Below are 144179 nucleotides of genomic sequence, written 5' to 3'. Positions count from 1 at the left end.
TCTAGTACTCAGACCATAAGACCATAAGACATAGGAGTGGAAGTAAGAACTTTCAGCCCATCAAGACCACTCCGCCATTTAAATCATGGCTGATGGGCATTTCAACTCCACTTCCCTGCACTCTCCCCGCTTACCTCTTGATTCCTTGTGAGGTCAAGAATTTGTCGATCTCTGCCTTGAAGACATTTAACGTCCGGGCCTCCACTGCGCTCCATGGCAATAAATTCCACAGGCCCACCACGCTCTGACTGAAGAAACTTCTCCTCATTTCAGTTTTAAATTTATCCCCTCTAATTCTAAGGCTGTGCCCACGGGTCCTAGTCTCCCTGCCTGACGGAAACAACTTCCCAGCGTCCACCCCTTCTTAACCATACATTATCTTGTAAGTTTCTATTAGATCTCCCCTCAACCTTCTAAACTCTAATGAGTCCAATCCCAGGATCCTTAGCCGTTCATCATACGTTAAACCTACCATTCCAGGGATCATCTGTGTGAATCTCCGCTGGACACGCTCCAGCGCTAGTATGTCCTTCCTGAGGTGTGGGGCCCAAAATTGGACACAGTATTCTAAATGGGGCCTAACTAGAGCTTTATAAAGTCTCAGAAGCACACCACTGCTTTTACATTCCAACCGTCTTGAGATAAACGACAACATTACATTCGCTTTCTTAATCACGGACTCTACCTGCAAGTTAACCTTTAGAGAATCCTGGAGCAACACTCCCAGATCCCTTTGTACTTCTGCTTTACGAATTTTCTGACCGTTTAGAAAATATTCCATGCCTGTATTCTTTTTTCCAAAGTGCAAAACCTCACATTTGTACACATTGAATTTCATCAGCCATTTCCTGGACCACTCTCCTAAACTGTCTAAATCTTTCTGCAGCTTCCCCACCTCCTCCGTACCACCTGCCTGTCCACCTATCTTCGCATCATCGGCAAACCACCAGAAATTAGTAGCCCTTTCTCACTGTCTAGACATCCAACATTCACTTTACTTATTTTATTTGCCTATTTCCAGAAACTCTTGCTATCTGTTTTTATATTCCTAGTTACATCACTTCATACTTTCTTTCTCCCGATTAATCTTTTACACATTCTCAACATTATATTCCGGCCCATTATCTGATCTAAGCGATAACAAAGTGTGGAGCTGGATGAACACAGCAGGCCAAGCAGCATCTTAGGAGCACAAAAGCTGACGTTTCGGGTCTAGACCCTTCATCAGAAATGGAGGAGGGGGAGAGGGTTCTGGAATAAATACGGAGAGAGGGGGAGGCCGATCGAAGATAGATAGAGGAGAAGATAGGTGGAGAGGAGACAGACAAGCTCAAGAGGCAGGGATGGAGCCAGTAGAGGTGAGTGTAGGTGGGGAGGTAGGGAGGGGATAGGTCAGTCCAGGGAGGACGGACAGGTCAAGGGGGCGGGATGAGGTTAGTAGGTAGGAAATGGAGGTGCAGCGTGAGGTGGGAGGAGGGGATATGTGAGAGGAAGAACAGGTTAGGGAGGCAGGGACGAGCTGGGATCAGTGGGGGAAGGGGAGATTTTGAAGCTTGTGAAGTCCACATTGATACCATATGGCTGCAGGGTTCCCAAGCGGAATATGAGTTGCTGTTCCTGAAACCTTTGGGTAGCATCATTGTGGCACTGCAGGAGGCCCAGGATGGACATGTCATCTAAAGAATGGGAGGGGAGTTGAAATGGTTTGCGACTGGGAGGTGCAGTTGTTTATTGCTGACCAAGTGTAGGTGTTCCGCAAAGTGGTCCCCAAGCCTCCACTTGGTTTCCCCAATGTAGAGGAAGCCACACCGGGTACAGTGGATGCAGTATACCTCATTGGCAGATGTGCAGGTGAACATCTGCTTGATGTGGAAAGTCTTCTTGGGGCCTGGGATGGGTGTGAGGGACGAGGTGTGGGGGCAAGTGTAGCACTTCCTGCGGTTGCAGGGGAAGGTGCCGGGTGTGGTGGGGCTGGAGGGGAGTGTGGAGCGAACAAGGGAGTCACGGAGAGAGTGGTCTCTCCGGAAAGCAGACAAGGTGGGGATGGAAAAATGTCTTTGGTGGTGGGGTTGGATTGCAGATGGCGGAAGTGTCGAAGGATGATGCATTGTGTCTGGAGGTTGGTGGGGTGGTACGTGAGGACGAGGGGGATTCTCTTTTGGCGGTTATTGCAGGGGCGGGGTGTGAGGGATGTGTTGCGGGAAATGCGGGAGACACGGTTGAGGGCGTTCTCGACCACTGCGGTGGGGATGTTGCAGTCCTTGAAAAACAAGGACATCTGAGGTGTAGGGGAGTGGAATGCGTCATCCTGGGAGCAGATGCGGCGGAGGCGAAGGAATTGGGAATGGGGATGGCATTTTTGCAGGAAGCTGGGTGGGAGGTGGTGTATTATCTCTCCTTATTTGATCTGCCGCTCATCTGTTTGAATTTAGCACATCTTTCTGATTTTGACTAAAACTTGATGAATCCCCAACTTCTTTAATTAACCACCATTAGAACACCGCACAGCACACATGGATCAGCATCTACGGAAACTCTCAGTGGCTGTGCAATGCACAGCTTAAAGAGAATGGTGCTCCTCACACCCTCAAACCTGCCCACCATCTACAAGGCACAAGTCAGGAGTGTGTTGGAATACTCCCCACTTGCCAACAACACTCAAGAAACTCCACACCATCCAGGACAAAGCACCACATTCATAAGCATCCATTCCCCCCACCACCGACACTCAGTAGCAGCAGTGTGTACCATCTACAGGATGCACTGCAGAAATTCACCAAAGATCCTCAGGTAGCACCTTCCAAACCCACGACCCACTTTCATCTAGAAGGACAAAGGCAGCTGACGGGGATATCACCTCTAGCAAGTTCCCCTCTGAGCCACTCACCATCCTGACATGGAAATATATCGCCATTCCTTCACTGTCGCAGGGTCAAAATCCTGGAATTCCCTCCCTAAGGATGTTGTGGGTCTAACTACAGCACATGTAATGCAGTGGTACAAGAAGGCAGCTCACCCCCACCTTCTCAAGGGGGCAACTGGGGATGGGTAGTAAATGCTGGCCCACTAGCAAGCAAGCCTGAATGAACAAAAAGAAAGTGGAGATGTTCTGAGTTCATGGAAGGCGCTATGTAAATGTAATTATTTTTATTTCCTCTACAAGATGTTGCCATGCGATGCAGACCCTGTAGCCGTATGGACGGCCCAGAGGATGTTATTGCTGGGAGCATGAAAAATTCCTAACTCTGGGAAAACACAAAGTGCTCCCCCCTTCCTCAACAATGTACATGAACCCTTTGACTTTTGGTCAACCTTTATCAATGTATCTGCAGAAACACCAGCCTGAATCTAGCTGAGAGACCCTGGATTTCGGCTTGTGAATTCGAAGCTAGCAAGCATCATATTTACTCAATCACGTGGGTTCTTATAACTGCAGGTAGGCACAGTCCTTTGCAATGCCTGGACTGCATTCGAGGCCCAACAATGACAGAGTCAATCCATTGAAACCCAAAACCGACTTTAATGAAGATGAAAGGGCTGTAAAAATAAGTCAAAAAGTGCATATTTCAGGGGGAACCAGATATATTTTTCGGATATATTTTGCACAAAGTCATGAAAAACCAATAATTGAGACACATTTTCCTTTACCACCTTGGAAGGAAGGTGACAATATTAGCAATAATCAAAAGCAATAATAAATGCATGAACACATAAAATGGGGATTCATATATAGAACTTGAAACGTTAAAGCAAACAGCATCTTTCCTTGTGAGAAAATGCAGGCAGCATCAAAAAAAATTCTGATAAAACACAGCAGTGAAAGGAACTCATGGTTCACCAGAAACACATTTATATATTAAGTTAATTGTGTGTGATGTTTGAGCATGTCAAATAGTTAATGATGCTGTAAATGTACTCTTATGAACTGGTTGTATCTACTGTTGGTCTGTTTCATTTATGCCTTGCAATACGCCACAAGTTGGCAATGAAAATGGATGTGTTGATGCCACTGCGTCCAGGATTGACCTTAAAATCAGGCAAGTTTAATTAGGAGCGAGCAAGAGCAGAGAGAGTCCACCAAAACACCAACAAAACCTTCAGTAGGTGGAGTCGAACCAGGGAAAGTTTAAAAAGAAAAGAAAAGGAAACAAAAATGTTATCTACTGACGTGAACTTTCCAAGACCCATGATCGGAACTGGCGTAGAGCTTGCACATGCTTTCAGTAACACAAGACTGAAAATCTCTCATTTGGTTAGGAAGTTATTTTCAATGACCAATGCACTGGTTTGCGATATTTGCAGTAAAGTCTTCGCTGTGCCACTCCTGAATACGGCTGCACCCATGGTATACCGTGGAGGCTCAAAACATGAGAAAGAGCTCGAGAATCATCCAATACATCTTTTGAAAGAATGGCCATTTTTCAGCGATAAAGGCATTTTGAAGTTTGAAAGTAGGAGTAAAGATGTCAAGACTAGGATGAGACATATTGCAGTGTACAAATGAGCACAAGCAGCAATCTTCCAAAAGGAAATTGGCCAAAAAACGTATGGCTTTCTTACAAACTATCTTGTCCAGAGCAAGGTAAATGATGTGCTCTTCAAAGTAATCGTACCAAGTTACCCATACTATGCAAAATAGCCGAAAATATGGAAGCAGGAATCAGAAATGTAATGAACAGACAGTGAGTACTTTGTTACATTGGAGAATTATCACCAAAAGCATTTTGAAGATTGTACCATCTCAGATGGGGCATTATGAGACAGATTTGTATGTGGATTTGGAGGCTAAAGATCCAACTGCAGGCATTGAACTAATAGGGTCTTAAAGCTCTTTCCATGGAGATGGTATTAAAGGATGTTTGAGAATCTTACTGCAAGTGACTAGTACAGCTGTTAAAGGCTCTTCTCAATCTTAAAGCGGGAGACCTAACCAGATGAGAGTTATTAATGGTGCATGACTGACTTGTAATCACTATAATGGCAATCACATGGCACAGGCATGAGTTGTTGTAAAAAAGGCCGTTCTGCATCTGTTTTGCAAAAGAAAGTCAAAGTAATGATAGAACTCATTCCAGTGGTAGTGATGTGTAGCAATGTCAAAAGGGTAGAGTTCACAATCCTAAAATGAGTCTAGAATGCCTAAACAAGAAGAAGCTGGGAGTGTTTGAGGAGGACGTAATGGAGATTTACGCTGCATCTAGCCCATGCTGTACCTGTCCTGGGAGTATTTAATGTGGACATTGTCATGACAATGGATCACAATCTCAAATTACTTAACAGTGTATTGAAATTTTGGACACAGATTTTATTTAAAGCAAAGACTACAAGTCAAGCCTTGCTGATAATGTAATTTCTAAGAATGGAATCATTGACTGCCAAAAATTCTTAGTGTGAACCTAGGGATTGTCACACCTTGTAGGTTGCCAATGAAGCTTCAAAGACAGAGAAACTTCAAAAATGCAGAGATACGAAGCAATCTAATTATCGCTTCTCAGCAGGAAGACATCTCCTGTTGCTTATTTTCCAGATTGTAGACATGTGTTGAAAGGCGTATTTGAATTTTACTCTTCTGGGAAGACACAAAACAAAAACTAACTGTACCCCACCCCACCCCCCAACCGATGTGAATTGGTGGGCTGATAATGTGTGGACTAATATGTTGTGAAGGTCACAATTTGAGGATAACAACTAAACACCCCCGTGCTGTACGTAAAAAAAGGTAGTTTCCCATTCTGAATGTTCAAAGTCGGTCAGTAAGGAAAGGAAACAGCGCAACAGAATTTCGGCAGACCCTCAAAGCTCAAAACTGATTGCTCAAATATCAACGTCTCTGTTTCCGATATTATGCAACATAACAGTCACAATAATCCATCATCATCTCTTCACAAACATTCTATAAACTGCTCCGAATGTAATATCCATGTGACATCCATATTTCCAAGGGAGTGGAGTTTGAAAATAGGGAAGTTTTGTTAAAACTATACAACACTCTAGTCAAACCGCAGCTGGAATTGTGCCAACAGTTTTGGGTCAGTTATTTAAGGAATGATATGCTCGTATTGGAGGTAGCCCAGAGAAGGTTCAATAGGCTGATAACAGGTATGCAGAAACTGTCTTATGAAGACAGTTGCAGTGGATTGGGCTTGTACTCTTTGGAGCATAGGAGTATGAGAGGTGCCCTTTATGAAACAAATAAGATTCTTTGGGGACCTGACACAGTAGATGTGGAGAGGTTGTTTCCCCTTATGCAAGAGCCTAGGACCAGAGATTATAATCAGAGAATAAGGGGTCACCCTTCTGAGATAGAGTTGAGGAGGAATTTCTTCTCTCAGCGGTTAGTGAATCTGTGGAATTCTTTATCACATAGAGCTGTGGAGGTTGGGTCATTCAGCTGAGGCAGTCAGATTTTTAATCAGGAAGAGAATCAAGGGTTAAGGGGGAAAGGCAGGAAAGTGAAGTTGAGGATTATCATCAGCCATTATCTCACTGAATCCAAAGCAAACCCCATGGGAAGAATGGCTGATCTCTGCTCCACACCTTTTGCACTGTTATTATTTTGTGGCCTTCTCATTTCCAATCTGAGTCTGTGTGAGAATGTACATGCCTGTGTCTGTATATGTGCCTAAAATGTACATGTGAGAGTGTGTGTATGTATGTGTGATCATGTGTAAAGATGTGTGTGAGCATATGTAGCTGTGTGTGTGAGAGGGTGTAAGTGTGTGAGAGTGCGTGAGAGTGTGTGTGCATTTGTGTGCACGTTGTGTATGTGTGCAGCATGCGAGTGTGTGCATATATGCACATGTGAGAGTGTGTGTGTGTATGTTTGAGAGTGCATGTGTGTAAGTGTGAGTGCATGTGCATGCGTATGTGTGTGTGTGTGTGTGGAAATGTGGGCGTGGGGGTGGGTGCATGCATGTGTGTGTGTGTGCATATGTGTGTGTGATTGAGTATGTCAGTGTGCACGTGTGACAGAGTGTGTGTGAGTGTGAGTTTGTAAGTGAGAAAGTGGGTGTTGCATAATTATTTCTGCTCAGTTTAGTAGTAACTCAAGAAAACCTGATTAAATTGGCTCCTTTTAAAACATAAATTCATTTCATCTGGGATAAAGATATTTACAAGTGAAGGAATCTGTTTTAATTACCTCAATCTGACCAATCAAGGGGTTGGGTGCACAAAAGAGGGAAGCCAGTTGATCCCTCCTCACACAGGGGCGAAGCAATATGAGGTATCCCATCTGGAGTGGCACAAAATTGTGGAATCTGGAATCTGGAATCTGGTCTGGGCTATCATCTGGAGACAAGACAGAATGTGACTTTATCTAATCTTTACATGATCTGAGAGTGATTAGCGTAAATGTTAGATGGAAAAATGAAGTCTGCTCCATTCTTTAACACAATGAGGAAATATAATGGTTGTAAAACAAATTTTAATGGCTTCAGAACTGGCATAAGTGTTAATAATGTTTCCAAAGTGCAAACTGTTTAATCAGCCCAATTAATGATATTTTCCCCATGCCATGTTTTTGCCAGTAATGTGTGACTAAACACCCCACAGCGGGATATTCATTTTGCTGAGAACCTCAGATTCAGCAAAGTGTGAAGGTGTAAAACAGTCGAAAAGAGAATGATTAATCTGACCCATTGTACCCCTGCTGGCTTATTGCAGGAGAAACCCAGCTCATCCAACAGAGCCAGTGATATAGAAACTGCAGATGCTGGAGAATCTGAGATAACAAGGTGTGGAGCTGGATGAACACAGCAGGCCAAGCAGCATCAGAGGAGCAGGAATGCTGACGCTTTGGGTCTGGACCCTTCTTCAGAAATGGGGGACGGGAAAAGGGCTCTGAAATATATAGAGGGAGGGGAGGTGATGATGGAAGGTGGATAGAGGAGCAGATAGGTGGAGGGAAGACAGACAGGTCAAGGAGGCGGGGATGGAGCCAATAAAGGTGAGTGTAGGTAGGGTGTTGAGATGGGGTTGGTCAGTTGGGAGGGAGAGGTGGGTAGGTGGGAGGGAAAATGGACAGGTCAAGGAGGCGGGGATGAGGCTAGTAGGTAGGAAGTGGGCGGTTGGTCAGTGAAGTGGGAGGAGCAGATAGGTGGGAGAAAAGGCGGGCATGTCAAGGAGGCGGGAACGAGCTGGGCTGGTCTTGGGATGAAGTCGGGGAGTGGAGAGATTTTGAAGCTTGTGAAGGCCACATGATCATGAAGTTCACTAATCTCTCCATGTAACTGAAGTCCCTTATCCCTGCAGGAATGCTTCAAAATATTTTATTCATCCTTTTCAATGTTTTGCTAACCCTCGGGGCAGGCATTTCAATTATTTACAACCCATTGGACTAAGAAATGTCTCAATTCAGCCCAAAACGATTAGCCCTTAAGCCTATGGTTGTGCCCCTGTATTCGACGTTGCCAGTCTGGGAAGGTAGCATCTTTCAGAGTTTATCTCATCATGCCACTTATTCTTCTCCACTTCAATGAGACCTTTTCTCACTTTTCTGAAGTCCAGAAAAGGTTGGCTTGATTTACTCAGCACCTTGCCAATAGACAAGCGTCTCATCCCAGCATCCAAACTAATGAGCCAGGTATCTAAACATCGGGCTTCATTGTACCTGCCAGGAAACCCCAGAAGTCAAGTAAGCAGCAGTTAGGGGAAGGTTGTCTACCTTAGTTATCTGTTGGTGTCAATTGCTGTCTAAGTTATTAATAAACCTGTCTGAGCTTTTCAAGCAAACTAATTTCCCTGTGCTCAGTCTACGCCATAAGGAAACTCAGCTCTTGGGAAGATTACAATCAGGCACCAACCTTTTTACACAGCAGCTATCCCACTCAGCCTCAGCCATTCCCTGGGTCTCCTCCCCACCATTCCACAAGTCCACTGATCTGTTTTCCAGGTCTCCAGTACCCACAATACATTGCCAACAAATACAGAATCTGGAGGATCTCAGCAGGTCTGGCAGCATGTGTGGAGAGAGAGAAAGAGAGAGGGTTAACGTTTTGAATCCAGTGACTCTTCTTCAGAACACCACCCCCCCCATCTCCAATCTCCTCTTCATGTGCTACTTCTTACAGAGGCTTCCAAATATCTCCTCTTAACCCTGCTTTTGACAACCCCTGATGACACCATGCAGATGCTGTGGAAGTAAAACTCCTGAGGTTACTGGAGAATCAGAATAGTCAAAGGAGTCGAGATCATGGATCAGACATGACCTGACGGAATCAGGAAAGCTCAAGAGGCAGATTAGCTCCTCCAGTTCCTCTGTTCCAAAGGTATTTATTTGGTCACACAGCAGGGCAAGAGGAGGTTGGGCATGATAGGTAAATATGGCAAAAGGAGACAAAATGCTAATTTAAATAACCGCACATAGAACATAGAACATAAAACGGTACAGCACAGTACAGGCCCTTAAGCCCACGATCTTGAGCTGAACTTATACCCTAAACCTAAGGTCTATCTAATCTCCACCCCTACCTTATACTATCATCCATTGGCTATTTAATAGCCGAGTAAATGCCCCTAATGTACCTAAGAACACAATTTTGTACATTGGGGCCAAGGTATCGTATAGAATGATAAATGTTTTTTGTCACAAGGTATGAGCTGTGGCTCAGTTGGTAGCACTTTAATTTGTAAAGCAGAGGTCTATAGATTCCAGTCTGCCTCCACAGCATGGAACTTTGGGCTGACATTCCAGAGCACAATCTGGGAGATGTCCCTGTTGTCCTGCCCACTATTTATCCATCAATCAACATCACAAAACTCAAGCTGTGCACAGATTTGCTTCAATGTTCCTCATTTTATCACAGCAATTATAGTCCAGAGCCACTCATTAACTGTAGAGAACTTTGAAATGTCCCGAAGTTGTTAAAGGTATAAAAATCCAACCAGTTTCTTCCAAATTCTCTGGATAGACTTGACAATAATCTGAATCCATTCCACAGCTGCCAGCATCCCGTCAGTACTCTATTCAGCTCAAAATACCCAACCATGACAGGTTCGGAAAAAGAAACGTCAATATTTCTAATGAGCGATAGCTTTCCACCCTTTAAAAGGATACAGCGCGATACCTTATTGAATCTACCATTAATCTTCACTGTAATCCTAATGGCATTATAAATACTGTTTAAAATAACAAAAAAAACCTCTAATATATCCAGGGATATATCCAATATAGCAAGGACTGCAGATGCTGGAATTAGAGTTGCTAAAATGGGATAGTGTAGGGGGAGGGGCTTAGATTAGTTCGCAGGTCGGCGCAACATCAAGGACCAAAGGGCCGTTCTGTGCTGTATTGTTCCATGTTGTAAAATGTGCAGCTGTAGGAGTACAGCAGTTCACGTTGCATTTGAGGAGCAGATAAGTCCACATTTTGGTTTAGGATACTTCATCAGGACTGGGGAGGGGGTAGGGAGCTCAGAAATAAAATAAAGGGAGGGGATGGGGCTTGGGAAGGAGGTGTGATGGTGATAGGTGGATGCAGGTAGTGGGTTGTGGAGACTGGTCATGGGAAGGGTGGGGCAGATAGGTGAGAAGGGAGATGGACAGGTTGTGTCAGGTCAAGGAGGCAGAGATGAGAAGGAGGGCTGGACATGGGCTGAGGCTGGGGGTGGGGAGATTTTGAAGCTGGCGAACTCTATGTTGAGGCCATTGGGCTGCAAGCTCCTGAGGCGGAATATAAGGTGTTGTTCCTCCAATTTCCATGTGGTCCCATTGTGACATTGGAGGAGGCACAGGATGGACACATTGCCAAGGAAGTTGAAATGGCTGGCAACCAGAAGTTGGTGTTGATTGGAGAGTACAGAATGCACATGTTCCGCGAATGGGTCACCAAGCCTGTGCAAGGTCTCTCTGATGTAGAGTAGACCACATCGAGAGCAAGGGATGTAGTAGACCAGGTTAGAAGATGTACAGGTGAATTCCTGATAACAAAGTGTGGAGCTGGATGGACACAGCAGGCCAAGCAGCATCTCAGATGCACAAAAGCTGACATTTCTGGCCTAGACGCTTCATCCCGCAGAAGGATTGTTTGGGGCCTCAGATGGAGGTGAGAGGGGAGGTGTAGGGGCAGGTGTAGCACCTCCTGCAGTTGCAGGGAACGGTACTGGGTGTAGTGAAAGCATTGATGGGGTATGTGGAGTGGACAAGGGAGTCGCAGAGTGAGTGGTCCCTATGGAAAGCATATAGGGGTGGGGAAGGAAATATCTCTTTGCTAGTGGGGTCTGCAGATAGCAAAAATGGCTGAGGATGATGCATTGGATTTGGAGATTAGTCGGGTAGAATGTGAGGACTGGGGAGATTCTATCGTTATTGTTGTTGGGGTGAGGGAATTTGAGGGCGGAAGTGTGGGAAATGCAGGAGATGTGGTTGAGGGCATTATGGATTACTCGAGAGAGAGGAAATTACGGTCCTTTAAGTAGGAGGACATCTGGGATGTTTGGCAGTGGAACCCTTTATCCTGGGAGCAGACGCGGTGGAGGCTGAGGAATTGGGAGCATGGGATTGCATTTTTTCAAGGTGGGTGAGAGCAGGTGTAGTCAAGGGAGCTGTGGGAGTCAGTGAGTTTGAAATAATTGCTATTAAATCGGTTACTGGAGATGGAAATGGAGTGGCCCAGGAAGGGGAGGGAGGTTTCGGAGGTGAATTTGAGGTTTGGGTGAAAGGTTTTGGTGAACTGGATGAATTGTTCAAGCTCCTCATGGGAGCACGAGGCAGCACAAATACAGTGATCAATGTAGCCGAGGCAGAGGTGAGGGATGGTGCCAGTGTAGCTGTGGAAGAGGGGCTGTTCTACGCATCCTATGAAAAGGCAGGCTAGCTTGAGTCCATGCGGGTTCCCATGGCCACCCCCATAGACTGTAAGGAGTCGGAGCAGTCAAAGGTAAAGTTGTTTGAGGGTGAGGACAAGGCCTGCCAAGTGGATGCGAGTGTTGGTGGAGGGGGACTGCTTAGGCCTATGGGAGAGGAAGAAATGGAGGGCTTTGGATCGGAGATCTTCTGAGGTGATGAGGTTTTTGATGGTCTGGGAATCGAGGTAGAAAGAGATGAGCTCTGTGGGGGAGCAGCAAGCAGAGCCAATGGGTGGCCAGGGCAGACAGGTTTGTGAAATTTGGGAAGGAGATAGAAACAGGTATTGCAAGGTTGGAAAACTATCAAGTTGGAATTGTGGATGGGAGATCTCCTGAGGTGATTTATAGTCTGGGAGGTGATAGCTTGGTGATCAGGAATGGGGGTCATAATCAAGGGGGCGGTGGGAGATGGTGTCGGAGAGTTGGTGTTTGGCCTCGGCGATGTCGTGGTCAGTGCGCCATTCCCACATCTCGTCCCCCCCACCAACATCAGCTGGTTTAATGGTGAGTTTGGGGTTGGAGTGGAGGGAGCGGAGCGCTGCGTGTTCTGCTGGGTTGAGGTAGGAGTAGGTGAGGGGGTGGAAAGATTGAGGTGATCAATGTCGCAACGGCAGTTGGAGATGAAGTGGTCGAGGGAGAGTAGGAGCCTCTGGGGTGGTGTCCAGGAGGAGGGGATTTGTTGGAGGCGGGAGAAGGAGTCAGCAGAGGGTGTGTTGAATTCCTGTTCGAAGAAATAGGTGTGGAGGTGCAGGCGATGTAAAAAGAGTTAAAAATCTGGACAATCCAGCTTCTTAGCCTCAACATGGCTAAAATCTTTATCCCAGCTTAATGTCTTATCAGGAAGGCTGTAGAGCTGTGTAGTGTACTGGTAATGCCCTTACCTCTGGGCCAGGAGGCCTGAGTTCAAGTCCCACCTGCTTTAGAGGCATGTAATAACATCTTGAACAGACTGATTACAGGGGGAGGAAAAAGTCAAGAAGACGGGTCTCTGAACTCAGTTGAGTGTAATCAAAGGGAGCAACACACAACAAAAGCTGTACAGAAATGCATACTTATTTAACGGTGTGTAGGCAGAAGGTAGAGAAGCAAAAAAGCATTTGGAATGCCTTTCCTAACTTTGTAAGATCCCCCAGTTGTGAAACAGTCAATTCCATCACAGGGTTGGTAGCCTCATTTTGGGTTAAATGCACAGGATGACATCACTTTAGTTGGTCAGTCAGAATTTAGTTGAGAGATGGGAGGATCGAGCGGGATGTAGATGACTGACAACAACCCCACCTCCCCCCCCCCCCCCACCCCCCCACCCCAGCATCTGATCTGATCACATGAAACGATCAGACAGAATTGCTGAAGACAGCAAATGACATTGCACATTCACGATCTTCAAAATTTCATGAAGCAATTCAAGCATCTTCTAAAAAATATATTAATCAGTGTCTGTGTTCCTGGGTAAAGCAGTGTTCTGTAGATTATCAGTGGAGGGGGAGGGTGTCAATGGGAGGAACTCATGAGGGGTAGTGCAAACACAATTTTCCGTTATCTCAATTATTGCTCTGATGAACCCTAGGGTTTGATGGGTTTCCAGTTGATTTTAATGACCCAGGAAAGAAACTGTATCTCTGAAAAATACACATAATGTCCCTTGTTAAAGAATGAAATGTTCTGCTTCTAGGAAAGGGCTCCCACCATGGAGTCTACTTTAATCTCATTGATTTCCAAATCAGACAGTGACCACCTCAAATGCCCCAATTACTGATCCATTTACTTCTCCAATTCAGGCTTAACATGAAGATCACAAAATGACAAATGGGGGAATAAGCACATTTTGCACTGTGATAAATATAGGCAGAGGAGTTGATTCCAGCTGGCTTTCTAAATTCCTGCCTTGACAAAATAAAGATTCCATCTGAAAGTGACCCAAAATGACCTTCAGTTAGTCAAATGTGAATCATTAGAATTAGGTTTTACTGTCACATGTATTCAATTATACGGTACATGAGTACAATGAAAAGTCACTACTTCTGGTGCTATCTTAGGTACAAAGATGCTGAGGCACAAAATCTTAGGCATAAATTAGAAAAATATATAAGTTAACTAGTGGGATTGAACTGGGAAGCTAAGTTTCCATTGACCTTAGCTGCTTATGTCCTGGGTCTGATTTGCTGCAAGCTGAACCAATAAACTGAAGTGTGGTGTGCAGGAGCAGCAGGAACTCCCCTGCTGAACTAAGAACCACCCTTACTGTGCCCATATTGCAAGACCGGGCACACACTGATGCCATGTTAGACATGAGTCCTTATGCTGCAACTACAGTGACTCATAAAATGGAGAACATAGTGGTGCAGTGGCATTGACACAGGTTAGTAAATTGGAAACCCAGGCTAACACGTAGAGGAACCATATTCAAACGCTCGTAGGCAGTGGGTAGACATTGTAAATGATTAATAAATCTGGAATGGAAGGCTGGGCTCCAGAAATGGTGACCCTGGAAATACCATCAATTATTGTAAAAACGCATCTGGCTCGGGGAAGGAAATATATACCCTCTTTACCTGGTCTGGCCTACATGTGACTCCAGGCCTACAACAATGTGGTTGACACCTAACTGCCCTTTGAAATGGGCCTACTAAGCCACTTAGTATATAAACAGATAAGGATGGGCATCAATTGCTGGTCCAGTGAGTCATGCCCAAATCTCACAAAAGAAGAAACAGAAAGAAAAGGATTACAGCACTGACAGAGCACATTCGTGCTTGTTCTCTATTAGGCAATTCACCTAATTCCACTTTCCCTCTAACTTCAAAATATAATCAGCTAATTTTCTTTAGAAAGCTTTGATTCAATCTGTCTTCACAACAGATCCAGGCACTTGTGCATTCTAGCAATTGACCAGCAGGGTTTCCACTAGAATGTGAACTTTCTTCTCCAGAAAGTAGTGGGGGATGGGTGTTCAAATACATTCAAGGTACAGTTTGATAGATTTTGATCCATAGGGAAGGCAAAGGCTACTGGGGAAGGGGAGAAAGGTGGTGGGTAGACTCAGGCATTGAACTGAAACACCTCATCTAAAGAAGGATAAACTCCAGAGAAAGTTATTTCAGCTGATACCAGGTATGAAAAATGTGTCTCATTCGAAGAGTTTGAGTTGGTTGGGCTTGTACTCATTGGAATTTAGAAGAATGAGGAGTGACCTTATTGAAATGTACAAGATTCATTGGGAACTGGCATGGTAGATATGGAGGTGTTGTTTCCCCCTGTGGCCGAGTCTAGGACCGCAGGGTATCATCATAAGGGGCTGAACACTTATGGCGGAGATGAGGAGGAATATGTTCTCTTGGAGGTTAGCGAATCTGTGATATTTTTTCTCCCAGAGGGCTGCTGAGGCTAGGTCATTGACTATATTCAAGGCAAATTTAAGACAGATATTTGGTCAGTAAGGGAACCAAGGGCTATGGGGAAAGTGGAGTTGAGGATTGTCAGATCAGCTATGATTTCATTGAATAGTGCAACTAGAGAGTTAATGGACTCGTCTACACTAATAGTCTACATTTGCTCCCATGATCTAATGGCAATCAGATCAGCCATGGCTTTATTTAAGGGCATAGCAGGCTTGAAAATCCAAATGGTTTACTCGTGTTCCTACTCCTATGTTCTTTTTACAACTTTAATTGTACTTGCAAGGAGAACTTCAGAGTTTGTGAAGTTTTTTTTGTCTCCCAGTGACTCTGAATAGACTTAGAGAAGCTCAAATTTTTCTTAAATTTTCAAAATATTCAATCACAGGTTGTTTTGTTCAAGTTGGTGTCCTGATTCAATGGGAGTTTTTTTTCCCTAAATCAGATAATGTTCCCAGCCAAGGAATAGCAACAAGTTTCCGTCAGCTCTAAAGTTGAGAGCAGAAGCCTGAGGTGGAATAAAATGATAGCATAGGATATGAAATTACCATTTTCATTGAAAATGATATTTCTCAGTCCAAATCTCATTGACTATTGATGCAGAGCCACGTAGGATCCACATAAAGTCCTGGTGAGAATTAGCATATAGAGAGTGAGTGGGTCCACGTGTTTAACAGGCATGAGGTTCATGTGTATAAGTTTGGTTTACTCCCCTCAGATGCAGGCAATATTCTCCATATACAATGAACGTGCAAATATTTCACTAATGGCTCTTAAATTATATCTCTGTATGGAAAAAATCTGAACAGGTTCCTGACCAAGGTGGGGCATGCATAGTGTCTTCATAGATTATACTCAATCCTTGACTAGGTTTGATCACCTGAAGAGGCAGGAGAGAAATTTTGTGGAATTTACTTCTCCTTTGTCGAGTTGATGGTCTGATCTTTGTTTCCTGTGGATTGGGTGATGGGTGTAACAATGCAATGGGAAGCAGGAAGGAAATATTCACTCCCAATGCTCCGGCCATCATTGTGCAGGGCAGGTTTGATGGTCTGGATCATCTGTGCTATCATTTTTGGCTATTGATAAAATTGTAAATGTGTACAGCAACACTGTTTAACAAATGTACATCAATATTAGTGAGAGGCAAGCTGCAATATCTCATACCATATCAAGGCGAGGAAACTGGGGAGGGTGGGGACGATAGTGGTTACCAAACAGCAGTAAGTCATCACCTGTAAAACATCTCGTATTGCTGTGAGGACGTGAAAAACACCTGACCAAGTAAATGAGCTTCTAGATGTTCATTTATCAGCAAATCACGCCTCAGGTAGTCACTACTTATTACTGCAAAAATGAATTACTGCAGATGCCGAAATCGGAACTAAAAAAAATAAAATCCTGGACATTTTGAGCAGCATCTGTAGAGTGAGAAAAACAGTGTGAACTTTTCAGATCAATAACTTTGCATCAGGACTTAATTTAAAGGCCAGGGCTAGTTAGTTAATGCTGACTATTTGTACCCATACACTGGCTTTTAGTGATTTGTGCATCTAACTCACTTTCTTCCTCTACAGACCATGGATTCGCACCATTGAGAAAATATGACTGGCATTTCTTAGTTCTGAAGTGGATTCCTCACATTCCTCCATGTTGAATTCCTACTGCCCTCCAAACTAGAGATGCAGCAAACACTGAGGCATCTATATTCAGAAAAAAACACTTGTATAAAGGAAATTATTCAATAAATGGAAAATGTGTTTGTATACTGCATCACAGGTGAACAGAAAAACTCCATTGGAAAGCAACAGGGTTGGGGTTAAGGTTGTTAAATGAGATCAAATTATCTTGGTTTATAATGAGCACAAAGAATATGTGTGACGCACTAATAATTTGAAATTTTTTTTGAAAAAATATTTTTTCTACATTAAGTATATTATGGTATTAAAAGGTTCCAGCCATTAATTTAAAGAACATAATTTGCAGCTCACAACAGTTAAAGGGAGTCATGCGAAACTGTCATGACACAGGAGTGTTGCAAAATTGTAGGAGCCAAGGACACTTCATAATATATACAACACCCACTCCACATGTACTGGGTTACAGAAACAACAGATTCCTGTAGAAATAACCTTGGGCAATTGAATAGAATCGAAGCATTGATCAAATGAAGACTGAAAATGGCAGATAATTAAATGTTCTCCCATAACTCTGCAAGCACAATGAACCATTAAGGTGCATATTGCCTTATGGCAGGAAGAAGTGTGAAGATACATTAAAATCACCATTATGAATGCCTTTTGGAGGGTTAGGATTACTTAATGCTGGTGAAAACACAATGGTGCTGCTGAATAAATGCAGCCCCAAGTTCATCTATGTGGGCACTTCAAGCAGGAGATGATCAAATATTCAAACTAAATTCCCAGAAGTAACATTCTGTGTGGGAAACTGTCACTTTAATCTGAACATTGCCATTTCTGCAAAGAATGGTTGTATAGGCCCAACTAAACCCATTATGTGTGGAGGGAAGGAAGGAAAAGCTTGCATCTAAATAGTGTATTTTATCACCCCTGGATATCCTGAAGTGCTGATCATTAAACCAGGCTTCCACATACTACTGAGCATGAGTAATACCTGACAATGTTGTATTGACAATCGTTGAAAACTCTGAAGAGACGATTTCAGAAACCGTGCTGGAGGTGTCCATCAATATGGAGATAACGAAAGATTCTGGGATAAAATTAGATAGTTTTTTGTGGTGAATTATGAGATAAATTCAGGGATTGACAGGAACTCTGCAAGATCAGGTAAGTAGGTCCAACTGAAGATGATTCAATATTATGTAAAGGGCCTGCATATCAGCAGGTCACTGCTTCAGTTCTGCAGCTCATGTTATGGCAGAAGGCATACATCTAAAAGAGAAGTGAGGAAAAAAAGGGCATCATCTAAGCAGTCAGACAACAGCTTAACTGATCTGAAAGCTTGCTAGGAACATGGAACTGCTCCCAATGTCCACATTGTGAGTGACAGTAACAAAGATACAAGTTTAGAGACACAGCATTCTGGCACTGACAGCCCTGAAGACAAGGTCTCATATGGAATTGTAGCCTGGGATCCAAGAAGACTAAAAGGAGCTGACTTTTCCAAAAGCAGGTGAGCAAGGGATACGGTCTTTCTCATTGTCTTGATGAAATGGAAATTAGGGTTCTATTTAAAGATTGATGGCTTTTCTCCATGGAAGTGCCAGATAATTAGCTAGAGATAATAAGGCATTTGTACAAAGAGGGACAGATCTTGATGCTGGCAGTCATTGACAATGATGCTTCCTCACAACATGTTGCAGGACAGAAGTACATTAACAGCTGCCACATTTCTTCCAGCCAAAGTTCATGTGCTGAAGGGTTTTTATAAAACGCACGCCAGGCACTGATGTGTTCTTAACACCAGCGAGGCAAGACTGTGTAAACACTGGGGAGTGACTGTCACAGCTCAGTGATTATCAATGTATGGTAAAGGACAAAATGAAAGTCACTGAACATAAATACAAAGGTTGCAGCCAGGAAGAGAAGAACTGGAGTTTATTTACTGAACAGAAAAGATAGAATGAAGCTCATCAATTCTGGCATATCAGTTAAGAACAGTAGCGCTCAAAAGCTTGCTCCCCAGAGGAGCTCGAACAGTTCATCCACTTCACCAACACCTTCCACCCCAACCTTCATTTCACCTGGGCCATCTCCAGCACATCCCTCACCTTCCTGGATCTCTCAGTCTCCATCTCAGGCAACCAGCTTGTAACTGATGTCCATTTCAAGCCCACCAACTCCCACAGCTACCTAGAATACACCTCCTCCCACCCACCCTCCTGCAAAAATTCCATCCCCTATTCCCAATTCGTCCGCCTCCGCCGCATCCGCTCCCACGATGAGGCATTCCATTCCCGCACATCCCAGATGTCCAAGTTCTTCAAGGACCGCAACTTTCCCCACAGTGGTCGAGAACGCCCTTGACCGCGTCTCCCGCATTTCCCACAACACATCCCTCACACCCCGCCCCCGCCACAACCGCCCAAAGAGGATCCCCCTCGTTCTCACACACCACCCCACCAACCTCCGGATACAACGCATCATCCTCCGACACCTCCGCCATCTACAATCCGACCCCACCACCCAAGACATTTTTCCATCCCCACCCCTGTCTGCCTTCCGGAGAGACCACTCTCTCCGGGACTCCCTTGTTCGCTCCACACTGCCCTCCAACCCCACCACACCCGGCATCTTCCCCTGTAACCACAGGAAATGCTACACTTGCCCCCACACCTCCTCCCTCACCCCTATCCCAGGCCCCAAGATGACTTTCCACATTAAGCAGAGGTTCACCTGCACATCTGCCAATGTGGTATACTGCATCCACTGTACCCGGTGTGGCTTCCTCTACATTGGGGAAACCAAGCGGAGGCTTGAGGACCGCTTTGCAGAACACCTCCGCTCAGTTCGCAATAAACAACTGCACCTCCCAGTTGCAAACCATTTCCACTCCCCCTCCCATTCTTTAGATGACATGTCCATCATGGGCCTCCTGCAGTGCCACAATGATGCCACCCGAAGGTTGCAGGAACAGCAACTCATATTCCGCTTGGGAACCCTGTAGCCCAATGGTATCAATGTGGACTTCACCAGCTTCAAAATCTCCCCTTCCCCCACTGCATCACAAAACCAGCCCAGTTCGTCCCCTCCCCCCACTGCACCACACAACCAGCCCAGCTCTTCCCCTCCACCCACTGCATCCCAAAACCAGTTCAACCTGTCTCTGCCTCCCTAACCTGTTCTTCCTCTCACCCATCCCTTCCACCAACCCCAAGCTGCACCTCCATCTCCTACCTACTAACCTCATCCCACCTCCTTGACCTGTCCGTCTTCCCTGGACTGACTTATCCCCTCCCCACCTCCCCACCTATACTCTCCTCTCCACCTATCTTCTTTTCTCTCCATCTTCAGTCCGCCTTCCCCCCTCTCCCTATTTATTCCAGAACCCTCACCCCATCCCCCTCTCTGATGAAGGGTCTAGGCCCAAAACGTCAGCTTTTGTGCTCCTGAGATGCTGCTTGGCCTGCTGTGTTCATCCAGCCTCACATTTTATTATCTTGGATTCTCCAGCATCTGCAGTTCCCATTATCACGCGCTCAAAAGATATAGATTTCATGAGTTTTCGTTGCACAGATGTCACAGGCTTTGTGCTACAGAATCAGAATTCCTGGATTGTAATTCTAGGGAAATAAGATACATAGAGGTCTCCAAATGCCTGCAAAATTATTTTAAAAGTAAGTTTCCACCACTAACATACATCAGCAACACATGAACTGCATGTGAACCCAATACAAAGAATGTACACATGGGGGAAAGCCAATGACAATGGTACAGGGCATTTAGAGTTAATTCTAAATGAGAAACAGAAAGAAGGAACACTGATCAAAAATATTTAATCAGTAACAATTCTTTTCCAGTACTCTACAATGAGTAACAATAAGCATCATGCAGATACTCACAGACTGTCACTTGGTGTGAGTGTCAATCTTCTGATCAAAAATTTGATCTAATTGGATGCATCAAAACTGAAACACGCGTTTCAAATTGCTGGTAATCTCTGTCTTTCTTGAAAATGGTAAAGGTCACTTTTAACAGTTTCACAACATTGATGGTTCTGGGCCCTTGGGAGAACTTGCTGAGATCAAAGCCACAGACAGCAAACCCTCTCAAATCCATTTGGCTCTGGTTTGTTGGGTTAGATACCAACAGTGCATTGATTCTAACCCAGCCCAGGCTGGCTGAAGAGTCTATTTTGTTGGCTTTCTATAAAGTTAACAGATGAAATTAGTTGGCCAGTCTCAGTCATTCACACACCTACAGCAGTAAACCTCCGCAGCTTCTAAATTAATTTGGCAGAATCATTAAGGGAAGACACTCAGGGCTAGGTAGAGGAAACACAACATGACACTTTTACAATAGGGTGTGTTTAGAGGTGCCAGAGACTGAGGCGTATTTACTGGGGTGAAACAGATGTAGATTTTATTATGTGTTGTGCATCTGCTGTATCTGATATTTAAGAGTAGTTGGCAGATTTCTGAACTAGCAAGAGCATTTGTCCCTTGTCAATTACACCCCCCAAATTAAGCAGTTTGGAAAGACGAACATAACTTACATTTATGTAGAACATTTTACAATTTAAAGACTCCTCAAAGCACTTTAATGCCACTGAAGTACTTTTTAAGTGTAGTCACTGTTGCAATATAGGAAACCTGGTTGTCAATTTTTGCACAGCAAATTCCCACATCCAGCAATGTGACAATGGCTGGGTTGTTGTTTTAGCCATGTTGGCTGAAGCTTCTTATGACATAACTTGGGCACCAAGTTATTGTGGTTCCTGATCGATACCTCAAATTATTAAATTCCTGGTTGAGGGGATATTAATTTACTCCCGTTCTTTACCATCCCTTGTGGCTACCTTTCTTCCAGACCAAACAAACTTATGTTTTCAGAAATACTAACACAAACATGTTTTCAAAAATACTAATTTAGCAGGCTTTCTTGAGTTAACAAAAGGGTCACTAAATGTCAAAAGCAAGGATAAGGTAATGTACACCGACACACGCTCCACAGAAAGTCACCTCCTGTAGATATTTTTGAGTTTTGACCTTGAGGAATATACAAAAAAGGGGTTATAAACCAGCTGCAGACCTTGCCTGTGCGTGCTAGTGGGAGAAGGTATGCTACTTCCTGCGGCTCCCATGCTTGCTAGTCTGGGTTCAAGCACCTTATCCCCTGTAAAAGTTATTGGACCATTTTCTCAAGGATGTCCTGTTCCTGTTGCCACTCTCTCTCACTGTTTAAAGTTTTCTTGACACTTTATGGACAACCAGGACTTTGCCAGACAGCACTGTATTTATGTCTGTACTCATTTTCCCAGCTGATACCAGTGATTTGTAAAAATAGTATCCTGGAATTAAAAATGACTGTAGTAAGTCAGGGTTCTGCTGTATCATTATGGCACTTCCCCTGCAAGTCAAATGAAAAGAGATTTACTCTCATTTATGATAAAATTTGAAAAAGAAGTAAGCCGACACAACAGCAAATAAATTCATTCAGCCACACGCATCCTTCTTGCCCTGTTTCCTTCAGTCTGGCTTGCTGATGAGATGGCTTCAAATATACACAGCGAAAGATAGATTTTACCTACAGTGCAGGGGTGAGCAGTGTCGAAATATTGATTGTTACCTTCACAACACACTAGCACTTGAACCCGGAATAGTACACATGCCTGCCTTAGTTTATTAGCATAACTTCTTCCAGAAGTGCATATTCATCCACTGGCGCACATAGACCGCAGTGCAATTAGTGTTTAACACTCCCTTTTCTGTACATCCCTAGAAAGGCGACCATTAGAAAAAAAGGTCTGGTCTCAGGAGAGATATAGTCGGCACTCTTGTAATCTCTTTCTGTTACATCTCTCACTCCATTGAGGTTACCCTGACTCTTGTTTACTAATGCAGCACGGGTACCACAGAGGAATCTGACGGTTTAGCAGTCCTCTTTTAAATAGTCGCACATTGGTATCAAAAATTAAAACTATAGCACTCCATGGATTTGAGGAAGCATAAATGTTGGGTCAGGATATCAGTCAGAACACCACAGCTCTTCTTTGAATAGTGGCGCAGGACATTTTACATTCATTTCTTCGGACCTGCAGGTCTGGCTTAAGGTTAATAGCTGAGCTGAAGTCTGGCACTTCCAACAGAACGACACTGCCTCAGTATCACACTAATCCGGTGGATTATGCAGTCAAGTGGATTAGGCCTAAAACCTAAAACCTTCTGACTCTGAGGTGAAAGTGACACCCACTGAGGCATGGAAATAGTTAATAAAGATTGAAGTTAACCTTGATGATTGATGGCACAGAATTATTTTTTAGCAGATCAGAACAAATTGGGATTTTCTACCCCAGGCAGCTGGATAGAAACATTACAGTATATTTAGATGATTTAAAAGCTACTGTGACTTTTATTATGCAGACTACCATCAAGTATTGATTTGTTGTACATTGTAAATGCCACAGGAATTATGTAAACATGACTCGGTAAAAAGTTTTATCATAACCTACTGCTGTACGGCTGATCTACTGCAGGAATCTATTGGCTTGACACATGCAGATCGTATGTGCTTAGTTATGCTGTAAATTGAATTAGTTCGGGTAATTTTACCAGGGATTAATGGTCACTTTCTAATGAATCCTCAGCAAGAATATATTTTAATTTATTAGTTTGAAATGTAAAGCAAGTTTTCTGCAATAAAAATGATCAGCTAAGCAAAGTTGTAAAGTAGACATTGTTGTTAAAGGGCAGGTGTATTCATTATCAGATCAATCAGAATGGTTAACAAGAGACACCACAGTATAGAAGGGTATACCTCTTAGTCTTCGTTCATTCCTGTTTCAAACTATTCTTCGCAGACTCAGATTTCATCTAAAAGTACTGCAAATGCCTTACATCAGGCCTGTGAATCTTTTGACACTAAACAAGGGTCAAGCTGGTAATCCTTGAGCGCAGCCAAAGAAATGATGGTGGGAATTATATTTTAAGCTAAAAAGAAATACCCACTTAAGGGTGCATTGCTGTTAGATCAATGACTTAGAAAATGGGCAAGCAATCAATCAATATTGATAATTTACATGTTTATGCAAACATCATTAGTACTCGTTTTCTCACTCAGAGAGCAGTAGATCAATAAAGAGATCCAATGTTTACCATGTATGAGTGTTTGTGTATATTATATATTATATGCATGCATTATATATGTATACTATATTTACATTTCAGACATACAACGTGAACTTTGTTTCTCTGTGGATGCTGCGAGAATGCTGAGATTCTCCTGTATTTTGTATATTTTAAGAATATCGATAGTGTAAGGATGTGGACAATTTTCAGTTTTGCACTCTTTCTTCCAAATGAGTTCCCAGTTCCAGCAACGGTTGGAAATTGGAGTCTCTTTAAAATTGGAATTTCCTGGAATTTACTGAGCAACATGAGGTTTAACTACTATTATAACAGTAACTAACTTTACAAATGTATAGCACATGAAAACCAATCAGAAGAGTCACAAGACTCACTGAGGTCACGAGCCCCCAGTGAACTAGAATCAAAAGTTTATCTGTGGCCATATGTGCTCTATGATCAGGGATAATGGGCACTGCAAATGCTGGAGAATTCGAGATAACAAGGTGTGGAGCTGAATGAACACAGCAGGCCAAGCAGCATCTCAGGAGCAGGAAGGCTGACGTTTCGGGCCTAGACCTTTTTCTGATGAAGAGTCTAGGCCCGAAACATCAGCGTTTGTGCTCCTCAGATGCTGCTTGGCCTGCTGTGTTCATCCAGCTCCACACTTTGTTGTGAACTATGATCAGAGTATTGTTTGGGAAAATAAGAAGCTTTTGATCTTAGACAGAATGGGAAACCAACCTTCAGACAAAAATGGGCAACAGGACAGGAAGGATCGCTGTGGGCTTGATGGACCAAATACTCTGCTTCTGCACTATAGGCATTCTATGATACCTTTCCTTTGTCTAATTAACCAATGTATGATATCTAAAGTGCTGCGTCTTAACAAACTCAATAAACTGTCTGAAAATGTTTGACTGCTTAAATAGATAATTGTGATCATAAATCTCTAAAATCCACACATTTTAATACTAACTGGGCAGGACACATCAGGGAGTCAGGGAAAAGTCAGACAGCCACATGCTTGGGATGCTACCATGCAGCATAAACTCAAAGTTTCAGGGCAGCAACGATGCAGACCTGAAGAGGTCATCGTGATGTTGCAGTCAGTTGTACCTGGGTCAGCAAAATAGACTGGGAGCAAACAGACAGAAGTGCGGAGTTCAATAGCAACTGTTAGGCTACTACAGAAGCAGCAGTTAGGATGCTGTTCAAAGCTGGTCTCTCCCGAATCCAGTCCTTCAAACAGACTCTAAAACTGAAAGGTTTAATGGTCGATTATTGCAGAACTAAATGTATGCTTTGTTCAACAAAATGTTCATATTTCTGTGAGCCCAGCTTACACTCTGGTTTCAGGGAATGTTGGGGAACGCAGCAATGTATGAAAATGACAACGTGAGTATTAACAAAATTCAATAAGCCAGAGTTTGAGGTGAGGTTAGATTTAAGGCAGAGGGTCGGAGACAGACGGTGGTGGTGGAGAGTTGCTTTTCGGACTGGAAGCCTGTGACCAGCGGTGTACTGGAAGGATCGGTGCTATGGCCCTGCTTTTTGTCATTTATATAAATGATATGGGTGTGAAATACAGGAGGCACAGTTAGTAAGTTTGCAGAATGACACCAAAACTAGTGGTATACTGGACAATGAAGAGGGTTACCTCAAAGTACAATAGGACCTCAATCTTATGAGCTGAGGAATGATAGATAGAGTTTAATCTAGATAAATATGAGGCAGTGTGGTAGGCCAATTCAGGGCAGGACTTATACAGTTAATGGTAAAGACCTGGGGAATGTTTCCAATCAAAGAGATCTTGGAGAGCAGGTAAATAATCCCTTGAAAGTGGAGTCACAGGTAGACAGGGCAGTGAAGAAGGCGTTTAGTATGCTTCCCTTTGTTAAGCAGTGCATTGAGAATAAGAGTTGGGAGGTCATGTTGTGGCTGTACAGGGCATTGGTTAGGGCCACCTTTGGAAAACTGCATTCAATTCTGGTCTCCCTGCTACAGGAAAGATGTTGTGAAACTTGAAAAGGTATCAGAAAAGATTTACAAGGATGTTGCTGGGATTGGAGGGCTTGGGCTATAGGGAGAGGCTAAATAGCTAGGGCTATTTTCCCTGGAGCATCAGAGGCTGAGGGCTGACCTTGTAAAATGAAGAGGTGCATAGATAGGGTGACTAGTCAAGTCATTTCCCCAGAGTAGGGGAATCCAAAATTTGAAGGCATGGGCTTAAGGTGAGAGAGAAACGTTTAAAAGGGACCTAAGGGGCAACTTTTTCACCTAGAGGGTGGTGCATGTACGGAATGAGCTTCCAGAGGAAGTGGTAGAGGCTGGTACAATTACAACATTTAAAAGGCATCTGGATGGATTTATGAATAGGAAAGGTTTATGGGGATATGGGCCAAATGCTGGCAAATGGGGCCAGATTTATTTGGGATATCTGATCGGTATGGGCAAATTGGATGGAAGGGTCTGCTTCTGTGCTGTACATCTGTATGACTCTATGACTATCAGCAAACAGTTGTTTATTTAACAAATGGTGACAGTGTTTGTTTAAACAGAGTCTCCATCTATGACAAATGTCCAAATAAAAGCAGAACAGTTTCTCCACCAAAATGCAGTGAGTGGAGGCTAGATAACAGCACTCAAATGATGCAAGCCTTCAGTAGTACAGGCTTGAGTTATGATTGGAAGGAAATTAACCAATTTCTGTTTTGACAAAGACTTGTTGTTTTGCCACAAGCAACCTAGAAATGAAATCTTTCTCGTTTTTCTATCCATCCTTCCTGTCATATGTGGCTAATTGAGGTGGGAACTGGGAAGATCACACGCTGGCTATCATAATATACCTGAGAATGGCCTGACAATTCTCACCTGATCATTCCTTTCTTTCCTTATTGCAATATATTTGGCTACTGTTATGATGGGCTAGAGGACTAATTAATTTCTACTTTAAACCACAAGGTGCACTTTCCAGTTGAGGTGATGACATTCTGCCTTTAAGAGAGATTTGATCTCGTCTGTTTCTCTTGCACAGCAGTGTTGCCACGATGGTAGAGGAATGACTGCTTCAGAAGCAATGGGTAAACAGCTTTGAGCTCCCTGAATGATTTTTTAAAAATTTTAATTCGACAAAAGAAGCATGTGTGGGTGAAGAAAGGCTCACACAGACTCAAGGTTTCAGAGATAACAAGGTGTGGAGCTGGATGAACACAACAGGCCAAGCAGCGTCACAGGAGCAGGAAAGCTGATGTTTCGGGCCTAGACCCTTCATCAGAAATGGGGGCGAGGAAGGGAATTCTGAAATAAAGAGGGAGAGAGGGGGAGGTGGATCGAAGATGGGTTGAGGAGGAGATAGGTGGAGAGGAGACAGACAAGTTAAAGAGGCAGGGGTGGAGCCAGTAAAGGTAAGTGTAGGTAGGGAGGAGATAGGTCAGCCCAGGGAGGACAGACATGTCAAGGGGGCAGGATGAGGTTAGTAGGTAGGAAATGGGGGTGCAGTTTGAGGTGGGAGCAGGAGATAGGTGAGAGGAAGAACAGGCTAGGGAGGTGGGGATGAGCTGGGCTGGTTTTGGATGTGGTAGGGAGTGGAGAGAGTCTGCCCTGGTCCACCCATTGTCTCCGCCTGCTCCTGCCCCACCGAACTCATCTCCAGCTATCTGGACTCCATTTTCTCCCCCTTGGTCCAGGAACACCCTACCTACATCCGTGACACCACCCACGCCCTCAACCTCCTCCAGAATTTCCAATTCCCTGGTCCCCAACACCTCATTTTTGCCATGGATGTCCAGCCCCTATACACCTGCATTCCCCATGCAGATGGCCTAAAGGCCCTCCGCTTCTTCCTGTCCCGCAGGCCTGACCAGATCCCCTCCACCGACACCCTCATCCCCCTAGCCGAACTCGTCCTCACCCTCAACAACTTCTCTTTCGATTCCTCCCACTTCCTACAGACAAAGGGGGTGGCCAGGGTACCTGCATGGGCCCAAGCTATGCCTGTCTCTTTGTAGGTTACGTGTTCCCTCTTCCGTAACTACACAGGCCCTAAACCCAACCTCTTCCTCCCTTACATTGATGACTGTATCGGCACCGCCTCATGCTCCCATGAGGAGCTTGAACAGTTCATCCACTTCACCAACACCTTCCACCCCAACCTCAAGTTCACCTGTGCCATCTCCAACACATCCCTCACCTTCCTGGACCTCCTGGCAACCACCTAGAAACCAAAATCCATTTCAAGCCCACTGACTCCCACAGCTACCTAGAATACACCTCCTCCCACCCACCCTCCTGCAAAAATTCCATCCACTATTCCCAATTCCTTCAACTCCGCCGCATCTGCTCCCAGGACGAGGCATTCCACTTCCGTACATCTCAGATGTCCTGGTTTTTCAAAGACCGCAATCCCCCCTGCAGTGGTCAAGAACGCCTTCGACCATGTCTCCCGTATTTCCCGCAACCTCCGGATCCAACGCATCATCCTCCGACACTTCTGCTATCTACAATCCGACTCCACCACCAAAGACAATTTTCCCTCCCCACCCTTGTCTGCTTTGCGGAGGGACCACTCTCTCCGTGACTCCCTAGTTCGTTGCACACTCCCTCCAACCCCACCACCCCCGGGGCACCTTCTCCTGCAACCACAGGAAGTGCTACACTTGCCCCCACACCTCCTCCCTCACCCCCATCCCAGGCCCCAAGAAGACTTTTCACATCAAGCAGATGTTCACCTGCACATCTGCTGTACCCGTTGTGGCCTCCTCTACATTGGGGAAACCAAGCGGAGGCTTGGGGACCGCTTTGCAGAACACCTCCGCTCAGTTCGCAACAAACAACTACACCTCCCAGTCGCAAACCATTTCAACTCCCCCTCCCAGCCCTTGGATGATGTGTCCATCTTGGGCCTCCTGCAGTGCCACAGCGATGCCACCCGAAGGTTGCAGGAACAGCAACTCATATTCTGCTTGGGAACTCTGCAGCCCAATGGTATCAATGTGGACTTCACAAGCTTCAAAATCTCCCCTCCCCGACTGCATCCCAAAAGCCACCCAGCTCATCCCCACCATCTGCATCTGCAGTTCCTACTCTCTCTGACCCAAGGGTTCAGCTTTGCTTTCAGTTGAGGTTTGGAGTTAGCTGTTGAGAGCTACAACTCTCCCTCTGATGCAGCAAAAAGTTCACGTTCTCACTCTACTGTTACATTGTTTCTTTCTGTGCTCCCTTTTTCCTGGATTGGAAAGGAGATAGCATGTGAGGAAAATCTATTTTGCTCAATTTACCTTTGCCAAGGACGTGTTTATGGGATGCTGCTACATTGGAACAATTCATGATTAGTAGTGAAATAATATCTCGGATTCTCCAGCATCTGCAGTTCCCACTATCTCTGAAATAATATACTATTTTGTTAAATATTTCAATAGAGGTAAAGTTTTGCCAAATCTTTTCTTATTTGTATTTTAATAATGGTGTAACAATACAATGCGTTTTGCTTAAAGCCTAATAGTGAGCCATTCAAATGACATCGGCAATGCAGCACCATACACTTGCCTTTAAATAATATTAGAAGTTAGGGCCTAGGCTATCTCCTTGATATCTTTTGAGAGGGTGTGGTCTGGTCCATAACACTGACCATTCATTTGGAGCCATGTCAATATTTCACTGGACTTGAAATCTTATCACAGAAATACAGTATGGCTTATGCTTTGTTTTAAATAACTATAATCTATTTGCATTATAAAACTAACTGACTTCACCGGCAATGAAACAAGTGGGGCATTCTGAAGTCATGCGAAGTAGTTTATAAATACAAGTTCTTTTTTTGATACCACATGCTAGACCTGAAACGTCAGCCTTCCTGCTCCTCTGATGCTGCTTGGCCTGCTGGGTTCATCTGGCTCTACACCATGTTATATTGGGCCAAATTTGTTTGTGAACAATGTACTCCAGTAATTGCCAAATCTATTTCTGATCCTTAAGGAATATAAATGTTAAAGTCTTTGCTGCAGTTAACAGTCCCATTTATTGTCAAGGTTCAGTCTCTCAAATTAGTGTCTGTCATCTGACATAACTGTTTTCTTCAATACTATGTGCTGTGTCCTTCATAGACATGCAAGGTAATGATTCTACCAGACCCTGTAACAGAGGGCTCGCGTGAAAGTGGGGTGAAATCAATAGACAGGAAAAAAGACAGCTTGCTGCAGGGAAAACCGCTTTCACATCTGCATTTATTTTTAAGTGGGGAAAATTTATGCTGAAAAATGTTATACTCAATGACACAGAGCAAAAGTCTGGAGAGTGTTGAAGACACTCATTATCCAAGGCATGAGCCAACTACATAAGCAGCTCACTTTTTTAAATTAAACCACTGTATCCTCTTGTGCATCTTATTCGAAAAATGTGCTCACTGCTTTCGTTGTTGGCCTTTGTTTTCAATATTTAACAAGGGGTTGTTGGACTCTGTGATAGGATTGTTTTGCTGTAATATAAAAGCCAGGTTGCCTGAAGCAGAGTGAATATACAGCAATGCCCAGATAAATACCTTGGCCCGCCTGTCTCCTCTCCACCGATCTTCCCCTTTATCCATCTTCTACCCGCTTCCCCCTCTCCCTATTTATTTCAGAACCCCCTTCCCCTCCCCATTTCTGAAGAAGGGCCTAGACCTGAAACGTCAGCTTTCCTGCTCCTCTGAAGCTGCTTGGTTTGCTGCGTTCATCCAGCTCTGCACCTTGTTAAATGAAACTTGGGATCAATTCCGACCTTTTCCCAGTTTGAATTTTAATCTACCCCTGAGACAAATTCTGTGAAAAAGGAAAAGGTAAAATGAGATCTCTATCACAATAGCTAAACCTGATAAAAGCCAAAAGGACTGCAGGTCTGGCAGCATCTGTGATGGAGAAAAGAGAGTTAATCTTTTGAGGCCGGTGACGCTTCCCCAGAGGCAAGAAGGGAGATTTGAATGGAAATCCCATTGGAGAGAAAAGCAGAACATCTGGAAGAGTTCTGGCAGTGAGTTAAATGGGGCGGCACGGTGGCTCAGTGGTTAGCACTGAAGCCTCACAGCGCCAGGGACCCGGGTTCGATTCCACTCTCGGGTAACTGTCTGTGTGGAGTTTGCACATTCTCCCCGTGTCTGCGGGGGTTTCCTCCGGGTGCTCTGGTTTCCTCCCACAGTCTAAAGATGTGCAGGCTAGGTGGATCAGCCATGCTAAATTGCCTGTAGTGTTCAGGGGTGTGTGGGTTATAGGGGGATGGGTCTGGGTGGGATGCTACAAGGGGCAGTGTGGACTTGATGGGCCGAAGGGCCTGTTTCCACACTGTAGGGAATCTAATCTAAGTAAAAACTGAAAGAACTGTGGATGCTGTAAATCAGGAACAAAAACAGAAGTTGCTGGAAAAGCTCAGCAGGTCTGGTAGCATCTGTGAATCAAAAAACAAGAGTTCACATTTTGGGTCCACTGACCCTTCCTCAGCTCAACCTGATGCTGGTCATACACCCCTGGTGGGTCTGCTTTTCAACAAACATATTGTTTAATGATGGCAGGATTACTTTGCTGAGTTAGGGACAGCCATAGGAATCAGAGCAGGCCATTCAGCTCCTCGAGCCTGTCCTGCAAATAGAACTCTGAAATGAAACATGAGAATTTCTTTAACCTTCCATGGGCCGGAGTGGCGTTAGGCCACAAGGGAATGGATGATGGTGGCTCGTTTCCCATGCATTCCTGCCTCACCAGTTTTTGATCTGGCTTCACTCACTGATTTGCCACCTGGCTGTAAGGAGTGGGGACCCACATTTAAATAATAATGTAAGTGTCGATGCTGTCTCAGAGGTCCTGGTGCGTTCCTATCTAAAGGAAACAGTTAATAGCATCTATTTCAGGAAGTTCAAAAGTTGTTACAATGTTTAACCTGACGAGAGGAGGGACCAGGAGATACTGGGAGAAATTGAACCCACAGCAAAAGCTAGCGAGTGCTGTGAATGATTGTACAGAGAAGCACAGCAGAGTTTTAAAGGCTCAGGTCACTGACTGCTATCAATATTGCCCAGTGTTACTCTGTATGTAATTAAAATTGTTTAACTTCCAGCAAGTACATTTGGAAGCTGAGCCTAGCTGGGGTGTGGTGTCTTCCTTGTTCTGCCTTTGCGAGAAACAAAATGCATCAGCTTTTACAGTTGTGAGCATCCAATATGGAAGGAAAAGGAAGACTTGCATTCCATGATCTCAGGATGCCCAACAAAGTATTCTCAAAGTTGGAGCGGCATTGTCAAGCTGCCAGGACAGATTCTAGCTTCTGGGATTCACAGGCTCTTCACTGCCCCACCCAGGCTGTTTATTTTCATGTAAACTCAGCAGAAGTGATCGTAGCTGCAGGATTTCTGAGGCTGTCTGTTACATTCTACTCCAATTGCTACCTGGAAACTTTAATTCAGCAGAGACTGCAAACTTTCTGACTTTATGTCTTTCAGCACACAGGCAGTGTATGTAATTATGGTGTCAGTGCAAGAAACCCTCTAATATGAGATAGACTGAAATGCGTAAAATATTGCTGTTATGTATTTCAATGTACTCATCCACTTTCTAGGCAGTGAATAGAATTTCAAATCAACCCAGTCTTCTTACTCTTCTCTCCCACCATATAGAATCCCCGATCTAATTAAAACAGTTTGAATGCAGCTCCTAATCTAATCTTGAAACATTTCCCTAGCGTGATTTCCAAAATACTTGTTCTGCTTAAAACTAGTCAGCCCAGCGCCAATTGTACTGGGGTCTGAGCCAACACATTTCACAATTCTAATCATGCTTGTGTAAAATATTAATTTTAAATGTTTCCTGTTTAGATTTAATCAGCAAATGAATGATTAAGTTGAACTGCAGAACAAAGGTTTGTGAATTGCTTGTTTTAATCAAAACTTTATGCGAATGCCATTTCTATTTTGTTGCCATGATCCTTGCCATTTCTTTCCTCTCCTGAGGGTGCCAAGTTCTCACTGGGTACAGTTTTGCAGTTCTGAATTGTTTCTAAAGGCCCATCTGAGATTATGTTAGTTACGGTGGAGACTCCCTGCACAGTGTGCACTGGTAAGCTATTTTGCAGCAGGCTTGGCAGATGAGGATAACTCCTGCGCTCACTGATGCCCAAAGGATGTTGGATAGCAATCAAAGGTGGAATTCTGCTTTCTTGATCTCTGTCCTAATACAGTGGCAGCAGAGGGTTCAGTTAATTGGTTGGCTGGGCAGCTGGATTGTGGCGCAGAATGATGCCAAAAGTGTGGGTTCAATTCTTGCACCAGCTGAGGTGGCCACAAAGGACTCTCCTTCTCAACCTCTCCTCTTGCTTGAGGCATGGTGACCCTTACACTAAACCACCGCCAGTTGACTCTCTCTAATGACAGAGAGGCCGGTATGGTCTGGTAAGACTATGTTGACTTTTTTCCCCTAATACAGGAGTGCTGAGGCCAACCTATGTCCGACTCTATCCTGGCTGTGATCAGCTTGGAAAGCTTGACGACTTCCATCACTCTGTGACTTTACTAATTCATGGATAAATTTATTGAGGAATCAAAGAAATGGATTTACCTTTTAAAAAAAAATCAAAGAACCGCAGATGCTGGAGAGCATGAACGAATACAAAAGTTGCTGGAGAAACTCAGCACGTCTGGCAGCATTTGTGGATGGAAATTAGAGTTAACATTTCAGGTCCAGAGACCCTTCTTCAATACGATACACATGTATTTCTCTTCCTTAACAAAATAAGTTAGTGGTTGTCTTAACAATTTTGCCCAACAGAAGTGTAGCTAACTCAAAATTTAATGAAGGATTCTTGGAAAGCCACTCTTGCATCTTTTTATGTGCAACGCTTCAGAGTACTGAAACTCTTCTCCAGTGTTTGAAAGTTGGGGACAATTTGCAGTTTCTACCTTGGACCATCCTTGTGATGGGACAAAAAATCCATTTGTTTAAATTCATCCTGCAGAACATACGGAGCATGAATCTAGAAACACAGCACGTGCTTTCCCTTTAAGTAAACACACCCCTCAACTGAGCGCCTTTAGCTGGTAAATTCCATAATTATATTTTTACCAATTCCCTTTCCTCCCACTGACCAGACGCACATTGCTAACCATCCTGAACTACTATTCTGAAAGCTGCTGAGTGTAGAAGAGACCTAATTGATGTGCTGATCTTCATTGAGAACATGCCTACATGAGGGCTTGGACCAGCTCATTATTACATCTTGCAGAGTGAGATTTCAGTGCTGTATATTAGGTTAGCAAGACTCAGCTGGAATGTTGTTTTATAACAAATAGGTAATGTCTGTTAATTAGCTGACATTTCAGGTGCAGTGATATCATGACTTGTACAACACAGCAATAGCTCATTCTAGGTGTGTGCAGGAGGGAAATAGTCACATTAGAGCCACAGTTTAAAAAAATTGGGTGTAAGATTCCACCTGTGCAGCACAACACCAGGATAGTCCTAATTGTCATCATGCTGTGCAGATTATTTGTTTTCTTCGATGTATCTTTCAGGCAGTTTGTAAATGAACAATTACCCACTTTCCCTCAACACATGCTGGTAGAGAAAAGCAATGCAAATACAGGGTTGAATTGTATCAGAAATTGGCCAAGAGTCAGTTTTGGTGAGTTTACTGGAGGGATTCCCTTGTGAAGCCAAACAAGATTACTCACATTTCTGTTCTGAGGAAGGGTCACTGGACCCAAGATGTTAACACTGTTTTCTCCTCCACAGATGCTGCCAGACCAGCTGAGCTTTTCCAGCAGCTTTGTTTTTGTTCCTGATTCACAGCATCCGCAGTTTTTTTGGTTTTTATATAAGATTACTCACATTGTTCTCTGAAACTCACCTCATTACCTGTGCACCACACCTCCCCACTCATCTCACCTTTCCTCTTGCCAGAGGTGGAAGAACTCACAACTGCCAGATCTCCCATGATCTTTGGGTGTATATTTAAAACACTGTCAGTCTGGAGATGTCTGGCTCTGTTCCTTGGTCCGAAGAACTGCCCAGGGCTTGCAGAGAGAGGCCGATCTGTTGACTGGCTCCTGGAGCACCAGGTGGGATGGGGTGGTAAAGAGGTGGGCTGACCTCCTCCCTCACGACTGGCAGAGGAGATCACATCCTGATGCTGCCAGGCATGTCCAAGGTTGCCACCTGGTTCACTACTGTTACCACAGTTTGCAGGAATGCGCAGCAATGCTGCACGAAGATCAATGAATTTACATGATACCATCTCTCTGCTACTTCACTCACTCTATTGCTGCTACTGCACATATCTCCCACTAAGACTCACGCTCTATCACTCTTTTGCTTGCAACATCTTCCTTACTTACTTTCTGTCCTCCCCCAAAACTCCAGATGACTCACCCTAAATGCCCACTCGTTCACTTCAGTCACCTCACCATCTTTGCCCCAAATGCAACAGCACTAAGGGTTGTACCAGCCTCTTTCATCTCACTCAGTACTTCTCTTTGTTTCATTCCAGGTGAAAACAGTCCAGCATAGAGCAGAGACAGGGTGCTGATCCTGGCAGTCATGGGTGAGGTCCATGGCTCCTCATGTGCAGATATCAAGACCTCCATTTCCCAACAACGGAGCAAGACACTGTCCATTACTGTTTTGCTTTCCCATTGGCACTGCTCTGACAGAACTCTTAACATGCCTCACTCTCCACCCTTGAACTGTGACTCATTCTCTCCTTTGTCTCCTGAAGGCACTAGTGGCATCTGCATGGTGCCCACTGTCAAGTGGGCTAACCCCATGAGACCACCCTACCACTATCTCTGAGCAAAAGAGCACAGAGGTCTCTGAGGAAGCACTGGCAACAGCTGCCTCCTGCACCCACTGCCAGCTCAGGTACTGATCCTTTGGTGGGTATCTTAGCCAGTTGGGGGCATCTGCTGGTGAACACTTCACTGCCATGCTTCCATAGCTGGAGGACTGTGGAGACCAAAGCACCTGTTAAGCCCCAGGAAGGAGAGGATATAGAACATAGAACATTACAGCACAGTACAGGCCCTTCGGCCCTCGATGTTGTTCCGACCTGTCATACCGATCCCAGGATCTCATGACGTTGGCAATGAACAGTACATGGAATTATAGAAGCAGGGAGAGGAGAAGCAAGTAGGTAACTCTGAGGAACCAATGCTGGTTGCACCACATTGCCTCTGGCACGCAAGAGATTGGTTGTCTCCATGGACAAGTTGGTCGTTACTATGGAGATCCAGGTCCAACACCCTCAGGGTTATATATCCATACCTGCACTTTGTCTCTGTAGCTATTGATTCTCAGGATTAACAGGAAGGCAGCAGGGTTTGGAGGATCTTGAAATCACTCACTCCCTCCAGGTGCCCACGCCTCACAAGGACACAGGACAATGCTGGAAGGCACCCAGCTGGAGGTTGCACAAAAGACAGGTCCCCAGAAACCTTGTCTCAGGACACTCTAGAGGTGACCAGGCCTTCCACCTTCATCCTGCCTCACTCCCTCAGCCCTATGGGAGTTCAAGCTGAGGATGGTGAATCTGCCTCTGGGCAGGACACAGTATGAATGGGCACTCTAGCCCCAAGCACCCCCAGAAATTCCCAACCAAAGCTCCAAGTCCAGCAGGGTGCTCTCTAGGGCAGGCACTCTTCACCTCAGAGCAGAGTCCTGGGCTGCACCTCGATGTAGTGATCGGGTGGGAAGTACAGCACTTTCTGAAGACTCCTGCCAATTGACTTATGGCTAATCCTGATGGTTATCCTGGACATGCCAGGCTGACTGTGGCCTTCTTCCCATACTGTTGTGATACGCATCTGATGTCCCTGACTGCCCCAAGCCGCCAACTTACAATGTCCAAGTCCCTGAGCTGGTAGAAAATGTTGCCGCTGCCTGCGCTGGGTACCCCGGACTGAAGGCTGCCTCCCCTCCCTTGGCTAAGGACATCTCCTGTATGACTTTGTGGCATGGTCATTTGCCTGAAGCACATGCAGTGTGTGTTTGTGTATGTAGCAGTGACATGGTGCAGTTGTGAGATTGACATCTCACAGTGCTCTGCAACAACATGTTCTGGCCCTTGTGATATAGCAAGCTGCCTGGCTTTGTTTCTCGTTAAACAGCAAGACAAGACTGAAGTACGTTCAACTTTTAAGTTTTGGTCGACAGGACAAAGCGCAATGGGAAGGTAAGGAAGATGAGGCCAAAATGCGGTGAGCATTCAAGTTAGCACAAGTGATTAAGTAAAGAGCCCTGAGATTCGCCATGGTCCAATCCGTGAGATGGCCACCCGACCCTGCACCTTGTTGCTGCTTCATTCTGATGAAAGGTGCCAGTGTCGTCTGAAATGCAGCTCTGATGTGCAGAATCATTCTGAGTGGATCAGATAGGAGTGCTGGTGGGTGTGGAAGGTGCTGTTTAAGGATCTTTGATGAATTTCTGCAGTGTAGATAGTACACAATGATGTAAATGAGCATGAGTGGTGGAGGGAGTGGATGTGGACGCAATCAAGCGGCTGCTTTGTCCTGGATGATGTCGAGCTTCTTGAGTGTTGTTGGAGCTGCCCTCATCCAGGCAAGTGGGGAGTATTCCATCACACTCCTGACTTGTGCCTTGTAGACAGGTTTTGGTGGGGGGTGGGGGTTACGAGGTGAATTAGATACCACAGTGTTCCTAGCCTCTGAAACGCTCATGTATCCATTGTGTTCACGTGGCAAGTCCATTGAGTTACTGGGCACTGGTGATTCCCAGGTTGTTGATACTGGAGGATTCAGTGATGGTAACACTAGTGAATGTCAAGGGGCAGTGTCATAGCCTGGCATTTGTGTGGCACGAATGTGACTTGCCACTTGCCAGCCCAAGCCTGGATATTGTCCAGATCTTGCTGCATTTGGACATGGACTGCTTCAGTATCTGAGGAGTCGCGAATGGTGCTGAACATGGTGCAATCATCAGTGAACATCCCCACTTCTGCTCTTATGATGGAGGGAAGGTCATTGATGAAGATGTTTGGGCACTATGAATGTGGAACTCTAAAGCTGGCTTTCATATCAGAAATGGTTGCTGTCTAGTTTCTGTCTGGTGGGTGGGAGAAAGAGAAACTGCACATCAAAGAGACAAGATTAGATAATAATTGTATGCTAATACATGCAGATGGATGCAATTGGGCTCTCTCTGCTCACTAGTGAGATTCTTGTTTTGCTGTTCAAAACTTGGCTGGAGAATCAGACTTCGTGAAGGTGAGAATCTAATTACTGCCAATCTCACCCTATTTTCTCGACTGATTCCAATGCCAGGAACTGTGAGGGTTCCATTCACACTAGCCTGGCAAGGAGTCTAGGAGCTACTGGATGACAGGTCTTACAAATATGCTGGTCAGTGGACAGGCTCCACCAGGACAGACTTTTCAATGGCCAAATCATCCTTATGGAATTCTTATTTTGCACCTTGAGTTATTAAACTGGAATCATAGCTGCTGCATTTAAAATTCTGAGCCATTGCCATAGATCAACAGCCCCTCCATCAAGGCAGCTTTACTGGGACATACTCCAGCAAGACACTTCCGGCTCCAATGTTTGGAGACATTCCACTGCACTTGTCTCAAACTGTTGTAGATTGAAGTCACTTGTTCATTGGAATAAATTGAAAAATTCAGTAAGAGTCTTCGCGCATTGCAGAATCTTACAGCTTTAAGAATATACAAATCAATTTTATTTATTTTGTACATCCACAAGCATTATTGTTTCATCCTCCATTACGTCAGCAGCATCTACCATTTACATGATTTGTCACATTAATGTGCCAAATATCCTTCAACAGCACATTCTAAATCCACAATCTCTACCACCTAGAAGGATTCAGACTGCAGGTCCATGGGAAAATTGTCATTTGCAAATCCCCTTAGAAGGTCCACATCTTCCGGATTTAGAACTACATTGCCATTTCTTCACTGCCACTGGATAAACATCCTGAAACTCTCATTAGCACTGTGGGTGCATTGTACCAGATTGACTACAATGATTCAAGAAGCTTACTCAACACAATCACTCTCTCAAGGGCAATTCAGGATGGGACAAATGCTAACCTTGTCAGCTTTAACTACATCCCATGGAATGAAGAATTGATGTACCCCAACATAATTTAGTAAGTTTGTAAGATATGTGAAGACATATACAACTCTTAGATCAAGTCCAAATTACGTTGTGCAAATATTGAAAGATGCAAATTATTTGGTAGAACATTCCAAGTGTCTACAATGTTTACAATGTGATATATAAACTGTTATACTGGGCTAATGGTAAGATTCTTGGTAGTGTAGATGAGCAGAGAGATCTCGGTGTCCATGTACACAGATCCTTGAAAGTTGCCACCCAGGTAGACAGGGCTGTTAAGAAGGCATACAGTGTTTTAGCTTTAATTAATAGAGGGATCGAGTTCTGGAACCAAGAGGTTATGCTGCAGCTCTACAAAACTCTGGTGCGGCCACAATTGGAGTATTGCGTACAGTTCTGGTCACCGCATTATACGAAGGATGTGGAAGCTTTGGAAAGGGTGCAGAGGAGATTTACTAGGATGTTGCCTGGTATGGAGGGAAGGTCTTACGAGGAAAGGCTGAGGGACTTGAGGCTGTTTTCACTAGAGAGAAGGTTGAGAGGTGACTTAATTGAAACATATAAAATAATCAGAGGGTTAGATAGGGTGGATAGGGAGAGCCTTTTTCCTCGGATGGTGACGGCGAGCACGAGGGGGCATAGCTTTAAATTGAGGGGTGAAAGATATAGGACAGATGTCAGAGGTAGTTTCTTTACTCAGAGAGTAGTAAGGGAATGGAACGCTTTTCCTGCAACGGTAGTAGTTTCGCCAACTTTAGGTACATTTAAGTCGTCATTGGATAAGCATACGGACGTACATGGAATAGTGTAGGTTAGATGGGTTTCAGATTGGTATGACAGGTCGGCACAATATCGAGGGCCGAAGGGCCTGGACTGTGCTGTAATGTTCTATGTTCTATGTTCTATGTTACAATCTGGGTTTACATGTAGTTGAAAAAATTGGGGCATTTAATTTTTGATTGTACAATTCATACTGCAGTAACCAGCGGTTCTCAGAATCCCTACAGTGTGGAAGAAGGCCATTTAGCCCATCAAGAATACGCCGATCCTCTGTAGAGTATCTCACCCTGACTCACCCCCTACCTATCCCCTGAAACATACATTTCCCATGGCCAACCCACCTAACTGGCACATCTTTGGACTGTGGGAGGAAACCGGAGCACCCGGAGGAACCCACGCAGACACAGGGAGAATGTGCAAACTCCACACAGACAGTCACCTGAGAGTGGAATCGAACCTGGGCCCTGAGGGTGTGAGGCTGCAGTGCTAACCACTGAGGCACCGTGCCACTGATTGTTCATGACTTGGCAAGTGGATATAGACTAAGGTCTGGGTTGATCTCCAGGAGGGAACTGACCTCTGCACAGAGGCAGGGCGAGTATTTCTGCCTCGGAATACTAGGTTTACTGCCCAGCAAGATGGGGGCTTTTCAGTCCTGGGTTCAGCCCTCCAGTAGGAGGAGGTCTGAAGATAGAAACCATGGGAAAGATAACAGGGAAATGAGCTGAGGTGCTTGAGCTCAGTGACTGCCTCAAATTCTTAAGTGTGAGACTTGAGTTAGGAGCTACCCTAAGGGCAGAATACAACAGGTGGACAGAGAGCCGAATACCTTTATTACTGTAATAACATTTTAGTGTCACAGTTTACAAACTGGGAAGTAATATGTTCAGCGCAGGAACACTGCCGTTTCTTGAATCCATTCAAGGTTTAATAATGAGGTCATACTACTCCTAAAATAATTAAGGAATGGATTTTTGTTTTTGTAAAAATGTACATTTCTCTGTGACTTAGCACTGGTGAGGATAAGAAATATTGTAAAGGAATGATAACCAATGGAAAAAACGTTTGGAAGGCTATCCAGAAGGAGAGACAGTGAAAGAAACAGAAACTAAATACATTAACAACAACTTGAATTTCATATTTAACACAATAAAACATCCCGAGGCACTTTGCTAAAGCATTGTCAAAAACTAATTTTATACCAACCACAAAATAGACATTGAGACAAGTGACCGAATGCCTATGAAAGAAGTAGGTTCTAAGGTGGAGACTTGAAGGAAGTTTCCAGTTAAGCAACGGCTATCTTTCAAAATTGCTAACCTTGTTTTCAAAAGCCTCCATGATATTAACATTCCACATCTTCACATCTCGCTAACACATGAAGGACTGAGGCTCCGAAAGCTTGTGTTTTCAAATAAACCTGTTGGACCATAACCTGGTGTTGTGTAATTTCTGACATTGTCCACCCCAGTCCATCATAGGCACCTCCACATCTTGCCTTCTCATCCACAACCCTCCAAGATATCTGTACACATCTCATTCTAGTCTCTACAATTCCTTCTTAAACCTCCCTGCCTCTCTCCCTGCAAAGTAGTTTGGGATTTTTCATGTGTTGCAAAGGCGCTATACAGATATAACTTGCTGTTGTTCCGCGAGAACTGAGAGGTTCAGAAAACGAATTCCAGACATTAAGTTCTAGGTAAAAGTGCAAACGTAGCAGGGTTGTTGTAATGGGTAACTTCAACTTTCCCAATATTGATTGGAACCTCCTTAGTGCAGATGGTTTGGATGGAGCCATTTTTGTCAGGTGTGTTCAGGGGGGTTTCCTGACTCAGTATGTGGACAGGCCGACGAGGGGGGAGGCCGTTTTGGATTTGGTGCTCGGCAATGAGCCAGGACAGGTGTCAGATGTCACGGTGGGAGAACGCTTCGGCGACAGTGACCACAACAGCCTCACATTTACCATAGCCATGGAAAGGGAAAGGAGCAGTTACCAGGGGAAGATATTTAACTGGGGAAAAGGAAACTATGATGCTATCAGACAGGAGTTGGGAAGTACAGATTGGGAGCAATTGGTTCACAGAAAGGGCACAGCAGACTTGTGGAGACTGTTTAAGGAGCAGTTGTTGCGAGTGATGCGTAAATTTGTTCCACTGAGAGAGGTAAGAAGGGGTAACATTAAGGAGCCTTGGATGACGGGAACAGAGGTGCTTCTTGTCAAAAAGAAAAGGGCAGCGTACGTAAAGTGGAGGAAGCAAGGGTCCAGCACCACTTTAGAGGATTACTCAGAAGGAGCTCAAAAGTGGACTGAGGACGGCCAGGTGGGGGCACGAAAAAGGCTCAGCAGGAAGGACTAGGGAGAACCTGAAGGCATTTTACTCATACGTGAGGAATAAGAGAATGATCAGGGACAAGGTAGGGCCGATCAGGGATAGCATAGGGAACTTGTGCGTGGAGTCTGAGCAGATAGTGGAAGCCCTAAATGAGTTTTTTGCTTCGGTTTTCACTAAGGAAAGGGACCTTGTTGTGAATGAGAACTTTGAGGAGTAGGGAAACAGGCTTGAACAGATTGAGATTGAGGAAGTTGATGTGCTGGAAATTTTGGCAAACATTAAGATTGATAAGTCCCCAGGACCAGACCAGATTTATCCTAGGTTGCTCCGGGAAGCGAGGAAGGAGGTTGCTAAGCCGTTGGTGAAGATCTTTGCTTCCTCACTCTCCACGAGAGTCGTACTGGAAGATTAGAGGGAGGCAAATGTTGTTCCTCTTTTCAAGAAAGGGAGTAGGGAAATCCCTGGAAATTACAGACCAGTCAGTCCTATGTCTGTGGTCAGCAAGGTTTTGGAAAGAATTCTGAGGGATAGGATTTATGACTATTTGGAAAAGCATAGTGTGATTAAAGGGAGTCAGCATGGCTTTGTGAGGGGCAGGTCATGCCTCACAAATCTTATTGAGTTCTTTGAGGAGGTCACGAGACAGGTTGACGAGGGTTGAGCAGTGGATGTGGTGTACATGGATTTCAGCAAGGCATTTGAGAAGGTTCCCATGGCAGGCTCATTCATAAGGTCAGGAGGTATGGGATACAGGGTGAGTTGGCTGTCTGGATTCAGAATTGGTTGGCTGACAGGAGGCAGAGAGTGGCTGTAGATGGTAAGTATTCTGCCTGGAGGCCAGTGCTGAGTGGTGTCCCACAGGGTTCTGTTCTTGGGCCTCTGCTCTTTGTAGTTTTTATAAATGACTTGGATGAGGAGGTTGAGGGGTGGGTTAGTATGTTTGCTGATGACACAAAGGTTGGAGGTGCTGTTGATAGTATCGAGGGCTATTGCAGGCTTCAGTGAGACATTGACAGGATACAGAGCTGGGCTGAGAAATGGCAAATGGAGTTCAACCTGGATAAATGCAAATTGATGCATTTTGGAAGGTCAAACTTAAATGCTGAATTTAGGATTAAAGGCAGGATTCTCGGCAGTGTGGAGGAACAGCGAGATCTTGGTGTTCAAGTGCATAGCTCCCTCAAAGTTGCCACTCAGGTGGATAAGGTTGTTAAGAAAGCATATGGTACTTTGGCTTTCATTAACAGGGGGATCGAGTTTAAGAGCCGCGAGGTTATGCTGCAGCTCTACAAAACCCTGGTGAGACCACACTTGGAATGTTGTGTCCAGTCCTGGTTGCCCTATTATAGGAAAGATGTGGAGGCTTTGGAGAGGGTGCAAAGGAGGTTTACCAGGATGCTGCCTGGACTGGAGGGCTTGTCTTTCGAGGAGAGGTTGACTGAGCTCGGACTTTTCTCTCTGGAGAGAAGGAGGGAGAGAGGTGACCTGATCGAGGTGTACAAGGTAATGAGAGGCATGGATGGAGTCAATAGCCAGAGACTTTTCCCCAGGGCAGGATTGACTGCCACGAGGGGTCATAGTTTTAAGGTGTTAGGAGGAAGGTATAGAGGAGACGTCAGAGGGAGGTTCTTCACCCAGAGAGTTGTGAGTGTATGGAATAGTTTTCCAGTGGTAGTCGTGGAAGCTGAGTCATTAGTGACATTTAAGCGACTGCTGGACATGCACATGGACAGCAGTGAACTGAGGGGAATGTTCTCTGATGCTCTCTGATGAAGGGTCTAGGCCCGAAACGTCAGCTTTTGTGCTCCAGAGATGCTGCTTGGCCTGCTGTGTTCATCCAGCTCCACACTTTGTTATCTGAGGGGAATGTAGATTAGGTTATTTTATTTTTGGATTAGGATTATTCCATGGCACAACATCGTGGGCCGAAGGGCCTGTACTGTGCTGTACATTTCTATGTTCTATGTAGCTGAAGGTACAGCTGCCAATGGTGAAATGATTGAAATCAGGAATGATCAAGAGGCCGGAATTGGAGAAGCTCAGTACAAGAAAAACGCAGAGAACAGTAATAAAGGTACCCAACATTGGAACGAAAAGAGAAAGATAAACAAGACACACAAACATAGAGCACCCAACAGTCAAATCAGTCCAATAAGTGCAGTCACATCTTATCCTACAAACTATCCCCACTACACACAATCTATAAGGTTTTATTAAGTAGATTTCCAGACTTACACAGTCACTGAGGCATACATCATGGAAACAGACTCTTCAATCTAATTCATCCATGCCCAACATGTATCCAACACTGAATAGTCCCATTTGCTTGTCTTTGACCCATTTCCCTGTAAATCTTTCTTATTTACTTACCTCTCCAAATGTCTTTTAAATGTTGTAAATAAACCTACCTCTATCACTTCCCCTGGCAGCTCATTTTACACACGCACCACACTGTGTGTGAAAAAGTGGCTCCTAAGGACCCTTTTAAATCTTTACCCTCTCACCTTAAGCCTCTAGTTTTGGACTCTCTCTGGGGAAAAGACCTTGTCTATTTGCCCTATCCATGCCCTTCACGATTTTATAAACCTCTATAAAGTCACCCATCAGCATCCGAGGTTCCAGTGAAAAATATCCCAGTCTATTCAGCCTCTCCTTTTCACTCAAAACCTCCAGTCCCAATAATATCTATGTAAATATTTTTTGAACCCTTTCCAGTTTAATAAAATCCTTCCTCTGTTAGGGCAAACAGAATTGTATACAGTTCTCCAAAAGTGGCCTTCCCAATGTCTTGAACAGTTGTAATGTATGATTTTGTTGTTCCATAACAAATCCAGGAACATCGTTTCCTGCATTCTCTTGGAACATGGAAATAATGACTAGTTCTCAAATGGTAATTTGGTAGAAGAGAACTTAACTATTGCTGAGAAAAAATACATTCTGTCCAAGTTTTTCATCTTGCACTCATCAAGACAATCATAAGTTGTATCAAAGCAAAGGGAAATCAACATTTATATAGTATAGAAGGAGAGTGTTGATTGTTTTACAAGTGGGCTTAGTTGGTATAATTATTGCCATGGAGAATGTACCAGTTAATAGGGATTGACAGTTAACTATCAGGTTTTACTTAAAGTTGACTCTGATTGATCAAAGCATTGCCCTGATAAATGAACCAGGTGAACGAATGGTTGTCACCAGGCTTGTTAATTTGAAATTGACACCGCAAGACATACCTAATGGCTATGAAAGTAGAGGCAAGCACATACTATTATTTTGGTAGCCAATTCTGAGTCCATCGTTGCTTTTCAGGTGAAACACAAAAGAACACTTGAGAAAGTATTCAAGGACCTAACAGTTTCTGACTTATTGATGAATGGAATCATTGAGAATAGGATTTGTTGCTGAGGCAGGAGGAATTTCAAAAGTCAAAGACCTCAAAGATCCAAAATGCCTGTTACATAAATCTGTAGACCAACCTAAATCATTCCTGTCTTGAGCGAAAAGTGAAATGAATGTCTAGCATTTCACCACAAATTGACCAAATTATTTTATTTTTAAGCTTGGTGCTCATTTTTTGTTTTCTTGTTCCCATAAGGATTTGTGCATTCTTTATCTGAATTTGTTTTAATAGTAAGTGCTGTGGTTTATAGGTGTGGGAACAAATTGATGTATTGATGCATTTTCTCTCAATACCATCTCCTCTTTCAGTACCATATCAGAGCAAGCTAGTTTTACTTTGGGTTGAAGGTGAATAATTTATTAAAATTTTTGAAAGAAATATTTGGCAAAATACACCAGATGATTGAGCCTGTTTCCATGTTAATAACGTTAACTGTTTCATGTTAATTATGAAATTCCAATATTCAAGGGGATCCTTTTGTATGAAAACTGTACCTTTCCTCCTTCAGTTCCAAGGCCGCAGTTATTAAGTCTCAGCTCCTTGAGGGTGAAACAGCTTCTGTTTCTCAGAAGGTCTCTGCAGCTCTGAATTCCATCTGGCCCAAATGCATTATCTCTCAAATTCAGCTCTGTCAGCTCAGCCCCAGCCAATGTGATGGCTTCACCAAGTGAATTCTGAGAAAGCAATGAATAGAAAAATAAATACATTAACATGGCATTTTGCCCGTTAACTGAATGTCCTCTCTGAAGGCTAAGTTACAGTCCCAAGATACTATTGCGCAAGCTGCACAGAAATAGCATAAATCTGATTTTGTAATTACACTGAAGCTCAATCTAGCCACCATGAATCAACACTTTATTTTTGCAGAATTAATATCAGAAAATATGCTGAAGGCTCAACATTTTCTTTATGCACTGTCACGTTGCCAGGGTTTCATAACCATAAAGGATATGCCTGTCATGATATAATATATATCAATGGAAGTGAATACTTTAGCCTTGAACTAACTCACAATAGCTTTTAACTCGAAAGCTACAATCTCAAAAGAAGTTTTTGATACAGAATATTTGGAAGGAAGGAAGGCAACTGGGTGTGCAATGTCTTAGAAACTTTTCTACCTGAAGGACTGGTTACAAATTAGATAAGATTGTGTTAACCCTAGTTCTTGGTGAGTTGCACAAAATCACCCTTAATTTGACACCTAATGGTCAGTCTCTACTTAAAGAAAGCCACACACTGGTGATCTGAAAACTCCAAATCTTCCAAATAACCCACCCTGATGCAGTGAGGGTGAATCTGTACTGTTGGATCTTGGTCTGTGTGTTTTTGGGATAGGCCAAAAGTGGACAATGGAACATTGAAATTACAGGCTGAGCCCTGTTGAAAGTTATAACAGAAAACAGATTCTTTGGAGTAAAAAAAGCTGGAACGCTCAGGCAGATGCACTGTGATGAAATGCCACACCTGTCACCAGTCACAGAATTGGGGAAGGGTCACTCGACCCTAAATGTTAACTCTGATTTCTCTTCACAGAATCTGCCAGACCTGCCGAGCTTTTCCAGCAATTTCTATTTTGGTCTCTGATTTGCAGCATCCGCAGTTTCTTTGGTTTTTATAAAGTTGCGGGTGTGTTTCTTTCGTGGTGACTCAATCATAGCTGTTACAATTGAGAAAGCTCATCGACTATGCTGCATCAGCTTGTGAACAGCTGATCTGAGAGCTTCTTGGCCAATCACTAGGATTTATCATTGACCAGAAACTCAACTGGACTCACACATTAACACAATCGCTACAAGTGCAGGCCAGAAACTGGTAATACTGTGGTGAGTAACTCACCTCCTGACTTCCCAAAGCCTGTCCACCACCTACAAGGCACAAGTCAGGAGTGTGATGGGATACTCCCCACTTCCCTGGATGGGGGCAGCTCCATCAACAGTCAAGAAGCTTGACCCCACCCAGGACAAAGCAGCCGCTTGATTGGCACCACATCCACAAACATCCCACTCCCCCGACCACCGACGCTCATCAGCAGCTGTGTGTACCTTCTACAAGATGCTCTGCAGAAATTCACCAACGCTCCTCAGACAGCACTTTCCAAGCCCACAACCACTTCCATCTAGAAGGATAAGGAGCGAGACATATGGGATCACCACCACTTTCAAGATCCCCTCCAAGCCACTCACCATCCTGACTTGTAAATATATCGCCGTTCCTTCACTGTTGCTGGGTCAAAATCCTGGAATTTCCTCCCTAAGGACATCGTGGGTCAAACCACAGCATATGGACTGCAGTGGTTCAAGAAGGCAGCTCATCACCACCTTCTCAAGGGGCAGCTAGGGATGGGCAATAAATGTTGCCCAGCCAGTGATGTCCACATCCCACAAAAAGAATTTTTAAAAAATCACAGGCTTCAAAAGTGGAGTTTCTCCTTGTCAGAAGTTGCCTGCCAATCAGAGGCTCTCAGTCTCCAGATCCTAAAGGGCATTGGCTGAGGCTGAGACTTGGGGATCAAATCCTGAGAAGGTATGACTTTTTCTTTCACCTCATGGGGCAGTCAAGTGGAAAAGGGGTCAGTGGGAACAGAGAGATGGCTTTCCACGCCTACACTAATTGGTTCCAGACTACCCCGTCAGTACTATCCTGGTTTCCCTTTCCCACTCCTGGGAATGTGGGAATTGGGTCAGTGGTGAGTTGACTGTTAACTGACCCCTAATAGACCATATTTTAATGATGAGTTGAGAAAGTTCCCAGTGGATCTCTTGTTCATTGCTGAGGTAAGGGTAAAGGGGTGAGTCTCTCATTATTTGCCCTTCCTTGCTACCTCTAGGGAGAAGAACATTGTGCCTGAGTGTGCATTGCCATGGACCTGTTTACAGGACTGGAAAAGGTTCAATGACGTTGTATGGATGGTTCTTAACTCTTATTCACTACAGCATCACCATAGCCTCATTAATCAGCCAGCAGCGACATGGACTCATGTCTAACATTCAGATGCCCCATCTCATGCTCACATCTTTACCAAGTCTGTCAACTTCATAGCAAAGCACTTTCATAACAACCCATAAACTTCCAACTATTCAGCAGTGTCATCAGCCCAAGTGACACTCTTCACTTTTTCTTGCAGGACTAGGTCTATGTAAGAACATGGAGCAGCAGACAACTGAGGGGACAGGGCTAGAGAAGACACTCTTCCCTATCAGGGGGCCAGGTTTTACAGCGGCCACTGCACCACCTAAAACATTCATGTTGGTGATATCTTTGTGCCTTCTGCCCTTCCCAAGTTCCACTTCACCTTCATCCTGCTACGTGGCATGAAGAGCCAGTTACAGAAGGTGTGACCATGGGCTGCGTACTTTCTTGTCTACGCTCCCTTCCCTCACTCCTAAAACTCTCCTTCAATCATTTTGCTTTCAGATACCCTGGGTTTGTCACCTGACCAGCCAGTGCAGCCTCACAGTGGAGGATGGGAGACTGCAGTGGCTGAAGATGCGCATGTCATTATTTGTTCCTCAAAGGCACCATCTCAGAGACTGGCACTACATGCACTTTAGAGAATCAGCACTTCGTGAGTCACTGGGCATGAATGGGCCACAGTGAAGTGAGAAGAAAGGGTACCGCATGTATCAACTGTTGCAGGTGAGACGAGGAATTTGATGGAGTAATGCACAGGAAAAATGCAAACCGAGATGTTCTATACTTTGGGAAGTCTGCCAGGCAGCGTCTTGTCATTGTCATATTGAAGAATCCAGTTTCAACCTGGCACAGTGTTTGGAAACAGCTTGGAGCCTGTCTGTTCCAGCATGCAAGTGATTGCCAATTCAATAACAACCCTTCTGGACCCACCCATGACGCAGCATCTGATGGTTGATGTCTCAGCTTCCACTGCAGTACAGACAGAAGTCTTTGTCCTGTAGGTTGGCACAGTTTGATATCAGTTTGTATTTATTTAATGCTCATTCTGTGCTACAGCAGAAGATGGATCCTGTACTATTTATGAGGCACCTGTGCTCAGTAATTCTCGGGGTTGGTTCAGTAATATTGGTCCAGTCCTTTGTTATTTATATCTAGGTAGTGCAATCCAGAAGGTAGGACTGAGCGTTCACGTCTTCTAAGCAGATAGGATTAGAAGAGAAGGAACAATATCAAGATCAAGAGGAAATTCAAAAGAGGGAGGTTAATGTTTAGTACTTATTCTGAAAGCAACATAGATAAAAACTAGAGATAACATGGTGTGGAGCTACAGGAACACAGCAGGCCAGGCAGCATCAGTGGAGCAGGAAAGCTGATGTTTCAGGTTGGGATCTACCTCCAGTAGAAGTTAAATATATTTGAGGGGTGGGATAGTCTGGCGGCTTTACTGAATTAGTACTCCGGAGATTCTAATTCAGCTCAAAATGAGCTCAAATCCCATCATAATCGATTAAGATTTTGAATTTTATTTAAACTAAGTGAGAAATAAAAATCTGGTTCCAATAAAAGTAATCACGAAGCGATAGAATTATTGCATTATTGTAAAAGTTTGTTGACCCTGTCCTCTTAGAAATAAAATCTGCCTTTCTCACCCAATCTGGCCTAGACTTTGCTGTAGTCCCACATCAAAGCAGTTTTCAAGTGGTCCCTGAAAAATACAAGAAATAGGAGCAGAGAAGGCCATTCAGCCCCTAAAATCTGCTCCACCTTTCAATATGATCATGGCTATTCTTTGTTTCAAATCCAATTTCTACCCCGATCTCCCCATTGCCTTGATTCCCAGAGATCAAAGATCTGTCTATTTTGGCTTAAGGCTATTCTTCTGAGGGGCAGCTGGACCTCCAGATGCTGCCAGGCCTGACAATTGTTTCCAGTATTTTCTGTTTATGTTTCAGATTTCCAGCATCTGCAATATCTTGCTTTTGCATTTATACAGCACCTTTAAAGTCTTCAGGATATCCCAAACTGCTTCACAATCAGTACATTTAATGTGTGAACGCTGTTGGAAATGTGGCACTGTAAGGTCCCCATAGTTGAGAGGTAACTGCTGGTCAGCAGATCTTCTTTAATAGAACCACAGCATCCTGTAAAATTACCCCAGGAGATTGATATGATCTTGTCTTAAGTGCTCATCTGAAAAGGTGGAATGACAAGACCCTTGAATCTGGTTATAAAGTGTTGGCCATGGTCATGAACCCACAAACTACACCATCAGAAAGCCAGGCCTGTCTCTACTGATGCAGCTGATGAAGGCCAGTTTAGAAACCTGAGTGAGTGGAGTCAGGCAGGAGGGGAGGAGAACGGGTGCATGTCAGCACTGTTTGCACTGCTCTTAGAGTATATTCTAAAAAGGCATTGTGCCTGCAGCATGTACTATCGCAATGAGAATAGCAGGATTCAGTCCAAACCCCTGTTACTGCAGAGTCACTATCATTCCAGCTGCAAAGATGTCCACGACTTCAGTGTAAAGTAGCTTTAGTTAGAGGGAATGCAAGAAAAGGAGGAACCTGGCGTCCAGTAATGAACTAGGATAGGTATGGCAAGTTACATGAACCTTGGGTCACGAGGGATATTATGGCCTTGGTCAAAAAGAAAAAGGAAGCACATGTAAGGTATCGGAGGATGGGAGATGACAAAACTCTTGAAGTATTTAAAGAAAGTAGAAAAGAACTTAAACAAGGAATTAGAAGGGCTAAAAAGGGTCATAAAAGCCATTAGCAAACAGGATTAAGGAGAATCCCAAGGCTTTTTATACATAAAAGCAAGGGTGTAGCCAGGGAAAGGGAAAGAGGTAGATGAGGTCCTAAATGAATTCTTTGTGTCGACAGTCACCAAAGAGAAGGAATTGGTGGAGGATGATCTCAGGCATGGGAGTGTCGAATTTCTAAGCCAAGTTGCTATTAAGATGAAGAGGTGTTGTGCATTTTAAAAAGTACTAAGGTAGATAAGTTCCCATGTGAACACAGTACAGCACAGTACAAACCCTTCGGCCCACGATGTTGCGCCGACCTATTATCCAACTAAGATCGATCTACCCTGCATACCCTACATTTTACTATCCTCCATGTGCCTACCTAAGAGTCACTTAAAAGTCTCTAAAGCATCTGACCCCACTACCACTGCTGACAGCACGTTCCACGCACCCACCACTCTCTGCGTAAAGAATCTACCTCTCATATCTCCCCTACACCTTCCTCCAATTATCTTAAAATTATTCCCCCTTGTAATAGTCATTTCTGCCCTGGGAAAATGTCTCTGACTATCCAGTCTCTCTATGTCTTGTACACCTCTATCAAGTCATCTCTCATCCTTCCTCACTCCAATAAGAAAATCCATAGTTCCCTCAACCTTTCTTCATAAGACCTATCCTGCAGTCCAGGCAGCATCCTGGTAAATCTCCTCTGCACCCTTTCTAAAGCTTCCACATCTTTCCTATAATGAGGTGACCAGAACTGAACATAATATTCCCAGTGTGGTCTAACCAGGGTTTTATAGAGCTGCAATATAACCTCACAGCTCTTAAACTCAATTCCCCTGCCAATGAAAGCCAACACGCCATATGCCTTCTTTACAACCCTATCAAATTGGGTAGAAAGTTTGAGGGATCTATGGTCATGGACCTCAAAATCCCTCTCTTCCTCCACACTGCCGAGAATCCTGCTATTAACCCTGTATTCTGCATTCAAATTCGACCTCCTGAAATGACAGAGTGGCACGGTGGCTCAATGCCTAACACTGTAGTCTCACAGCACCAGGGACCCAGGTTCAATTCCATCCTCGGGCAACTGCCTGTGAGGAGTTTGCACATTCTCCCCGTGTCTGTGTGGGTTTCCTCTGGGTGCTCCGGTTTCCTCTCACAGTCCAAAGATGTGCAGGTTAGGTGGATCGGCCATGCTAAATTGCGGGTAGTGTTTGGGAGTGTATGGGTTATAGGGGGATGGGTCTGGGTGGGATGGTCCAAGGGGTGGTGTGGACTTGTTGGGCCAAAGGGCCTGTTTCCACACTGTAGGGAATCTAATCTATTCTGAAATGAATCACTTCACACTTTTCCAGGTTGAATTCCATCTGCCACTTCTTTGCCCAGCTCTGCATCCTGTCATTGTCCTGTTGCAACCTACAACAGCCCTCCACACTGTCCACAACTCCACCAACATTCGTGTCATCGTCAAACTTACTAACCCATCCTTCCGCTTCCTCAACCAAGTTATTTATAAAGATCACAAACAGCAGAGGTCCCAGAACAGATCCCTGCAGAACACCACTGGTCACCGAGCTCCAGGCTGAATTCTTTCTATCTACAACCATCCTCTGTCTTCTACTGGACAGCCAATTTGGTATCCAGACAGCCAAATTTCCCTGAATCCCATGCCTCCTTACTTTCTGAATGAGCCTACCATGGGGAACCTTATCAAATGCCTTGCTAAAATCCATAAACACCATATCCACTGCTCTACCATCATCAATGTGTTTTGTCACATCCTTAAAGAATTCAGTAAGGTTTATGAGGCATGCTCCTCATAAAGCCAGGCTGACTATTTCTCATCAAATTGTGCTTTTCCAAACAATCACAAATATTATCTCTCAGAATCCTCTCCAATAATTTTCCCACCACAGAAATAAGACTAACTGCTCTATAATTTCCAGGATTATCCCTATTCCCTTTCTTGAACAAGGGAATAACATTTGCCTCCCTCCAATCATCTGGTTTTACTCCAGTGGACAGTGAGAACATAGAGATCATCGACAAAGGTGCAGCAATCTCTTCCCTTGTTTCCCATAAAAAACATTGGGTATATCCCGTCTGGCCCAGGGGACTTATCTATCCTTATGTTTTTCAAAATTTCGAGGACATGCTCTTTCCTAACATCAATCTGTTCAAGCATATCTTCCCGTTTCACGCTGTCCTCACAAACGTCAAGTCCCTCTCACTGGTGAATACTGAAGCAAAGTATTCATTAAGGACTTCCCGTACCTCCTCTGACTCTGAGCGCAATCTCCCTCCACTATCCTTGATCGGCCCTCCCTTCACCCTGGCCATTCTCTTGTTCCTCACTTAAGCATAGAAAGCCTTGGGTTTTCCTTGATCCTATTCACCAAGGTTTTCTCATGTCCCCTCCGAGCTCTCCGAAGTCCATTCTTCAGTTCCTGCCTGACTACCTTGTAGCCCTCTTGAGCCCTGTCTGATCCTTGTTCCCTTAACCTGAAGTAAGCTTCCTTCTTCCTGATGACTAGGTGTTCCACATGTCCTGCCATCCAAGATTCCTTCACCTTACCATCCCTTCCTTGCCTCAGTGGGACAAACCTATCCAGTCCTCATTGGAACTGCCACATTTCTGTTGTGCATTTCCCTGAGAACATCTGTTCCCAACGTATACTCCATATTTCCTGCCTGGTAACATTGTAATTCTCCCTCCACCAATTAAATGCTTTCCCATACCATCTGTTGATGAGATTTATCCCTGAATATTCAGGTAGGCAAAAGAACAAATAGCTGCAGCATTGACAGATATCATTGTATCCTCTTTGACTGCAGGTGAGGTCACAGAGAACTGGAGAATAGCCAATGTTGTCCCATTGTTTAAGACGATTAACAGAGATAATCCATAACATTACAGGCTCATGAGCCTCACACTGGTGATAGGGAAATTATTGGAAAAGATTCTCAGAGACAGGATCTATATGCATTAAGAAGCAAATGGACTTATTCACGATAGACAGCATGGTTTTGTGCGGGGCAGGTCGTGCCTCACTAACTTGGTCAAGTTCTTTGAGGAGGTGACGAAGATGATTGATGAGGGAAAAGCAGCTGATGTTGTCAACATGGACTTCTGTGAAGCCTTTGACAAGGTCCCTCATGGCAGACTGGTACAAAAGGTGAAGTCACATGGTATCAGGGGTGAGCTGGCAAGATGGATACAGAACTGGCTTAGTCATAGGATACAGCCGGTAACGATGGAAGGATGCTTTTTGGAGCAGAGGGCTGTGACTAATGGTGTTTCATAGCGATCAGTGCTGGGACGTTTGCTGTTTGTGGTCCACGTAAATAATTTGGAGGAAAATGTGCCTGGTATAATTAATAAGTTTGCAGACGATACAAAGATTGATAGAGTTGCGGATAGTGAGGAGGATTGCCAGAGAATACAGCAGGATATGGATCAGTTGGAGTCTTGGGCAGAAAAATGGCAGATGGGGTTTAATCCAGGCTAATCTGATGTGATGCAATTTGGAAGGTGAAGTACAGGTGGACATTATACAGGTGAATGGCAGAACCCTAAGAAGAATTGATATGCAGAGGGATCTGGGCGTGCAGAATCACAAATCATTGAAAATGACAGCGCAGGTGGATAAGGCAGTGAAAAAGGCCCATGGCGTGCTTGCCTTCATTGGAAGAGACGTTGAGTATAAGGATAGGCAGGTTAAACTGCTGTTTTACAGAACTTTAGTTACGTTTACAGTTCTAGCCATACAGTCCCCACAGTGTAGAAGCAGGCCATTTGGCCCAACAATCCACACAGACCTTCTGAACAGCATCCCACCCAGATCCAGTCCCCCAAACCTATCCCTGCATTTCCCATAGTTAACACACCTAACCTATACATCCCTAAAAAACTATGGACAATTTAGTATGGGCCATCCACCTAACCTGCACATCTTTGGACTGTGGGAGGAAACCAGAGCACATGGAGGAAACCCACGCAGGCACAGGGAGAATACGCAAACCCCACCAAGATAGTAGCCTGAGGGTGGAATCAAACCCAGGTCCCTGGCGCTGAGGCAGCATTGCTAACCACTGAGCCACCGCACTACCAGAAGGATGTGGATGCTTTGGAGAGGGTACAGGAAAGGTTTACCAGGACGTTGCCTAGTGTGGGGGATTTTATCTATGAAGAAAGGTTGGATAGACTGGGTTAGTTTTCACTGGAACGTAGGAGGTTGAGGGGCGACCCAAAGTTTATAAGATAGTGAATGGCATGGATAGAGTGGAAAGTATGAGGCTTTTTCACAGGGTGGAGGGATCAATTACTGGAGAACACAGGCTCAAGGTGCAAGGGGGAGTTTAAAAGAGATATGTGAGGCAGGTTTTTCACACAAAGGGTGGCGAATGCCTGGAACACGCTGCCAGAGGAGATGGTGGATGCAGACACAGTAGCAACATTCGAGAAGCACCAGGACAAATACATGAACAGGAAGGGAATAGAGAGATATGGATCTTGTAAGTGAAGAAAGTTTTACTATGGAAGGGCACAATGTGTCAGTGCAGACTTAGAGGGCTGAGGACCTGCTCCTGTGCTGTATTGTTCTTCTTTGTAATTGTAAATCCCTGGAAGGCCTGGCCCAGAAAAGCAATAAAAGTTTATTCAAATTGCCATTAGGATATTTTAAAACGACCTAATGACCAAAGCAAGCCCGCATGCTTTACAAGATAATTTTGAAACTTTAAATGATTAACCAAGTTAAGAGATGACATCCAGTGAGATGGGCCACAGTTGCATAGACACACCATTGCATTGAGACATTGCATACTTTTGTGTTTAGGTGCAGCCCAGGGTAACTTAATTATATTGTTATATGGCCTGACCTCAAGGTAAGGTACCCAACTCCAGACGCATATTCCAAAATCACTAAGCTTCTGGGTGAGGGAGGGTGAAATGACTCCCCTTCTATATACACTCAGACTTCGGCCGATTTAAAAAGAATCATTTTCCCAAACCTCAATGAACTTGTGTTTTAAAAGGAGCCAATTTATCAGGCTTTCTTGAATTAACAAAAAATACCGTTTTCAGTCAATCTGTCTGAGAGCTTATTGTTTGGAACCATTCAGAGTTGTTTTGTGCAGAGGCTATTGTTGCTGGGCGAATAAACTTGTGCTGTAACTGTAATCTTGAAGTACAGCTAACAGTTGCTATCTGAAAAACGGTGTAGAAGTGTAGCTCAAGAACAAAGTTGCTGGAAAAGCGCTGCAGGTGGAGGAGAAAAGGGAGTTAACATTTCGGGTCCAGCGACACTTCTTCAGAACCTTCTTCAGAATTTCAGAGCTTTTCCAGCAACTTTTGCTTTTATTCCTGATTCACAGCATCTGCAGTTCTTTGAGTTTTTATTTAGAGTGTAGCTCACCTGAAAACTCGTTGGATTTGATCGATGTAACTGCTTTTGACATTTTTTTTTAAAAGCGTTTCGAAAAAAATTTTACTTAAGACTTTTTAAAATTTAAAACATCATTTTTATATCACATATCTGCAGGGTTATTAACCTTTGTACTTGGTGAGTATTATACAAACAGGTGAAACTGAAAGCAGCTCCCACTGGCCTTACTTTGAGCTGACAGTAATGAGCTGCTGAGAGAATTATCAAGCTCACTAAATGCCAACAGTGACAACTATTCAACTTCGCAGGACGTGAAGAGGCACTGAATCAGCCAAAGGAAATATGTTGATGTACAGCAGCAGGGAAATCAGAAACAAACAGTGTTTTGTTCACCTTTTATCTGAACTTATATTTGGAGTGGGACTTGAATTATACACTGGACTCTACTTAAAGATGGTGGATTGACATGACTACAGGTGCTATTGCTTCAAAATATTTGCAGCCAACCTGAAAAACAAGGACACAGAGGTCGGGGACCTGCACACATTGAATTGAATTCAATTGAATATCCTTTATTGTCATGTACATTCAAAATAAAATGCAGTGAAAAGTGTGCACCGTATCTCGTGCATAAGTCCAACTTTCGTACTTCGCTGCTTTACCACCACTAGAGTCCCGCTCCAGGATTTCCGGGCTAGGCTATGGCACTGAGACTGTCCTGCTCTGGGCTACACCAGTCCGTGCCATGCTGCTGTCGGGGGGCCTATTCCACGTGGAAAATGAGAGTCCCGCTCCATGGCCTCCCAGGCTGACCAACCGACTCAGCAAACGCCTCTGAAAATGTCACTGATGCTCCGGAGCCCATCAAAGCTGATTCCTGCAGAAGATATCTCTCGGCCACCCATTGCCCCAGGACACGGCCAGCATGACGCCCTGGGTACACGGCCTCACCGTCACTCTGGGTACACAGTCTCACCGTCGCTCTGGGTACACAGCCTCACCGTCGCTCTGGGTACATGGCCTAGAACATAGAACATTACAGCACAGTACAGGCCCTTCGGCCGTCGATGTTGTGCCGACCTGTCATACCGATCTCAAGCCCATCTAACCTACACTATTCCATGTACGTCCATTTGCTTGTCCAATGACGACTTAAATGTACCTAAAGTTGGCGAATCTACTACCGTTGCAGGCAAAGCGTTCCATTCCCTTACTACTCTCTGAGTAAAGAAACTACCTCTGACCTATATCTTTCACCCCTCATTTTAAAGCTATGCCCCCTCGTGCTCGCCGTCATCCGAGGAAAAAGGCTCTCCCTATCCACCCGATCTAAACCTCTGATTATTTTATATGTTTCAATTAAGTCACCTCTCAACCTTCTTCTCTCTAATGAAAACAGCCTCAAGTCCCTCAGCCTTTCCTCGTAAGACCTTCCCCCCATACCAGGCAACATCCTAGTAAATCTCCTCTGCATCCTTTCCAAAGCTTCCACATCCTTCATATAATGCGGTGACCAGAACTGTACACAATACTCCAAGTGCGGCTGCAGCAGAGTTTTGTACAGCTGCAGCATAACCTCTTCATTCCGGAACTCGATCCCTGTATTAATAAAAGCTAAAACACTGTATGCCTTCTTAACAGCCCTGTCAACTTGGGTGTCAGCTTTCAAGGATCTGTGTACATGGACACCGAGATCTCTCTGCTCATCTACACTACTAAGAATCTTACCATTAGCCCTGTACTTTGCCTTCTGGTTACTCCTACCAAAGTGCATCACCTCACACTTGTCTGCATTAAACTCCATTTGCCACCTCTCAGCCCAGCTCTGCAGCTTATCTATGTCTCTCTGCAACCTACAGCATCCTTCGTCACGATCCACAACTCCACCGACCTTCGTGTCATCTGCAAATTTACAAACCCATCCTTTTACGCCCTCATCCAGGTCATTTATAAAAATGACAAACAGCAGTGGACCCAACACCGAGCCATGCGGTACACCACTAGTAACTGGTCTCCAGGATGAACATTTTCCATCAACTACCACCCTCTGTCTTCTTTCAGCAAGCCAATTTCCGATCCAAACTGCTATATCTCCCGCCATTCCATTCCTCCGCATTTTGTAAAATAGCCTACTGTGGGGAACCTTATTGAACGCCTTGCTGAAATCCATATACACCACATCAACCGGTTTACTCTCATCTACCTGTTTGGTCACCTTCTGAAAGAGCTCAATAAGGTTTGTGAGGCACGGCCTTCCCTTCACAAAACCGTGCTGATTATCCCTAATCAATTTATTCTTTTCTAGATCATTATAAATCCTATCCCTTATAACCTTTTCCAACACTTTACCAACAACTGAGGTAAGGCTCACTGGTCTATAATTACCAGGGTTGTCTCTACTCCCCTTCTTGAACAGGGGAACCACATTTGCTATCTTCCAGTCATCTGGCACTGTTCCTGTAGACAATGACGAGTTAAAGATCAATGCCAAAGGCTTGGCAATCTCCTCCCTGGCTTCCCAGAGGATCCGAGGATAAATCCCATCTGGTCCAGGGGACTTATCTATCTTCACCCTCTGTAGGATTTCTAATACCACTTCCTTGTGGACCTCAATCCCACCTAGTCTAGTAGCCTGTATCTCAGTATTCTCCTCAACAATATTGTCGTTTTCAAGAGTGAATACTGTTGAAAAATATTCATTTAGCGCTTCCCCTATCTTATCTGACTCCACACACAACGTACCACTACTACCCTTGATTGGGCCTAATCTTACTTTCGTCATTCTTTTATTCCTTAAATACCTATAGAAAGCCTTAGGGTTTACCCTGATCCTATCCGCCAACAACTTCTCATGTCTCCTCCTGGCTCTTCTGAGCTCTCTCTTTAGGTCTTTCCTGGCTACCTCGTAGCCCTCAAGTGCCCTAACTGAGCCTTCACATCTCATCCTAACATAAGCCTTCTTCTTCCTCTTGACCAGAGATTCCACCTCCTTCGTAAACCATGGCTCCCGCACTCTACAGCTTCCTCCCTGCCTGACAGGTGCATACTTATCTAGGACACACAGGAGCTTTTCCTTGAATAAGCTCCACATTTCTAATGTCCCCTGCAGTTTCCTTCCCCATCCTATGCTCCCTAAATCTTGCCTAATCTCATCGTAATTGCCTTTCCCCCAGATATAACTCTTGCCCAGTGATATACACCTATCCCTTTCCATCACGAAAGTAAACATAACAGAATTGTGATCGCTATCACCAAAGTGCTCACCTACTTCCAAATCTAACACCTGGCCAGGCACATTACCCAGTACCAAATCTAATGTGGCTTCGCCCCTTGTTGGCCTATCTACATACTGTGTCAGGAAGCCCTCCTGCACACACTGGACAAAAACTAGCCCATCTATAGTACTCGAACTATAGTGTTCCCAGTCAATATTTGGAAAGGTGAAGTCCCCCATGACAACTACCCTGTCTCTCTCACTCCTATCGAGAATCATCTTTGCTGTCCTTTCCTCTACATCTCTGGAACTACTCGGAGGCCTATAGAAAACTCCCAACAGGGTGACCTCTCCTTTCCTGTTTCTAACCTCAGCCCATACTATCTCAGTTGACGAGTCCCCAAACATCCTTTCTGCAACTGTAATACTGTCCTTGACCAACAATGCCACACCTCCGCCCCTTTTACTATCTTCTCTGTTCTTACTGAAACATCTAAATCCCGGAACCTGCAACAACCATTCCTGACCCTGCTCTATCCATGTCTCCACCTTAGCAAATTTCCCCCCCAGGATATTGGTACCCCTCTGGTTCAGATGAAGACCATCTTGCTTGTAGAGGTCCCACCTACCCCAGAAAGAGCCCCAATTATCCAAGAATCCAAAACCCTCCCTCCTGCACCATCCCTCTAGCCACGTGTTCAATTCCTCTCTCTTCCTATCCCTCGCCTCACTAGCACGTGGCACGGGCAACAAACCAGAGACAACAACTCTGTTCGCCCTAGCTCTCAGCTTCATTCCTAGCTCCCTGAATTTCTGCCTTAAATCCCCATCTCTCTTCCTACCTGTGTCGTTGGTGCCAATGTGGACCAAGACTTGGGGCTGCTCCCCCTCCCCCTTAAGGATCCCAAAAACACGATCAGAGACATCACGCACCCTGGCACCTGGGAGGCAACACACCAACCGTGAGTTTCTCTCGTCCCCACAGAACCTCCTATCTGTCCCCCCAACTATGGAGTCCCCAATGACTACTGCTCTGCTCCTCTTCCCCCTTCCCTTCTGAGCAGCAGGGATAGACTCTGTGCCAGAGACCTGTGCCCCACTGCTTTCCCCTGGTAAGTCGTCCCCCCCAACAGTATCCAAAACAGTATACTTGTTGTTGAGGGGAATGGCCACAGGGGATCCCTGCACTGCCTGCCGGTTCCCTTTCCGTCCCCTGACCGTAACCCATCTGCCTTTTTCCTGTACCTGAGGAGTGACTACCTCCCTGTAACTCCTCTCAATAACCCCCTCTGCCTCCCGAATGATCCGAAGTTCGTCCAGCTCCAGCTCCAGTTCCCTAACGCGGTTTTCAAGGAGCTGGAGTTGGGTGCACTTCCCGCAGATGTAGTCAGCAGGGATACTAGTGGTGACCCTTACCTCCCATATTCTGCAGGAGGAGCATTCAACTGCCCTGACCTCCGTTCCCATTACTCTAAATTCCCAAGGCTTAAAAAATAAAGAATAAAAAATAAACTTGTTACCTTACCAATATGGCACACGGAACCTTTTTTTTGGTTAGAGGAGGAGGATGTTTGGGAGACACTGCCCGGGTAGTGTTTCGGGTAACACAACCACACAAATATATTACCTCACTCACTCACGAGTCCCGTGTCGGCTCCTGCTCAGCTTCCCTCCGCCTATTCACAAGGTAAGCTTTTTAACGATTCAAAAACAGTGAGTCACCGGCTTCCCAACAGGCCCCGGTCCAAGCTCCCGCTCGCGCTGCTGCTCAACCAGTCTCACCGTCGCTCTGGGTACACGGTCTCACGGTCACTCTGGGTACACAGTCTCACCGTCGCTCTGGGTACACGATCTCACCGTCACTCTGGGTACACGGTCTCACTGTCGCTCTGGGTACACAGCCTCACCATCACTCTGGGTACACGGTATCACCGTCACTCTGGGTACACGGCCTCACTGTCGCTCTGGGTACACGGTCTCACTGTCGCTCTGGGTACACGGTCTCACCATCGCTCTGGGTACACGGCCTCACTGTCGCTCTGGCTACACGGACTCACCGTCGCTCTGGGTACACGGTCTCACCATCGCTCTGGGTACACGGCCTCACTGTCGCTCTGGGTACACGCCCGCACCATCGCTCTGGGTACACGGCCTCACTGTCGCTCTAGGTACACGGCCTCATTGTCGCTCTGGGTACACGGCCTCACTGTCGCTCTGGGTACAGGGTCTCACTGTCGCTCTGGTTACCCGGTCTCACCGTTGCTCTGCGTACACAGCCTCACTGTCACTCTGGGTACACGGTCTCACTGTCACTCTGGGTACACGGTCTCACTGTCGCTCTGGGTACCGCGTCTCACCGTCACTGTGGGCACGTGTCTCCTCCACTGGTCTAGGACGTGCCCCCTTGACCCCTCCGTCACTCTGGGGACCCGGCACCTCCTGGTTTGCTCTGACCCATGTCTGACCCGCCAACTTCGCTCTGGACCGCGCTCACTCCATTGCCACTGCAGCACATGGCCCACGCGCTCAGATCCTGCTCGGTCACCGACGTGACTCCTTTCCTTCAGGTTAAATAATTGAAGCTGAAAATAGTTAAAGGTGGGGGCATTGGAGGGGTTGGTGGGGCGAATACTGTAAAGGGGAGAGGGAGAGAGAAAGACAAAATTAAAAAAAGATAAAAAAGGGAAAGGTAAACGGAACTGGTGAGCAGAGGAGCTCCAATTGCAGTGTCTTACCCTGCTGCCATCTTGCAGGATAGTGAGGAGGATCCCAGAGGATACAGCAGGATATAGTGAGGCTCAACATTTGGACAGAGCAATAGCAGATGGAACTTAATCCGGACAAATGCAAGGTGATTTGCATTTTGGAAGGTCTAATGCAGGAGGGAAGTACACAGTAAACGGCAGGACTGTTAGTAGCATGAACACAAAGGGATTTGGGTGTACAGGTCCACAGCTCACTGAAAATGGTGATACCATTGAATAAGGTGGTCAAAGTGGTGTATGGCATGCTTGTCTTCATCAGTCAGGGCATTGCATATAAAAACTGGAAAGTCATGTTGCGGTTGTACAGAACTTTAGTTCGGCCACATTTGAAATATTGTGTACTGTTCTTGTGGCCACCCTACCAGAAAGAATCTTTTTCCCAGAGTTTGACAGTTAGAATCCTTTTTGCAGAGTTTGACGGTGAGAATCCTTTTCCCTGAAAAGTCCATTTCAAGGGGACATGCGTATACATTTAGAGGGGGGAAAGTTCAAGGGAGATGTGAGGGGCGAGTTTTTTTATACTGACAGCAGTCGAAGTCTGGAAAGCACTGCCAGGGGTGGTGGTGAAGATAGACACAACAGAGGTGTTTAAGAGACTTTTAGATAATCACATGAATATGTAAGGAATGGAAGGATATAGACCAAGGGCAGGCAGAAGGGATTAGTTTCATTTGGCACCATCTGCAGCACAACATTGAGGGCTGAAGGGCCCATTACAGTGCTGCCCTGTTCTATGTTCTATGTGGTGGCTTTGGGGAGAGTACAGAAAAGATTTACCAGGATGTTGTCAGGTTTGGGGGGTATTAGCTATGAGGAGAGACTGGGCAAACTTTGTTTGTTTTCACTTCAACATCAAAAGATGATGGGCAAGATGATAGAAGTTTTCAAAATAATGAAACACATGGATAGAATGGATAGTCGGTGTGTTCCCAATGTAGGAATGTCAACTACCAGATACATGAACAGACTGGGAATAGGCTGCAAACAGGCAAAGGTTTTCTTGTTCAGAAAGGCGTGCGCTGGAACATGCTTGGTGGGCCAAAGGGCCTGTTCCCATTCTGGCCTGTCCTTTGACATGGGAATACTACTGACGGCAAGTTCCCTTCCAAGCCACTCACCAACCTGCCTTGGAAATATTATCTCAGTTCCTTCAATATCATTGGATCACAATACTATCCTATTCCACGGTGGATCAGCGGTTAGCACTGCGGCCTCACAGCGCCGGGAACCCAGGTTCAATTCCAGCCTCGGTGCAACTGTCTGTGCGGAGCTTGCACATTCTCCCTGTGTCTGCGTGGGTTTGCTCTGGTTTCCTCCCACAGTCCAAAGATGTACAGGCTAGGTGAATCGGCCATGCTAAATTGCCCATAGTGTTCAGGGGTGTGTGGGTTATAGGGGGATGGATCTGGGTGGGATGCTCCAAGGGGCAGTGTGGATTTGATGGGCCAAAGGGCCGGTTTCCACACTGTAGGGATTCTAATCTAATCCACTCTGACTGTCCCTACATCACATGGGCTGCAGTGGTTCAGGAGGACAGGTCACCATCATGATCTCGATGAGGTCATTTGATCAGATGGGTCAATGGACCAAGGAGTGGCAGGTGGATTTTAATTTAGATAAATGTGAGGTGTTGCATTTAGGTAAGACAAACCAGGGCAGGACTTATATAGTTTGCAGTAGGCCCCAAGGGAGTGTTGCTGAACAAAGAGATCTGGGGGTGCAAGTGTTCAATTCCTTGAAAGTAGAGTTGCAGGTAGACAGTTTGATGAAGAAGGCATTTGGCATGCTTGCCTTCATTGGTCAGAACATTGAATATAGGAGTTGGGATGCTATGTTGTGGGTGTATATTTGTGAAACCATGTTTGGAATACAGCGTACGATTCTGGTCAACCTTCTATAGGAAGGATGTTGTTAAACTTGAAAAGATTTAAAAGGATGTTGCCAGGACTGGTAGGTTTGAGTGATATGAAGAGGCAGGGGCATTTTTCCCTGGAGCATCGATGGCCGAGGGGTGACATTATAAAGGTTTGTAAAATGATGAGGGTCATGGATAGGGTGAATAGCCAAATCTTTTTCCTAGGGTAGGAGAGACCAAAAGTAGAGGGTATAGGTGTAAGGTGAGAGAGGAAAGATTTATAAAGGACCTGCGGGGTGACTTTTTCATGCAGAGGGGTGCTGTATGGAACGAGATGTCACAGGAAGTAGTGGATACAATTACGACTTTTAAAAGTTATCAGGATAGGTACATGAATAAGAAGATTTTAGAGGGATACGGGGCAAATGCTGGCAAATAGGACTAGAGAAGATTGCAAAGTCTTGTTGGTGTGGGTGAGTTGGAATGAAGGGTCTGTTTCCGTGTTGTATAATTCTGTGACTCTATAACTGAAACCTAATAATTATGGATATTTGCGCTAGTGTGTACTACCTTTTATGGGAGTGTGTTCCACACTTTGATCATTTTTTACGTGAACAAAATCTCCTAATTTCTCTCCTAAATAGCCTAGCTGTAATTTTAAGGTCCCGGTCCTCTGTCCCAGTATTTACCCTGAATTGAATACCTATTGAATTAACCCGAGAATCTAATTGAAGACACTGTTGGTAAAGTAAAAATACATTGGATACATTCTCTGAAAATACATTAATCTTAATTAATTAATTTCTTTGTTCAATGCAAGTAGTTAGCTTTATCTCACAAGCGCCTGTTCTGTAACCATTGGTAACATCCTCAGTGTCACACTACTTCTTATCAACAGAAATCAGTCTACAATAACATTAAATCATGTTGATAGATAATGGATGAGATATTGATAGATAGCTATTGATGTTAAAGAATTATCAATTGGAAAGAGAAATAAACATTGATTGGCTTCTGAAAACGTTTCAAATATTTTCTTTGATAATCTCACAGTGCAGTGCAGGAGTTATCGCAGTGTGATTATGCCTTTATAGCCTGGATGAATTTGTTCTATACACAAGGTAACATTATAAGGCATTATTTTTGTAAGTTCACAAAGGCGGCTATTGGACCCAGTTTAATTATTCATCCATCCAGAATTACCGCACAGCTCACCTTCCAATGACATATCCAATTGGCTTTCAAACAAGTGCAGGATTTGCCACTATGACTAATTCATCAAGGTGTACATTCCCTATTGGGTAGCCACTGAGTGGAAGAGAAAGTTTGCATCATTCCTCAATTGATGTTTTACAAATCTGAACTCCTATGCCCATGACCTATCCCTGCAAGTTAAAGTGATACTTTCTTTCCCTTCCTTTTGAGTGCTCATCAATTTTTGTATCTGAATTACTTGGAGATAACACAGTTCACTCAGGCTAGTTTATCCTCCCAAGTCAACTTTCTCACAACCAAGCCTGACTGATTTCCATTACGTTGCTCTGTTCCTTTCTTACCTGTTCAGTTACAGTTGCAGAATAATCTGCAATGGTTTCTCCTCCCATCTAAATGCAAAAGATCCAAAGAAACTGTTTTGAAGAAGATCGAGGGAGTTATCGTTGGAGTCTTGACCAAGATTTATGGTTTCACTAACATTCCAAACAACAGATTATCTGGTCATAATCATATTGCTCTTTGTGGGAGCTTGCTTCTTGTAAATTGCAACTGTGCTTCAAAAGTACTCCGATGCTATAAATCTCTTCCAAACATTCTGAGGGCATGAAAGACAGTATAAATACAAACTCTTTCTTTCTTTATTCCACTTCTACAATATAATCTCTGCATTCCCCAAGATCTAACACTTCTAATTCTCATCTGAATGCTACATCTTGGTGATATCATCTGGAAACCCAACATTACATTCGACATCTATACCGACAACATCCATCTTGACCTCACCATGATCCCTCTTGACCACTATTTTGTGCTGCTTATCCAATATCCAGTCTCGCATGAGCAGAAACTTCCTCCAACTAAATATTGAGAAGCCCAAAAACATGGCCTTGATTAATTGGTTGATTGATTTATTGTCACGTGTACTGAAGTGCAGTGAAAAGCTTTGTTTACGAGTAGTACAGGCAGATCATAGTAAGCAAGGATGTACAGATCAAAAAGATTTAGATGGATTACAATGCACAGGCCATGCGCTAGGTGAAATCAATGTTAGCAAGATCAGCGTTATTTAAGGCTAGAGAGTCTATTCATCAATCTAATTATGGCCAGGAAGAAGCTGTTCCTGAAGCTGATCATGTGTGTGTTCAGGCTTCTGTATCTTCTGCCTGATGGAAGAGGTTGTGAGAGATCAATACCAGGGTGCAATGGGTCTTTGATGATGTTGGCAGCCTTTCTATGGCAGTGAGCATGTAAATGGAGTCCATGGGTGGAACGTTGGCATCCGTGATGGTTTAGACTATGCACACCACCTTCTGTAGTTTCTTACGGTCCTGAGCAGAGCAGTTACGATTCCAGGCCATTATATATTTGGACAGTATGCTTTCTATGGTGCATCTGTAGAAGTTGGTGAGGGTCCTTATGGACATGCCAAATTTCCTGAGCTGCCTGAGGAAGAAGAGGCGTTGTTGTTCCTTCTTAGCCATAGCATCTACGTGGGAAATCCACAACAGGCTGTTGGTTGTCGTCACTGTGAGGAACTTGACACTCTAAACCCTCTCAACCTCAGTTCTGTTGAGATAGATGGGGGCATATTCTCCTCCTTTCTTTCTGAAGTCAATGATCAGTTCTTTAGCTTTCCCAACAATGAGACACAGGTTGTTCTCATTAAACCACGTCACCAGGTCCTCTCCCTCCCTTCTGTATTTAGAGTTGTCAATGTTGGGTATCCATCCTGCTACAGTGATGCTGTCAGTGAACTTGTAGATGCTGTTTGGAATTTGGCAACACAGTCGTAGGTATACAGGGAGTACAGCAGCGTCCTGAGGACACAGACTTGGGGGGCTCCAGTGTTGAGGGTTATTGTGGAGGAGGTGCAGTTACCTATCCTCACTGATTGCAGTCTGTGGGTCAGAAAGCTGAGGATCCAGTTGCAGAAGGCGGAGCAGTGACCAGGGTAACATAGTTTTCATATCAGTCTGGAGGGGTTAAAGGCAGAGCTGTAGTCAATGAGCAGGAGTCTGACACAGGTATCTTTGCTGCTCAGATGTTGCAGGAATGAATGCAGGGCTAGGGATATGGCATCCTCTGCGGACCTGTTACATCGGGAGGCAAAATGGTAGGGTATCGAGGCAGGCTGGGAGGCTGGATTTAATGTGGAAATTCTGACCCTACTATAAATTCTGTTTCTAGTCCACATCTCCAGCCCTCTCACTCGGCCTCCTGTCAGAGGCTGAACCAGACTTTTGGCTTCGTTGGTTTCGTATTGACCCTGTGATGAACTTTGACCAAATAGCTGAGCTATGACTAAGATGCCTAGTTCTCTCTGTAGCATTTCCCAAATCCACCTTGCCTCAGCTCATCTGCTGCTGAAACTCTCAGAAACTTGTTTGTTGGTCCTGGGTTTGACTATTCTGACAGTCTCCTGTCTGATCTCATAACTTTCACACTCCAAGGACTTGAATCCAGTCAAATGTTGTTACCTATATGCCAACTGCACAAAGTTCCCATTACTCATCAATTTGATGTACAATGACCTACATTCTCTCCCTACAATGCCCTCATGTTAAATTTCACATCTTCGTTCAAGTCTATCTCTCCCATTCTCTTCAGGCTCAAACCCTAAGAGTATCTCTACCCTCTAATTCTGCCTCATGTAGACCCACTATTTCAGGCACTCCTTGTGTTCTGATGGAGTCTATCTCCCCAGATGCTGCCAGTCTAGTACTTCCAGCATTAAACATTTATTAGCACTGCTCTAGGAAGATTCCTGGACCTGCCCCAGATCTCTTTATTTGTCTGTCTCTCTCTGCCTTTCAGCGGCTGCATATAATGGACCTCTTTAACAATGGTCTTGGTCACCTGTTCTAATACAGTCGGACCCCAGGTTGCAAACAGGTTCTATTCTTGAGTCCATTTGCAAGTCAATTTGTACGCAAGTCAGAACACAATGCAGGATGATATAAAATAGCTGTTTATAAGTCCAAGGCCATGTCTCCCTGTCACATTTTAAAATTATACCCCTGATTGGGATCGTGTTTGTTAAGTATGAGCATTTGTAAATCATGTTCGTACATATTTCCTTATGTGGCTCCCTGTCACATTTTGCTCGATAGCTTTGTCTTGGGAAGTGCTTTTTGCATGTTTTAAAGTGCACATTTTGGTACAAGTGTGTATCAAGCATGTTGCATGTTTGTTATCTGATAGGAAATGGGTCCAAATCAGGTTGGAACTTGGTGGAATGATCTAGCTGAGACTGTATATTGTGTGATAATAAAATGTGAGGCTGGATGAACACAGCAGGCCAAGCAGCATCTCAGGAGCACAAAAGCTGATGTTTCGGGCCTAGACCCTTCATCAGAGAGGGGGATGGGGAGAGGGAACTGGAATAAATAGGGAGAGAGGGGGAGGCGGACCAAAGATGGAGAGTAAAGAAGATAGGTGGAGAGAGTATAGGTGGGGAGGTAGGGAGGGGATAGGTCAGTCCAGGGAAGACGGACAGGTCAAGGAGGTGGGATGAGGTTAGTAGGTAGGTGGGGGTGCGGCTTGGGGTGGGAGGAAGGGATGGGTGAGAGGAAGAACAGGTTAGGGAAGCAGAGACAGGTTGGACTGGTTTTGGGATGCAGTGGGTGGGGGGGACGAGCTGGGCTGGTTTAGGGATGCAGTTGGGGAAGGGGAGATTTTGAAACTGGTGAAGTCCACATTGATACCATTAGGCCAGCTTGTAACTGATGTCCATTTCAAGCCCACCAACTCCCACAGCTACCTAGAATACACCTCCTCCCACCCACCCTCCTGCAAAAATTCCATCCCCTATTCTCAATTCCTCCGCCTCCGCCGCATCCGCTCCCACGATGAGGCATTCGACTCCCGCACATCCCAGATGTCCAAGTTCTTCAAGGACCGCAACTTTCCCCACAGTGGTCGAGAACGCCCTTGACCGCGTCTCCCGCATTTCCCGCAACACATCCCTCACACCTCGCCCCCGCCACAACCGCCCAAAGAGGATCCCCCTCGTTCTCACACACAACCCTACCAACCTCTGGATACTACGCATCATCCTCCGACACTTCCGCCATTTACAATCCGACCCCACCACCCAAGACATTTTTCCATCCCCACCCCTGTCTGCTTTCCGGAGAGACCACTCTCTCCGTGACTCCCTTGTTCGCTCCACACTGCCCTCCAACCCCACCACACCCGGCACCTTTCTCTGCAACCGCAGGGAATGCTACACTTGCCCCCACACCTCCTCCCTCACCCCTATCCCAGGCCCCAAGATGACATTCCATATTAAGCAGAGGTTCACCTGCACATCCGCCAATGTGGTATACTGTATCCATTGTACCCGGTGTGGCTTCCTCTACATTGGGGAAACCAAGCGGAGGCTTGGAGACCGCTTTGCAGAACTCCTCCGCTCAGTTCACAACAAACAACTGCACCTCCCAGTCGCAAACCATTTCCACTCCCCCTCCCATTCTTTAGATGACATGTCCATCATGGGCCTCCTGCACTGCCACAATGATGCCACCCGAAGGTTGCAGGAACAGCAACTCATATTCCGCCTGGGAACCCTGCAGCCTAATGGTATCAATGTGGACTTCACCAGTTTCAAAATCTCCCCTTCCCCAACTGCATCCCTAAACCAGCCCAGTTCATCCCCTCCCCCCCACTGCACCACACAACCAGCCCAGCTCTTCCCCCCAACCCACTGCATCCCAAAACCAGTCCAACCTGTCTCTGCCTCCCTAACCGGTTCTTCCTCTCACCCATCCCTTCCTCCCAACTCAAGCCGCACCCCCATCTACCTACTAACCTCATCCCACCTCCTTGACCTGTCCGTCTTCCCTGGACTGACCTATCCCCTCCCTACCTCCCCACCTACACTCTCTCCACCTATCTTCTTTACTCTCCATCTTCGGTCCGCCTCCCCCTCTCTCCCTATTTATTCCAGAACCCTCTCCCCATCCCCCTCTCTGATGAAGGGTCTAGGCCCGAAACGTCAGCTTTTGTGCTCCTGAGATGCTGCTTGGCCTGCTGTGTTCATCCAGCCTCACATTTTATTAGCTTGGAATTCTCCAGCATCTGCAGTCCCCATTATCTCTGTATACTGTGTGGTGTGTTGGACTAGCCTGATGTTCACTGGCCAATCCCAGTGTTTGAATTTTAAAAGATTGTGCAGCAAAGTTGGGAATGTTTGTGTATAATAACTCTCCTGTTTTTCCAGAAAGAGAGAGGCTCACAGCTTCTGGTTTGTTTTCTTTTACTCTGACTCTTGGGTTTGTAGAACAGAGTTGGTTGCCACGCAACAATGACCACAGCGATCCCTCTCTTCTCACGTTCAGATTTTCTTTTTGGTAACTAAGACAATAAGCCCCATCTATTATTTCTTTGAAAGCTCTACTTCTCTGTTTTTCCAATGTCAATAACATGGTCAAAAATACTTTTCAATTCAATGATTGTCCAAAAAGTTAAAAAAATCTTCCAGATCGTACTTAAATATAAATATGTATTCCCTACATTTAACCCAGATGCAGGGCATTAAATAAAAGGCAGAGAACTACGGATGCTGGAAATCTGAAACAAAAACCGAAATGGCTGGAGAACCTTAGCAGGTCTTGCAGAATCTTTGGAGAGAAAGCAAAATTAACATTTCAGGTCCCAAAGACCCTTCTTTCTGCAGAAGGGTTACTGGACTCAAAATGTTAACTTTGTTTTCTCTCCACAGATGCTGCAAGACCTGCTGAGGTTCCCCAGCCATTTGTGTGTTTGTTTCAGGGCATTATCGCTTTGTTGCTTTGAGTCCAACCTCCATGCAGAGTTTTTCAACAAAAAAAGGTTACATGCCATCAATGTACAAATGAGGTGTATTGATACCAAATTCTGTAGGTCTGCACCAGATATTTGACTCTTCAGTACTCAAGAATTTATTTTATATACAGTTGTGGGTGTGGGCTTTGATTTTATTTGTTTGTCTCTGGAATGCTGGTGCTGCTGGGCATTTGTAGAAGTCAGATAAGAGCCAACCACATTGTTGTCTGTGATCTGGAGTCACATGGAGAGCAGACCAGGTAAGGACAGCAGACTTCCTTCCTTATAGTGCATCAATGAATTGTATAGATTTTTACAACAATCGGCAATGGTTGCATGGTCACCGTTGAATCAGACTTTTAATTCCAAATTTTTACTGAATTCAAACTTCAACATCTGCCACCACCTCCCTCATTTATTGCCATTCCCTAGCTGTGAACTTTGAGAAGGTGGTGGTGAGCTGTCTTCTTGAATCTCTGCAATGCATGGTAAAGACTGACCCTCAATGATGCTAGGGTGGGCATGTTATTCACTATAAGATAACTGCACTTAAACAGAGATCAAATCCACATTTTAGTGAGATCTTTATTTCTGTTAACCAATAAAACGCACAGACCACTGACTGCTAGCTCCCCCATATTTACACCACCAGATCACAACAAATTATCCTTAATAATAAAATTCTTCACTTGTTCCCTCATTTCATAAGCTCTCAGACATTCATATTAGAAGATGAGGGAGTTCCAGGATTTTGACCTAGCGACACTGAGGGAACAGTGATATATTTCCAAGTCAGAACGGCGAATGGATTGGAGGGGAATCTCTAGGTCCCATGTGTCTGCTGCTCTTCTTTTTCTAGGTTTTGTCCAGGTCTTACTCCATTTGGACATGGGCTGCTTTGGTATCCAAGGAGTCTCAAATCATGCTAATCATTGTGTAATTTCCAGTGAACATCCCCACTTCTGACTGTATGAAACTTCACGTATCTCTCAGTACTGCTGTTCTGACCACACAGTGCTCCCTCAGTAGTGCACTGTGTGTCTCAATCTAGGTTGCATGTTCAAATTCTCAAAGTGAGACTTGTGTATATAAATCATTAGATTTATAGATCAAACTTAGCTGGTAAACATTTTTTAAAAGAGTCATAATCTGTAAAATTTGTAATTGAGAAGAGACGATAACCCTTAGCAAATAAAAAGATCTTAAATCCTCCCTCTGGGTACCTCAAATACAACCCTCATATTTGAACCACAAAATTTACTTCGACACTTTCTCACATGCTGACTAGGGGTACGACGCTGAAAATATTGAAATAAATTCAGTGAAAAGAAATCACAGTCACTAAGATCTGGAACATGTAACCTCAGACCAGCAACCTAACATTATTCTGCAGCCCTAAAAACTGGACTGACTTTCCTCACTATAATTTGATGTAGACGTTAAATGTAGTAAATAGGGAAAGAAAAATACTGTAGGGGATGGATATCTGACATAAAAACTCCAGATGCTGGAAATACGCAGCAAGTATGAGATAGCCTGCAATGTCACGTCACAGCGTCAGTATGTCAATTCTCATGACATCATCACCGCACATAATTTGGGAACTGTGGTTATAAAGATCTCAAACGTCATCCCAGCTTGGACCACTTGAGCATGACACTCTACTGAGAGTGGAGCTGGATGAACACAGCAGGTCAAGCAGCATCTTAGGAGCACAAAAGCTTGTGCTCCTAAGATGCTGCTTGACCTGCTGTGTTCATCCAGCTCCACACTTTGTTATCTCAGATTCTCCAGTATCTGCAGTTCCCATTATCTCAGGTACACTCTACCGAGAGTGTGTATGTTAAAATAATAGCTATTGTTAGCCCAGATTATTATGTGTCTGACGAATGTAATGTTTGTATATAATAGCTGTAATAAATGTCTGTTGGATTCTTCAATATCACAGTATTCACGCCGAATTTCTCATGTTATGGGAAATAATGTGCACATTGCCGCATTGGGTGAAACACTGTGCCAGAGGAAAACACACACAATGAACCACTGCTACCCTGTTGTCATTTAATCTCTCCTGCGATCCATGCCTGTCACAAACCTTACCTTTCCATTTATTTGTGAAAAATCAGTTGCATTTCCTAGTTTTTTTTTCAGTTCTGAGGGACTCATGTGGGCCATGTCTTGCTCACCATGGGTGCTGCCTGACTTACTGAGTGTTCCCAACATTTTCTGTTTTGCCCGCACTCAGGCAGTACTGTTTTTTGGGAAAGCAGATGAGTGCTGCGCACTAATTTTCATAGACCAAAACACACGAATCAGGAATCATTTCAACTGTGACCCAGCTATTGTGTAGCAATGCAACCCAGGAAACAGCAGCAGTCATTGCTATTCATTCACAAGCTGAATTATAATTAGAAAGGAAATGAAAGCTGCTGTAGGTGAGAGTGATTGACTGCTAATGTGGAGGTAAAGAGATTCCCTACAGGCTTGGAAATTATGGAGGGAATTTTTCTTGCTTTAAAATTCATTGAGCACAGTATGTGGAGGAATGACTCGAGCCCTCCTGCTTTAACATACATTTACACATACAAGTTATGGATTCAAACAAATCGGTAATTTCAGTGGATGCAAAACATGAGGCGAGCACCGATCTTGGACAGTAATCTTGTTAAGTCACCACTGCAATGAACATAAACCTCGTTAGTTAGGTAACAGATGGAAGACTGCACCCAGTTCTGGGAGGTCGCCACACCATTAGAAGAATGTGATTACACTGGAGAGGATGCATGGGAGATTCATCAGGATGTTCCGTGGATGAAAGGTCTGTTTTGAGGAGTGACTGCAGAGGCTGGGTTTGTTTTCCTTCAAGCAAAGGAGTCTGTGGGGGAATCTGATTGAGGAGAACAAAATTATGAGAGGCATGGACAGAGCAGATTGTGAGAATCTTTCCTCCACGGCAGATACGTCTAAGACCAGAGGGCATTAAAGGTGAGTAAGTGATTTAGAGGAGATCTGAGGAATAATATTTTTCATCTAGTAGGCAGTAGAAATATGAAATGCACTGCCTGAGAGGGTGGTGGAGGCAGGTACTCTCACAATACTGAAGAAGCATCTCGATGAGCGTTTGAACTGCGAGGGCATAGCAGACTATGGACCTAGTTCAGGTAAATAGAATTAGTGTAGTTTGGTGATAATGGGAACTGCAGATGCTGGAGAATCCAAGATAATAAAATGTGAGGCTGGATGAACACAGCAGGCCAAGCAGCATCTCAGGAGCACAAAAGCTGACGTTTCGGGCCTAGACCCTTCATCAGAGAGCTAGTGTAGTTTGGTGTTTGTTGGTCAGTGTATACAAAGTGGGCTGAAAGACCTTTCTCTATGCTGTACAACTCCAGTTCAGAATTACACCAATTCTCAATCTAAAAGAATATTGTGCTAAAGCAGCTACAGAGCAGGGCAGGTTTTATGTTATTCAGCATCCTTAAGCTTATTTGGGGGAGAGAAGGTTTTCCTTTCTCAGCTGCAGCTTCAAAGGTTCTATTTGATTTGAGGCTTGATCTCACAAGAACTAACCCAATATATAGCAGCTAATCCAAGGTTCTTGTATAAAATATTTCAACACTGCAGAGTAGCTGAACCTACCTCAGAAAGGAAGTTGCCTTAGTGTGGTTGCAGATTAGCCAGAGTGACAGGGTTAAACTTGTAAAATACCCAAAGATAATAAACAACCTTAAAGCACTCTGATTAAAATCAGAGAATCCAGGTCAGGAATCCTGGAATCAAGTCCTGGCTATCATTTTCACCCCATCTGCAAAGGATTTGACTCCAAGAAAATCCAGCCTATAGTCAGTACAAAATGCCTGAGGCAGTATGAAAGTATAAAGGATAGAGCTAGCTGAGGTGGACACTGAGGCTCCTCATGTAGAGTGTTCCAATTCTCCCAATGTGACATAAGACTTATCTGGCTTTGTAATGACAGGAAATAACTCACTCCCAAAGAATCAAGCCTTTCACAGTAAAAAACCAACAAAAAGACAAGTAGGGTAATGCAGACAGCTGCTTGTGTATAATACTAGTGAGGAGGTTGCTTTGTTTATGCATTATAGTCATTAGCTGGGACAAGCATCACCACGATACCTCTCAAAATTGTATTATTGCTATATTAGCATTTGTAAAATTCCAAGCACATTTGAAATGACAGTGACTGAATGGCTATGCGCTGAAAACTCAAATTTTAGCTTTATTGAGGCAACTAATTTAAAATTAACGGTTTGGATAGAGGTTATGGTGAAGCTGTACAAAACTCTGGTGCGGCTACACTTGGAGTATTGTGTACAGTTCTGGTCACCGCGTTATAAGAAGGATGTGGAAGCTTTTGAAAGGGTGCAGAGGAGATTTACTAGGATGTTGCCTGGTATGGAGGGGAGGTCTTACGAGGAAAGGCTGAGGGACTTGAGGCTGTTTTCATTAGAGGGAAGAAGGTTGAGAGGTGACTTAATTGAAACATATAAAATAATCAGAGGGTTAGATAGGGTGGATAGGGAGAGCCTTTTTCCTAGGATGGTGACGGCGAGCACGAGGGGGCATAGCTTTAAATTGAGGGGTGAAAGATATAGGACAGATGTCAGAGGTAGTTTCTTTACTTAGAGAGTAGTAAGGGAATGGAACGCTTTGCCTGCAACGGTAGTAGATTCGCCAACTTTAGGTACATTTAAGTCGTCATTGGACAAGCATATGGACGTACATGGAATAGTGTAGGTTAGATGGGCTTGAGATCGGTATGACAGGTCGGCACAACATCGAGGGCCGAAGGGCCTGTACTGTGCTGTAATGTTCTATCTATCTATTCTATCTATCTATCTACATTTAAACATACAATGACAGGAGCACAGCACTCTGGATAATTACAGGCAATTATGTAGGATTCATCAATTGGCAGCTTGCTTTCTGGTCTCTAAGAGAGGTGGACTTTCTGATAGCATTTATGTGCCACAGAGTCACTATAGTTAGTTACAAGGCATCACTTCTACAGTTTAGCATGCTGTCTAAGAACAAGTTTCCTGGGGCATGGACTACAAGGTTGTCATCTTCATTCCAAGATTCTCCAGCATAACTGGACAATCTCAGTCAATTAATTTCACTGCATCTGATTCAGTTTTATGATTATGATCTCCTGCACATTCCTCTCAACTACATTACTTATCCAATCCTTTTCATCACCTTATTACCTAGTTCCATGTAATTTGAACCTTCAACCACACTTTTAATTAACTCTACTGACTCTTCAACTTCTGCCAGGCTGACTGATTCTTTTTGTTGTCAAAGAAAGTAGTTGCATTTATAATAAGCAGAATTAATTTAACGATACACAATGAAAAGGCCCTCATTCCTACTGCTCTTTGTTAGTGTTTAGATTCTGCATAAATTTCGTCTTGTTTTATGGACCTCACTGCTAACTTTCATGGAATCTTTCTATTCCCTGCCATTTCTTGTTTCTGCTTTGTATCCTTTTGAAAGTATCTCAATCATTGGCTTCAACCACATCCTTTGGTGATGAGTTCAATGCCCTAAACGCTCAGAAATTTTTGAGTGAGAAATATCTCCATGTTTTCTATGATTATCTCAGTACTGGCCCCAAGTTTTTGAATTCTCTCACAAGTGGAGACAATCCTTCCAAATGTTTGCAGCTTTCTTTGCACTTAATGTTTCCTGCTACAGTAAAGCTTCCCTTCACCTCATCCTCCCTTCCAACTGCTGTCCCACTCATTCTTCACTCACACATCTCTCCCACTCACCGCTACACCTCCACAAAACTAATATCAAACCATTTCTGTTGTTAGAATTTACACGTTTCACAGAAAATCAGATTTTTTCAGTGTATTCAGCATTGTAATGTAGAAAATGTGGCAGTCAGTGTGTACAAAGCAAGTTTCTTCAAACAGCAATGTGATAAACATTACATGTGTTACAGTCAGATAAGAAATATGTTCACAGACCCTGATACAGTATGGTAGGTGCCTGTAACAATATGCTCCCTGAGTGAAGTGCTTCGGATATACAGCAATCTGGTGATTGCTGCATTGACAGTGCCAGATTGTGGAAACACTCACCAACTCAAGCAGATCCCGGGAACAGGAAGAAGATTAGGTTAATGTCTCAGGTTTGTCAGAATAACAAGTTGTATTTATACCACACCTTCAGAAGAATGAAACAGGAGCATTGCAAAGTAAAATATTATCACAGCAGGAGATATTAGGTCAGAAGGTTAATGGCCAAAGATGTCTGTTTTATGCAGTGTCTTCAAAGAGGATACAAGGGCTGATTGAGTTTATTGAGTAATTAACGAAGACGATTGATGAGGGTAGAGAGGTGGATGTTGTTGACATGGACTTTACAAAAGCATTTAACAAGGTCCCTCATAGCAGGCTGGTCCCGAAGATTAAGTTACATGGAATCCATGGTGAATTGGTAAGTTGGATGCAAAACTGGCTTGGTCATAAAAGACAGGGGGTAGTTGTGGCAGACCATTTCTCTGACTAGAGGTCTGTGACCAGTAATGTTCCACAAGGATCAGTGCTGCGACTCCTGTTGTTTGCAATATATATAAATGATTTGGATGAAACATAGATGGTCTCATCAGCAAGTTTGCAGATAACATGAAAATTGGTGGAACTGTGGATTATGGGGAAGATTGCCAAAAGATGCAGCAGGATGTAAATCAGTTGTAAAGTTGAGCAGAGGAATTGCAGTTGGAGTTTAATGTTGACTGGAGTTAATGTATTTTGCCTCTTTCTGTATCTTCTGTACTTTGGGAGGTCAAGAGTGAGGAAATGCCCTAGTGGTATTATCACTGGACTGTTAATCCAGAGACCCAGATAATGTTCTGAGGACCTGGGTTGAATCATGCCACAGCAGATGGTAGAATTTGATTTCAATAAATATCTGGAATTAAGTATCTAATGATGACCGTGAATCCTTTGTCAATTGTTGGAAAAACCCATCTGGTTCACTAATGCCCTTTAGGGAAGGAAACTGCCATCCTTACCTGGTCTGGTCTACATGTGACTCCAGACCAACAGCAATGTAGTTGACTCTTAACTGCCCTCTGGGCAATTAGGGATGGGCAATAAATGCTGCCTGGTCAGCGACACCCTCATCCCGTGAATGAATAAAGAAAAAAAAGTGCAAAATTATGCAGTGAATGGTGGGACTATTAGGAGCTTTGATTTGCAGACGGATCTTGGGGTGTTAGTCTATAACTCCTTGAAATAGCAACACAAGTGGATCAGGCGGTAAAGAAGACATGCCCTCATTGGTCAGGGCATTGAGTATAACTGTTGCCAAATCATGTTGCAGCTGTATAGAACTACAGTTACATCAAATTTGGAGTATTGTGTACCGTTCTGGATGCCACATTATAGGAAGGATGTGGAGGCTTCGGAGAGAATCCAAGCGAGGTTTACCAGGATGGTGCCTGGATCGGACTGTATTGAGGAGCGGTTGGACAAACTTGGAATGTTTACGTTAGAGTGTGGAGGCTGAGGGTAACCTTTTTGAAGTGTACAAAATTGTGAGGGGCAGAGTTGTGAGGTAGATATTCATAGCCTTTTTCCAAGAGTGAAAATGACAAAGACTCTGGGACATACATTTAAGGTGAGAGAAGAAAAGCTTAAAGGAGATGTGTGAAGCACGTTTTTTTATACAGAGGGTGGTAGGTGCCCGGAACATGCTGCCAGGGCATATGGTAGACAGCATTATTTAAAAAGTCACTTTTTGAATACAGCGTTCAATTCTGGTCTTCCTGATATATGAAAGATGTTGTGAAGCTTGAAAGGTTCAGAAAAGATTTAAAAGCTTGGGGCCATGCGTAAAAGCTTTCACTATCGAGACAGGCTGAATGGGCTAGGGCTGTTTTCCCTGGAGAGCTGGGGGCAGAGGGGTGAACTTATCCAGGTTTATAAAATCCGAAGGGCATTGATGGGGTAAATAGACAAGGTCTTTTCCCCAGGATGAGGGAGTTCAAAGCTAGAGGGCATAGATTTAAGGTCAAAGGGGAAAGATTTAAAAGGGACCTAAGGAGAAACATTTTCACACAGAGGGTGGTACGTGTATGGAATGAGCTGCCAGAGGAAGTGGTGGAGGCTGGTACAGTTACAGCATTAAAAGGCATCTGGGTGGGTATGTGAACAGGAAGGGTTTAGAGGGATATGGGCCAAATGCTGGGAAATCGGACTAGATTTATTTAGGACAGCTAGTTGGCATGGGCGAGCGGGCCGAAGGTTCTGTTTCCATGCTGTACAGCTCTATGACTCTATGACTCGGGATTTAGACAGACACATAACAGGCAGAGGGCAGATGGATATGGACCACATTCAGGTGGATGGGATTGGTTTAGAATAGCGTCGTGGTCAGCACAGACATGGATAGGTGGAGGTTCCTATGCTGTTCTGTGTTCCATGTTCTGAAGTTAAGCAGTGGAGAGATATAGGCAGGAAATTGCAGAGCTTAAGATCCAGGTAACTGAAGGCATGACCACCAATCGTCCAATAACTAAAATTTGGAATGTTTAAGAGAGCAGAATTGGATGAATGCAGAACAGTGCAGGGCTGGGGCAGATTTTTGAAATAGGGAGGGTGGATACCATGGAGGGTTTGTGTAGTGATTGGAATGAGGTTGGCCAGATGGATCTCATTGAGTATCAGATCCATGACTGAGGCTGTTAACCAAAGCCAATCAGGGAGCCCTGGCTGAGAGATATAAACAGGAGTTTCAGTGAGCCTCCTCACTCCAGGGGCTGCCTCCAAGCAAGCTGGTCAGAGTCCATACGATGTGCATAAGTGAATAAAGGGTGACTTGGTGATGTGATACTGGCCTCAGTGCAGTTATTTCAGTTGGAAACAAGAATAACAATTTTAAGATAACAAAGTGTGGAGCTGGATGAACACAGCAGGCCAAGCAACGTCTCAGGAGGACAAAAGCTGATGTTTCGGCCTAGACCCTTCATCAGAGAGGGAATGGGTGAGGGTTCTGGAATAAATAGGGAGAGAGGGGGAGGCGGGCCGAAGATGGAGAGAAAAGATTCCCTGAGGTTGGTCCGGAGGGAGGAGGGTAACTTCTTCAGGTTAGGCATTGAGGTTAAAATTGTAGCAGAGATAATGGGAACTGCAGATGCTGGAGAATCCAAGATAATAAAGTGTGAAGCTGGATGAACACAGCAGGCCAAGCAGCATCTCAGGAGCACAAAAGCTGACATTTCGGGCCAAGACCCTTCATCAGAGAGGGGGATGGGGAGAGGGAACTGGAATAAATAGGGAGAGAGGGGGAGGCGGACTGAAGATGGAGAGAAGAGATTCCCAGAGGTTGGTCCGGAGGGAGGGGGGTAAATTGAAGTACTTCTTGACCTGGAGCCCATATATATCAGCAGGCACAGGGGTGAGGGCAACATGTTGATGTAGTTGAGTACAAGTAGCAAGGTTTTGGATAGCTTCCGGTCTAGAGTGTAGAATTTGGGAAAACAGCCAGGAATGTGTTAGAATGAATACATTTAGATGCTAGAAAGGCAGAAATAGGGGTTTCACCGGCAGATGAGCTGTGACAAAGGGAGAAGTTGAGAGAGGTTACAGAGTTGATGTATTGATGCCATGAGTATGAGGTAAGAAGCTCATCTTGGAATCAGATGTGATGGTGAGGTTAAAAACAGACTGGTTCCATCTCAGGCAGTCGCCAGGACGAGGGACAAAGTCTGTAGATCAAGATGGAGTTTGGAGCAGGGATACTGGTTTTAATCTTCCCAAAATTTGAAGTGGAGGAAATTCCTTTCCATCCCCAATGGATTGTCAGCTAAGCAGTCTTGTCATTTCATAACAGCAGAGGTATCACAAGAGGTATGTGGAATTAGAGCTGAGTGTATTTATTTATTTGTGGGATGTGGCTGGCCAGCAGTTATTGCCCATCTCAAGTTGCTTTCAGGCAGTGATGGTGAGCTGTCTTCTTGAAGCACTGCAATCCTTCTGCTGTGGGTTGACCCACAATACCCTCATGGAGATAATTCCAGGATTTTGGCCCAGTGACAATGAAGGAGTGCTGATATATTTCCAAGGCAGGACGGCTCAGAGGGGAACTTTGCAGGGGGTGGTGTTCCCATGTATTTGCTGCTCTAAGTCCTTCCAGATCAAAATGGTTGTGGGTTTGGAAGCGGCTGTCTGAGGGTCTTTGGTGAATTTCTGCAGGGCAACTTGTGGATAATACACACTGCTGCGACTGAGCGTCGGTGGTGGAGGGAGTAGATGTTTGTGGATGTAGGACCAATCAAGCGGGGGCTACTTTGTCCTACATGGCGTCAAGCTTCTTGAGTGTTGTTGGGGCAAGTGGGGAGTATTCCATCACACTCCTGACTTGTGTCTTGCAAATGGTGGACAGACTTTGGGGAGTCAGGAGGTGAGTTACTCATAGAAACATAGAAGATTGGAGCAGGAGGAGGCCATTCGGCCCTTTGAGCCTGCTCTGCCATTCATCACAATCATGGTTGATCATCCAACTCAAAATTTAATCCTGCTTTTTCCCCATAACCTTTGATCCCATTCTCTCAAGTGCTATATCTAGCCACCTTTCTAATACATTCAATGTTTTGGCATCAACTACATCCTGTGGTAATGAATTCCATAGGCTCACCACTCTCTGGGTGAAGAAATGTCTCCTCATCTCCGTCATAAATCATCTACCCCAAATCCTCAGACTGTGACCCCTGGTTCTGGACGTATCCACCATCAGAACATTCTCCCTACATCTACCCTGTCCAGTCCTGTTAGAATTGTGTAAGTCTCAATGAGAACCCCCCCTCATTCATCTGATCTCCAGTGAAAACAATCCCAACCTGGTCAATCTCTCCTCATATGCCTGACCTGCCATCCCCGGAATCAGCCTGGTGAGCTGTCGCTGCGCTCCCTCGAGAGCAAGAGCATCCTTCCTCAGAAAAGGAGACCAAAACTGCGCACAATATTCCAGATGTGGTCTCACCAAGGCCCTGTATAACTGCAACAACACATCCCTGCTCCTGTACTCAAAACCTCTTGCAATAAAGACCAACATACCATTTGCCTTCTTTACCACCTGCTGTACCTGCAAGCTTATCTTTAGCAACTGGTGCACAAGGACACCCAGGTCCCACTGCACACCTTCCTCTCCCAATCTACAGCCAATCAGGTAGTAATCTGTCTTCTTGGTTTTGCTTCCATGGTGAATAACCTCACATTAATCCAAATTATACCGCATCTGCCATTGATTTGCCTACTCACCACAACATTCCTGGCCTCTGATTTGCTCTTGTAGCCATTGTGTTTATGTGGTGACTCCAGTTGAGTTTGTGTTCAATGGTAACCTCTATGATGTTGATAGTGGGGGATTCAGAGATGGTAACATCATTGGCTGTCAAGGAGTATTGGTTCGATTATCTCTTATTGGTGATGGTCATAGCCTGGCATTTGAATGGTGAGAATGTTTCTTGCCAACTGTTAGCCCAAGCCTGGACATTGCCCAGACACTGTTGCAGTTGAACATGGACTGTTTCAGTACTTGAAGAGTCGCAAATGGTGCTGAGCATTTGTACAATCATTGGCAGACATTCCCACTTCTGACCTTCTGATGGAGGGAACGTCATCGATGAAGTAGCTGAAGATGATTGGCCCAAAGGCACTAACGTGAGGAACTCTTGCAGAGGTGTCCTGGAGCTGAGATGACTGACCTGAAACCATGACTATCTTCTTCTGTGTCAGGATTGATCTCAACCATCAGAGAATTTCCTCTCCTCCCACCCCTCCACCCACCCCCAACCAATTCCCATTGATTCCAGCTTTCCTAGGGCTCCTTGATGTTGGACATGGTTGAATTCAGCCTTGATATCAAGGGCTGTCACTCTCACCTCACCTCTGGAATTCAGCTCTTCTGTCCTGAGAGGCCCTGGAACCCAAACTGGGCATCACTGAGCAGGTTATTGCTGAGCAGGTGCTGCTCGATAGCGCTGTTACTGACACCTTCCATCACTTTACTGATGGTCGAGAGTAGACTGATGGGGTGGTAATTGGCCGGGTTGGATTTGTCCTGCTTTTTGTGTACAGGACATACTTGGGTAATCTTCCACATTGTCGGGTAGATGCTAGGGTTGTAACTGTACTGGAACAGCTTGGCTAGGGGAGTGGCAAGTTCTAGAGCATACGTTTGCAGTACTATTGCCGGAATGTTGTCAGGGCCCCTATAACCTTTGCGGTATCCAGTGTCTCCAACCGTTTCTTGATTTCACGCGGAGTGAATCGAATTGGCTGAAGACCGGTATCTGTGATGCTGGGGACCACTGGAGGAGGCTGAGATGGGATCATCCATTTGGTACATTTGGCTGAAGATTGCTGTAAAAGCTTTAGCCTTATCTTTTGCACTGATGTGCTGGGCCTTTCCATCATTGAGGATGGGAATACCTGTGCAGCCTCCTCCTTCAGTAAGTTGTTTACTCATCCACCATCATTCATTACTGGATGTAGCAGGACTGCAGAGCTTAGATCTGATCCGTTGGTCGTGGGATCACTTAGCACTGTTTGTCACTTGTTGCCTATGCTCTTTGATGAGGTCTCTTCTGGAATACTGGGTCCAGTTCTGGTCACCCAGTTATAGGGAGGATATTATCAAGCTGGAGAGGGTTCAGAAGACATTTACCAGGATTTGCCAGGTATGGGAGGTTTGAGTTATAAAGAAAGGCTGGATAGGCTGGGACATCTTTCAATGGAGCATAGAAAGTTGTGGGGTGACCTGATAGAAGTTTATAAAATAATGATGTATAGTTAGAGTTGATGGGAGTTGTCTTTTCCCCAGGGTGGAGAATTTCAAACCTCGGGGGCACATTTTTTAAGGAGAAAGGAGAGAGATTTAAAAAAGACATGATGAAATTTTTTGTCACAGAGGGCGATTTGTGGGTGGAATGAACTTCCTGAGGATGTGTACAATGACAATGCTTAAAAGACATTTGGATGGATATGTGAATAGGAAAGGTTTGGAGGGATATTGTCCAGGAGTGGGCAGATGGACTAGTTTAGTTTGGGATTATGTTTGTCATGAGCTATTTGGATGGAAGGGTCTGTTTTTATGCTGTATGACTATGTCTCTAGTCCTGTTTGGTGGCTTCACCAGATTGACACGTCATCTTCAGGGATCCCTGGTGCTGCTCCTGGCACGCCCTCCTGCACTCTATGTTGTCAACATAGGTGTGAAAACTAATACAGACGATATCACTGAGGGACAGCATGTAGATGAGAAATAGAAAGAGGCAAAGATAGATCTTTCAGAAGCATCTGAGATGACAGTGCTGAAGCAGGAAGAGAAACGAGTTAGTGATGAATGGTGCTGCAGTTTCTGCCTTTACTTATGCATTCCGATATTTGCAGTACTTGGCTATTTTCTACATCAATGATTTTATAAATAAGTTGCAAGTCCCCATTCCAAAGGCAATCCTTCAACAGCTAATGTGTGCTAGAAACCCTATAGTGTTCGCGCCAAGCAGACTGTTGCGGATCAGTGGGCAGGGCCTATGAGGGCAGACATTAGCTAATCTAGACTGGCAATCTTGCACAGCGCTGAGGGAATGCTGCACAATTTCAAGTGTGGGGTATGACCAATGTTCTGGTTGCCTTCTCAGGTAGGAGCAAACAAAAGTTGACAGTGAGAGTCTTTTTCAGAGGATGATGACATCAGTACGAGGGGGCATCGCTACAAATTGAGGGGTGATAGATTTAAGACAAATGTCAGAGGCAGGTTCTTTACTCAGAGAGTGGTAAGGCTGTGGAATGCCCTGCCTGTCAATGTAGTTAATTCAGCCACATTAGGGGCATTTAAACAGTCCTTGGATAAGCAGATGGATGATGATGGGATAGTGTAGGGGGAGGGGCTTAGATTAGTTCACAGGCCGGCGCAACATCGAGGGCCGAAGGGCCTGTTCTGCGCTGTATTGTTCTATGTTCTATGTTCTACGTTCTAAAAAACACCACAGCTCTTATTTTGAAGAAGACCACTGGAGTTCTCTTGCTGAGTTAGAGCCCATAATTATCTCTCAAACAACATTACACAAGAAAATAACGAGATTGGTTGATCATAATCTCAGGCGGTTTCCATGTGTTGCAACGATGACCACATTTCACAAGATACTTCAGCTTTCAGTTGGAAAGAGCTTAGGGACATTATGATGTCAGAAATGGGACTTCCTAAATACGAGACCCTTACTTCTTTTTTTCAAAGCACTTGTGATGCATTGTAAACCCTCAGTGTTGAAGAATACTGACGAAAATATAGAACCTATAAGAAAGGAGCAGGTGTAGGCCATTCAACCCTCCTAGCCTGCCTTGCTATTCAATACAATGACTGTAATGAACTCAATACCCTAATCCCACCCATCTTCTGTTTTCCTAAATCTTCTAGCCCCAACAGCTATATCTACCTCCTTCTCCAAAACTTACAATGTTTTGGCCTTAATCACTTGCTGTGATAGTGAATTCCACAGGCTCACTACTCTATGGTGAAGAAATTTCTCCTCATTTCAGTCCTAAAAGGTTTACCCTTTATCCTTAAGCTATGACCCCTGGTTCTGGACTCCACACCATCAGGAGCATCCTTCCTGTATCTAACCTGTATCGTCAAGTTACAATTTTGTGGGCTTCTATGAGATTTCCCATCCCGAGTCCCCCCAACCACTCATTCTCCTAAACTCCAGTGGATACAGTCCTGACTAACTCCATCACTCCTCATCTGTCAGCCCTGCCATCTGAGGAATCAATTAAGTAAACATTTGCTGCAGTCCCTCTGCAGCAAGAAAATCCTTCTTCAGATAAGGAGTCCAAATCTGTGCTCACTATTCCAAGCATGGCCTCATTAATGCTCTGTATAATTGCAGTAACATACCCCTGATCCTGTACTCAAATCCTTTCATGATTTAGGCCAACATACAGTTTTTGTCTTGTTTATTGCACCTGCATGCTCCCTTTCCATAACTAATGTACTAGGACACCCAGCTCTCGTAGAACATTTCTCTCTCTCAATTTACAGCCCTTTAAATAAGAATAATATGCTTTCCATTTTTGCTGCCAAAGTGGATAACCTCACATTTATCCACATTATCCTGCATCTGCCATGCATTCTGTCAGCCTGTCCAAGTCTCACTGCAACATCTCTGTATCCTCCTCACTGCTCACCCTCCAGCTTTATGTTATCTGCAGATTTGGTGATATTACTTTCAGTTACCTTATCTAAATCATTGCAAATAGCTGGGGTCCTAGAAATGATCCCTGAATTTACTGCCTGCCATTCAGAAAATAGACCCATTTATTCCTGCTGTTTGGTTCCTATGTGCTAACCAACTTCCTATCCATTTCAACACACCAATCCCATGAGGTTTAATGTGTAAAATTAATCTCTTGTGTGGACTTTGTTCCTCTCCACACACCCCCAGCCTCACCCCAATTGACTCCACTAGTTACAACACCTAAAGATTCCAACAGATTTGTCAAGAATAAGCTCCCTTTTGAAAATCCACGCTGATTTCACCACTGTTTTCTTAGCTCTCTGCTATAAAATTCTTGGTATTGGACTGTAGGTATCTTCCCAATTACTCCCCGTGTTCTTTCTACCTTCTTTTTTTAAATAGTGGGGCTACATTAGCTACCCTGCAAATCAGTAGGAACTGTTCCATTGTCTTTAGGGCCACTTCCTCAAGTACTTAAGATGTAGATGATCAGAATTTCCATTGTTTTAAAACTCTCAGAACAGATCACAACCAAAAGGAAACAGTCTGATTTGGATATGAACTCAAAGCCTCAAAGTTAAAAAAAATGTTAATGTAGTGATTTTGTGTTAGAGTTGAGTTATTGATTAATGATTTGAACAATAAAGTACACTCTGTCGGAGCAAGCTGACTAAAGATTTGAAATTATTTTGCAATTCAGTAAAGTGAAAGCATCATGTTACATGTGAGGTACGTATGGCTTATTATATTAGAATGGTATTCAGGGATGTGACAATCAGTCACAGAGCTGTCCACACTCAGTCTCATGAGTAGTCCCACTGCTGAATGAAACTCAATAATATGAGGCCATATAATGTAAAGCTGATTGATTGCCCTGTAACATCACACTGTTCTGTAAATATTTTCCGACAATGAAATCCATTTTGACTGAAATGCTGGGATGAAAATTTGTGGAGAACAGCCTGATTATGGTGACTGGAGTCATTCATCACAGCTACCATTTTGAAATATTTGTTGAGAATGAAGGCAGTTCCGTGGGTTCCAGACTCCCCCTTCACCATGCTTCCTCGCAATGGTGTCAATTTCTCTCTAATTACAATGTTATAAAGTGCATTGGGATATTTTACTGTCTAAGTGTGAACTGGGCTTTCCCACAGACAGTTCTACATTTCTTTTTATTCTTCCCTGTTTGTACGCCTTGTGATGTGGAGCCATTGTTACTCACAATCTTCATCAGCAGTGAAGACCAGAACTCATTACAACTACAAAGTGAGGAGCTGGATGAACACAGCAGGCCAAGCAGCATCTCAGGAGCACAAAAGCTGACGTTTCAGGCCTGGGCCCTTCATCAGACAGCTAGGGTCTAGGCCCGAAACGTCAGCTTTTGTGCTCCTGAGATGCTGCTTGGCCTGCTGTGTTCATTCAGCTCCACACTTTGTTATCTTGGACTCTCCAGCATCTGCAGTTCCCATTATCACTCATTACAACTGCAGTTCCTTTCCATGATATTTGGAAGCTGGGAAATGGCAGGAAGCTAGTTTGGATGCCAAAGGATCTACTTGCTTCCATTTGGCAAATAGAAAATTATCAAAATAATTCTCACCATATAGCTTCAATGTGGGAATTTCAACCTCAAGAATAGGTGAGAGGGGGAGATGATGGCCTACTGGTACTATTGCTGGACAGTTGATCCAGAAACCCAACAATGTCCTGGGGACCCAGGTTTGAACCCCACCATGACAGATGGTGGAATTCAAATTACTTTTAAAAAACCTGAATGTCAAATGTTGATGATGATTCTATCATCAATTGTTGGAAAAATCCATCTGGTTCACTAATGTCCTTCAGGGAAGGGAACTGCCATCCTTACCTGGTCTGGCCTACATGTGACTCCAGACCCACAGCAATGTGGTTGACTCTTAACTGCCCTCTGGGCAATTAGGGATGGGCAATAAATGCTGGCCTAAGCAGAGACTCCCTCATTCCATGAATGAATAATAAAAAAAAGCATTGGAAAGGATAAAAGTGGTAAACCTCACAAATATAACCAAAAACTGTGACAGTAATACCATTGAACATCAAAAGATGGTGATTACATTGCCTCTTGTGGGTGATGGTCACAGCCTGGCTTTTGTGTGGCATAAACATTACTTGTCACCTGTCAGCCCAAGCCTGGATATTGTCCAGATTTTGTTGTAATTGAACATGGACTGCTTCAGTATCTGAGGATGTGTGAATGGTGCTGAACACTGTTTGCCAATGATTGCACGTCCCCATTTCTGGCCTTATGATGGAGGGAAGGTCATTAATGAAGCAGCTGAAGATGGTTGGGCCAAGGACAATCCCCTGAGGAACTCCTGCAGAGATGTCCTGGAGCTGAGATGCCTGATCTCCAACAACCACAACCATCTGAATGAATGACTTATTGTCACGTGCATCTTACACTGAATAATACAGTAAAAACGCTTCAACGTTTGCCACAATCCAGAGCCAAAGAATAAAAAAGATAAAACATATAACTGAAGAAGAGTCCTGAACTGGCTCACTAATGACACCTGCAACAGTTCCCTTCCTTCACTGCCTCACTGTCACCTGCACTGGCCCACCAATGTAGCAGATCCCACTCTTTAGATGGTCTTTCTTCTCTATTGTGCCCACCTTCCAGGCGCTTCTGATGTCAGGTCCTGTGCTGAAACCACACTTGTTCCACAGCTGGATGGCCCTGGCTCAGCTGCCAGACCAGGCCTACACCATTTCACCACGAGTCCTGCGCCAGCTGCCAGACCAGGCCTGGACCATCTCACCACGAGTCCTGCTCCAGCTGCCAGACCAGGCCTGCACCATCTCACCACAAGTCCTGCTCCAGCTGCCAGACCAGGCCTGCACTATCTCACCACGAGTCCTGCTCCAGCTGCCAGACCCGGCCTGCACCATCCCACCATGAGTCCTGCTCCAGCTGCTTTTCCAGGCCTGCACCATTTCACCACGAGTCCTGCTCCAGCTGCCAGACCAGGCCTGCACCATCTCACCACAAGTCCTGCTCCAGCTGCCAGACCAGGCCTGCACCATCTCACCACGAGTCCTGCTCCAGCTGCCAGACCAGGCCTGCACCATCTCACCACAAATCCTGCTGCAGCTGCCAGACCAGGCCTGCACCACCTCACCACGAGTCCTGCTCCAGCTGCCAGGCATGGCCTGCACCATCTGTCTGCGAGTCCTGCTCCAGCTGCCAGACCAGGCCTACATTATCTCACCACGAGTCCTACTCCAGCTGCCAGACCAGGCATACGCCATCTCACCACGAGTCCTGCTCCAGCTGCCAGAACAGGCCTGCACCATCTCACCACAAGTCCTGCTCCAGCTGCCAGACCAGGCCTGCACCATCTCACCACGAGTCCTGCTCCAACTGCCAGACCAGGCCTACACCATCTCACCACGAGTCCTGCTCCAGCTGCCAGACCAGGCCTACACTATCTCACCACGAGTCCTGCTCCAGCTGCCAGACCAGGCCTACAACATCTCACCACGAGTCCTGCTCCAGCTCCCAGACCAGGCCTACACCATCTCACCACAAGTCCTGCTCCAGCTGCCAGAACAGGCCTGCACCATCTCACCACGAGTCCTACTCCAGCTGCCAGAACAGGCCTACACCATCTCACCACGAGTCCTGCTCCAGCTGCCAGACCAGGCCTGTGCCATTTCACCACGAGTCCTGCTCCAGCTGCCAGACCAGGCCTGCACCATCTGTCTGTGCATCCTGCTCCAGCTGCCAGACCAGGCCTACACTATCTCACCACGAGTCCTGCTCCAGCTGCCAGACCAGGCCTACAACATCTTACCACGAGTCCTGCTCCAGCTGCCAGACCAGTCCTGCACCATCTCACCACGAGTCCTGCTCCATCTGCCAGACCAGGCCTGCACCATTTCACCACGAGTTGTGCTCCATCTGCCAGACCAGGCCTACACCATCTCACCACGACTCCTGCTCCAGCTGCCAGGCATGGCCTGCACCATCTCACCACAAGTCCTGCTCCAGCTGCTCTTCTCCAAGGTGTGGCCATGCCAGCGCTGCCATCTTTGAGAAGCCTGCTGATTCTGTTGCTGCCTCCAGCCACTGGAGGAATTCTGCTACCGCTGCCACTGCCAGCTCCGAATGCCAGGAGGGCGATCCCGCTGCTGCCACCGCCACATCCTGTTGCTCTGAGGAGCCATGCCTGCTGCTGCTTGTGACCACCAGAAGGAGCTGCCAGTCTGTCCATAGCCCGCTGTAACTGCCAGCCAATGTCGCCAACTAACCAACTGCAAAAGGCTCCAACAAAAAGAAAATGGAAGAGAAAATGAAGGAAAGAAAGAATTAAGGAGAAAAAAAAGAAAGCAGATGAGCCCTGGGATACGGCCCACTTGCAGCCCTGCTTCACCATCATCCAATGTACCGTTATGGCTCCAAACAGAATATTCCCCCGATTCCTATTTTTCTCGGCCTCCTAAATGCCACAATCTTATCAAAAGCAGCCTTAATTTAATGGGCTCACCTTCACCTCACCTCTGGAATTCAGCTCTTTAGTCCATGTTTGAACCCAGGCTGTAATGAGGTCAGGAGCTGAGTGGCCCTGGTGGAACCCAAACTGGGTGTCACTGAGCAAGTGCTGCTCGATAGTGATGCTACTGACACCTTCCATCACTTTACAGATGATCGAGGGGAGACTGATCGGGGGGTAACTAGCCAGTTGGATTTGTCCTGTGTTTTTGTGTTCAAGGCATACCCTGCTGCACTCTCCATTGAACCAGGGGTTGATCCCCTGTCCTGATGGTGATGGTTGAGTGGCAGATATGCTGGGCCATGAGATAGCAGATTTTTCTGGGATTCAATTCTGCTGCTGTTGATGGACCACAGAGCCTCATGGATGCTTTGTCTTGAGATGGTAGGTCGGTTTCAGGTTTGTCCGATGTAGCACGGTGATCGTGCCACACAATGTAATGGATGCTATTTTCAATGTGAAGGCGGGACTTTGTCTCTCCAAGGACTGAGTGGTGGCCATTCTTACCGATACTGTCACAGACAGATGCATCTGCAGCTGGCAGAATAATGAGGATTGGATCAAGTATGCTTTTCCCTCTCAATAGTTCCCTCATCTCCTGCTTCAGACCCATCTAGCAGCTATGTCCTTTAGGACCCGGCCAGCTCAATCTGTAGTACTGCTGCTGAGTCACTCTTGGGCATGGACAGTGAAATCCCCCACCCAGAGTACATTCTGCACCCTTGGCTTATTTCTCCAAGTTTTATTCAACAAAGAGGAATACTGATCAACTGAGGGAGGACAGTACATAGTAACCAGCAGGAAGTCTCCTTGCCCATGTCTAACCTGAAGCCATGAGACTTCATGGGGCCTGGAGTCAATGTTGAGGACTCTTAGGACAACTCCCTCCCAACTGTATAGCACTGTGCCACCATCTCTACTGGGTCTGTCTCGTTGATTTGGCAGCAGGGATGGTGACAGTAGTGTTCTGGACATCATTTGTAAAGTATGGAGGGTTGTGACTGGTGGTGTTCCACAGGGATCAGCGCTGGGACCTCAGCTGTTCATGATCTACGTAAAGGATTTGGAGAAAAAAGTAGCTGGTGTAATTTGTGAGAATGGGTACCGCAGATGCTGGAGAACCCGAGATAACAAAGTGTGGAGCTGGATGAACACAGCAGGCCAAGCAGCATCTCAGGAGCCTCTCTGATGAAGGGTCTAGGCCCGAAACGCCAGCTTTTGTGCTCCTGAGATGCTGCTTGGCCTGCTGTGTTCATCCAGCTCCACAGTTTGTTAGCTGGTGTAATTCATAAGTTTGTGGACAATACAAAGATTGAATTGTCAGAGGATACAGCAGGATATAGATCAGTTGGAGTCTTGGGCAGAAAAATGGCAGTTGGATTTAATCCGGACAAATGAGAATTGTTGCACTTTGGAAGGTCAAGTGCAGGTGGAAATTATATGGTGAGTTACATAACTCTTAGGAGTATTGATAATGCAGAGGGATCTGGGTGTGCAGATTCACAGATCACTAAGGGTGGCAGCGCAGGTAGATAAGGCAGTAAAAAAGGTCAACGGCGTGCTTGCCTTCATTGGAAGAGATATTGAGTATAATGATAGGCAAGTTATGCTGCAGCTTTATAGAACTTTAATGAGGGCACACATGGAATACTGTGTACAGTTCTGGTCACCACATTACCAGAAGGATGCGGATGCTTTGGAGAGGGTACAGAAAAGGTTAACTGGGATGTTGGCTAGTATGGGAGATTTTAGTTTGTTTTCATTGGAAGACAGAAAGGTTGAAGGGCGACCTGATAGAAGTTTATAAGATTGTGAATGGCATGGAAAGAGTAGAAAGTATGAAGCCTTTCCCAGGGTGGAGGGGTCAGTTACTAGGGGACACAGGTTCAGGGTGTGACGGGGGATGTTCAAAAGATATATGTGAGGCACATTTTTCACACAAAGGATGGTGAGAGCCTGGAACGTGCTCCAGAGGAGGTGGTGGAAACAGGCACAATAGCAGCATTCCAGAAGCACCCGAACAAATACAGGCATAGGAATGGAATAGAGGGTATATGGATCCTGTAAGTGAGGGTAGTTTTAGGATGGAAGAGCAAAATGTGCCAGCACAGGCTTGGAGGGCTGAAGGGCCTGTTCCTGTGCTGTATTGTTCTTTGTGCTATCCTTTCTGTCTGCAACTCCACTTTCAACGAACTATGCACCTGAACCCCTTGGTCTGTCTGTTCCGTAACATTCCCCAGGGCCCTACTACTAACTATAAATCCTGCTCTGATCCGTCTTAGCAAAATGTAACACCTTAGATTTGGGGTCTAAATTAATCCCCATCTGCCACTTCTTGGCCCAGTGGCCCACCTGATCATGGTCCAGTTGTAGTCTGAGATAACCTTTTTGATTATCCAGTAGGCCATCTATTTTGGTGTCTTCTTCAAGCTTACTTATGATACCTGCTATATTCTTGCTCAAAGTGTTCTCACAAACTCAGGTAAATTTTGCTTGTATAGCTGAATCTATTTCCTTTAGGTATTTTCTAACCAATCTGTTCAGGGATGTTATGAAGCACCATTGAAACAAGTTGGACTTGAATACTGGCCTCCTGGTTCAGAAATCGGGGCACTATCACCACACGAAAAAAGCCCTGTCTACTGGCTTTATTATTGTTAGATATCCTTGAACTGCTTATTGTACAAAGTTCTCATTATTTTGAGATGAATTTCAAGGTGATAGACCTGCTAATGTTCCTGATCTTTAGGAGTTGGCGTACTCACTGCTTATTACTAGCCCCTAATGAGGTACAGAAACAATTCCAACACAACAACAAAATCTCAAACAACAAATTGTTTTATTTAAAATTCACCCATGAGAAATGGGTGTTGTGGCTGGGATAGCGTTTCTTGCCCATCCCTGCTTGCCCATGAGAAAATGATGACCTTCTTAAATGCTGCAGCCCTTGTGTTGTACGTAGACCCACAATGCCCTCAGTGAGTGATTTAATAGGATTTTAACCCAGTGATACCAAAAGAATATTGCCACATTTCTAAGTCAGGACGGTGGGCGATTTGGAATGAAACTTGCAGGTGGTGCTGTTCCCATGTATCTGTTGCTCTTGTCCTTGTAGATGGAAGTGGTCGTGAGTTCGGAAGGTGTTGTCCAGGGAGCCTTGGTGAATTTTTGTGGTGTATCTGGTAGATTGTGGCAGCTGTGTGCACTGAGAACCAGTGTTGGAGGGATGTGGTGCCAATCAAGCGGCTGCTTTGTCCTGGATGGTGTCAAGCTTCTTCAGCATTGTTGGAGCTGCCCCCATCCGGGCAAGTGGGATGTATTCCATCACATTCCTGACTTGTGCCTTGTAGATAGTGGACAGGCTTTGGAGAGTCAGGAGGTGAGGCATCCACTGGAGAATTCATCATTTCTGATCAGATCTTGTAGATGCTGTTTTTTATTTGGTGATCCCAGTTTAGTTTCTGGTTAATGGTAACTACCAGGTGCAATAGTGGGGTATTTAATGACGGTAACACCATTGAATATCGAGGGATGGTGGCTTGATTGTCCCTTACTGGGGATGGTTATCACCTGGCACTTGTGTGGCATGAATGTTAACTTACCACTTGTCATCCAGGCCTTATGTTTGCTTGGTCTTGCTGTATTTGGACATGAACTGCTGTTTTTCATTCGTTCATGGGATGTAGGCATCGCTGTCTGGGTCTGCATCTATTAGGATGACCAAACCAAGGCTAACAAGGGAAATCAGAGATTGTACTGGATACAAGGAAGAAGCATACAAGTTGATCAGAAAGAAAAAGACCTGAGGAGTGGGAGCAACTTAGAATTCAGCAAAAGAGGACAAAGGGATTGGTTAAGAGATGGAAAATAGAGCACAAACGTAAGCGTGCAGGGAACATAAAAACTGACTGTAAATGTTCTTATAGGTATGTGAACAGAAAAAGATTGGTGAAGATAAGAGTAGGTCCCTTACAGTCAGAAATGGGGAATAAAGTGGCTGACCAACTAAATGCATATTTTGGTTCTGTGTTCGCAAGGGAGGACACAAATAACATACCAGAACAAAGAAACAAAGGAACCTACAGCACAGGAACAGGCCCTTCGGCCCTCCAAGCCTGCGCCGATCAAGATCCTCTGTCTAACCTGTCATCTATTTTCTAAGGGTCTGTATCCCTTTGCTCCCGCCCATCCATGTACCTGTCCAAATATATCTTAAAAGATGCTAACGTGTCTGTGCCTACCACCTCCGCTGGCAACGCATTCCAGGCACCCACCACCCTCTGTGTAAAGAACTTTCCATGCATATCTCCCTTAAACTTTCCTCCTCTCACTTTGAACTCATGATCCCTAGTAATTGAGTCCCCCACTCTGGGAAAAAGCTTTTTGCTATCCACCCTGTCTATACCCCTCATGATTTTGTAGACCTCAGTCAGGTCCCTCCTCAATCTCTGTCTTTCTAATGAAAATAATCCTAACCTACTCACCCTCTCTTTATAGCTAGCACCCTCCATACCAGGCAATATCCTGGTGAACCTCCTCTGCACTGTCTCCAAAGCATCCACATCCTTTTGGTAATGTGGTGACCAGAACTGTACACAGTACTCCAAATGTGGTTGAACCAGTCTTATACAACTGTAACATGATCTGCCAACTCTTGTACTCAACACCCCTTCTGAAATGTTGGGGAACACTGTGGTTTAGTGTCAGAGAGGTATTTAAGGAAATCAGTATTAGTTGGGAAATGATGTTGGGGAAATTGATGGGACTGAAGGTTGACAAATCTCCAGGTCCTTGTTAACCTACATCCCACAGTACTTAAGGAAGTGGCCCAAGAAACAGTGGATGCATCGGTAGCCATCTTCCAGGATTCTACAGACTCTGTAACAGTTGCTACAGTTTGGAGGGTGGCCATTGTAACGTCTCTATTTAAGATGGGCCACAGACACAAAATCGTGAATAATAAGCCAGCAAATGGCACCAGTACAAGGAAAAATGCTAGGATCCATTATAAAGTAATTAATAGCTGAACATTTGGAAAACAATTGCAGGACTACATGGAGTCAGCATAGATTTACTAAAGGGAGATCTTTCTGGATAAACCTACTGGAATTCTTCAAGGATGTAGCTAGTGGAATTGATCAGGGAAATCAGAGGTTGTGGACTTTCAGAAGGGGGGGAGGGGCAGGTTTTGGGCTGCCGGGTTCCCAAGCGGAATATGAGTTGCTGTTCCTGCAACCTTCGGGTGGCATCATTGTGGCACTGCAGGAGGCCCATGATGGACATGTCATCTAAAGAATGAAAGGGGGAGTGGAAATGGTTCGCGACTGGGAGGTGCATTTGTTTATTGTGAGCCGAGCGTAGGTGTTGTGCAAAGCGGTCTCCAAGCCTCCGCTTGGTTTCCCCAATGTAGAGGAAGGCACACTGGGTACAGTGGATGCAGTATACCACATTGGCAGATGTGCAGATAAACCTCTGCTTGATGTGGAAAGTCATCTTGGGGCCTGGGATAGGGGTGACGGGGGAGGTGTGGGGGCAAGTGTAGCATTTCCTGTGGTTGCAGCGGAAAGTGCCGGGTGTGGTGGGGTTGGAGGGGAGTGTGGAGCGAACAAGGGAGTCACGGACAGAGTGTTCCCTCCAGAAAGCAGACAGGGGTGGGGATGGAAAAATGTTATAGATCTGTTTCTGAATGGTAGGCAACGAGTAGTGGGCTACTGCAGGGATCATTGCTAGAACCCCAGCTACTCACAATATGTGTTAATAATTTAGATGAGGGAACTGAATATTATTTTTCCAACTTCGCAGATGACACAAAGCTGGGTGGCAGGGTGAGCTGAGAGGAGGCAGCAGAGATGTTTCAGTGTGATTTAGAAAAGTTTAACAGGTAAGTGAATATATGGTGGGTGGAATATAATATTGACTAAGGTGACTTTATCCACAGCAAAAACAGCAAGTTACATTATTAACTAAATGTCCATAAACTGAGACGGGGGAATGTACAATGAGACCTGGGTGGCCTCGTACACCAGTCGCTGAAAGTAAGCATTGCAGGTGTATCAGGTGGTGAAGAAGGTAAATGGTACCTTGGACTTCATAGTGAGAGGATTTGAGTGCAGGAGCAGGGATGTCTTGCTGCAATTGTACAGGGCCTTGTGAGACCACACCTGGAGTATTGTGCGCACTTTTGGGATTCCTTATCTGAGGAAAGATGTTCTTACGATACAGAAAGAATTTTCTCAGCCTCTGAGGTGGTGAGCCTCTGGAATTTGTACCACAGAAAGCAGTCAAGGTCAAAATGCTGTATTAGTTCAAGAGCAGTCGAATGTAACATTTAGAGATTAAGGGATTGAAAGATATGGGGAAAAGTGGGAACATGTTATTGAGACAGATGATCAACTGTGATCCCAATCAATAGTATCAAAAGACCAATTAACCTCCTCCTGCTCCTATTTTCTGCGTTTCTATTTTTACTGGCTCCAGTACCTTATTAATTAAAACACATTTCTTCCACATCAATCCTTAACTCCCTGGCTTTATGAACTCCAGTTCTGCTCCGTTATCCCTGTCCTAGAATCACACAATAAAAAAAAGGCCCATCAGCCCAATAAGTCAATAACACATGACACTTGTCCCAGTTCCTACCATTAGGCCTATAGCCTTGAACATTATGACATTTCAAGCGCTCATCCAAGTACATTTTAGAGGTTTTAAGGTCAGCCGCCTCAACCACCCTCCCAGGCAGTGGCATTCGAAGGGTAAAAGCCAACTTAGTATTTGCTTTGAGAGTTTCTGTAAATTCCCGAAACAGATGATACATCTTTTTAGTTTCAGATCAGACAAGCAGGATATGGAAAAGATGGAGGCCATGCAGCCCATTATGTGTGCACTGGCTCTTTTTGGGAGCTGTTCAACTGATCCCAGTCTCCTGTGCTTTTCTCCTGGTCCTGCAAACTTGTCTAATATCTTTCTGAAAATTTCTGTTGAATTGAGGAATATCAGATCGACCAGATCGTCTCACTGAATGATGGAAAAGGCTTGATGGGGCGAATGGCCTACTTTTGCTGATAGTCACCATCTCAGGCAGCATGTTCCATCACACCTTGCAGTGTGAAGTGATTGCTCCTCACCTCCCACAAACTCTTTCGCCAATTATCATTGTCCCCCTCTGGTCACCAACTCTCCTCTCTGTCGACACAGTAGCTCCTCATCTACATAAACAAAACCCACTACAATTCCAGGTTCACATGCGGAGTGATCTCCTGGAAATTTCCAGCATTCTGTTTCTATTCTTTAAGCAAGTGATTTCAGTCATGGGAGATGAGATAACTGTATGCATAAAGCCACAGAAAGCCTCTTTGAATCGTATGTGGAGACTGATGCCTCCCTGCAAAGTAACACTGTGCAAAATAGAGGCTAAGCATTTGTTGGCAGCTTCCAGGGTGCAACTTTGCTACTGATTTTATACAGCTTGTTTAGTACAGCTTTTATGAGCAACATAACTAAGTACAGTACACTGGCATCAATGAATCTTGTCTCGGAAACTATTTCTGTCAGTCAGTAGCAATCCCTGGCAGACACATTGCTAATAAATATTTCCAGATCCATAAAGAAAACTACATAGGAAACGTGGGGATGCATTTCTAATGTGGTATATGGTTTCTGCATACTGTGCTTCTCACGACAAAATTACCTGTGAGGCTCAAAGTGTAACTTTATGAGACCATTTTTACTGAACTCAGTCATGTACCTCCATGAGTATTGTGTTTAATGACAATATATACAAAAGCAATCCACCACAAATTGCTCAACATTGGGGATCAAGACATTAAAACTGAAGCTGTGATGCCAGGAAACTGACGAAGAGAAAGACAGACGTGCATTTGTGGTCTCCACTCCTCTGGCCACTGTCTGAGGCTGAAGCAGATTCTTTATAATTTCACCGTCTAATCTGACCCTGAGCTTATTTCATTCACTGCATGTCGGGGTTACTGACAATTTATTACCTGTCCCCAGTTGCCCTTGAGAAGGTAGTAGTGAGCTGCCTTCTTGAACTGCTGTGTGCAGTAGGTTGATCCGCAATGCTGTCAGGGGGCAAGCTCCAAGATACTGGCCCAGTGATCGTGAAAGAACAATGATATATTTCCATCAGAGATAATGGGAACTGCAGATGCTAGAAAATCCGAGATAATAAAGTGTGGAGCTGGATGAACACAGCAGGCCAAGCAGCATCTCAGGAGCACAAAAGCTGACATTTCGGCCCTAGACCCTTCATCAGAGAGGGGGATGGGGAGAGGGTTCTGGTATAAATAGGGAAAGAGGGGGAGGCGGACCGAAGATGGATAGAGGAGAAGATAGATGGAGAGGAGAGTATAGGTGGGGAGGTAGGGAGGGGATAGGTCAGTCCAGGGAGGATGGGCAGGCCAAGGAGGCGGGATGAGGTTAGTAGGTAGGAAATGGAGGTGCGGCTCGAGGTGGGAGGAGGGGATAAGTGTTAGGAAGAACAGGTTAGGGAGGCGGGGATGAGCTGGGCTGGTTTTGGGATGCAGTGGGGGAAGCTTGTGAAGTCCACATTGATAACATTGGGCTGCAGAGTTCCCAAGCGGAATATGAGATGCTGTTCCTGCAACCTTCGGGTGGCATCATTATGGCACTGCAGGAGGCCCAGGATGGACATGTCGTCTAAGGAATGGGAGGGGGAGTTAAAATGGTTCAGCCCAGCTCATCCCCGCCTCCCTAACCTATTCTTCATCTCACCTATCCCCTCCTCTCACCTCAAGGGGTTGAAAAAATTAAGTTGGTAAGTTGACCATTACCTAGGGCTCAAATTCCAGTAGAAACAATTTAAAAATGAGATGGATAGGAACCAGGAAGGGAACAAAGATGAAGTCTTTTCAGCCAGAAAATGATAGGGTTGTGCAGTTAATCAGGGAAGATATTTGAGTGGACAGAGAAGTAAGTTACCAATCAGGAACAAACCCAAATTAACAATTTAAACAAAAAGCAGCACATGCAGCCACTTAAAGAGGCAGTGTAAACAGAAATCAAAAATTCCAGTAAAATCATAAAATTAAACTAACTGTTGGTTGGGTGTCAGTCAATTTATGTCAAGCTAGCCTCACAAAAATACCAGGCTCATTGGTCTTGTGTTTATATCCGCTCTTAAAATGCTCTCACGGAAAGAAAATGAAAAGAAAATCGGTTTTCCAAATCAGTTTTCAACCAAAGCACAAATCACATTTTGGGGTTGGTTCATAGCTTACAGTTGGATGGGATAGAGGGAGTCATACACACGTTTAAAGTTCAGCCACTGTAGAAGAGGAGGAATCAAATTTTGTGGATAAAAGGAAAGGTAAAGTAATAGTAAGAGATGTTGGGCAAAATGAATAAACAGTGATATTTTTCATTAATGGTAAACGTGTTTTCTCAGCAGCTTAATTATTGCAGTGTTAATGTTTGTTTCAGCATCACAGTGCACAAACTGATTTTAAAGATACTCCCTTTGAAAAGAATGTAGTTTTCCAAGATCTACCGATTCAAGCCTCAATCAGTCCAGTTATTGATCAGTCTACACTCAGCTGAATTTATAGATCAGTAATACCAATTTTTCACATGACCATTTATATGGAAATATGCAGGGTAGGGGATGATTACTAGGCAGTAGTCTAACTGAGAGATTCAAGTGATGTCATAAATGGCAGCGGGGAACCTTGAATATGTTATTGCCTCACTGAAGCCCAGAAATGCAATTACAGTATCAAAATCTCAAGGGTACTTTTTGTGCACACGCATATAAAAGGAACATAGTAGAGCCGAGTTCATCCTGTTTGGGATTTTTCTTGTGCTAACGGGAACAGTTTTTCCCCAACATCAAAACCTAATGATATTTGTATTACTGAGGCATTATAAGGTGAAGAATAACTTGAAATAATATTTGAAATTTTAGTTTAATTAACAGCTGTCACATTATTTCCCAGTAAGTATCTAAAGTATCTTTATGTTATTAAGAAACATTACAATTCAGAATCACCGCTTAGGAGGTGGAGTTTTTCAATCTTATGTCAAAAAGACAGTTATGGGAAATATAAAAGGGCTCTGATGAGAAGTAAAACAGTAACACTGCTTGCCTAGAGCACCATTCAACATGTATACAGATTAGACACATAATCAGTTGTTGCTGAAGGACATGCAGTGCTTGCAGTTTTATTTCTCTATTGTACTCCTGTTGGTTATTTGTTCTTCTGATCCCTGTGCATCTCAAATCCTGCAGCGCTGCTGCCTTGACAGTTATAATTTTTAGAAGGTTGAGGGGAGATCTAATAGAAACTTACAAGATAATGTATGGTTTGGAAGGGGTGGACGCTGGGAAGTTGTTTCCGTTAGGTGGGGAGACTAGGACCCACGGGCACAGCCTTAGAATTAGAGGGGGTAAATTTAAAACGAAAATGAGGAGACGCTTCTTCAGCCAGAGAGTGGTGGGCTTGTGGAATTCATTGCCACGGAGTGCAGTGGAGGCCGGGACGTTGGATGCCTTCAAGGCAGAGATCGACAAATTCTTGATCTCAGAAGGAATCAAGGGCAACGGGGAGAGTGCAGGGAAGTGGAGTTGAAATGCCCATCAGCCATGATTTAAATGGCGGAGTGGACTTGATGGGCCGAATGGCCTTACTTCCACTCCTATGACTTATGGTTTTATAATCATACCACAGCACTTCATGTTACTCATGTAAGGCAATCAATGGACTTATGCTCATTCCATTGAATTTAGTCAACTCCTTACTCCAAAGCATTGAGACAGTGTTCCCACTTGGTGCCTACTGCCATCATTGTAGGAAAAGGGAGAATGGGGAATGATTACATAGCAACAACCTTCTACTTAAACTGATATACTTCAATGTTCCACAACATGCTTGTTCTGATATTTTTAATTTATCATCCAAAATTGTTCCCACCAATGACAAGGCTATGACTAACTTCATTTTTGTGCTCTGCAGCTCAAAATGATCATTACAAATACAAACCTACTTTGTAAGGAAATAATCTCTCTCTATCAGTAGACATTCTGTTAATGTTGCCAGGTAAACTAGGAGGATGAGGAGGAGGAAGAAAAAGAAATTTGGCAGCTAGCTGTGAGATCTACAAGTTATGGTTTAAAAAGCCTCCGGAACTTGAATGAGGGACACAGGCAGCCAGATTAATCATCCGCTTACCACCCTGCTCAGCCAGCCTGTCCACTGCCTGTCGGGAAGGCACCTAGGTCAACTTTGTTGTTGTAAAAAAAAATTCAAAATGGTTCAAATGATCAATTTTGAATTCAACAAGTTAATAGGCAGCTAACAGACAAGCAGACAAAACTGAATTCATCTGAAGTACTTTAATTTAATGGAGCAAAAGATTGTTAGTGAGGCTAAAGTGAAAGATGATTATAAAACAGTTATATAAATAAAGGAAGAAAAAGGAGGCAAACCTTCTATAATTGGAGATAATCCAAGAAGGATTAATTAGTTCAACAATAACCAGATATAGGTCTTACAAAAGCTAAAAGGCTCAAAGCAAATCTCCGAAGATTTAATTGATGGTATTGATCCTAGAATGGAAAAAAAGTGAAATGTGAGGGGAAAGTCTGACTACTTTGGCAGGGTGCATACTTTTAACCAGGACACTTCCATTCGGCTTAAATCAATTCCCAGGTTTAACATCGGAAACAGAGATGAAGATATTCTGTCTGATGATATAGAACATAGAACATAGAACAGTACAGCACAGAACAGGCCCTTCAGCCCACAATGTTGTGCCGACCATTGATCCTCATGGATGCACCCTCAAATTTCTGTGACCATATGCATGTCCAGCAGTCTCTTAAATGACCCCAATGACCTTGCTTCCACAACTGCTGCTGGCAACGCATTCCATGCTCTCACAACTCTCTGCGTAAAGAACCTGCCTCTGACATCCCCTCTATACTTTCCACCAACCAGCTTAAAACTATGACCCCTCGTGCTAGCCATTTCTGCCCTGGGAAGGATGGTAACTGGGAGGGGGAGGGGTGAAGGGAGAGCAAGAGAGAGCCAGAGAGGGCAAGAGCGCGAGAGAGAGAGAGAGAGAGAGAGAAAGCGAGAGAGAACACTGACTTTGTCTTTGACCTCTCAATTGGTGTGGAAAGCCCTAAAATTTGTCGGTTATTTAAGCTTGAGCTTGTCCTTTCAGTTTTATTTCAACACAGTCCACCTTTTGACCGCAATCACCTCAGGTGGATTATTCCAAACATTTATTACTCTGATTGAACAAATTGTTTTTACAAGATGAGCTTTAATTTTGTTGTTAATCATTTTATAAATTGATGCCAGCTAATTCTGGCCGGATTCCAGTTTACCTTGTCCAGGTCCTCTGAGGCTTATGCTATTTGAATGAGACCACCTTATAACCAGCTGTTATGTAGAACGTTAAGCTCAACAATGTAAGGATAGGAGGACGCCATTTAGCACTTTGAGCTTGATGATCGAGCTTCTAATTTGATCATGGCTGATCTGTACCTCAACTCTCTTTATTTGCACATTCTCCCTGTGTCTGCGTGGGTTTCCTTCGGGTGCTCTGGTTTCGTCCCACAGTCCAAAGACGTGTAGGCTCGGTGGATTGGCCATGCTAAATTGCCCGTAGTGTTCAGGGGTGTGTGGGTTATAGGGGGATGGGTCTGGGTGGGATGGTCTAAGGGGCGGTGTGGGCTTGTTGGGCCGAAGGGCCTGTTTCCACACTGTAGGGAATCTCATCTAATCTAATCTAACCTGCCTTGGATCCTTGCCCTTGAATGCCTTAACCAGCAAACACCTGTCATCGCAGTCTGGAAAAATTCAACTGCAGCCCTGTATTCCTTTGAAGGACCAAATTCCTGATTTCCATTATCCTATTGTAGGAAAAAAGATATCCTTGTAACACTCCTGAATGGTGTCTGACTTTATAACTGTACTTCATTGTTCTAAATGGCCCCTCCAGCAAAAATGGCTTCACTTTCCTCATAATTCAGCACTATTCTGGTTGAAGCAGAGGCTTGGGGACCGCTTTGCAGAACACCTCCGCTCAGTTCACAATAAACAACTGCACCTCCCAGTCGCAAACCATTTCCACTCCCCCTCCCATTCTTTAGATGACATGTCCATCATGGGCCTCCTGCAGTGCCACAATGATGCCACCCAAAGATTGCAGGAACAGCAACTCATATTCCGCTTGGGAACCGTGCAGCCCAATGGTATCAATGTGGACTTCACAAGCTTCAAAATCTCCCCTTCCCCCACCGCATCCCAAAACCAGCCCAGTTCTTCCCCTCCCCCCACTGCATCCCAAAACCAGCCCAGTTCGCCCCCTCCTCCCACTGTATCCCAAAACCAGCCCAGCTCGTCCCCTCCCCCCACTGCATCTCACAACCAGCCCAGCTCATCCCCGCCTCCCTAACCTGTTCTTCCTCTCACCTATCCCTTCCTCCCACCTCATGGCGCACCTCCATTTCCCACCTACCAACCTCATCCCGCCTCCTTGACCTGTCTGTCCTCCCCAGACTGACCTATCCCCTCCCTACCTCCCCACCTATAGTCTCCTCTCCACCTATCTTCTCCTCTAACCATCTTCGGTCTGCCTCCCCCTCTCTCCCTTTGTATTTGAGAACCCTCTCCCCATCCCCCTCTCTGATGAAGGGTCTAGGCCCGAAACGTCAGCTTTTGTTCTCCTGAGATGCTGCTTGGCCTGCTGTGTTCATCCAGCTTCACATTTTGTTATCTCGGATTCTCCAGCATCTGCAGTTCCCGTTGTCTCTATTCTGGTTACTGTTCTCTTCAAATGCATGAAATGCAAATCACTGCTCCTTAAATTTAAAGCAGTGAAAATTCAAAGCAAAGATAACAAGGTGTGAAGCTGGATGAACACAGCAGGCCAAGCAGCATCAGAGGAGCACAAAAGCTGATGTTTCAGGCCGAGACCCTTCATCAGAGCTCCTAAGATGCTGCTTGGCCTGCTGTATTCATCCAGCGACACACTTTGTTATCTTGGATTCTCCAGCATCTGCAGTTCCCATTATCTCTGATTACAAAATTCAAAGCAAAAACTGCTTTCAAAAACATGCTAAAAAGATTCCAGCAGGAAGTGCTGAGTAAATGGATGATGTTACACTGGGACAATGGTGCTGAGGATACTGGGAGGTCAGTCTTGTGACTCTACTGTTCTAAATTGCATTGACAAATTAGATTTCAACCAGGCTTACACGATGCGCAGCCAATAACTAACTGAGGTCACATTAATCTCAGTTAGTTACAGTTCTCAAAATTATGCTGATAATATTAACTATAACGATGATTTGGATAAAAAAATGTCCATAGGGCAGAAAATTGGCATGAGTTAATGATGCTTGTTAGACAAGCCAGTACAGGCAGGATGCGCTGAACAGCCTCCTTTTACACTGTTACACTTCTGTGGTTCTTTGAAAATATCCAGGTAGTCAGATCGGCAGCAAGCAGTTGGTCAAGTGTAACAGACAGTACATGGGCAGAATCAATGGGAAATATATATATGCTTCACCAACGATGTTAAAAAAGATAACCATAAAACTGAAGAGTGTGAAGTGTTTCAGTATGACTAAGCTGGAATCATCCAACCCTTTGAGACCTCAGTGCTCCTCCAATTCTCGCTTCTCGCACATCACCAGTTTCCATCATTTCATGATAACAAGGTGTACAGCTGGATGAACACAACAGGCCAAGCCTTTTCAGAAGAAGGGTCTAGTCCCGAAACATCAGCTTTCCTGCTCCTCTGATGCTGCATGGCCTGCTGTGTTCATCCAGCTCTACACCTTGTTATCTCAGATTCTCCAGCATCTGCAGTTGCTACTGTCTCTTCCATCATTCCATGATTGCTCACTGGAACTTCAGCTATAAAATGTCTTGGGAAATTTTAACATACTGAAGGTTCTCAATAAGATTAGATGCTGTGGTTAGCCTGAGATAACGCGGTGTGAAGCTGGATGAACACAGCAGGCCAAGCAGCATCAGAGGACGTTTTGGGTCAGGACCCTTCTTCAGAAATGGAGGAGGGGAAGGGGATTCTGAAATAAATAGGGAGAGGGGGGAGGCGGATAGAAGATGGATAAAGGAGAAGATAGGGCAAAGAGATGGGGTTAGATCTAGTGGAGGTGAATGTAGGTGGGGAGTTAGGGAGGAGATAGGTCAGTCCAGGGAGGATGGACAGGTCAAGTGGGCAGGATGAAGTTAGTGGGTAGGGGATGGGGGTAGGGCTTGAGGTGCGAGGAATGGTTGGCGAGGCTGGGATTAGCTGGGCTGGTTTTGAGATGTGGTCGGGGGAGGGGAGATCTTGAAGCTTGTGAAGTCCATATTGATACTCTTGGGCTGCACAGTTCCCAAGCGGAATATGAGTTGCTGTTCCTGCATCTTTCGGGTGGCATCACTGTGGCATTGCAGGAGGCCCAGGATGGGCATACCATCCAAGGAGTTGGTGGGGAGGGTTAATTGAAATGATTTGCGACTGGGAGATGCAGTTGTTTGTTGCGATCAGAGCATAGGTGTTCCGCAAAGCGGTCCCCAAGCCTCCGTTTGGTTTTCCCGATGTAGGGGAGGCCACAACGGGAACAGCAGATACAGTATATCACATTAACAGATGTGCAGGTGAACATCTGTTTGATGTGTAAGGTCTTCCTAGGGCCTGGGGTGGGGGTGAGGGGGGAGGTATAGGGGCAGGTGTAGCACTTCCTGCGGTTGCAGGGGAAAGTGCCCGGGGTGATGGGGCTGGAGGGGAGTGTGGAGTGGAGAAGGGAGTCAGGGAGAGAGTGGTCCCTCTGGAAAGCGTGTAAGGGTGGGGAGGAAAAATGTCTTTGGTGGTGGGGTCGGATTCCAGATGGCGGAAATGTTGGAGGATGATGTGTTGGATTTGGAGGTTGGTGGGGTGGTACTTCAGGATAAGGGGGATTCTGTTTTGGTTATTATTGCAGATAGGGGGTGTGAGGGATGAGTTGCGGGAAATGCAGGAGATGCGGTTGAGGACATTTTCGATCACTGTGGAGGGGAAGTTGCGGTTTTTGAAAAAAGAGGGCATCTGGGAAGTTTGGGAGTGGAATGCCTCATCTCGGGAGCAGATGCGGAGGAGGCGAAGGAATTGGGAATAGGGGATGGCATTTTTACAGGAAGGTGGGTGAGAGAAGGAATATTACAGGTAGTTGTGGGAGTTGGTAGGTTTAAAATGGATATCGGCTTCCAGGTGGATGCCAGAGATGGAGAGAGCGAGGAGTCAGAGATGGTCCAGGTAAAGTTAAGGTTGGGGTGGAAGGCCAGGGAGTTTGCTGCGAACAGTGGTTTCTCTCCCACACACACATACACACTCTCTGTCCCTGCCACACGCGCACACACGCGCACACACGCGCACACACACGCGCACACACGCGCACATGTACATCTATGGGGTGAATTCGTACTTGCAGATACCTTCTATCTTGTTCAAAAAGCAGGCAATTTATAGACAGCCAGGCAACGTGGTGTTTTGTAAATTCCTGCTTTAGAAATAAAACCAACCTGACTCCAGACCAAAACACAAACAGATTCTAAACAAGACCTCACACCTAACATATATTGTCACCTCTTCTTTACACTGATAAAGCCTTTAGTTCTCTCAGAACAATGACTGGAAAGGAATTCAGGGAATTACATACACATATCAATCAATTAAAAAATTCCAGCTGATTAAAGGTTTAGCAGCATCTCAGGTTTATTTAATACATCCTCATCAGTGGTGTGACCCTTTGATGTTTTCCTTATAAATTCTGTGTCTGATGCTACGTCTCTCACTAACACCTGAGGAGGAGTGATGCTCTGACAGCTTGTGCTTTCAAATAAACCTTCTGGACTACAAGCTGCTGTCATGCGATTTTTGACCACTTACAAGACGCATTTCAGAAATTCATCAAAGATCCTCAAACAGCACCTTCCAAACACACAACCACTTCCATCTAAAAGGGGCAAGGACAGCATATATATGGGAAAGCCACCACCTGCAACCTCTCCTCCGAGCCACTCACCATCCAGACTTGGAAATATATCACAGTTCCTTCACTGTCGCTGGGACAAAACCTTGGAATTCCCTCCCTAACGGCATTGTGGGTCAACCCACAGCAGGTGGTCTGCAACGGTTCAAGAAGGCAGCCCACCCCCACCTCATGACAGGGAAAATGGAGACTGGGAATGAATGCTGGCCAGCCTGTGACCCCCATGTCCTACGAGTAAATTAATAATAGACTCAATTGTCTTGTTTTGTGGGGTTTAAAATTATCTCACTATCTTGAGGTCTGTAAACTTTGATCAGAAGTCACTTTTAGACTGTACAGTGCAGAGAACTGGTAGAAGATACAATGCTTTGCGAGAGGGAGTGAATGAGACACAAACCTTTACAAGGCAAATTTAAAGCAAAGAGAGGAACGAAAGAAGCTACTGGTCTTTAATTGTGTTGTGGGTCTTGATACATCCCAGAGACTACAAATGTTCAAGAGGGCGGCTCATTACCATCCTGTGCCAGACAATTAGGGATGGCCATTAATGCTGATTTAGCCAGTGATGGCAACTTTCCATGAATTAATCTTTTAAAACAGCCAATATAAAACCAATGTCTCCTTTACAGTGGGAGTGGTCAACACTTGGAGTGAACTTTTGGAAGAGGAGACTGGAAGTCTTAGAATAAGTTAAGAATCATATGAATGGTTTGTCTTTGGCTCACAGAGGGTGGGAGGGGGGGCGGTGGTGGATTTAACAGGGAGCTTTATGAAATGTACATCGCTTCGAGGCATTAAAAGGCATTAATCTTCTGAAATAACTGCATGTCCCTACAGCACAGTTTGTATCAGGATACAAAATGAGGAATAAGTCTGCCCATCGGCTTCAAAACTGAGTTTCCAAAATACAACAAAACAAAGGGGAAAGTTATAGCCATAAGTACCTGTTTTGTGTATGGGCTGCATCTAGAACAACACTCTTTTTGATATAAGGCAGTAAAATTAAAGCTAAGTATTAAAAACCTTTTTCCAGAATTTCAAATTTGCCACAATGTACCACAGTTCAGTTTCCTATCATCGTTTTTAACTTCCTTAAATATCTGCCCAGCAATTTGATCCCATAAACCCATTTCATCCAGCCTAACCTGCTCTCCTTACTTCACTCCTGTGATACATTGCTGCTGCAACTTCAAGCTGAAGACTGTAAAATGCCAGATTGCACAAAGCACAATAAACTCCCTGCGCTATACTTCAGAAAGTGCATAATACTTTTGGATTAGACTACTGTGTTTGCTGATGAAAATAACTGATGAACAACTGACTGAAAAGATCTGTTGCAAGGAAGAGTCATAGGACTCCAAACACTAACTTTGCTTCTCTGTCCACACATGTTGCCAGATCTGAGATAATGGGAACTGCAGATGTTAGAGAATCCAAGTTAACAAAGTGTGGAGGTCGATGAACACAGCAGGCCAAGCAGCATCTCAGGAGCACAAAAGCTGACGTTTCGGGCCTATAACATCAGCTTTTATGCTCCTGAGATGCTGCTGGGCCTGCTGTGTTCATCCAGCTTCACACTTTGTTATCTTGTTGCCAGATCTGGTGAGTTTCTCCAGCACTTTACTTCAGATTTTTCACCTCTGAAGTAGTACACTTTTATTTTGGTGGAAAGATCACTTTTGTTGAAAAGAATTTCTGAATAGAATATAAGTGTATAATTATGTGGTCTAACTTAATTGGAGGAGTTATAAAGCGGCTAATAAATTGAAATGTGAACATTAAATTTTTAATATACTTCATCCAAAATAAAAATGGCCCACAATGAATTGAAGACAATAAGAACTACGCGCCCAAATTCTCTTCTAGGTCTGTGAAACTGGTTGTGCTCTCTGGGGCAGCTCAATCTGGAATCTCACTGTGTAATGCAGCTTGTAATTCCTTAATGTACAAGGATAACACACAAATTATCTTTAGCTTAAGCAATGGGCTCCCCAGACTGGAACATGGCACAGAGTTATTAAACCTTTCTGCAAAGCACAGTGGTTTATTGCGAGACCCTTTGCTCACAGTCAAGTTTTAATTGATCTGATCTGCTGAGTTGAGGTTTCTGATCAGTATATTCCCTCGCATGTGTAATAGGTTAGGAACTGTACCACTACAGATACTTATTAAAAGGGAGAGAAAATAAAAATTGCAAGTCTGGGAGATTTATTGCGAACATTTTTAAAGCAAATCTCAGCAGACTGGTGAAATTGCCAATGAAAGGAAGCTTTCGGCACACTGCTGAGTACTCACTTCACACTCGGCCGGTCAATTGTTTCTTGGTGTAAAACCTCCCAAGAGCAAATAGTTTGGATGGAGCAGATTTTGTCAGGAGTGTCCTGGATGGATTTCTGATCCAATGTGTAGTCAGGCCAACTGGAGGGTGGCCATATTGGATTTGGCACTTGAGAATGAACCAGGCCAGGTGTCAGAGCTCTCGGTGGGACAGCATCTTGGTGATGGAGATCACAACTCGCTGACCTTTATGATAGTCATGTCGACGGATAGGAGCACACCGTATGGGAAAATATTTAATTGGTGGTGGGAGATTTACAATGTTACCAGGCAGGAACTGTGGAGTATAAATTGGGTTCAGATGTTCTCAGGGAAATGCACGATAGAAATGTGGAGGTTGTTTAGGGAGCAATTGCTAGGAGTACTGGATAGGTTTACCCCCTGAAGCAAGGAATGGACGGTAAGGAGAAGGTACCTTGGAAGACAGGACATGTGGAACACCTAGTCAAGAGGAAGAAGGAAGCTTACTTAAGGTTGAGGAAACAAGAATCAGACAGGGCTCGAGAGGACTACAAGGTAGCCAGGCAGGAACTGAAGAATAGACTTAGGAGAGTTGAAGGGAAATGAGAAAACTTGGCGGGTAGGATCAAGGAAAACCCCAAGGCATTATATGTTTAAGTGAGGAACAAGAGGATGGCCAGGGTGAGGGTAGGGCCGATGAGGGATAGTGGAGGGAGATTGCGCTTGGAGTCAGAGGAGGTACGGGAGGTCCTTACTGAATACTTTGCTTCAGTATTCACCAGCGAGAGGAACCTTGACGTTTGTGAGGACTGAAAAAACAGGCAGATATGCTTGAACAAGTCAATGTTAGGAAGGAGGATGTGTTAAAAATATTGAAAAATATGAGGATAGATAAGTCCCCTGGGCCAGACGGGATATACCCAATGTTTTTTTACAGGAATCAAGGGAAGAGATTGCTGCACCTTTGGCAATGATCTTTGCACCCTCACTGTCCACTGGAGTAGTACCAGATGATTGGAGGGTGGAAAATGCCATTCCCATGTTCAAGAAAGGGAATAGGGATAATCCTGGAAATTACAGAGCAGTCAGTCCTATTTCTGTGGTGGGAAAATTATTGGAGAGGATTCTGAGAGATAATATTTGTGATTATTTGGAAAAGCACAGTTTGATGAGAAATAGTCAGCCTGGCTTTGTGACGAGCATGCCTCATACATCTTACTGAATTATTTGAGGATGTGACAAAACACATTGATGATGGTAGAGCAGTGGATATGGTGTTTATGGATTTTAGCAAGGCATTTGATCAGGTTCCCCACGGCAGACTCATTCAGAAAGTAAGGAGGCATGGGATTCAGGGAAACTTGGCTGTCAGGATACAGAACTGGCTGTCCAGTGGAAGACAGAGGATGGTAGTAGATAGAAAGAATTCAGCCTGGAGCTCGGTGACCAGTGGTGTTCCGCAGGGATCTGTTCGGGGACCTCTGCTCTTTGTGACCTTTATAAATGGCTTGGATGAGGAAGCGGAAGGATGGGTTAGTAAGTTTGCCGATGACACGAATGTTGGTGGAGTTTTGGACAGTGTGGAGGGCGGTTGTAGGTTACAATAGGATATTGACAGGATGCAGAGCTGGGCAAAGAAGTGGCAGATGGAATTCGACCTGAAAAAGAATGAAGTGATTCATTTTGGAAGGTCGAATTTGAATACGGGGTTACTAGCAGGATTCTTGGCAGTGTGAAGGAACAGAAGGATCCTGGGGTCTACATCCACAGATCCCTCAAAGTTGCTCTCAAGTTGACAGGGTTTCGAAGAAGCTGTATGATGTGTTGGCTTTCACTGGCAGGGGAATTGAGTGTTAGAGCCGTGAGGTTATGCTGCAGCTCTATAAAACCCTGGTTAGACAGCACTTGGAATATTGTGTCGAGCTGGATGAACACAGCAGGCCAAGCAGCATCAGAGGAGCAGAAAAGCTAACATTTCAGGTCTTGACCCTCCTGAAGAAGCTTTCCTGCTTCTCTGATGCTGCTTGGCCTGCTGTGTTCATCCAGCTCTATACCTTGTTATCTCAGATTCTCCAGCATCTGCAGTTCCTACTATCTTGGAATATTGTGTTCAGTCCTGGTCGCCTCATTACAGGAAGGATATGGAAGCTTTAGAGAGGCTGGAGAGATTTACCAGGATGCTGCCTGGGCTGGAGGGCAGGTCTTGTGAGGAAAGATTGAGGGAGCTCGGGCTTTTCTCACTGGAGCAAAGAAAGATGAGAGGTGACTTAATAGAGGTGTACAAAATGATGACAGGCACAGATAGAGTGGATAGCCAGAGAATTTTTCCCCAGGACGGGAATGACTATTACAAGGGGGCATAATTTTAAGGTGACTGGAGGAAGGTATAGGGGAGATGTCAGGGGTAGGCTTTTCACACAGAGAGTGATGGTGCATGGAATGTGCTGCCGGCAGTGGTACTGGAGTCAGATACTTTACAAAGAAACAAAGAAACCTACAGCACAGGAACAGGCCCTTCGGCCCTCCAAGCCTGCGCCGATCAAGATCCTCTGTCTAACCTGTCATCTATTTTCTAACAGTCTGCGTCCATTTGCTCCCTGCCCAACCATGTACCTGTCCAAATATATCTTAAAAGACGCTAACATGTCTGCGTCTACCACCTCCGCTGGCAACACGTTCCAGGCACGCACCACTCTCTGCGTAAAGAACTTTCCACGCATATCTCCCTTAAACTTTCCTCCTCTCACTTTGAACTCATGACCCCTAGTAATTGAGTCCCCCACTCTGGGAAAAAGCTTCCTGCTATCCACCCTGTCTATACCCCTCATGATTTTGTAGACCTCAATCAGGTCCCCACTCAATCTCTGTCTTTCTAATGAAAATAATCCTAATCTATTCAACCTCTCTTCATAGCTAGCACCCTCCATACCAGGCAACATCCTGGTGAACCTCCTCTGCACCTTCTCCAAAGCATCCACATCCTTTTGGTAATGTGGCGACCAGAACTGTACACAGTACTCAAAATGTGGCCGAACTAAAGTCCTATACAACTGCAACATGACCTGCCAACTCTTGTACTCAATACCCCGTCCAATGAAGGAAAGCATGCCATATGCCTTCTTGACCACCCTACTGACCTGTGTTGTCACCTTCAGGGAACAATGGACCTGAACACCCAGATCTCTCTGTTCATCAATTTTCCCTAGGACTTTTCCACTTACTGTGTAGTTCGCCCTTGAATTTGATCTTCCAAAATGCATCGCCTCACATTTAGAGACTTTTAAGTGACTCTTGGATAGGCACATGGGGGATAGTAAAATGTAGTGTATGCAGGGTACATAGAACATAGAACAGTACAGCACAGAACAGGCCCTTCAGCCCACAATGTTGTGCCGACCATTGATCCTCATGTATGCACCCTCAAATTTCTGTGACCATATGCATGTCCAGCAGTCTCTTAAATGTCCCCAATGACCTTGCTTCCACAACTGCTGCTGGCAATGCATTCCATGCTCTCACAACTCTATGTGTAATGAACCCACCTCTGACATCCCCTCTATACTTTCCTCCAACCAGCTTAAAACTATGACCCCTCGTGTTAGCCTTTTCTGCCCTGGGAAATAGTCCCTGGCTATCAACTCTATCCATGCCTCTCACTATCTTGTATACCTCAATTAGGTCCCCTCGCCTCCTCCTTTTCTCCAATGAAAAGAGTCCGAGCTCAGTCAACCTCTCTTCATAAGATAAGCCCTCCAGTCCAGGCAGCATCCTGGTAAACCTCCTCTGAACCCTGTCCAAAGCATCCACATCTTTCCTATAATAGGGCGACCAGAACTGGACGCAGTATTGCAAGTGTGGTCTAACCAAAGTTTTATAGAACTGCAACAAGATCTCACGACTCTTAAACTCAATTCCCCTGCTAATGAAAGCCAAAACACCATATGCTTTCTTAACAACCCTGTCCACTTGGGTGGCCATTTTAAGGGATCTATGTATCTGCACACCAAGATCCCTCTGTTTCTCCACACTGCCAAGAATCCTATCCTTAATCCTGTACTCAGGGTAGGTAGGTCTGAGAGTAGGATAATAGGTCGGCTCAACATTGTGGGCCAGTACTGTGCTGTACTGTTCTATGTTTTCTGTAAAAGGTTTTCTCTCATATTATCATGACCATGGGTAACAATCCTGGATCAATAATAAACATATTGACTTTTTAAATTACAATATGAGCTTTTTTAAAAAAAATACACTTGGCCAAAATATGACTGTGGAAGTAAATTCAGTGGAGGTCTGAATGAGAGAGAGAGAGAGAGAGAGAGAGCTGGAATGTCATTCATGATGAGGTATCAAGGAAGCTTCAAAAGGATTAATTGAAAGGGAAGAACTGCTATACAAATTGAACTGTAATCCCTTGGGAATCGTCCCAGACCGAATACGAGAGAAAGGACAGCATTCTGAGGAAGAAACATGTTTTGTGTCATCTTCCTTAAGAATATACAAGATCAGGGATTAGAAACCATTTCAATCTCAGTCTCAATGCACTTTTGGGAGAAGGTGTGCTTGTAAACGGAGGTACCTTTGTTTATCAATTGCCGTGGCATTTTGTTTATTAGCCAGGGCTCAAGTATTAGTGTGCTATGAAGGGCAGAAATGAAGAACCACTCACAAGTCACCCTAGTGTTACCTGTTCAGGTATCTCTCACACTGAGTGTCAGGGCCCAATAAGCAGGAAAAAATGGAGTTCAACTAGCCTGCAAAACCAAGAAACATGAAATCAAATCCTCAGTTATTAATGTTCCACTCTGTATGCTTTGTTACTGACCCTTAGCATTAACCCTATACATTTTCACTTTTGTCCGGTTGAATTGGCTCCTGGGAAAACAACTATTTGTTCTGGGAGAAAGATATCCACAAGGCAGGGGACAGTTTATAAAACAAGGATGGAGAGGTGGATCTGGGTGGGATGCTTTTCGGAGGGCCAGTGTGGACTTGATGGCTGAACAGCCTGCTTCCATGCTGTCGGATCAATGATTCTATGATAACAGTGCTCAATCATTTATAGAATCATAGGATAGTCACAGCACAGAAGCAAGCTATTCAGTCCAAGCTATTTGTGCTCACTGTCTACAAGGATAATTCTTTGTCCCATTTCTCTGTCTTTTCCCTCTGGCACTGCAAGTCTTCTCTATTCAGATTCCATATAATACAAGGCTGTAGAAATGTCACTAATTATTACTGTCCATGAAATGATGATTAAAGGGCACTTGGGTCTTCTTTCAGGAGAAAGGAAAGGCCTATAAAGATTGGTTAGCATCTCTATTCCAAAATAGAAGATATCTTTATTGATATAAAGCTTAATGTTGTCTTGGGAGTTCTACAGGCAGCCTCTGGGCGGCTTAGGGTGGCACGGTGGCTCAGGGGTTAGCACTGCAGCCTCACAGCACCAGGGGCCCAGGTTCAATTCCAGCCTCGGGCAACTGTCTGTGTGGAGTTTACACATTCTCCGCGTGTCTGCGTGGGTTTCCTCCAGGTGCTCCGGTTTCCTCCCACAGTCCAAAGATGTGCAGGCTAGGTGGATCGGCCATGCTAAATTACCCGTAGTGTTCAGGCGTGTGTGGGTTATAGCGGGATGGGTCTGGGTGGGATGCTTCAAGGGGCAGTGTGGACTTGTTGGGCTGAAGGGCCCATTTCCACACTGTAGGGAATCTAACCTAATCTCTGCACCTGGATAACACAAGAATAGTATCAGAGATAATAGGAACTGCAGATGCTGGAGAATTCCAAGAGAATAAAATGTGAGGCTGGATGAACACAGCAGGCCAAGCAGCATCTCAGGAGCACAAAAGCTGACGTTTCGGGCCTGGACCCTTCATCCTCTGATGAAGGGTCCAGGCCCGAAACGTCAGCTTTTGTGCTCCTGAGATGCTGCTTGGCCTGCTGTGTTCATCCAGCCTCACATTTTATTATCTAACACAAGAATAGTTCCAGGTCTACCCAGCTACTATTCATATACTGCCCTGCTCCTGCCTGTTGATGCCAGCACAGAGACCATGTACACCCAATGACACACGCTGTGTCTTCCGTGGGTGTAGTCATTAATACAAAAATGAAGGAAGAATGGTAACTCGACAGCAGGTTCACATTGAAACTGAACTGATTACAAATAAAAATGATGTCATTTAGTTTAACTTTGCATCTATACGGACCAAGAGTAATGGTTTTCATAAAAAAACGCCACAGTATGCTGCTAGTTACTGACACGGTTGTAGTTATTGCCAATTAGCATCAGAGGAGAAGGATTCAAAAAAAAATTGTAAATCCAAAAACATCAAGACCACTACAGAGAACTAAATGAAGTCTAGTTGACAGGATTCTTCAAAACTTTTTAAACAAATGTTTTGTTCAAAAGTGTTGTGAACCCTTGGGCTTCTCCATTCTAGAAGGGTGTGGGTTCTCAGTTATTGAATATATCCTGAGAGTTTTTTAAATTCACTTGCAGATGTGGGCCGGCATTTATTGCTAACCTCCAGTTGCCCTTTCGAAGGGTTGGTGAGCTGCTTTCTTGAACCACTGCAGTCCATGTGCTGTGGGTTGACCCACAATGCCTTTAGGGAGGGAATTCCAGGATTTTGACCCAGGATTTTGATTCCAGATTGTGGCGTCCTGACATCTGTTACCCTCGTCCTTCTAGATGGAAGTCGGTCATGGGTTTAGAAGGTGCAATCTGAGGATCTTTGGTGAATTTCTGCAGTGCATCTTGTAGATAGTACACACTGCTGCTACTGAGCGTTGGTCGTGGAGGGAGTGGATGCTTGTGGATGTGATGCCAATCAAATGGGCTGCTTTGTCCTGGATGGTGTTGAGCTTTTTAAGTGTTGTTGGGGCTGTCCCCATCCAGGCAAGTGGGGAGTATTCCATCACACTCCTGACTTATGCCTTGTAGATGGTGGGCAGGATTTGGGGAGTCAGGAGATGAATTACTCGCTACACTTTTCCTTTAGGTAATAAGGAAATTACAGGTTATGGGGTATAGTGGGGGATGGTGGTCTTGAATTGAAAAAGATTCACTGAGTTTATTGACTGATGGAGCTGGTTCAAAGGGCTGTTTAATTGACTGCCACCTCTATTTCATATGATCTTGAGTTCCAAAGATGCAATCAGGCATTGAAACAGGGACGCAAACACAACTTTACAATCACTGATCTTTGTAATTACTATAAGCACAAATATTTTGGCTTTTTTAAAAAATGTATAAAACACCCAAGTTTTTCCACTCATCTAAGCCACGTTTTAATTATTAACAGGTGGGACCAAATCTTCTGACCTCCAAATCATTGCCTGAAACAATATTTAAAATTTTACAGGCAATCCTCCTGTTCCCTGGGACCCTGCACAGATGTCTCCAACTTTGAAAATGAACCATTTGGATAATTTTGATGTACTCAGCCAGGGAGTTACACAGATAAAGTTAGACACAGCAAAACTGAGCTTGTCACCTGGGCTCTGTAACCCTGAACACAAACCACCACTGATAAGTTGACTTACCCTCCTGTCAACCCACCTTCTCATCAGTTTCAACCAGCTGACATTTCCCCAACATGACTTAACACCCCTGCACCCAACGCCCCTCCATTAACTGCACTTGAGTCTATTCAATTGCTCTTCTGACGCTGCCTGCCTACTCCTCTAAGCACCTCTAACTTGATCCCACACCCTTCCAGTCCCAACCACACTTCCCATCCTCTCTAAGAGGAGACATGGGGGCTGTTCCCCCATTAGGCAGAGGTAACTAAGGTTTTGGAGTAGATGTGTAGCTCGGGTTGTGGGTGTTGAGGTTGGTTGGCTCACCAAGCAGACATTTCGTTACCGCGCCTGGTGACGCAGCCATATGGGCGCCACCTCTCTCCTTTAAACACACAGCATGCTCATGGGGATCCTGGTGCTAAATCATTCGTAGACGACCTGATTCTGGCTCAGGGTTTCGTAAGTAGCAGAGCAACTACCTCGCTGTGATCTACTGAAAGTCATCCCTCGAGCCAAACTTTTGTAGAGACAAGCACGAGAATTCCTAGAAGCCTGGCACTCCACGAAGCAGGCTATTAATAAACACATTGAACTCGACCCCATATACATTCCACTACAGAGGAAGCCCAGAATTGAGGCAATCCATCGCAACGGACCCCAGAATTTAAAAACCAGGCGGGAAAACACACCGACGCTTTATCAGAGGATGTTACCCAGCACGATAGCGAAACATCTGCGGAACAACAAACCAGCTCGGCGAGGTAGAGACAGAGGCAAGTCTGGTGGAGGTTTCACATGAGGGTCACCCACCTCAGGCGAGGACAGTGGTTGAGAAAGATAGTCCTTCTTGCTCAGCTCAGCCAGTGTGGGAGCTGATCCGGTGCTGCTGACATCACTCTGCAACACAAACTAGCTGCCCAGGTCAGTTAGCTCAGTTGGCCAGATGACTGCTTTGCAATGCAGAATGATGCCAACAGCGCAGGATCAATTCCTACACTAACTGAATTGGCCATGAAGGACCCTCCTTCTCAATTACTCCCCTTACCTGAGGTTTGGTGACTGTCAGGGTAAATTATCACCATTGATCTCTCTGTAAGGAGAGAGCAGGCCTATGGTCCAGTGGGATGATGGTAACTTTACTCTTATTGACTTACTCATCTCACCTACCTTCCCATTCAAGGTCTAGACCTATAAACTTCCTGTATAAATCCTGGGGCAGGAAAAAGGGGGCATGTTAAGTCTTCTCCTGACTCTACTCTACTCTGACAAAGTTCCCAAAGGGATACTGCTTGTGCATTTCTGTGAAAGCCAGGATTGGAAGGGCCCAGGGTGAAATGCACAGCAGCTTGCAATAAGAGGAATTTATTAGGGCAGTGACAACCTGTTTCTCATTGGCCTCAGAGGGAGCAGAGACATTCTTGTACAGCGATTTCACATTCTTCTGGTCTGCACCATGCACATGGTGAGGATCGAATCATCAAATATTTAGCAACAATTTCACTACAGAACTCCTTCGATTGCTGTTACCTCCACACTCTTTGGCTCAGCTCTCTCCCCCGACTGTTTCTGTGTTTTTGCTATCTCTAGACTTGACCGTTCCAACCCACTCCGGGGAGGTCTTCACATTCTACCTCCTGTAAACTTGAGGTCATCTAGAAGAGTCTGCTGCCCCGACTTAATGCAGAAAGTCCCATTCCCCTATCATTCCCGTGTGTTGGCCAACCCACATTAGCTTGGTAGGGCCATAGACAGTAATCATGGTTTCAGCAGCTTCTCCCGTTTCTCGGATCCTAGCTCACCCTTCCCCGCCATGACCCCTCATAATCTTTTCTGTGTTTTGGATCAATTCTAATAGACTCATGCAGCATAGATGATGGCTATTCAAGCCATCCAGTCTGCAGCATTTCTTTCAAAGGGGATACCGGCAATCCTAACCCTGTATGTGTCCCACACCACTGTTCATTTTCCTTTTCCTTAAGTATTTGTTTAATTTCCTTTTACGTGCTGATTTGAATTCGTATCTATCTCGATATTAGAGTACGAGGGCATTTCAAATCCTAAACACTTTCTCCTCATGTCATCTCTGGTATTTATGACAATCAAGTTAAATTAATTTAAATTTAGGGCCATCTGTTTATCAAGTGTAAGTAAGAGTTTTTATTTATTCGATCAAAACCTCTCATAATTTAATAGATCTCAATCAAATCCGTCAGGGTTCCGAGTTTCTCTGTAACCCCCCATCCCAGAAGCCAAGTTAGTAAAATCTCTTCTCAACTGTCCCCAAAGACTTCACATCTTTCAGTGCCCAGGATTAGAAAGTATATTCACAGTAGGGTCAACCTGTTTTGTACGTATTTAGCAAAGCCTTTTGGCTACTGTACTGTACCCCACTGTCTATAAAACCTATTCAAAGTTCTGTCTACACACTGTACAAACATGGCTTTGTTAGACAATTGCACACAACATGGCTGTTATATTATTACACCAACCACTCTTCTTTCAACCCCGCCCCTTGTCAAAATAATATTTTCAAGGGCCCTTCTTCACATTTTTGAGGGTTCCTGGAAAATATGTGGGGACTAACTCATTTATTAGATGATTCAGTCACCCACTAACAAAACTTTCTATCGTTGATTTGACATACGGGGTACTTTGACTCACAGAGAAACAGAATTAGAAAAATTCTTTAATATCCTCAATAATTAACTTTTCATTAATCCTAAAGCCACAATGGCACAAATAAAACATTCATTTTCTCATCACTACAGCATTTAGACTGGCACAAGACAACAAGAATAAGTTATTACATAAGATTTTTTCAAGACACTACTCCCCCCAAAAAACCCATCACCCTAAATATAATTCAGTGATTCAGGGAAGATTTGAGAGTTCACTTCCACGACACAATAGGAAGAGCAATCACAAGCGTGAAAGGAATAGGGAAATAAATATATAAAATGGGACTGGGAGGGGGAGCAGGGGTTTGACAAGTATTATTCAATTTGGTAAATGGTGGCTTTCAACAGCGTCCAATGAAACATGTTTTAGAAGCTATTGATAATCGAAAATGAACAGAGCAGCTTTAATTTATTTGAAGGGCTTAAATGAAAAAGCAAAGACTTGTCAAGTTTCCAAGTTTCCATTCTTAACTACTATGTATAAACAGTCTGTTAAGTCACATATACTGCTTTCATTAACTCATGGCACTGACAATGTATTGGGATAGAGAAGTATTCATGTTTTTTATCAGAGGTATTTAATTGGGTGAAGATTCCATCACATCTACAGTGAAAAGACGTAGTTCAAAATAGCTTTAGGCATTTGCACAGCATCTTTAATGTTAATATAGATCCATTAATGTTCTTTGTAGATGTGTCATAAAAAATGGATGGAAATCCAAGGATGGAGATAATCAAACGGTGAGAACAAAAGCTTGAAATTAATTTTAAAGAAAAGAGGGCAGTGGGTAATTGTGAGAAACAAGGGCTTACAGTGTTGCATGATGACTGCTTTTTGTGAAGCTGAAACATACAACAAAGGAACAGGATCTGGTCACTCAGCCGTTTGATCCATCATGATCTAGTTTTAACCTCAACTCTACGTTCCTGCATATCCCTGATAACCACTCAACCCCTTGATTCAAGAATCTCTCTATCTCTGCCTTCAAAATATCCGCTGCATTTTGAGGTAGGGTATTCCAAAGACCTACAACCCACAGAGAGAAAGAAAACTCATCTCTGTCTTAGAAGGGGGCCCCATTATTTTTGAATTATGACCCCTCATTCTCGATTCTCCCACAAGAAGAAACATTCTTTCAACATCCACCTGTTTAAATCCTTTCAGGGCCTTGTATATTTCAGTTGTCACCTCTCAGTCTTTTAAACTCCATAGGATAAAGTGCAGCCTTTTCTCACAAGGAAATCCACTCATTCCAGATATCAGATTAGTAAACCTTCTCTGAATTACAGCCTTCTGTAATTAGTTAACAGTACTGTACTCAGCACTCCAGATGCAGTTTCGCAAGTGCCCTATATAACTGAGACATAAACTCTTGCATTCAATTCTCCCCCGCGCCCGATAAACCACAACATTATGTTAGCTTTCTTGATTACTTGCTGAATGTGCAGACTAACTTCTGTAATTCACACACTGGAGGGACCAGATCGCTTTGCATCTCAGAGTTCTGAAACCTCTCACCACTTAGATAATATGACTTTTTAAATTTTTTCTGTATAATGGACAATTTCACATATTTTCACATGTTACTGCATTTATCAGATCTTTGTACATTTACTTAACATATCTCTATCCCCTTCTAGGCTCCCATATCCTCTACACATCTCACTTTCTTACCGAACATGCAAAATTATTTTTTGGGACAGGGCTTGTTTCCACCACTGCTGATTTCAGTGGCACCTGTTACAAATGGAGGACTAGGCACCGCCCTACGGGATGAAATGCATTTACAAGTTAGGGGCTTGTTAATCAGTGAGGAATTTGAAGGTTAGGGGAAAGGGCAGACAAGTGGAGTCGAGGGTTATCAGACCGGCCGTGATAGAGCATAGAACATAGAAAAGTACAGCACAGTACAGGCCCTTCGGCCCACGATGTTGTGCCGTGGAATAATCCTAATCCAAAAATAAAATAACCTAACCTACATTCCCCTCAATTCACTGCTGTCCATGTGCATGTCCAGCAGTCGCTTAAATGTCACTAATGACTCTGCTTCCACGACCACCACTGGTAAACTATTCCATGCGCTCACAACTCTCTGGGTGAAGAACCTCCCTCTGACGTCTCCTCTATACCTTCCTCCTAACACCTTAAAACTATGACTACTCGTGGCAGTCAATCCTGCCCTGGGGAAAAGTCTCTGGCTATCGACTCTATCCATGCCTCTCATCACTCGTACACCTCGATCAGGTCACCTCTCTCCCTCCTTCTCTCCAGAGAGAAAAGTCCGAGCTCAGTCAACCTCTCCTCGTAGGACAAGCCCTCCAGTCCAGGCAGCATCCTGGTAAACCTCCTTTGCACCCTCTCCAAAGCCTCCACATCTTTCCTATAATAGGGCGACCAGAACTGGACACAATATTCCAAGTGTGGTCTCACCAGGGTTTTGTAGAGCTGCAGCATAACCTCGTGGCTCTTAAACTCAATCCCCCTGTTAATGAAAGCCAAAACACCATATGCTTTCTTAACAACCTTATCCACTGGGTGGCAACTTTGAGGGAGCTATGCACTTGAACACCAAGATCCCGCTGTTCCTCCACACTGCCGAGAATCCTGCCTTTAATCCTACATTCAGCATTTAAGTTCGACCTTCCAAAATGCATCACTTCGCATTTATCCAGGTTGAACTCCATCTGCCATTTCTCAGTCCAACTCTGCATTCTGCCAATGTCTTGCTGAAGCCTGCAATAGCCCTCGATACTATCAACGGCACCTCCAACCTTTGTGTCATCAGCAAACATACCAACCCACCCCTCAACCTCCTCATCCAAGTCATTTATAAAAACTACAAAGAGCAGAGGCCCAAGAACAGAGCCCTGCGGGACACCACTCAGCACTGACCTCCAGGCAGAATACTTACCATCTACAACCACTCTCTGCCTCCTGTCAGCCAACCAATTCTGAATCCAGACAGCCAAATCACCCTGTATCCCAGACCTCCTGACTTTATGAATGAGCCTGCCGTGGGGAACCTTATCAAATGCCTTGCTGAAGTCCATGTACACCACATCCACTGCTCGACCCTCGTCAACCTGTCTCATGACCTCCTCAAAGAACTCAATAAGATTTGTGAGGCATGACCTGCCCCTCACAAAGCCATGCTGACTCCCTTTAATCACACTATGCTTTCCCAAATAGTCATAAATCCTATCCCTCAGAATTCTTTCCAAAACCTTGCTGACCACAGACGTAAGACTGACTGGTCTGTAAATCAGCGATTGGCAGAGTAGACGTGGCAGGTCAAACGGCCTACTTCTGCTTCTTTATATTCTGGTAAGTAATTGAGTAACGGAGATAACTGCCTGCTGAAGAACCAGTCTGATCTACATTTCAGTATGAAATTTTATTTGTGTTGCTCAGACCTGCATTATATCTTCAATATTCAAACACCCTTTGTGTTAGTCCACTGTGTTCCAACCGACATTGGACATGCTCTGCACTGACCGCCCTCTACTGTATATTTATTTTGACCCTTTTGATCCTACATGAATAGTTTTTGAGCCATTCCAACTTTACAATTATTCTAAAGTTGTGGCACTTAAAGCACAACTTCTTGAGAACTTTGAGAATAACATTGGATAGCATTTGTAATGGAAAAGTTAAATTCAACATGTCACCAAAAACCCCTCAGAGCAAATACTAAGGAGGTGCCTGAAAATTTAGTGTTGTATTAAAGGTCATGTTATGTGGGTTGAGTTAATACAGGTTGAAAATGATTTCTCCAAATCCTATGTTTGAAGTATAGCTTGTGTCTAATTTGCAGATTAGTATCGCAGTTATTAGGGCAAATGGAATTGTTCATTTGTAAACAATACATAAGAAAGAAGAACAAGAAGATTAAATAGCAGATACAAAAACAGTAACATACCTCAATAGCACATGTGCCTGGTTCACTGATTTTTAATTATTAAATGTGACCTTATTTATACTGTACCTTGATTAAAGCAACATAATAACAGTCTTAGTTTCAGTCTGGTGAAGGACAAAGCATTGGAGAGCTGTACACTCACAAGTAAAAGTGAAAGCAAAGAGATAAGGGGGAATATGTTCTCTCAGATGACAGTGAGCCTGTGGAATTCTTTACCACAGAGGGCTCTAAAGGATATTGAATATTTTCAAGGCTGAGATGGATAGATTTTTAATCAGTAAAGAAATCAACACTTATGGGAGAAGGGCAAGAAAATGGAGTTGAAAACGATCAGATCAACCAAGACCTCATTGAATAGAGGAGCACACTTAATGGGTTGAAAGGCCTACTTATGCTCCAACATCTTCTAGTCTTACCACATACTGACAAGCTATTGGGCAAACGCAGACGTGAGATTTGGTTAAGGGTTCAAAAGTGAAAAAGGGTCCCTCCCTGAAACTCCCTGAGAGAGTTCTGGGGTTTCAGAGATAACAAGATCCGCAGGTGTTGGAGTCAGGTCCCGATAAAGGGTCCTGACCCGAAACGTCAATTCTCCTGCTTCTCCGATGCTGCCTGACCTGCTGTGCTCCTCCAGCTCTACACTGAATTCTGGGGTTTACCTGTTCGACTCCCTGTTTGGCAGTAAGGCATCCTACTGTCCAAGTTAGTGAACAAAATCCAACAGCAGGTAATAAGGAAGTGATAAGTACAGGGGGTGCTGTGAGAGAGGGAAAGGCAGCTGGTTATGGGAAGAAAGAGAGATTTGATTTGATTTATTATCATGTGTACTTAAGTACAGTGAAAAGCTTTTTTACGAGCAGTACAGGCAGATCAATGCAAGCAAGGACATAAAGACTATAGGGTGAAAAACAGATTTGATAGAGTGAGGCAGAAACGTTACATTGCATCGGAAGTGCGCGAGGCAAGAACATTAACAACACCAACATTATTTGAAGTCAGAGACAGTTAGAGAGAACGTGTTTGGAGGTTCACTTAACAAACTGTGCCTCTGTGTTTATACCTGTGTGTGATGCACATAAGAGGCTAGAATGACTATTGCTTTCTGACGTGATTCACTGTAATGAGCACCTCATTATTCAATCCAAGGCAGTCAAGTTGCATTTCTATTGTAAACTCTTCATCTAAATCTAGATTGGTATCAAACCACCTCCAGTTTCTGATTCAAATTTACAGCAACCCAGCATTTTGGTTTTCAGTATTCATTACGTATCAGATTTATATCAGAACATGAAATTAGTACAACAAATGCAAAAGAAAGGGATTTTAGACTTAGATTGATTCACCACCTAAAATTCAAATGCTGAAAACAGGGGAATTTGTTTCAATTTGAAAAGTTTGTGCAGCCATTTAATTAGCTTTTAGGTGATTCTGTAAATGCCTGGAAGAAGTGACTAAACCAGAGTAAATTATATGCCTTATTAGAACAGCGATAACCTGCTCTCTGAAACTCTGGGTTCTGCCAGGGTCATACAGCTCTTGACCTCATTACAGTCATTACATTAGACTGAGAGTGGCATCAAGGTCATATGGTGAAATTTAAATTGGTTGGAGATTATGACCAGCAAACACCAAATGACACTAATCCCACTTACATACACATGGTCTACAGCCTACCATGCCTGGCATTTTAAGTGCTTATCCAGATGCTTCTTAAATGTTGTGAGAGTACACAGCTCCAGCACTCTATCAGGCAACATGTTCCATTTATTTACTACCCCCCTTGGTGAGAAAATTCTTTCTCAGATCTTATCCACCTGTGCTGATACCTTCCAGGACCTTGTACGCCTAGGTACTCCCGAGGGACCTACCATTCTTTGTGTATACCCTTCCCTTAGTTGACCTCCCACAATGTATCGCCCCACACTCATTGTGGTTAAATTCTATCTACCATCGCTCTGCTCAATTTACCAAATGACCAATATTAGACTGTAGCCTGAGATCATCCTCCTCACTATCAACAACATCACAAATTTTCATGTCATCTGCAAACTTACTTTTAATATCTTCTATATTCACATTTGAGTCGTTAATGTAAATTACAAACAGTAAAGGTCACAGTGCCGAACCCAGTGGTACACTGCTGGTCAGGCTTCCAATTACAAAAAACCCTCCACCCTCAATCTTTGCTTCCTGTTTGTAAGCTCAATTTTGGATCTGGTTTGCTGACTTGCCTTGGATCCCATTGGCTCACACCTTCTGGCACACAGGAAGGTGATGTGGTAGTTGGAGGTCAGTCATCTCGGCTCGAGGGCATCTCTGCAGGAGTTCCTCAGGGTAGTGTCCTAGGGCCAACCAACTTCAGCTGCTTCATCAATGACCTTCCCTCCACTATAAGGTCAGAAGTGGGGGCGGGGCGGGGGGAGGTGTTGTTTGCTGACGATTGCACAACATCCAGCACCAGTCATGACACTGAAGCAATCTATGCCTAAATACAGCAAGAGCTGCACCAAATTTATGTCTGAGCTCATAAGCAGCAACTAACATTTGCACCATACAAGTGCCAGATAGCGGCCATCTCCAACAAGACAGAATCTAACCCTCTAACCTTGAGGTTCAATGGTATTAGCATAACTGAATGCCCCATTTTTAATATGATGATGCTTATCATTGGCCTAAAATTGAATGAGACCAGCCACATAAACCATGTGGCAACAAGAGCAAGTCAGGAACTGGGAATTTGGTGGTAAGTAATTCATCTCCGATTTCCCCAAACCATGTCAAAGGCTGGAAGAGGTTTCAGCAATAGTGAGAGGTGGCCATAAGGTATTTGAAAAGAAAGGTAATCATTTTTAAAATGAGCTTTTGCCAGACCCAGAACCAACACTGGGAACCAAGTTGGATCAGAGAAATCAGAGATGGCGAATCATTGCCAATAGGACAGAAAATTACCCCTGCAGTTAATGAGGTTCCCATTCCAGGAACTCAGCCTCTCTGACTATCATTATCCTTTTAAATTAGTGCATCCAACAACAGATTTCTATCCTCTCTCGGTTTAAATTGTTGTATGGTATAATTGTGATGTAGTCAGTCTAACTTACTGCATGTTTCATTAATGAGAATCAAATCAAACAATCTCTCAGTGCATGCTTTTACTAAATGCTCGCAGCATTCATTCACATTTAAGACATCTTGTCAAGCAACTGTCTTGTTTCTTTATATATTAACACCTTTCTTTCTATTATTAAATACATTTGTTATGCTCTCTTACAATATTTAATCTGAGGATTGTTTTTGATCGGCAAATGAGTTATAACCTAAATTAAAAGACAACTGAAGATTACCATTTAGATAGGAATCATCAGGTTTAGCTGATGCATCAGTTCCTTGTAATGATAGAAAATAAACTCAGATTCACCTTACAACAATTATTCCATGTTGAAATCATCACATGGAGTACTGCAACTTTCAAAGTCAGGAGACACAACTTTGCAAAGGGAAAGAACTGCAGCGCTGTGGGGAATGGGACGTTTTAATAACTATTAATGGGACTAAAGAGATTGAGCAGGGTAAGATGAGCGAAATGTCCTCTTCTTGTGTGGGAGGATTTGAGATTATTTCATTTACAGAATAATTCAAGAATCAAATGGTCCCTTTATCCCAATGAACTTTGAATGTCAGTGTTGCTTTAGTCAATGTTTTTTCTGCCTGAACCGGAACTGTGCAGGACTGAAAGACCATGTCTAACGAAAGCTCCAACTGAGAGTTTCATCATCTACTTCATGCATGTTCTGGTTTTAGGAAGATGGTGACATGGGGGAGTACATTTAAGGCGTAAATAACATAGAGCAATAAATTTGAGCGATGGGATAATAGACACACATAGCAGGTCAATTGCGATGTGAAAGAATAAAGGGGGTTCACACGCCAGTTGACACCATGAACCAAAATCCACGACAAAGAGCTTACCTGCAATGGTTATGTCCTTATACTGTAAATATCTCTGTTTAATGCAAAATTAGCTCTAATTTTAAATACTGGGACTGCTTGCCAGAGACCTGGCTTTAAGACCTAGCTTTGACCGATCCATGTCCTAGAACATTACCCTGCAGAATGATTTTCTTCCTTCACCGATCTGACATGCAGCTTAGAGATCAATCAAGGAACAATAGTGACCTGTGCCTAATACATATAGAGCAATGCTGGATAAATCTTTTGTGTAATCATCTGTGACAAGTTTAATGAAGTCTCTATACACCATTATCCATCAAGGCATAGTAATTGAAGTAGATCTGTATTATCTCTGATCTTGCTGCTTCAGAGCTACTTTATTGTATAAAATAGTCAATTATTTAAAATGAAAACCACAACTTTATTCTCCTGACCACTGATTTATTCTCATTAGACGAAAGATTATTTAACTAGATGACAGAGGAGCGTTAGTCTGCCTCAGTCACCAAAACCAATAAAGTTGTAATGTATCCAACTGTACAGTTTGTCAGGGTACAATTGGGTGTGTTGTAATGTGGACAGTCAAAAGGTTAAGGCATTTACACTTAACAATCAATATTTACCTCTGAGCGAGAAGCTCTGGGGTCAAGTCTTAGTCCAGCTCTTTCCAACAACCAAGAGTGTTCACACCACAGTTCAAGAGGTTAATAACCAGCCTGCACCATTTCCAACATTTCCCTACTATGCCCCAAAGTGAAAATAAAGTATGTGTGAAGATACCGAACAAACTCAACTTCCTTTTTAAGAAACAACAGAATTGCTGGCTGTTTTTCACCTTGACTTTCAAAAGGCACTTATCAAGTTACAGTGATAACCTATACTCTCCTCTCCACCTATCTTCTTTTCTCTCCATCTTCGGTCCGCCTCCCCCTCTCTCCCTATTTATTCCAGAACCCTCACCACATCCCCCTCTCTGATGAAGGGTCTAGGCCCGAAACGTCAGCTTTTGTGCTCCTGAGATGCTGCTGGGCCTGCTGTGTTCTTCCAGCCTCACATTTCTTATCAAGTTACAGCTCAGGCACTTGTGAGGTAAATAATAACCTTTGTGGTATCAGAGAAATAAGGAAACTGAAAACTAGGAAACAAAAGATTTGTGGTGAAGTTCTAAACAACAGTAATGGCTAGTGGAATTTGAAAGGTATGAAGCATCTGCTACTTATAACACTGAAAGGAAGATCTTGATGAACACATTTAAATTCGATTGTCTAACTTTGTAGAAGTTGCCAATTTCTATGTAAAATGCAAAGTAATCCAAAGTGACTGAGCACCTTGCAAATGAAGATTATTTGACCGGTGTAATAAAAACAGCAAATATAATTAAACAATAAATTATATTTTTATTCAGTAATCAACGCAGAAGGAATTACCTGTCATCATATAATCAAATGCTAACAGTGTCAGAAAGACAAATACCATTTTGGGCTGCATACAAGTAAAAGTCCATGATCATGAATGCTAATGACACTATACATGCACAACACTATCTCATTTGTGATCACCATATCCACATCAAAAACCGAAGAACACAGAGAAAGGGAAAAGACAGATTCGATCCCTTATAGGTTTGAAATAGGAAGGGACTGAAGCATCTTAATCTCATTTTATTGGAAGACGCAGTAATGGGAAGAAGGACATGATTGGATTTGTCCATTTCATAAAAGAAATGGAATGTTAGAGATGGAGTAAACTTATACACAAGTTAACAGGAACAAGTTAATTTATATGCTTAATATAAAGAATACCTTCTCCATGAATGAGAATTAGTCAGATGGAGCCCTGGAGACTTGAATGACCTTTTCTTATTGCTACGTTCCTATATTCCTATTATTTGAATCTGTGATTCATTTATCTTGCACTGTACCATTTAAAAATGATTAAAGCCAGTCACCACCATGAACAGATACAGCAAAAGGCCATTCTCAAGGCATGTCCAGAGACATGACAGGCACAATACCATGGACAGATGGGCTTCTCTGGTTTCCTTTTCCTTCACTCTCTGTGATTGGTCTTTGTGAAAGAAGATTCTTTCCCACTGCCCTCATTTCTCTCGACAAAAAAAATACTGATGAATGAGGAAGAGGAGGTGATGATAGAACCTTACAGTACAGAAAAGGCCATTTGGCCCACCTGTTCTGCACTGCCAAAAATAAACTTACACCTACATCAGTACTTTCCCCTATTAGGCCCATGACCTTGGACATACTGTCACTCCAAGTTTTCAACCAAGTACTTCTTAAATGTATATGTTTTCCCTCCCTCAACCACCCTCCCAGGCACGGCATTTCAGATTACCACTACCCTCTGGGTGAAAAATCTTTTCCTTAAATCCCCTCTAAATCACCTACCTTTCGCTTCAAAATTTCAATGATGACCTACTTAGCAATCCTGGTGGAATTTCACAGCGTAGTCGTCCTGTGAACATATCGTTCCAGTAAATCTTCTGTGAAGAGAAAGTAATACGTTATTATCAACCAAATAATGTGCAAAGTTCTTATCATTCCCCCCGAAACCAAAGGACTAATTACATCTAAAGGGTTTTTTTGCAATGTTCTGGGCTCCAGTACGGATCCTGAATGAAGATGTTTGTTGACAGGTCGATCCTTCAATTTTACCTCAAAGATCTTTTCTAAAGAAGACAAATGAACAGTTTGTAGCATAGGTACATGAGAAATGAGGACAAGCTGTTCCAATGCGTTTGAGCTTGATTCTGCTCTGTCACTGGTTCAATTGTTTCAAATGTCTTGGGTATTTAGCAAATCTGGTTTACAGTGTGTACATGAAACAATTACAAAGATCCAAGAACACCTTCATCAGTGGTTCCCAGCATACACTCTATATTTAGCATGGTGAAAACTATTTTAAAAATCTATTTTTAGGCAGCTTCATTCTTTCTTCTCCCCCAACCTTGAAAATGAAAATATCAATGGGTGCTGCCATTCGCTGAGGCAATTCAATGTCAAACAGACTGGAAATCCTGCAAAACAGCATGGCAGTCTTCCTACTTGCTTTGAGTTTATTTTAGATATGCACAGATATGCACTGATAAGTTACAGAAATCTTTCATCCGCACAGAACTCCTGTCATCTATTTTCATTACAGATGTGTCTGTTCTCATTTATAATAGAAGCTGCTTACATAAGCTGGTCACTCAGTAATTATAGTTTCCTGCAGTGCCACCACTGGGAAAGGACTTTAATTATAGTGTGACAAGTTTACATAGGGAGTTACTATTATAAATTCATATCAGAATTATGGCTGGGCCCATAAAAATAACAACATAACACATGATTCTAACAAATGAATATACTCCATCAACATGTCCCCTTCCCAGTCTTTCCCAATTCTCTAATCCTGCTTTATACTCAGTTGAAGTTTCCATGTACAACTTCACAGGATATCAGCTACTGAAATAGCAGTATCGCTGTATCTTGTAGATAGACAGGCACTTTACATTGGTTATGAATGCCCATGCTCAGAAATAATAGATCACCAATTGGTGAGAAATGCCTGGTCGACGGTGTCTGGATCAGAGATACTCAATAATTAATTGAAGTCGCATTCACAAAACAACAGCACTCTGTCTTGTACATCCTCCTTTCTTAATCTCTCAAGAACTAACTGGGTTTACCTTATATAAACAATTTCACTCTGACAAAATACCATGGTTCAGACTCATTACAAGCTGGTGCCACTGAAAGTCAGGGATTAGTAGTTTTCAAGATATGGTATTGACTTTAATTTCAGGTAAGATAGTAAAAGCTTCTAAATATATTCTAAAAGAAGTGAGTTAGTAAAGTTAGTGTTGTTCCTATAGAAAGTGAATTAGGGAATTAAAAACGGGGGAAAGAAGTAGTAACCAGAACACTGGCAAGGTTCACACTGGATGAGAAGAAATGAACTAATTCCTTGTACTTATTTACTGCACCCCACCCCCTACTGCCCCCACCCCCCACCCAATGGTTGGTTCCAAAAAGATGCATTTAGAAAAAGGTTCCCTTGCTTAAAGAGATAGTAGGAACTGCAGTAGCTGGAGAATCTGAGATAACAAGGTGCAGAGCTGGATGAACACAGCAGGCTATGCAGCATCAGAAGAGCAGGAAGGCTGACATTTTGGGTCTAGACCAGTTTAACCAGGCTTTCTGGAATTATCACAAACTAAATTTAATTGTAACAAATGTGAGAAGAAATAATAAAGCAACACACACACAGACTACTAATGAGAAGTGAGTTAAGATAAATGAAATATGTATGAATTCCTATGGGTCATTCATGACAAATAGAGAGTGGACACTGATGATGAAGCAATAAATGTTGCAATGCTTTGCTTGGCAGATTAGTTCAAATTCTCTTGTCCTTGATCCTTTCAATGGTGACTGACCAGCAACACAGAAAGAGTCCTTTCTTTTGTCCCTTTTAAGTCTATCCTTTTGAGGTTTCCTTGACAGCTCACCAGGAGTGACATTCCAGGTTCTCACCACCTCCAGGTGGCCACTGAATTTACATTCATAATAATTTTTTTTGCTGTTGAATCCCCTTTTAAAAAATGCAGGTTGGAATTAAAAGTTTGATCTGGCCAAAGGTCATCTGGGGTTATGATATTAAGGCGTGGTGATACTATGGTTTTAAGAGGTGTAATTTGGCCTGTTACTTTTCATCAAAAGAGATTGAGACAGCGGTGTATAGGGGTCTGATCCAAGACAATAAAGTAAACAGTATGTGAGATCTTGGGGTGTTTTTAAAAAATATATTAAAAGGATAAAGGAGGAAAGTTGTGCTTGGAGCAGAGGATCTGGGTGAGATCCTAAATGAGTATTTTGTATCGGTATTCACCTAGGGCAAGAATGCGGAGGATAGTGAGATTTGTAAGGAGCATGCTAGTATGCTAGGTCATTTTGAGATAGAGAAAGGAGTGGTTTTGGATCTCTTGAAGAGCATTAAGGTGGATATGTTCCCAGGGCCCGGTGATATCTATTCCAGGTTGCTGAGAGAGGGAAAAGTGGGATTGATGGGGCTTTGACCAAGATCATTGTATTCTCGCTACCCACTGGAGATGTCCTGGAGGAATGGTGAGTAGCTAATGTAGTTCCTCTACTCAAGAATGGAAATATGAATAATCCAGGAAACTATAGAGTGGTGAGCCCTTGAACTGCTCTGGGCATGGGGGCGGTGGGATAGGAAAACCTACAGTGCTGTTAGAAAGGGAATTGCAGGATTCTGATCCATAGAATTAATTGGCTACAAAATAGAGAGGTTATGCGTCAGTTGTGCAGGGCTTTGATGAGGCCACGTCTGGAGTACTGTATACAGAATCAATCTCTTTGTTCAAGGTAACATATCAAGACATTGGAAGTAGTTCAGACCAGGTTTACCAGAATAATACCTAGAATAAGTAGATTCTCTGAAGAGAAAAGGTCAAACAGACTAAGTTTGCATGTTCTAGTGTTTAGAAGAGTAAGGGGAGACTGGACTGAAACAAATAAAGATTCAGAAACGTTCTTGTCAGGCTGGCTGTAGAATTAATGTTTCCTTTTGTGCAAAAATCTAGGAATAGTAGTCAGTGCTTAAAAGTAAGGGATAGCCCATATAAGGCAGAGGTAAGCATAATTCTTTTCTCTCAGACAGTCATGAGTCTTTGGAGCTCTCTTCTTGACATGTGATGGAAGCAGGATATTTTTAAGGCAGGTGGATGAATTCTAGGTGAGAAATTGGGGGAAAGGTTCAAGGAAGAATGGGAATATGAAATTGAGGTTACAATCAAATAAGCCATGATTTAATAAGTGGTGGAGCAAGCCTGAAGGGGCTTACTTCTAACTTGTATGTTAAGCTACTTTAAAAGGAAGATTCCTAACATTTATGGTACAGCTTTCCAAACTAGATAGTAGGGGGTCACTGTTTGGGGTGAGAAACTTTAAGGTAACAATGGCTGATCTCATCCTTCCTCTGCTGCTATAGGTCTTCTCCCTTTTCCTAATGCTCACCAAACAGTGGCTTGTTTGCAAGCCTTGAAAAGAAGTCACAACAGGAAAAAGTTTAGGAAGCACTGAGAAGTCTGAGAGTGTAGATGACACCTTTAAGTTAGTAAAACATGACAAGAAGCATGGCAGGAGCATGACCAAAATATCAAAGAATTGATGCTGAACCACATATTAGGAGAGATTTTCAAATGTTTGTCAAAAGAAACAGTGTTTTAGGAGTATCTTAAAGTAAGAGGGAGATGTAGAGATATGGAGTACTGAAGGAGAGAATTTCAGAGCTTAGAGTTTTGGAGTAGAGGATTGACCAGGCTAAATTGCCCATAGTGTTCAGGGATGTGTACATTAGGTGGGTTATCGGTGGGTGGGTCTGGGCGGGATGCTCCGAGGTTCGGTGTGGACTTGTTGGGCCGAAGGGCCTGTTTCGACACTGTAGGGATTCTATGAGTACTGTGTTCAGTTCTGGTCACCCTGCTATAGGAAGGGTATTATTAAATTGGGGAGGGCTCAGAAAAGATGTACCAGGATGTTGCCGGGACTGGGCGGTGTGAGGTAAAAGGATAGGTTGGGACTTTCACTGGAGCATTGGAGGTTGAGGGGTGTCCTCGTAGGGGGTTATAAAATCATGTGGGACATTGAAAATGTGAGTACCCAAGGTCTTTTAGCTAGGGTGGGGGAGTTCACAAGTAAAGGGCATATTTTTAAGGTGAGAAGAGAAAGATTTGAAAAGGACATGGTGGTTTGTGTGCACTAGAATGCACGTTTCCTTTTTTCTCCATCTTCCTCAGTGCTTTCCTTGAACGAGTGCTTTGAGTATTTGTCCTGCCCATGTATATAACTCCACACTTTTCCGAATTAAATGTCACTTTCCACTCATATCAAGCTATATGCAAAATAATCAAATTAGAATTTTAGTGTTGGATCTATAACTGGTCACAATGGAAGCATCTGTCTGGTAGTTTAAACTACATCACTAATGTTAGTCACACCACATTACAGCTTCTACCTTGTAAGTATCAATCAGCCAGCTTAATCCCTTTTGCCCAACTCAAATCCCTCAATGTTTTACTCACTCTATCCAATTTCATATTCTGAAATGGCAATACACAATTGTATTAATATTTTTAATAGTATTAAATCACTCCAGCTCCAATTTGTTAACACTATTATGTACAAAGAAAGTAGTCATAATTATGCATAAAGCAGTTTAGATGTCAAAACCGAAGGCTACAATACAAACTATTTAAAAAGACTTTGCACATACATGATATGATTTAAATTAACCACTATTCCGGCAATGTAAGAATTTTGCCAGGATCCACAGACTGTGAAAATATGTAATACACACATTGGGTAGAATAAACTGGCATTATACAGCTGTCATAACTAAATAGTTAATGTATACTTTCTACACTGACATCAGCTTAGTACATTAGTCCTGATGTGCTCTGTCCCTTACTTAGAAACTAACTTGGAAATATATTTCAACGTGCTACTACAAATTGCTATGTTAATAGACCAAAAAAGGCAATATTATGAGGGATTACCAAAAACATGTCCATAATCAGCATTAATCTCATAAATGCTTAAATGAGTGGTAAAACGGTTAAGTAAGTGGGCAAAGATGTGACAATGGAGTAGATGAAAATGTGCAATTGCCCACTTTGGCAGGAAGAGTAATAAAGAAGAATATTTTCTAAATAAAAACCAAAAGAACTGCGGATGCTGTAAATCAGGAACAAAAACAAAGTTGCTGTAAAAGCTCAGCAGGTCTGGCAGCATCTGTGGAGGAGAAAACAGAGTTAATGTTTCAGGTCCGGTGACCCTTCCTCAGAATGGTTCTGAGGAAGGGTCACCGGACCCGAAATGTTAACTCTGTTTTCTCCTTCACAGATGCTGCCAGACCTGCTGAGCGTCTCCAGCAACTTTGTTTTTGTTCCAATATTTTCTAAATGATGCGTGCCTGCAGAGCTCTAAGATGCAGAGGAAATTGAATGTTGTTGTTTTGAATCGCAAGCATTTAGCACACAGTACAGCCAGAAATTAGGAACACAGACAGAATGCTATTATTTCTCATGAAGGAATTGAAAAACACATAGAGCCGGGTGTCCCCTCACCAAGTCACTCTATTTACCAATGAACAGTCCTTGACCTTAGTCCAGCTCTGTTCTGAGTCAGGCCTCAGAGTGCCAGAATCTCTGATACTCCTGTTTATATCTGTCAGATCAAATTAACAGCCCCAATCAGGGAACTCATATTCTATCACCCCATCACAATTACTTCATCCTTCCCCCACTGACTCTGAGGATGTACCCCTTTTCTTTTCACTGAAAGCCTCCTGCGGTGTTTTAGCACCGAGTCAGGTTCCTCGGATTCAGCGTCCGATAGAGGCAGCATGTAACACATGGGAGCACACCTCTTACGCCCAGAGCACCTCAGTCAAATTTAATTCTCTTCTTTGAGCACAGCCTTCTCTGATTCGTCACATTTGATAGAGAGGGAAAACCCATAGGTTCTGGAGCAGTTGAAAGGGTATCAAGGAGCCGGGCACATTTTGTTGCCACACCATTTGCGAGTTTGCAGCTTTCTTTTGGATCACATGCTTGTTCAGGACTGTCACACCCATCCAAATCTTATATGTCACTGGACCTGACCTCACATTCACCATGCCTCTGCACTATGCCAGGTCATTCCTGTGATTCCTACATCGAAAGTCGTCCCCTGCAGTAAGCTGTCTCACCTGGTGGAATCTTGTGTCCGGCACTGGTGTTGTTGATGCTGTTTCACCCTTGTCCCAGATCTGGGAAGATCAGACTTAACCTGGTGCGGAGCTTTCTACCCATTATCAACTCCACCAGTGCTGTCCCTATGTTTGCATGTGGGGTGGTCCGAATACGAACTATGACACCTTAGTACCTAGCGAGGCCGTTGGCTGTTTCCTCAAGCCTGCCTTCACAGCTTGAACTGCTCTTCCTACCAGTCCATTGGATGATGAGTGGTATGGAGTTATCCTAATACCTCGAATCCCATTCAACTTTAGGAAATGCTCAAATTCCCTGCTGGTACACAAAGGCCGACACTTCCGGGAATGTGTGAATTGGAAAAGATGTGCAGTTTATCCATCACTGTTGCCGTGTTTGACAAATGGACCCTACGTATATCCAACCACTTTGAGTGGTCATTTACAAGGACTAAGAACTTTAAGCCCATGAAACATAGAACATAGAAAAGTACAGCACAGTACAGGCCCTTCGGCCCACGATGTTGTGCCATGGAATAATCCTAATCCAAAAATAAAATAACCCAACCTACATTCCCCTCAATTCACTGCTGTCCATGTGCATGTCCAGCAGTCGTTTAAATGTCACTAATGACTCCGCTTCCACAACGGCCACTGGCAAACTATTCCATGCGCTCACAACTCTCTGGGTGAAGAACCTCCCTCTGACGTCTCCTCTATACCTTCCTCCTAACACCTTAAAACTATGACCGCTCCTGGCAGTCAATCCTGCCCTGGGGAAAAGTCTCTGGTTATCGAAAGGACCTGCATAGTCAACATGGGAAGCAGAGACAAGCACGGGAATGAATCCGAGGTCTACCCGTCCATTCCCGCACATGTGGGGCAGCTGTTGACAATACTTTTTGTTGTTGTTGGCACTGTGGGCACTGCTCCACTAACATGACTATGTCTGTACCCAGATCTGCCCGCCAAACTTAACTTTTCATCAACATCTTCATTTTGGAGACCCCTGATGGCTCTAGTGGAGTTCAGCCAGTACTTGGGGGCGGCCTTTGCTCATGGCAATCCCTCCCACTCCTCATAATAATATACTATTCCTCCACTGTGGTCTGGTCTCTCTGGGTCCGAAAAGGTTTCAATTCTCGTTGTGACGGCCCTTTGGTTTCCCCATCACCACCAGCTGTTTCAGTTTTGAAAAGACTGGATATTATCAGATGTGACCAGGAGCATGCCCAGAAAATTTAATATCATTACAGACACTTCCATTGGAGGCGCCACCGGTGGTGTGTCTGCTAATGGGAGACGGTTCAATCCATCTGAGTTTACTACTCAGCCTTCTGGAAAAGCCTCTGGGAATTCCCGTGCTTGTCTCTGCTTCGTCTGTCCCAGAATTCTGGTGTTGTCCCAGTTGAATTGGTGGCTTTCCATGAAGGTGGGACTGGCAGCAACAAGACACAACCAATATTCACTCATCTCCATCCACATGGATAAGGAAAGCCACCAATTCAATTGGGACAACACCAGGATTCTGGGACAGACAAAGCAGAGGCAAGCATGGGAATTCTTAGAGGCCTGGTTCTCCACCAAGAAAGCCATCAATAAACACAGAGCTAGAACCCATATGTACATTCTATTGCGAAGGAAAACTGGAAGTGAGGTAACCCGCCTCAACGGACATCAGAGTTTAAATAACAGGCAGGAAAACACACTGAAGCTTCATCAGAGGCTGCACTGAGGATGTTACCCAGCATGGCAACGAAAGGTCTGCGGAACAACAAACCAGCTCAGCAAGCCAACCGACTTCAAGAATTACTCATTGTTTTTCATCTGCCATGTTGTTTTTTGCCTGGTAAAATAACACATTTTTTTGACATGCTGGGCTGAGTCCTTGACTGCAAGGATAAACGAGTTAAGCTCCCTGAGCAAAGGCAGGATGTAAGAAATGCTTACCCCAATTCAAAGGCTATTGCAACTCTGTTTCTTCAGGAATGTGCTTTACTATGGTGGCCACTGAAGTAACACCACAGAAGCTGGTATCACATCAGCAAGTCACCCTTTATTTACACATGAATAGTCCTTGATGTTAGTATTACTCTATTTGGAGATAACAAAGTGTGGAGCTGGATGAATACAGCAGGACAAACAGCATCTTAGGAGCACAAAAGCTGATGTTTCGGACCTAGACCCCTTTTCTGATGAAGGGTCTAGGCCCGAAATGTCAGCTTTTGTGCTCCCAAGATGCTGCTTGGCCTGCTGTGTTCATCCAGCTCCACACTTTGTTATCTCGGGTTCTCCAGCATCTGCAGTTCCCATTATCTCTGATCACTACTCTATTTGGAGTCAGTTTTCAGAGTGCCAGAACCTCTGACTCTCCTGTTTATGTTTTCCAGCCAGGGCTCCCTGATTCAACCAGATTAACAGCCCAAACAGGGAACTCACATTCTATGAAGTGCAAACATCACAGTCCAATCCTGTCTTCACCAATATAGGATTTTGAAAATACTCCTAATTGTTAGGATTCCATTTTGGTCTGAAGCGATGCTCTAGAATTTTGATTTAGCCATAATATGGTCCAGTTTGAATTTCCATCTGCTAACTGAAACAATTAAATAGTTAGAAGCATGCTATTAACAGTCAGAGTGCTTCTAGGTGTCAGTTTAACTCACATAGCAAATTTGTCTTTATTATATAATACACAATTGAAGGCCTCATTGTCAGCTTGAAAGAAACTAAAGAAGGTTTGATCACAGCAGATTGAACTAAGTTTGACATGCTAACTTTACAGATGAACTATGTATTTTGTTAGGTTGGAGCTGATTATCTGTGTTGATTTATTAAACACATTTATATGACAGTGCACCTATATCTTAAAAATAACCTCATTTCTGATATTCTGTTATGAATTGTTACTGGCTTGATCGTCTTAATTCTCTTTGAGTCTGGGAAAAGGTTAACATATTTGTGCCTTGCTTACAACAGCTTGTATTATTGATAAGAGGATGTAGCTTGTTTATTTAGCCTCAAACTGTACTGAAGTAAATGCATCATTTGTTCACAATGAGATGTCACTCCTGAGGCCAGAAGGAAATAAGAGATGGGCATTTGTCTCAACCCACATGATGTTACAGAGGTGCAATGACACCAGGTGACCCTCACCCTTAAGCCAGTAAAAGGAGTTAATTCAGATTACTTCCAAATAAGGGATTTAGCAAAGTGGGAGCTTACACAGCATTGTTTCACTGTTGCTTACATCGTGCAATTCTTCTGCACCGCAGTTCAACATTTCTTGAATGTGCTGGTAACATTCAACAGATCCTAAGCTCTTGAGAGATGAGTAACTTCCTTCAAAGTCTTCATTGCTTTTTGTTAAGAATTAGTAACATCTTATTTGATAAATTCACTTTCTGCCCAGCTGGGCTAGTGGAAACAGAAATTTTCCAAACTTAAGACTGAAACTGTGGGCACAAAAAGAGAAATTGCTGGAGAAATGCAGCAGATCAATGACAGAATACAAAGTCAATGTTCTAGTCTGAAGAAGGGTCACAGGACCCTAAATATTAACTCTGTTTCTCTCTCCAGCAATTTCTGTTTTTGTTTCAGATTTCCAACATCTGCAGTTCTTTATTTTTTTTGGCACTGAAAACTCAGGCCATTGTTTCTCCTTTAGGTCACAGATCATGGTAACATTGAAGGAACTGTCCTTCTGCATTGGGAATTGCCAGAAGTGAGCACTATAACTAAGCCAGTTCTACCAACTGAGTTAGGAGGAAGGTGAACTGATTCATTTCTTTGTCCCACTCTGCCACTGGCCAGAACAAAGTAAGGTTTAAAAAGAAAAGTAATATTTCAGAATAATATACATACATATATCAGACTCTAAAGATATCAGTATCAGAAACAAGTCAGCCAGGTTACAAGCAAAAACAGACAAACTTTAGAACAAGGAACAAGACTAGGTCACTTAGCCCCTTAAGCCCGCTCTACCATTCAAAAGATTAGGACCGGTCTGATTTTAATTTCATCTCTACATCCTTGATAATCTTTTACCATAATCTAGAATCTATCTAGCTCTGCCACAAAAAATATTTTATGATTCTGCATTTTTTGAGGAAGGGAATTCCAGTCTCACAATTCTTTAAAAGAAGAAATCCCTCATCTCTGTCATAAATGGACGGCTCATTATTTTTAAACTATGATCCCCAGTTCTAGGCTGTTACACAGAAGGAAACATCCTCTCCATGCCTACCCTATCAAGTCCCCTCAGGATCTTATATGTTTCAATTAAGTCATCTTTGATTCTAGTGAGCTCCTTAAGTTCCGTAAGTAAGAATTAATGGGCAAGATTCCCACTGCACAAACTAAATTTCAGCCATCATTTTTCAATGGTAGCAGGTAGGTCTCAATCCAAAAGCCTCACAGAAAATAAATGTTCATCACTGGCGAGTGTTACTCTAGTCTCTAATTGCCGTAAATGTTTATAAGGTAAATAAAACACAGCTCTAAAATGCATGTGGCAGGTGCATGCCAATGTTATCGACTGGGAATTGTCAGTCAACAAAGAGCAAATTTTGGAAACAAAGAGGAATGTACAAATTGCTCCTCACTCGTGGGATGTATAATTTCTTAGCACAATTTCTTTAGGAAGCTCCACGGGGGTGTGGTAAAAAGAGCATAAGCCACAAAGTGTGGGAGTGAGGCGTTGTCAATCCCGTGTTGAGTTTAAAAAAGAAAACATCAAGAGAAAATCAACTAGAATTGGCCAGTCTTCAGGATTTAAGAGGGGAAAGCAGTTCTCAGGTAAATGCTAGTTCTAACAATGTTTATACAGTCAGCAAATTTTAATGGAACACTCAACACAGACTGACCAATGTGGACGACCCAGATGGGCTGTCTTGCCTGTTTCCTTCGCTGTCATTCATTGAGCTATTATGGTGAAAATTTTAATTTATTGCAAACCTGCCATCTGGAGGGAAAAGAAACCCCTGTAACCACACACACACGTGAAGAATAACTCAACCAGCAGCTAAACTGCTTAAAGCAGCACCTAGGGCCCATCCATTTGCTCCATTATAGGGAACAATACTACATATAGTTGACAGCTTCCTCATCAATTTTAATTGAAAGTGAAGTGCAGCAGGGACTGTGACAATTGAAGGCCTTTATGCTGAAGAGCATGTCGCTCCTATTTTGAAGGAATTTAATTTGTGCACTAATCAATTTTATACATTCCTGCAACTACAGTCAGCCTTGAAAGACCCATTACAGTTGAAGCTGGAAGGTTAAAAAACTCCAGCAGGGTTTGAAAATGCATAATCTTACACATGATTGGTTATAGATGAAAGAGAAAGTCTCTGAGATTTATGGTTTCATCATTCATAATAGTTACAACCAGAGCTCTCATTTCAGAGAGCTGGAGGAGCAGCACATAAACATATCATAAATCATTACAATTTCCGAGAATCAGCTATTTAGAATGCCATACTGTACTTAAAATATCAAACTGATTGGTGCTAGTGTAATGATTAATAACAGAGTCAACAGTGTGAAAGCAGAGCAAAATAGGAACACGAAGCACCAGATCAGAAGAGATCCATTGACTGGAAGTTTCCCAAAGACTGTATCTTAAAATTTTAAACAACTGCCGGCCCGTACAATCCTGGTAGTCTGCAAAGCAAGCTGAATACTCGTCCTTGTTCATGGAACGGAAACCAGAACGTACATAAAACCCAGTGATAATGGGAACTGCAGATGCTAGAGAATCCAAGACAATAAAATGTGAGGCTGGATGAACACAGCAGGCCCAGCAGCATCTCAGGAGCACAAAAGCTGACATTTCGGGTCTAGACCCTTCGTCAGAGATGGGGATGGGGTGAGGGTTCTGGAATAAATAGGGAGAGAGGGGGAGGCGGACCAAAGATGGAGAGAAAAGAAGATAGGTGGAGAGGAGAGTGTAGGTGGGGAGGTGGGGAGGGGATAGGTCAGTTCAGGGAAGATGGACAGGTCAAGGAGGTGGGATGAGGTTAGTAGGTAGGAGATGGAGGTGCGGCTTGAGGTGGGAGGAAGGGATGGGTGAGAGGAAGAATAGGTTAGGGAAGCAGAGACAGGTTGGACTGGTTTTGGGATGCAGTGGGTGGAGGGGAAGAGCTGGGCTGGTTGTGTGGTGCAGTGGGGGGAGGGGACGAACTGGATTCCGCATGCAGATGGCCTCCAGGCCCTCCGCTTCTTCCTGTCCCGCAGGCCCGACCAGTCCCCCTCCACCGACACCCTCATCCGCCTAGCCGAACTCATCCTCACCCTCAACAACTTCTCTTTCGATTCCTCCCACTTCCTACAGACAAAGGGGGTGGCCATGGGCACCCGCATGGGCCCCAGCTATGCCTGCCTCTTTGTAGGTTACGTGGAACAATCCCTCTTCCGCACCTGTATAGGCCCCAAACCCCACCTCTTCCTCCGTTACATTGATGACTGTATCGGCGCCGCCTCTTGCTCCCCAGAGGAGCTCGAACAGTTCATCCACTTCACCAACACCTTCCACCCCAACCTTCAGTTCATCTGGGCCATCTCCAGCACATCCCTCACCTTCCTGGATCTCTCAGTCTCCATCTCAGGCAATCAGATTGTAACTGATGTCCATTTCAAGCCCACCGACTCCCACAGCTACCTAGAATACACCT

General features: G+C 44.1%; 1 long non-coding RNA gene across 1 annotated transcript; it reads right to left on the bottom strand.

Moving 5' to 3' along the window:
• Positions 1-61539: 61539 nt before the first annotated feature.
• Positions 61540-131505, bottom strand: LOC125463495 (uncharacterized). Its single transcript, XR_007249839.2, has 3 exons — positions 131406-131505; positions 131139-131233; positions 61540-62521 (listed from the first exon to the last, which is right to left on the bottom strand). It is a non-coding gene; the product is annotated as an uncharacterized LOC125463495 (long non-coding RNA).
• Positions 131506-144179: the final 12674 nt, after the last annotated feature.

The sequence above is a fragment of the Stegostoma tigrinum genome, chromosome 22 (genome assembly GCF_030684315.1).
Source record: "Stegostoma tigrinum isolate sSteTig4 chromosome 22, sSteTig4.hap1, whole genome shotgun sequence".
NCBI classification, from domain to species: domain Eukaryota; kingdom Metazoa; phylum Chordata; class Chondrichthyes; order Orectolobiformes; family Stegostomatidae; genus Stegostoma; species Stegostoma tigrinum.
This window is presented reverse-complemented; position numbering and strand designations above follow the sequence as displayed.